General features: G+C 46.6%; 17 protein-coding genes and 1 non-coding gene across 25 annotated transcripts; 8 read left to right on the top strand and 10 right to left on the bottom strand.

Annotated features, from left to right (window-relative positions):
- Positions 1-16851: 16851 nt before the first annotated feature.
- On the bottom strand, positions 16852-20764 carry LOC100820955 (protein CHAPERONE-LIKE PROTEIN OF POR1, chloroplastic). The gene is made up of 5 exons (XM_003578016.4): positions 20580-20764; positions 20332-20471; positions 17800-18182; positions 17364-17440; positions 16852-17288 (listed from the first exon to the last, which is right to left on the bottom strand). The coding sequence occupies exons 1-5, from the start codon at positions 20630-20632 to the stop codon at positions 17138-17140; spliced, it is 804 nt and encodes a 267-aa protein (XP_003578064.1). The 5' UTR covers positions 20633-20764; the 3' UTR covers positions 16852-17137.
- Positions 20765-21711: 947 nt separating this feature from the next.
- On the bottom strand, positions 21712-22452 carry LOC100846760. The gene is made up of 2 exons (XM_003578015.4): positions 22316-22452; positions 21712-22180 (listed from the first exon to the last, which is right to left on the bottom strand). The coding sequence occupies exon 2, from the start codon at positions 22143-22145 to the stop codon at positions 21909-21911; it is 237 nt and encodes a 78-aa protein (XP_003578063.1). The 5' UTR covers positions 22146-22180; positions 22316-22452; the 3' UTR covers positions 21712-21908.
- Positions 22453-23625: 1173 nt separating this feature from the next.
- LOC100836680 (probable acyl-activating enzyme 17, peroxisomal) lies at positions 23626-27900 on the bottom strand. The gene is made up of 14 exons (XM_003576439.4): positions 27460-27900; positions 27229-27358; positions 26886-27136; positions 26577-26781; positions 26301-26341; positions 26097-26222; positions 25899-25972; positions 25492-25712; positions 25091-25185; positions 24789-25005; positions 24533-24658; positions 24355-24453; positions 24061-24270; positions 23626-23940 (listed from the first exon to the last, which is right to left on the bottom strand). Exons 1-14 carry the CDS (start codon positions 27723-27725, stop codon positions 23833-23835), a joined length of 2169 nt encoding a protein of 722 aa, XP_003576487.1. The 5' UTR covers positions 27726-27900; the 3' UTR covers positions 23626-23832.
- Positions 27901-29256: 1356 nt separating this feature from the next.
- On the top strand, positions 29257-35147 carry LOC100836374 (RNA-binding protein 25). Its single transcript, XM_010239834.3, has 8 exons — positions 29257-29720; positions 29948-30156; positions 30970-31217; positions 31789-31941; positions 33550-33961; positions 34040-34275; positions 34366-34624; positions 34827-35147. The coding sequence occupies exons 2-7, from the start codon at positions 29964-29966 to the stop codon at positions 34465-34467; spliced, it is 1344 nt and encodes a 447-aa protein (XP_010238136.2). The 5' UTR covers positions 29257-29720; positions 29948-29963; the 3' UTR covers positions 34468-34624; positions 34827-35147.
- Positions 35148-35499: 352 nt separating this feature from the next.
- Positions 35500-39088, top strand: LOC100846458 (putative endo-1,3(4)-beta-glucanase 2). Of its 4 annotated transcripts, none has more exons than XM_010239833.3 (3): positions 35500-35886; positions 36370-36404; positions 36513-39088. In XM_010239833.3, the coding sequence occupies exon 3, from the start codon at positions 36607-36609 to the stop codon at positions 38827-38829; it is 2223 nt and encodes a 740-aa protein (XP_010238135.1). In that variant the 5' UTR covers positions 35500-35886; positions 36370-36404; positions 36513-36606; the 3' UTR covers positions 38830-39088. The 4 variants fall into 4 exon arrangements, with proteins under 4 accessions (XP_010238135.1, XP_024318986.1, XP_024318984.1 ...); XM_024463218.1 differs by having other exon boundaries at positions 36324-36404; XM_024463216.1 differs by having other exon boundaries at positions 36308-36404.
- A 5195-nt stretch (positions 39089-44283) lies between these two features.
- LOC100836063 (homeobox-leucine zipper protein HOX25) lies at positions 44284-46727 on the top strand. The gene is made up of 3 exons (XM_010239831.3): positions 44284-44829; positions 44909-45336; positions 46116-46727. The coding sequence occupies exons 1-3, from the start codon at positions 44733-44735 to the stop codon at positions 46515-46517; spliced, it is 927 nt and encodes a 308-aa protein (XP_010238133.1). The 5' UTR covers positions 44284-44732; the 3' UTR covers positions 46518-46727.
- Positions 46728-47283: 556 nt separating this feature from the next.
- LOC104585091 lies at positions 47284-48633 on the bottom strand. Its single transcript, XM_010241053.2, has 2 exons — positions 47962-48633; positions 47284-47841 (listed from the first exon to the last, which is right to left on the bottom strand). Exons 1-2 carry the CDS (start codon positions 48631-48633, stop codon positions 47629-47631), a joined length of 885 nt encoding a protein of 294 aa, XP_010239355.1. The 3' UTR covers positions 47284-47628.
- Positions 48634-50492: 1859 nt separating this feature from the next.
- TRNAK-CUU lies at positions 50493-50565 on the bottom strand. Its single transcript has one exon. It is a non-coding gene; the product is annotated as a tRNA-Lys (tRNA).
- A 292-nt stretch (positions 50566-50857) lies between these two features.
- Positions 50858-53939, bottom strand: LOC100835758 (U-box domain-containing protein 19). Its single transcript, XM_003576437.4, has one exon. The coding sequence runs from the start codon at positions 53468-53470 to the stop codon at positions 51242-51244; it is 2229 nt and encodes a 742-aa protein (XP_003576485.1). The 5' UTR covers positions 53471-53939; the 3' UTR covers positions 50858-51241.
- Positions 53940-66365: 12426 nt separating this feature from the next.
- LOC100835139 (potassium transporter 23) lies at positions 66366-71277 on the top strand. Its single transcript, XM_003576436.4, has 9 exons — positions 66366-66725; positions 67085-67313; positions 67429-67677; positions 67802-67852; positions 68001-68261; positions 68991-69043; positions 69159-69273; positions 69385-69639; positions 69869-71277. The coding sequence occupies exons 1-9, from the start codon at positions 66366-66368 to the stop codon at positions 70918-70920; spliced, it is 2625 nt and encodes an 874-aa protein (XP_003576484.1). The 3' UTR covers positions 70921-71277.
- A 3003-nt stretch (positions 71278-74280) lies between these two features.
- On the bottom strand, positions 74281-76427 carry LOC100834831 (RING-H2 finger protein ATL46). Its single transcript, XM_003576435.4, has one exon. The coding sequence runs from the start codon at positions 75821-75823 to the stop codon at positions 74615-74617; it is 1209 nt and encodes a 402-aa protein (XP_003576483.1). The 5' UTR covers positions 75824-76427; the 3' UTR covers positions 74281-74614.
- A 2704-nt stretch (positions 76428-79131) lies between these two features.
- On the bottom strand, positions 79132-82762 carry LOC100834531 (putative inactive receptor-like protein kinase At1g64210). The gene is made up of 2 exons (XM_003576434.3): positions 81125-82762; positions 79132-79938 (listed from the first exon to the last, which is right to left on the bottom strand). The coding sequence occupies exons 1-2, from the start codon at positions 82557-82559 to the stop codon at positions 79292-79294; spliced, it is 2082 nt and encodes a 693-aa protein (XP_003576482.1). The 5' UTR covers positions 82560-82762; the 3' UTR covers positions 79132-79291.
- A 12121-nt stretch (positions 82763-94883) lies between these two features.
- LOC112268857 (transcription factor bHLH150-like) lies at positions 94884-95551 on the top strand. Its single transcript, XM_024455042.1, has one exon. The coding sequence runs from the start codon at positions 95002-95004 to the stop codon at positions 95266-95268; it is 267 nt and encodes an 88-aa protein (XP_024310810.1). The 5' UTR covers positions 94884-95001; the 3' UTR covers positions 95269-95551.
- Positions 95552-100561: 5010 nt separating this feature from the next.
- Positions 100562-103830, bottom strand: LOC100845849. The gene is made up of 2 exons (XM_003578012.4): positions 102803-103830; positions 100562-101468 (listed from the first exon to the last, which is right to left on the bottom strand). The coding sequence occupies exons 1-2, from the start codon at positions 103278-103280 to the stop codon at positions 101422-101424; spliced, it is 525 nt and encodes a 174-aa protein (XP_003578060.1). The 5' UTR covers positions 103281-103830; the 3' UTR covers positions 100562-101421.
- Positions 103831-108942: 5112 nt separating this feature from the next.
- LOC100833920 (CST complex subunit CTC1) lies at positions 108943-118140 on the top strand. Of its 5 annotated transcripts, XM_010239826.3 has the most exons (16): positions 108946-110050; positions 110154-110272; positions 110346-110420; positions 110529-110607; positions 110729-110791; positions 111362-111439; positions 111524-111724; positions 112495-112599; positions 113549-113809; positions 113918-114262; positions 114366-114965; positions 115035-115126; positions 116056-116248; positions 116423-116540; positions 116686-117014; positions 117464-118140. In XM_010239826.3, the coding sequence occupies exons 1-16, from the start codon at positions 109004-109006 to the stop codon at positions 117629-117631; spliced, it is 3873 nt and encodes a 1290-aa protein (XP_010238128.1). In that variant the 5' UTR covers positions 108946-109003; the 3' UTR covers positions 117632-118140. The 5 variants fall into 5 exon arrangements, 4 of the variants coding, with proteins under 4 accessions (XP_024310809.1, XP_010238128.1, XP_010238129.1 ...); XM_010239827.3 differs by lacking the exon at positions 110529-110607 and having other exon boundaries at positions 110719-110791; XM_024455040.1 differs by having other exon boundaries at positions 110346-110607.
- Positions 118141-118316: 176 nt separating this feature from the next.
- LOC100845238 (RING-H2 finger protein ATL48) lies at positions 118317-121332 on the bottom strand. The gene is made up of 2 exons (XM_003578010.4): positions 121114-121332; positions 118317-118802 (listed from the first exon to the last, which is right to left on the bottom strand). Exons 1-2 carry the CDS (start codon positions 121223-121225, stop codon positions 118615-118617), a joined length of 300 nt encoding a protein of 99 aa, XP_003578058.1. The 5' UTR covers positions 121226-121332; the 3' UTR covers positions 118317-118614.
- Positions 121333-124041: 2709 nt separating this feature from the next.
- Positions 124042-127338, top strand: LOC100844929 (probable serine/threonine-protein kinase PBL28). The gene is made up of 8 exons (XM_003578009.4): positions 124042-124562; positions 124675-124947; positions 125049-125245; positions 125777-125975; positions 126065-126228; positions 126308-126412; positions 126519-126641; positions 126724-127338. The coding sequence occupies exons 2-8, from the start codon at positions 124881-124883 to the stop codon at positions 126925-126927; spliced, it is 1059 nt and encodes a 352-aa protein (XP_003578057.1). The 5' UTR covers positions 124042-124562; positions 124675-124880; the 3' UTR covers positions 126928-127338.
- A 1629-nt stretch (positions 127339-128967) lies between these two features.
- LOC100833306 lies at positions 128968-129978 on the top strand. The gene has a single exon (XM_003576430.4). The coding sequence runs from the start codon at positions 129138-129140 to the stop codon at positions 129588-129590; it is 453 nt and encodes a 150-aa protein (XP_003576478.2). The 5' UTR covers positions 128968-129137; the 3' UTR covers positions 129591-129978.
- The last annotated feature ends 7907 nt before the right edge of the window (positions 129979-137885 follow it).

Genomic DNA, 137885 nt, shown 5'->3' with positions numbered 1-137885 from the left:
TGCTTCTTCAAGCAGGTCGACATCATTTTCTCAGGCCTCCTTTACCTCGGCTTCGGTATACATGGTCACTCGTGGAGAGTCATGTTCAATGTCGGTTGATAAGACAGCTTCCGCCCCGTATACGAGGAAGAATGGCGTATAGCCTGTGGAGCGATTTGGAGTCGTCCTGAGACTCCTTAGTACAGCCGGGAGTTCATCTAGCAAGCATCCCGGAGTATGTTCCAATGGCTCAATCATCCGAGGTTTAATGCCAGCTAAAACCATGCCGTTTGCTCTTTCAACTTGTCCGTTGGATTGAGGATGTGCTACAGAAGCGATATCTAGCCGGATTTTCTTTTACGCACAAAATCACGCAAAAGGTCCCTCCGCAAAGTTTGTTCCATTATCCGTGATGACACTGTGCGGGTACCCATATCTCAAGATGATGTCCTTCAGGAATGATACCGCAGTTTTGCCGTCACACTTCCATATCGGCTTTATCTCAATCCAGTTGGTGAACTTGTCAACCATGACCAAGATATGCATCATGCCTCCTCGCGCCCGCTTGAAAGGTCCCACCATATCCAAACACCAAACAGCGAACGGCCAAGTGATTGGAATAGTCTTGAGCTCAGATGCCGGCAGATGAATCTTGCTGGCATATCTTTGGCAGCCGTTACACTTCCTGACTATGTTTTCTGCTTCCTGTAGTACACTTGGCCAGTAGAAACCATGTCGGAATGCCTTGCCCAATAGCGTTCTTGAAGATGCATGATGGCCGAATTCTCCCTAATGATATCCCGGAGTATCTTTTGCCCTTCTTCCGACTCGACGCATCACTGTAGGACATTAGTGACACTCCTCTTGTATAGCTGGCCATTGATGATGGTGTACGCCTTCGCCCTTCTCTGAATTTGTCTTGCCGACACTTCCTCTTCTGGGAGATTCCCATCTTTGAGGTAGGACATTATCGGTTACGCCCAAACCGGCACAGGACGGGTGGTAAAAATCGGCTCATCTGGTTCGTCTATCTCCATTGGCTCAATCGCCATTGCTTCTGCCGAGTTAAGGCGCTCAATCCCCGGGTTACCGGAACCGCTGCCACTATCAATGTCCATGGGGGTGACGTCAACTTCTGAGCTCGCCGGGATAAAGATCGACTCCGATTCTGATGATGGCTTGATGGATGGTTTGCGTAAATGCTCCAATGCCACACCAGCTGGAATGGCCTGTCGCGTTAAGCCGAGTTTTGACAATGTGTCGGCTGTCTCATTCTCCGCTCGCGGTATATGGTGAAATTTGCACCCTTCGAAGTGGCCACTGATCTTCTGAACATGGAACCGGTATAGCGCCATATTCGCATCCAATGCATCCCAATTGCCGGAAGGTTGCCGGACTACTAGATCGGAATCACCAAAGCATTGAATCCAACAAACTCGAATTTCTTTTGCCATTTTCAGTCCGTGCACAAGCGCCTCATACTCGGCAACATTGTTGGATGCTGTGAAGTGAATTTGCAACACGTATTTAAGTTGGTCGCGCTTTGGCGAGGTCAGAACTATGCCGGCACCAAGCCCATTTTTCATCTTAGAGCCGTCAAAATGCATCTTCCAGTAGTTAGTTTCCGGGGGCGGTGGTTCATACTCCATCTCGGCCCAATCCACCAAGATATCCGCTAGAGCCTGAGATTTCACGACATCCCGTCTGTCGTACTGCAGCGCATAGGGTGCTAACTCGACAGCCCATTTTGCTGTCCGGCCGCTCGTGTCTTTGTTATTCATGATTTCCGAGACGGGCGCCTCACATATGACTCGGATCTGATGTGCATCAAAGTAATGCTTCAGCTTCTTTGCCGCCATATAAACGCCGCATGCCATTTTCTAGTAATGGGTATAATTCTGCTTAGACGACGATAGCACCTCGCTCAAGTAATATACCGGCCTTTGCACCGACTTGCCGTCTTCATCTCTTTCCACCACTATGACGGCACTGACGACTCGGTTTGTTGCTGCTATGTATAACAACATCGGCTCCTTTTCCATTGGCGAGGCTAATATTGGTGCTGTAGCGATCATCTTGTTCAGCTCTTGAAAAGCTACGTCTGCCTGTTGCATCCACACAAATTTGTCGATTTTCTTCATCAGCTGGTATAAGGGCATTGCCTTTTCACCCAGCCGACTAACGAAACGACTTAATGATGCTAGGCATCCAGTGAATTTTTGCACATCCTTGAGGCATTTCGGCAGTTTCATTCTTTCTATGGCGGCAATTTTCACATGGTTTTTTTCTATACCTAGGCTTGATATCAGGAACCCAAGCAACTTTCCTGCCGGCACACCGAATGTGCATTTGGCCGGGTTCAGTTTCATTCGGAATCTCCTCAGATTTGCGAATGTTTCCCGGATATCATCCAGGAGCGTGGCGCTTTCCTTAGTTTTTATGACGAACTCGTCAACATATACTTGCACATTTTTGCCGAGTTGACCGTGCAAGCATTTCTGCATGCATCTTTGGTAAGTAGCCCCCTGCATTTCTCAAACCAAACGGCATAGTACGATAGCAATAAGCCCCAAACGGGGTGATAAATGATGTCTTTATTTGATCATTAGGGTTCAGCGGTATCTGGTGAAAACCAGAGTACGCGTCTATAAAAGACAGCAACTCACACCCGGCAGTGGAGTCGATCACTTGATCGATCCAAGGTAATGGAAAAGGATCTTTGAGATATGCATTGTTCAGGCTGGTGTAGTCGATACACATGCGCCACACCTTGGCAGCAGTTGGGTCGTCTTTCTTTTTCTCGGCCATGACCGGGTTCGCCAGCCAGTCGGGATGCAACACTTCCATGATAAAGCCAGCAGCCAGAAGCCGGGATATCTCTTCCGATATGACTTTCCTTCGGTCGTCGGCAAAGCGTCGAAGGGGCTGCTTCACCGGTCTTGCGTCTGGTCTGACATGCAGAGTGCTCAGCCAGCTCCCTCGGCACACCCGACAGGTCTTGATTAGACCATGCGAAGATGTCCCGATGCTCAACGAGGAAGCTGGTGAGCTCGCCTTCCTATTTCTCACCCAGGCCGGCACCAATGATGACGGTGCGGTCCGGGAACTCACTGTCAACCTGTATCTTCTTCGTCTCCTTGGCTGCTTGGAAAGCCACACTTCCATGGGGATTGGTCATAGCCGGCAGACCAATTTGTGCCGCCTGAGCCATTGCGATAGCCTCCTGTAACTTCTTCTTCTCGCCAGCAATGACTAGTGATTCAGCCGAAGCAGACCCTGCCGCCGCGCACTCTATTGATCGTTTATAGTTGCCAGTGATGGTTATGGTAACATTTGGTCCCGGCATCTTCATCTTCAGATAACCAATGTGAGTAGTCGCCATGAATTTGGCGAGTGCCGGTCTGCCAAGCATCGCGTGGTACGGACTGCTAAGCTCCACTACTTCGAACACTAGGTTCTCGGTCCGACAGTTTTCCCTGGTGCCGAATAAGACGTCAACTCGGATCTTGCCTACTGGGGCACAAGACACTCCCGGCATAATACCATGAAAGGTAGTCCGGCTAGGCTCAAGCATGTTATCAGTAATGCAGAGCTTGAGCATCGTGTCCCGGTACATGATATTTATACTGCTCCCATTATCAATGAGAACCCGAGTGAACTTGACGTTAATGTCGGGTCCGATGAGTGTCGGGTCAACCACCAGAGCATATCCACCAGGATTTGGCATAACTTTGGAATGATCTGCCCTGTTCCAGTTGAGCTCCTGTTCCGACCAGTACATGAATTTCGGAACCGCCAGCATCACAGCATTGACTTCCATCTCTCGCATGCGCTAACTTTGCTTGTCAGTCAGCTCCGTGATGAAGATCATGTAGCTCTGGTGATGCTCCTTGTATTCATTTCTTCCACCTGGTTGACAGCATTGTTTGCGGGAGGGGGTCACTGGATCTGGGCATTAGCGCCTGTGAGCGGTGGAGGAGGGGGCAGACGACTTGCCTCATCCTTCTCGGCCCGCTGCATCCAGCTGCATTGCCGGGTTGTGTGATTCGCCGGTTTGCTATGATTAGTCGTGTGAAAACGACAAGCCTGATCCAGCATCACCTCAAACGTATATTTCTGCTTATCTTGCCAGGGCTTCTTTTGCTCTCCCTTCTTGACCCACTACTGGTTCCCAGTCTTCTGTCGTTGGCTAGAGCCGGCATCAGGTTGATCTTGGATAGCGACGACATGGGCTGGCCCATATCGATAATCCGGCCTATCATCCCTCCTCTTGTTGCGGTGGTCTTGATGATCGTTCCTCCGGAATGCCCCGGCAGGATTGTATGTCGGCTGCTCCCTTTGTGGTTCTGCCAGCATCAGTGACGGTTGAGTCGGGTCACCGAGCGCATACATGTCGGCGATTCTGATCATCTCAGATAGAGTGGCCGGCATCTCCTTTTGTAGCTTTTGCCATAACATGTTGCCATGCCGGCATCCTTGGGCAAACCATGCTATGGCTTGCGATTCCACTATCCCTTCATAGGAATTGCGGAGATTGTTCCATCTTGTCAGGTAATCCCGGTCAGTCTCGTTGTCTCTTTGCTTGCACATGGACAACTGCTGAGGGCGATTTGGCTTCTTGTAAGTGCTAGTGAAGTTGCTGACAAAAGCTTCTTCAAAGTCTATCCAGCAATTAATGCTGCCTTCCGGCAAATTGTTCAGCCATATCTTTGCCGGTCCCACCAGCATCTGGGGTACATAGCGTACCGCCCATCTGCAGTTGCCGCCTGCCACACTTACTGCAGTGACATAATCTTCCAGCCAATCTTCCGGCTTAGTACTGCCGTCATATGTTCTTGTACCCGTGGGAAGCTGGAAACCCGGGGCTGGTTTCTCCCTCATGATCCAATGCGCAAAACAACGCGGTCTCAGAGGCCTTGTTCCTTCAGAAGCTCAGACGGATAAATTATGTCGAGCCGATGTCGGGCGTCCAGTGGCGACACTTGTCTGTTCCCAACTCGGGCTCCGAGCGGACCAAGATTATCACGCTCTCGCCTGAGATAACCTTCATCACCCATGGCCAAGTACCCGTCATCATAACGATTTTGCCGGCAATCTTCACCTCGATACAGGGGGTTGCACCCGACACCCTGCTGACCTGCAGCAGTATTGGGTGTCGGACCCCGAGGTTGGTGTCCATGACCAGCCGAGTGACGTTCTTGCTGATCTCGGCGATTGTTGCCGAGACGCAGGCCACTCTGGTTGTCTTCAACTCTCCTGACCACTTGCTTCTCAGCCGGAGCTGGGTCATAATACTCTAGGCGCTTATCTCGGCGGAGTTGACACTCTTGTCCCGTTTGCCACCAGGCGAGGACGCTTGTTTGTCAGCCCGGCAATCGGTTCCCGCTGCTAAGTGAACGACTTGAGACGCGTCGGGCTTGCCGTGCAACCTCATGTACACCTCATTCTGCTCGTTGGCTGTGTGGAGCAATTCCTTCACGCGCAACTGCTGCTGTCGGAGTGCCTCTCCCGTGAGATTCGGCAACTCTTCGGCTGCAGGCTCAGCGGCCCTAAGATTCTTGGCAGGGGTGTTATATTTTGGCCTCAGTGTCGAGGCAAAACTTGCCGACACTGCGGGCACCCCTCTGCCATCTCTGGCTATCTCGGCGTTTAAGTTCCTACCACGGTTACGCACCTCCCCAACTCGGCTAGGGTTAGTCAATGCGGTAGAATTGAGACCATGGGCTTTGTTATACTCACGGAGCGAGATATCAAGTTCTTTCCGAGCGCGAGCCACATCGACGGCCTCCTTCAGCAGCTTTTGGCGCTCCAACTCCGCTTGCTGTTGGGCTGGGTTAGCGTTCGACGCCACCGGCGCGGTCAGCAGTTCGATGGAGGCCTGGAGCTGAGTCGGCTTTGGTGGCAGAGCCGATGTGCCGGCTTGAGCAGCGACGTTGTCCGGCTTCTCCAAGGGGAACTTCGCCGTTCTGCCATATTTTCTCGGGACTACGCCGCTTTCCGCAGCGCCTTTGCCAGCATCGACGCCGTGAACCGTCACCATGACCTCCACACTGTTAGCAGGGCAATCGACATGGCGGCCGCGAACCGTGCAGACGGTTGGGGGATCTTCGGCCACCACCACCTGCTCTGGGTACCTGCAAGGACTGTCAATAGCGACATAAACCTCATGCATGCTGAAGTTGATGAAGCGGCCTACGCAGGGAAGCGGCGCGTTGTCGAAGCAGCCGGCGTTGTTGTCGATGAAGCCCAGAGAACCGAATCTCTGTACCAAACCGGAGATCACGCGCTCTCCGGTGACGAGGAAACTTCCCATCCGGATGAAAACTCCAGCCAGCGTCGCTGCTGGCACCACGGTGGACGCCAACTATCGTGGTGGTGTCACGGCAGATGCCATGGGATGGCTTAACTTGGCGCCGATGGACAAAGGAGGAACCGGAGGAGGGAGGACGTGAAGGGAAACACGCACAGATGCACAGGCACACACAGATTTACCCAGGTTCGGAGCCCTCTTGCCGAGGTAAGACTCCTACTCCTGCTTTGTTGTATTAGCCGAGATAAGGAAGTTCTACAATGGCGCTCCTTGAGCTGTATTCTTGAGGAAGTAGAAGAAGAAGGGGAAAACCCTAGATGCCTGAGTGCCCGCCCCTCCACGGGGAGGGGTAGTTCTCTATTTATAGGCCGCCCGTGTCACACTGACATGCGGGCCGTGTCCTAACGTCACATTCTTTGGGCCCCGCCGGGCACGCGGGTTGGTTCCCTTTGGGTGGCACTGCAGGGGACAAGGCAACTTTACTTTCCCTGGCACCCTGCAACAAGAACTGTTGTCACCTGCCGGCTCCCGTCAGAAATTCTCTTTCGGTGCTGCCTTTGCGCAGTCGTCTGGCACCGCAACGTAAGCGACGACTGCTTTCCCGTGATGAAGATAGCGTTGCTTTACTTTGCGCCGCGCGGTCAGGATGAGACCGTTGAGACATCTTGGCGCTCGCCAAGATCAGGGTGCTCGTCCTTATCCTGTAAGCTCATAAGACAAGATAGTCATGCCGGCATACTCCCGGTATGCCGGCTTAGTATTAGTTTGGCTCAACCGTGCCAGCATACACAGCCATGCCCGCTTTGCCTTCGTCATCTCGGCTAAAGCGTGTCGTCATGACCCTACCCGGGGTCATCCTCCCGACATAGGTGGACCTCACCTTTTCTCTCTTTTTCTCTCCTCCTCTCTATCTTTTCCCTTTTCCTCTCTCTCTCTCTCATATGGATTCAAAGTGTGTTTGGTTGCAAGCCAAAACTAGTCATGCCAAATAATTAGTTGGCAAGCAATGATCTTTTGGTTCCTGTTTGGTTTGTTGCCAAAAATTTGGTTGCAAATGTGGAGTCTTACATCTCTCTACAGAATCTTGCCAATAGTTGGCAAAGTGAGGGTTGGAAATTGTTTGCCCACATTTGGTAGGGCTAGATGTGGCACAAACCAAACACACCATTAGTCCTGGATCCACGTTGCCCACCGGCAATTCGTGCTCCTCCCCGCTCCATCGGCGTGGCTCGTCCTCCAATATATGGTCGACCCATGTGTATGTTGTGTGCATGTTATTTTTAAGTTTTATTAGAAACTGAAAGTTTATAAAAATTGATACTCCCTCCGATCCACATTAGTTGTCGATATATTACATGTGTCTAGACATTAGGCATAGATACATCTATATTTGAGCAAATTTGAGACAATTAATATAGATTGGAGGGAGTATAGAAAATTGGAAATTCATGAAAATTAAAAAGTCCTTCCAATAAATTGAGAGTTAAGAAAACTGAATGAAGAAAATATATATGAAAAAACAACAATAAAAGTGACCACAAGGGAGCTTATCCTGCGGTACCCCTACATTAGCTCCCCCTTATTATATTAAACACCAGCATGTCTGAATTTTCAATTTATTTGTACTTGCGAATATTCATTCAAATTTTATCAAGGCGGAAGCATGTGAGCTCAATGCTCTCCAATCAACATAACTAGTGACTACAAAATGTTGCAAAATCCGTCAATGAGAGCCCGGGTTTACAAACAGGGACACTATGAAATTTCACTAACGTTGTAAATCCTTACGGCCCTATTTGGCACTGGTGTATCTTTTAGCCACAAGTGTATTGCGTATTTGAGGGGATGGAGTGTTCATCCTATACCCTCAAACCCCCTTCCACCCCAAAACACTAGTAAGAAAAATGTTTTAAATTGATACAAAAATGAGATATTTTGTTGAGAAAATCTAGGTATTATCCCCTGTAATCCATGCCCACCAAACAACTCATTTGTGGTTTCAGTGTTTTTGCATTTAAGGCGGGTAATACTCTACAAACGCTAGAAACACTAGTGCCAAAAAAGGTCTTAGTCTTATAGAATATACATCAACTAATTGAGTTCAAATGACTTAGGTTTTGTATTATGCAAATCCGTTTAGATCTGGATAGAATTTATGTTTTGTCAAAAAAATACTATTCAATCATCTAGCCGTACTACTGCCACGTTGATTTGGTAAGCTCGCCGGTAGTTAAGTTTGCGCACGACGATTATTCCCTGAACCTTTCCACGAGATTAACCAGATTCGGCAAGATATGGACGAATTCTACTTCATAATTGCCATTCAAGTGTGACCTTTGCCACAAGGCACGTGCATGCATGCATATAGGTAGTGTGGTCACTTGGAGTCTTGGAGGAGGACATCACATTTGGCCTAGATTCCCTGCCAAATCATTGCTCCCTTCTAATTCCAATTTCCAAGTCTAACTTTTGCCCATCACGGAACAAAAAAAATGATAGACAAGGTTATGGCGCACCACTACTTAACCTATCATCATCGTTGGATTGATGAGGCTAGTAGATACCTATCACAAGCTAGCCAAGATCCATCCATGGCTTCAGTCAGCTGGCCGTCGCTGTGGCCTTGTGAGCCAGGACTCAAGAGGCAGTACTGGCTAGCCAGTAGTAATATATCACGAATAAATTTCCGGTCATGTGTCCTATCACGAATAAATCCATGCATCTACTGGCTAGCTCTAGTAGTAATACTAGTAGTTCATTGGCTCATTGGACAAATTAATCATCCACTGATCCAATGACGAGGACAGGCCGCTTGACGGATGGCAACGGGATGGCCTCTCTTCTTCTATTTACCCACAGACGACCGTGAATTACACGGGGACCTATACAAAACTTACGTGTGTCCCCTATGATCCAAATGGGCCGTCTTAAAAAATTTCATAATCGATTGTTTATGCTCCACTCACACGGTGGTGATCGTTCATGCGAAATCCATGATCCTAAAATGAACGAAAAGACTTCGGTATTAGTTGTTTATTAAACCAAGCAGGGACCCGCGCCATGAACACGGATATATATGTGTGTGTGTGATCGATCTGGAGGAAAATGACCTTTTGTGCGTCTGTCGTCGTCCTTATCTTTCCAGTAACAACAAGTCGCGCGCATGCATTGATTTCAAGCGTGATGCGCAAGATTAACCAAGAAGAAGTCATGCCACACTGATTAATTGATTGGCACTTTGAAAATTTAACCGCCCCAGCGTAACCGAGAAAGCCGTGCGTCGTTCTCAACTCGGACAAAAACTAGTCCTTTTGCCGCCGGCCAGCGTGTCTCTCACCTCACCAACAACCGGGCTAGCTAAGCTTATCCTAGGTAGCTAGCCACGCGCGCTACGTACCTTCTCGACCGATGCCGATAGCCTAGCTAGAGAGCAGAAAAGAGAACACGGTTACGTGGCGCGCTCGCGCACGAGATCTAGTACGTTCGAACTTCGAACACGTCGCCGTTTTTGACGTGTCGTGCCGCAAGCTCTCGCGACTCGCGGATCGTGCATCGCCGTCTCTCGTAGCAGACCCACGTCGCGTGTCGGGTCGTGTCTGGATCTCGCTCACAGGGCTCCGGAAGAACTCCGTGACGTCGATTGATACTTCCGGTGTCGGGAAACCACGGCTCTGCATACGTACGTTTGGTGGAGTTGGAGACTGGAGTAGTTCACTAGTAGCAGTTGCCGCGCTTTCGGGGCAGGAACAGTGCGACGCGGCAGCTGTTAAGATATTTGTGGAACATGTATACGCGTAGGTTTACAGTTGTACTTAGATTAGCGGAGGGTTAGGTGTTGAAATCGAACACGTGTAATCCGGGTCTAATATATAAAGTCACCGTGGGGTAGCCCAAAGAGACATAATAGCAGTTGGCAAGAATCGACCAGGCGTGGTGATCGGGCCGATACAGTGGCCGGGAAGACGTCACGGATCGGATGACGGCTTCGGCTCGCGATCAGACCGGTGACCAGACACGGGGGCGACCGGATAGATCGGGGCGGGATGCATCGCGGTAGTGGTGGATCGGGTGTAGCACAGGGCGACATTGTGACACGGTGGACGAGTTGTGTCGATGATGCACATGCCCAGGGTGCAACACGAGCTTGTGCATATAATTTGTACAAGGATGCGACTGTTACATAGTGCCGGCGACGTGGTCGTGCGACAGGTGACAGACAGCAGAGTTATTTGATCAGACGAGGCTGCAGCATATGGATTAAAAGTCTGAGTCAAGGGGCCGTGACTGTGTGTACCTACAGATGAAAAACAACCAACAGAGGCCAGCGCGGCGTAGCACATGCGAAGAATCGCACGACGAAGGGAGACACGTGAGGGTACTGTTGCAAACCTATTCCGTTTCAAATTGGATAAGGAGAAGGATTAGTGCACGTAATGTGCTTTGGCTACTTGTTATGAAAACCGGCGGATGCACAATCAAGTATGACACCGATGCACGATATTTGTTAACGAGGTTCGGCCGAAGCCTGCATCCCCGGGGCATGACTATAGGCGCTCCTCCCCCCATAATACCGCAACACCGGCCACCCTAGGCGCCGGCACAAGCCGCCGGCTCCCCCTCGAGCCTATTCCCTTCCTTTTCATTAACAGTCAATGCTCCCACAAAATATAAGTTCATCCACACTCACACCTTGTGTTCCTAACTTCCCGGAGTATCCGTTCAACGCCATCACACACCGATCATAAAGTCATCATATTTGACAACGCCGATGTATCGTCACCCTGGTAGCCTCTTCCTTGATCTATGTGAAAATGAACAACTCACATGTTAGGTGCCATATATAAGAGTTACCTGAACTCATCATCCTTGCCATCGTTGACTGTCCTCATGAAACTTGAAGGAATTTCGCCGTCGCCCTTGAGTCATCTTGAGTCAAATTCACAGTTGTCTCATCTTTTTCGGATAGTCGTCTACATGTCCCACAGCCACCGCACTCCGCCTCCTTCTGCATCCCGTCACATGCACTTTGCCATGTGCATCGAACATCACAGAATATACAGCCATGTGCTCTCTAAGCCTTTGACAATCCGGACTTTCCAAAAAAAAATACTTTCTCAGATTCCCCATGGCTGACTCTTGTCCATCACCATCCCGATAGACCCAGTCACCAACTTGAACCTAGTACTCGCCAATACTGCTTTAGCACCCATGCACACATGTCAAACCATTGTCTAACCGCATATGCCCTGGTCTGGTTCCGTGTCCCGTGCTTACCGCCCGCCTCGCCGCTATTACTGCGTCGAGCATCCGCAATCTTGGCCAAGATCTATCGGGTAGTTAACCCACACCATCTCAGGCCCCACTGCCGATCCATCAGTCATACCCGACCGATGCCGAGTTCCACGCACCCCTCAGGCATGCGCCACGTGTTGCCACGCCACAGAATTCAGACACCATCAACCCTCACGCTCATACGTCGTTGTCACCGATCTTCTGTCCTCTTCTGTTCCGACCAACATCCCCGTCGATCCGCCAGACTGTCGTCTGACCCCAGTCGAACTTGTCCGACTGCGACCGTGCTCCACCTTGCGTCGTGACATCTCAACACCAAGTGTATTGCTCAACACCTTTTAGACACACGATCCTCACGACACGCTCCAGGCTACTCCTATCCTTATACGTGCGCCGTCTCTCGTCACCTGAAGCCAGGCTGCACGCACCCACCGTCCTGTCAAAGCTCCCGACAAACCAACACTAGTCTGCCCTTCAGAGAAACTCCTGAGATCTTTTCACTTATGTATGCAATCATCCTTTTTTCCTTGCTGCAGAACTTCGGCACTTGGAAAAATATGATATGCAACAGATGAACTTGACCTCTGTCTCCAGCCTGCAGCTAGCCTTCGGTAGTTTGTAACCTGCCTTGCCAGACGTTTTATCGTGTCATGGATTAGCTCTTTGAGTCCCTGTTCTTCTCCTGGTGTCCTACTCGGCCTTGCCCTCTTGCCGCACAGACTCGGCCTCGGCTTCTGCCCACGCTGCGACGCACGCGGTCCGTCGGCCTCCCGGCACCTGCTCCTGACCCCATTGCTATCAATCCTGGAATCAGACGCCCCGCACCTAGCCTCCCTTGTCCTTTTGTCCTTTGCCTTTTTCCTTTGAACCCGACCAGAACAGCATCACACGTGAAGGCCTAACATACATATACATGCAAGTTTTCTTCTGTTTCTTCACTCCTTGAATTCCAATCCGATTAGTACTCTCAGAGCATGTCTTTTTCCTTTTCTTCTTGGAATCCGAGCCCAACTAGTCTTGCATGCAAATCCTTCCTTTACTCTGTGCCCACGCCGATGACTTTCCTTCCGTTGATTCAAAGGAAACCTGTGAACAAAAATCCATGTGTGCCCCCGTCTTTACACGTATGCAATAGAACTCTTACTCAGATTTTCAATCCATCTCCCGCGGCCTCGTCCGACGAAACTCTGGTGTCTGTCACGCAGCCGCCAACACTTTGCAACAGTCGCACCCTTTGCAAATTATATGCACAAATCCGTGTTGCACCCTGGCCACCTACATCGTCGACACAACTCGTCCACCGGGCCACCATGCCGTCCTGTGCTACACCCGATCCACCGCTATACCGCGATGCATCCCGCCCCGATCTATCCGGTCGCCCCTGCGTCTGGTCGCCGGTCTGATCGCGAGCCGAAGCCGTCGTCCGATCCACGACATCTTCCCGGCCACTGTGTCGGCCCGATCACCACGCCTGGTCGATCCTTGCCAACTGCAGTCCATCGAACGGTTTAGGCCGCCTGCCTGAAGTGTTCGACTCCACCGATCGCGAATCCGATCGCCACCATGCTCCACCTTGCACCGATTGGACGTTCCGCGGCCCCCGTCGAGCATGATCCTCGCACCTCCCACAAGATCTTCCGCAACCCCTCAACCTCGCTCTGATACCACTTGTTACGAACCAAAGCACATTACGTGCACTAATCCATAAGATGACTCAGCGTGGCAAGGCAAGGCAAGGGTACGAACCAAAGAAAGTCTGGCTATAGGTGAGAACCAGAGATCAAGTCGTCCGTTGCAGATCTAAATTTTTTCAGTTTAGTTTTGCGGGAAGGAAAAGAGGTGATTGCATACGGAGGGTCTAGCGATTTCAGGAGTTTCTTTGAAGAGCAGGCAGTGTTGGTTTGTCAGGAGCTTTGAAAGGACGTTGGATGCGGTGCAGCGTGGCTTTAGGCGACAAGAGACGACACGCGTATAAGGCTTGGAGTAGCCTGGAGCGTGTCGTGAGGATCGTGTGTCAACAAGGCGTCGAGCAATACACTTGGTGTTGGATGGCACGACGCAAGGTGGAGCACGGTTACAGTCGGACAATTTCGGTTGGGGTCAGACGACAGTCTGGTGGATCGACAGAGATGTCGGTCGGAACAGAAGAGGATGGTGAAATCGGCGACAACGACGTAGGAGCGTGAGGGTTGATGGTGTCCGAATTCTGTGGCGTGGCAACACGTGGCGCAGTGGGGCCTGAGATGGTATGGGTATGCTACGCAGTAGATCTTGGCCAAGATTGCGGATGCTCGACGCGGTGATAGCGGCGAGGTGTGCGATAAGCACGGGACACGCAACAGACCAGGGCATATGCGGTCAGACAGTGGTTTGACATGTGTGCAGGGGTGTTAAAGCAGTGTTGGCGAGTACCAGGTTCAAGTTGGTGACTGGGTCTATCGGGATGGTGATGGACAAGAGTCGGCCATGGGGAATCTGTGAAAGTATTTTTGGAAAGTCTGTATTGTCAAAGACTTAGAGAGCACATGGCCGTATATTCGTTGATGTTCGATGCACATGGCAATTCGCAGGCGATGGGATGTAGAAGGAGGCGGAGTGCTATAGCCGTATGACATGTAGAAGACTATCCGAAAAGGGTGAGACAACTGGAATTTGACTCAAGGTGACTGAAGGGCGACGGCGAAATTCCTTCAAGTTTCATGAAGACGGTCAACAATTGCGAGGATGATGAGTTCAGATAACTCTTATATATGGCATCTAACATGTGAGTTGTTCACTTTCACATAGATCAAGGAAGAGGCTATCAGGATGACGATACACGGTGTTGTCGGGTATGGTGACCTTATGATCAGTGTGTTATTGCGTTGAACGGATACTCCGGGAAGTTAGGAACACAAGGCGGGAGTTTGGATGAACTTATTTTTCTTGGGAGCATTGACTGTTAATGAAAAGGAAGGGACTGCGGTTGCAGGTGGAGTCATGTGATGTCAAGGAAGTAGCAGTGAAACTCATGTTCAAGTCCAAGGTACACGGAGGTTCGTGCATGACGGCTTCAAGGTGGTGAGGGACATATTCGCCAAGGTGGAGTTTGTTGAGATATGTGTTGAATATGTGTACGAGTAGGGTTACAGTTGGACTTAGATTAGCGGAGGGTTAGGTGTTAGAGTCGAACACGTGTAATCCGGACCTAATATATAAAAGCACCGCGGGGTAACCAAAAAAAATCATGACAACATAATAACAATAAACTCGCAGGGAAGCCGGCGGGTTGTGCCGGCACCCAGGATGGCCGGTGTTGCGGTATTATGGGGGGAAGAGCGCCCATAGACATGCCCCAAAATGTAGGTTTTGACCCGAACCTCGTTAACAAATATCGTGACTCGGTGTCATTCTTGATCGTGCATCCGCCGTTTTTGGTAACAGCAGCCTAGACTAGAGGAGCAAGTGGTGGACTGGACGACGACCCTTTTTAGGCGGAAACCCTGCGATCGACGTGAAACGGCGAGAAGAAAAAAGGAAGGTTTGTTGGACTCCGGAATTCTGGATCGATCCGTCTCGGGCTCTCGGCTACCGATAAGAAATCAGGGCCGGCGCATTGCAGCTATACTAGCAGTGCCGGACCAGCCAGCGCCCATGACCGTCTCCTGGGTCGTCGCTTTTCCGGCTTCTGGCAGATCAGATGGGCAATGGTGTTGGTGTTTTATGTTCACAGACACGAGACTGTTTGCCCTGTGACTCGTCTGCGGCTCCGCAATCTGGTGCTTTATGTTCACGCTCGTGTCTCTGCAGTCCGCACAGTAGTTGAGACTTGAGACAAGCTACGGCACGTCCCTTCTTTCAAGTCCTTTCTGTTTGATAATTTTGCCGCAGTCAGTCCTGAAAGAAGAAAGAGAAAGGCTAAACCCCTGCTGCTACAACAGTGCTACATGAATCGAGTGCGAGGGGATGCAAGGTTTTGGTTCAGGAGCCAGACAAAAGGAGACGAGAATTTCAGAATCAACGGTGGCAGCAACAGAACGCCGCGTCACCGTGCAGCCGCGCACGCAGCCTGCACTGGAAACAGCGCTCTGATGTGATGCATAACTGAGCAGATTCGATCCACCATTCAGACAACAGCTTTTACCTCGCGTTCCATCCATCCGTCCATCGTGTCCGTGCTCTCGTGCTACTGGAGTACTACTACTGTAGAGGTACGCTGCAGTTAGTTAACAGTGAAGTTCTTTGCAGCAGAAAGGCCTGCAGCTACGCACGCACTGCTACAGCTTCGACAAGACCAGTCGTTGATTGTATGCATTGTCATCTTCTCTTCTCGTGCAGTTGTACCTGCTCGTCTGCGACCGACACTTTGTTTTTATTCTTTTGTGCGTCGGTTTTTTTTAAGGGTGAACTCTCGCCACATTTCTGATCCATCACCTTTTTTTTCTTGAAAAACGACAGACTAGTTTCAGACTTGCAAGCAAACAAACTGCATGAGTTTCAGTACGAGTTTCAGACGTGTTTTTTAACAAGAGTGATAGACTGAGATACAAAAATCTCGTACAATTCTAAAACCACATATTCATCCAAAAACACTGCATGTTCATCCGAATCATTCTCCAAGTCGACCACAAAATCATCTTCGTCAAGGATTGCAAAGTCTTCTTGTCCTGCATCTCCATCTCAAGCAATTCGCCTTCCGTTGCCTAGATTTGCCAGCTGAGAAATCAAAAGGCATGTTATTGGAGCGTTTATAGATTGGATACAAGCAATTAAGTAGATAAACACGTTCTGAAAAACTTAGTAGATAAACAATGAGAAACAGGCATACCTTCCCGCAATCAGGATCGAATTCTCTTGTACTGCAGATTACTTCCCTTGTTGTAACTCGGATTTTCTTGTACCGCATATCACTTCCCTGTTTGTAACTGAGATCGAATTCTACTGTGGTTGCAGGGATTTGGATAGGATAATTATGGTTAGAACTTAGAAGAAAGGAGAATATGGCAAGTTTTAGAAGGATACAGAAGTTGGAAAGGCACATATGTTTTGAGGAAGATGAATAGTTCCTGTGGCAGCTGACAGAGGCATAAGGATTCATAACAAGTGTCGGGATTTACAACTTTGTACTAAATTTCAACACTTATTCCGGATTGGAGGGAGTACATTGTAACTTTTGTCACATGGGCCCTGCTATACATGCGACATTCTTGCCGTAACATTTGTGACTATCGATGCCTCTTGCAAGTAGCAACATTTCAGTATCAAACGAAGATTGTTGTAAAACATCCATATGCAATAATCATATCCAATGAACTAACAATCAGACTGCACGGTCTGAGTCAGTATTAGAAGAGTCAACTGAAACAAATGAGTTGGCACTGGTGTACAAACTGCACATGGCCTTTGCGTTGTCTCTACACCACAGAGTACATAAGGTGAACAAAGGACTCCGGACTCGAGAGCATTACCAATAGATGCAAAACAAAATCTCTGAGACCCAGAATTGAGATAGATATCAGTAACTGCCAAAATTTGCTGAACAATTCTACAATTTACGGTTACAAGATTGACAGGGTTTCATTTCAGGAAAGTGCATCCCAGGAACAAGAAAACATATGCAACCAATGAGGTAAGAAGCTCAAGGGACCATGTAGGAGGGATGATAAATGTTGGGATAAGCGGCACCAACAGAGAACCAATAATCCAGCCACCAACAAGTACTCCAAACCTGGATGAACAGGTAAGTAAGTAAACATGCTTAGAATAAAAGTCAAAGCATTAACTCGAATAAACTTTAGCTAACCCAGTGGTGGATGCTCTGAGAAGGTTCTTCATCTTGTCATTAAGGAAGTATATGCACGAGAAGAGTGATATTGCGAGCTGCATAAAATCACTACTTGTCAGTACAACCATCACTAAGCTGGGAAGCGCTCCAAATTTCTACAACGTAAATATTCTAAATCCAGGCTTTATCAGGTATTGTATTATCATGGTTATTGAGTTCTCTGGCGTCATGCAGAAACATGGGTAAACACAGGGCAGCCAGCATCAATTGTGATTTTATCATTTTGGTGCTTGGTTAGAACTTAGAACTGACACTTAAATAAGTATTTTGGTGAAATAAACAAGTTACAATTCACATTTTCTAGGTTAACCACCTTGAATAACCATGTGATTGCAACATGTCAAAAAATAAGAAATGGCAGACCTTCATAGGTCAGGATAATCAAAGGATATACCTGGAATGCAGGTCCATTCTCAGCAGAAGTTGCTATACTCCATCCAGCGATGAAAGCAAAATAGAGTAATCTTCTCGAAATAATATCCATTGATGGAACCTCAAAGTATCCAAGCAGTGCCTTTACCCATGACGGGGATTCCTCAACTCGCTTTAATAGCTTGGTTTTCAGATTAATTTTTGTTTTCTTCCGATGCTGGTAGCTCTTCATTATTATCTTCTCATAAGCACCTTCAATAGCTTCTTCACTTGCTTCGTGTCCAGCATACTGTTGAATTAGGAAGTTTTTTGCACTTCTGATCTCTTCTTCAGATGCATCACGATCAACACCAAGAAGCTTGTAGGGATCACGCACACGGTACCTTCGGAAGACAGGAGCATACTCTGCAGATACACATAAACTTGGCTGAGATGACCTCATATAAACACAAGTTCTAGTCGAAACAATCAAAAGGTCTACAAATCTGGACATTCTTAGCAGTAAAAATGACAACTGAAAATTGCAAGAAAAAGAATTATGGAAACAGCTGAATACAATTTGCCACAAGTTATCACAGCTAAAATGGACAAAAAAATGTCTTCCTAGTTCCTACATATTAGCTTTTCATGTCAACATTCGAGGACAAGAGCTAAGTTTCGTTCAGAGCTGCAGGACGAATTTAATTTTGTTACTGGCAATGGCTATGTAACACTGACAATATCATAGTAGTTCATCAGAACTTCATAATGAACCTCAAGTCTCTGGTTAGTGAAAGTATGTAATTATGTTTTTGGAAGGGCAGCAGATGCAAGGGCAGGACACTGGAAGGCTGTGTGGGAGCGGGTGAGCACGCCCTTGGACCTCAGCGAGCTCCACATTCATAATCTCCGTCTGCTCAATGTGGTGCTGCGCGCGCCCTGAGCATGGCTTTCATGAGTGGATCTGCAGCGGACCTGGTCAGGGATGCACGTCCAAGTGAGCTCGGATGCTGGTGCCATCTACCTAGACTCTACCACCTTTCATCTCAGCAACGGCGAGTGGCTCAATTTTGTAGGACAATTGGCTGGGTGGCAAGTGTGCACAGAGTGTTGCACAGGACCTCTTCACAACAATCTCTTTCCAGGTAAAGCAACGTAGCATGCTGCCGATGGTTTTTCAGTTATTGTCGCTGTGAATTTTGGTCTGCTGTTATTGGCAAGATCTGTCTGTCAAATTGGACAGCTTACATGGATCTGGACTTGTTCTGGGGCTTACTCATGAAAGGCATTCTTCTTCGGGTCAACATCCCTAACTGGAGCATAACAGCTTTGGTCTTCCTGGGCGCTTCTAAAGATGAAGATCTTTGCGTGGCTGGTCCTCTGGAATTGCCGCTGTACTTCGGGCTGCCCCACTAGGTTTGCTGCCAGCTGTGCTGACAACAACTGGAAACCAACCAACACTCATGGTAGGGTATTCTTTTCCCCATGCCGTTTGATTCCAGGTTCTGCAGAAGGCCAGGTCCAACTCCTCGGCACCATCTCCAGCAGTGGCGATTGTTGACTGATGGACAGAGATATATGCTCCCCTGCCCGTCAAGCAGAGAAAGTATATCTCCTCTCTGCTAGTGCTGAGTGGTGACCATGCGCTTCCTTTGGCTTGAACACAACAAGTGATCTTTCGAGCAGACTGCCAGCACAGTGGCTTCAGTGGTGAACAGGATCTGGTGCAATTGGAAGGCATTGCTTGCCGCTCGCTGATTGTCACCCGGCGTTTGGCGGATGAGGAGGCCGAGATGGCTGAGGTGGACAAAGGCGAGGAGTCTGGCGTGCCTATCTTGTAAGACTTGTTTTTTCTTCTCTCTTAATAGAATAGTAAGACACAAAGTTCTTATGTGTTCTAGGAAAAACAAGGTATGTAATTATGTATACTTGTATAAGACAGCAAGTTAACAATGAAATGGAAACAAATAATTTTATTCCGCTGCTATTTAAAATACAAATTTCTATGTTGCTATCCAAACCCTGTGAAAAAACATAGCTCCATTAGTTTGGTGCTTTGGTCAATCACGCATCCAATAGCAAAGATATTCCTTCCTCCCACTAAATTGTCTACACAAGGTACATTCATCTCTTCTCCCTAAATGATGTACTCCCTCCGATCCATATTACTTGTCGAAATATTACATGTATCTAGACGCTTTTTAATCATAGATACATCCATATTCGGGCAAATTTGAGACAAGTAATATGGGTCGGAGGGAGTAGTAAAAGCAAAAGCTTCCAATCGATAATTCTTCCTCTAAATTTTCGTCATTCACACACAGTGCAGCAACGCCACAATTCCTAGTGATCTAACGCACAAGTTAGGCTTTGGCCACCACAATCTATACTACCGGTAATTAATCAACAGAAAGGCAACTCAATTGTGCGCTCCACCATTGTCTCGTGCACCAGCAAAACAAAGCTCGCCTACAATACCATCCAATCCTAATATGATAATATCCTATACCGTTGGGAAACAAATCACCGAAAGCAAGCATTCACATAGGAGCTAGGATTTGAAGCGTTGTCTTACGGTAGCTGAACCCGCTGTCTCCGGTGTCACCAGAACCGGCGCCGATAGAGAGGCTCACAGAGCACCGTGGACCCCGTAGCCGCGGTGGTAGCGAAAATACGCCTCCGCTCACCGCTGCCCCATCCGCTAACCTGCCAATGCTGAACACACCAAAACCACAGACACGGGGGCTAGTCAATAACCCGGGAAAGAAAGAGGCTAGGGATTTAACAAGAGGAGGGAGTCGGGGGCCTTAAGGCTGCGCGCACCGATGGGGCCGCGGGAGCGGGCGGGCGAGGAAGGATGCGGCCGTCGCCTGCATGTCCGGCGGTAGAGAGGGAGGCGGCGGCGAGGTGGCCGCGGGCGAGGCAGACCGCCGTGGGAGGGAAGGAGATGATGGGATTGGATAGAAAGACGGAGAAGACAGAGATGGGGGAGGTAGCCAGACAGGTGGTGGGCCTGTGAGGCTGGCTGATGGACTACCTTTGCTGGGCCGGCCTTTATTCACGTCACCTCTTTCAATTTTCAATTGATGCTAGGGAGGATTTTAAATTTTGGGAGGTTTCAACAATCGTACTCCGTAGAAAGGAACATGAAGCGGCCTGTGGAAGGAGAATCCGCATGACTATATTCGGCATTGCCTCGTCGAGGATGCAACTATCTCTAAAAAAAAGTACTACTCCCTCTGTCCAATAAACAACGATGTCTCAATTTTGACTAAATTTGAATGCATCTATAAACTAAGTCATGTCTAGATACATCCAAATTTTGACAACTTGAGACATCTTTTGTTGGAGGGAGGGAGTAGATACTTTTTAAAAATAGATACATTCATTTTTAGGCAAATTTGAAACAAGAATTACGAAACGGAGGGAGTATCTCACTGTTCAAAAAACCGGCCTATAAATTTTAAACCAAATATTAAAAAATACTCACGGTAAATAGTTTTTCAAAATCTAGCACATGTTTTAGTAGAATTGTGAGTGTCGACATCACCTGCTGCTCGAGGGATTTCAAGAAGTCACTAAATGTGTCTCTTTATCTACGTCATCTAGCGCTCAAAGAATAATCTGCCTTTAATTAACTAGACACACGAGGCATTAGACCTGGGTTTGGTCCCTGATGGAATAAGGTACTACGTCCATCTAAGCTATGTTTGGTTCACGTGTTTCTAAAGAACATATCTATTTACCGTATTTTGTTTGCAATAATTTATTGTCAATTTTTGCATGATAAATCTGTTGTTGCGTTGTTAATTGCAACACACACACAGCCTGTGGCCCGCTTTCAATTGTAGGCGCCCAGCCTGTTAAGCTTTTGCAGCATTCAATTGTTCATGCTGTGACGATTCATCGATTCCAGATTGAAAAGAAGAAGAATAGAGATAAGCATATATATATATGGTAATCTCCAAACGGATAATCATGTTTGCCCATCAAAAAAGGAAGGTAACCAAGTTTTGCCTCACATAAAGAACAGCAAGCAGGGAATCAAATTAATGGAGATTAACGGAGCGCGACCGTACGTTCCTGGCAGGGCGGGCATGCATCGAGAGAGCTTTTCCGTCTTCGGTGCACAGCACTACAGGAGTATACAGATCAGAAGGCGAAGAAGCGCTTCTTTGTCTTCCTCTTGGAGTCGGCGGCGGCGAGGTTCTTGGCGATGAGCTGCTGCGCGCGGCGGCTCCTGATCTCCACCCTCATGCTCTCCGTCTTGCCCACCTTGTCGTAGCACGCCGAGTACGGCGGCGCCGCGCCCTCGTCGTCCTGCTTCTTCTTAATCTTGTTGCGCAGCGTCGCCTTGATGCCGTCGACCAGCCTCGCCATCTTCCCCATCGGTCGCCGCCGCCGCCGCCCGCGGTGTAATCCGCCTGCACGCACGCACGCACGCACGTAAATGGAAGATGCATATGAGATCGAATTACTGCTGGTTATCTCGAGAGATCGTGTTCTCCCGGATCGAGGAGTAAGGATGCGAACGGCGGGGAGACGGGGGCGTTACGTACCGCGGTGAGAGCGCGGCCGGTCTTGCGGAACTGAGGATGGGAATAGAGTTGGGGGAGTGTCGCCGGTCAATTGTGTCCGTTTAAATGCGCGTGCTTTTGCTTACTGGGTAAGCAGTTTGGCTTGGGCGGAAGAGACGGTTCCGCAGGCCACAGCATGCGTGCGCGCATGGCTGGATTTTAGTTGCTGGTTACTCACCTCGGGATTGATTACGTTTGCCAGCACAAGCAGGCCACCCCGCGCCGCAGCCCTACACAAGCAGACGGCCAGACCCACTGGGTGCTCGGGCCTGTGGGTCGCTGGCCAACGAACGAGTGCCTCTGCTCACCCAGCGCCTGTCAGCCATAGGCCTAAGCTGCAAGCTGACTACTCTAAAATATTAGACGTATACGAAACTCGGATTCAGCTTTAACTGTTAATTATAATCCATGTTGTGTATGTGGTGAGTCAGTGAAATCACCATTTGGTGTCTTTTTCAAAGAAGTTGTAGTTCCTCCTCCTCATATTAAGTGACTCAAATTTGTTTAAACATGAATGTATCTATGTTTCAAAAAGGTCTAGATACATATAATAGAAAGTCACTTGATATGAGACGGAGGGGAGTAGCATATAGCTCGGTCACATATTATTGATCTAATTGATGATCAACGTTCAACTTTGGATCATGTGACAACACTTTATATTTCTGAAATGGAGAGAATACTTGAGTATTGTAGTATTCTCTCCGATCCATATTAATTGTCTCAAATTTGTCCAAATATGGATGTATCTATGCCTAAAAAGCGTCTAGATACATGTAATATTTCGACAATTAATATAGATCGGAGAGAGTAGTACATTTTTATTTAAACCCCGTTTTGCTTGGCCATAGGTTAGTCAATTTGGCAAAAGTATTGCAGATATTGCTATGCAAAAAAATGCCAAACACCCAAACGAACAAAATTCTGTTGGGCACAATTTGGCCAGAACCCAAACATACATGAATACTTCCGGATTTTGCAAAAAGTTTCTGTTTTAAACAAGGTTATTATTTATACACAAATCATTATCTAATTGTGAGTTACTATATGACTATTATGAGTTCAATGCAACAGACAAGAGTAGCCCGACGGCTAAGGCCGTGTTTGGCCAGCTTTTGTGTATTTACCATTTTGATAGCCAATATTTTCCTGCTTTCGTTGCTATGAATTAAGCTAGCACAGCACTATTTCAAAAGGCACGATTTAGTAACCCCAAACCAGACCCTCCAATCCATAACAATCGGAGGGAGTAAATACAACCAAACGATAACTTCTTCCTGGAAAAGAGAAAATGAATAGCAAATGGAAGTAACCATGCTTTATTAGTACCTCATCTTCCATGTCACATCAAAGATCAAAGTAAACTATCCATGCTGTACATTGGACGTGTAATAATACAACCGAAGTTTGAAAGACATGAGCTCGTATGTGTATATATTCACAGTTAAATTGGTAACTCCGTGAAACTTTAAAAGGTGCGGAAAATTCTTCCTAACTATCTAGATTTTAGAATGTTTTGCCAGGGTGAGCTCTTTTCGTAGGACTCTCCTCATGACCTTATTCGAGGCGGTTCGAGGAAGTGATGACACCACGATGACTGATGAAACCTGCATAGAGAGGGCGAATCAGGAAAGGAGTAAAGGACAGAGCACCATTGATGTCGCTGTAGTTACCACGCGAAAAAATATAAGTTATCAATGAGCAGTTCAGGGGAACATTTGAAGCACCTTGAAAAGAGGGTTCAATTTCTTCAGAGCAGAGTTGAACATTAGTTTCAGTTGATTCAAATCTTCAGCTTGTGGTCTTTGGTCTTTGAATACAACGGCTATGGTTAATTGTTCGGGGCCACCCCCTACAGGTGGAACCCCAATAGCTGCTGTTTCCAGAATGTCATCATTCACCCTGTTGCAGATCCTCTCAATTTCGATGGAACTAACCTGAAACCAATCATAGAAATTCTATGGATGGACTGACAAAAGCTGTGATTTGGTACAGGAGTTTTGTGTTACCACATTTTATACCTTAATACCACCAAGGTTCATTGTGTCATCTGCACGTCCATGAGCCCTATAATATCCGTCTGCAGTACGCTCAAATTCATCCCCATGCCTCCGGAGGACCTGCATGCGCACACTCATACTGTTAGTGTGTCTCAACCTTTGAGGCTCTTAGCAAGGAGTCGATGAAGATAACACATACTTTCGCATTCCATTCTGGCATCCCGCTGAAGTACACCTCATGATGATCAGCATTTAGCAGCATCGTTGATGATCCAAATAATGTTGGATCAAGCGCAAGTTCTCCAATGCCAGCAGAATCCTGTGGCTGTAAAGTTCGAATGGCATTAGGTCGAGACAAATTAATAGACAGCTACAGTCTAAAGCCAACAAGAATCTACATGCAACTTTTACAGAATGTGCAAGTGGTAGATGGTTAATTCCATGCCGACACTTACTAAGGGTTTCCCGTTACTGTCAAGAATAAACAGGTTACAACCCATGGCAGGTGTACTGAATGCAGACAATGCTTGAGGTTGCAGCAGGCATCCAGTAATAAATCCGCCACCAATTTCTGTGCCACCACAGTACTCAATTACCGGCTTGTAACAAGCTCTTCCCATCAGCCACAAATAATCATCCACACTAGATGCCTCCCCAGTTGAGCTAAAGCATCTGCACAGGTGATAACCATAGGTGAGAAACTAGATGACGTTGGAGGAAGTGCATGGAGAGCAGGATCAATCAATCCAGAAATTACCTGATGGTTGACCAATCAAATCCTGCAGTACAATCTGTATTTTTCCACGTACGAACAATGCTGGGTACCACTCCAAGCATTGTCACCTTAGCATCCTGCAAGTCAATATAATAACCAGTAATGAGATTGTAATGACGATTTTAAATTTTTGACCGAAAAATGACGATTTTAAATTAGCAATAGAAATAGTGCAAAACAATATGGCCAGTGTGATAGAAAATTTCATCCGCCCTTTAATGACTGAATTTTCCTAACAAGGCACGAGTGCACAATCATGTCAAACAGCTGAGCATTCTTGTGAGTACTGAGTATGCAAATGAACATAACTGAGATGATAAAATACGCATACTGCTTTTTGATACTCTACTCTTTTGCGAAATTGAATTATATCCTATATTTACCTGTACAAACTTCGCAAAACCTGAACTATTCGGGGAACCATTATACAGTGCCATGGAAGCTCCATTCAGTAGCGAAGCATAGACAAGCCAGGGACCCATCATCCAACCAAGGTTTGTAGGCCAAGCAACAACATCACCTTTCCGAATATCCATGTGACACCATCCATCAGCAGCTGCCTTAAGAGGGGTCAAATGTGTCCATGGAATCGCCTTTGGCTCCCCTGAACATGAGGAACTGTCAGAAGGTTTGAACAGTACTGAATCAACTCATAGTCCATTTAAGTTTTAATGAGGGTCTATTGTGGTACATTTAATGTAAGTAATAGACGATCAGGTAGCTGTAAATAGATGATTTATCCTAGAACTGAAAAACAAAGAACGCATTGAAATAACAAATAAGAGATCACCTGTGGTCCCTGATGAAAATAGTATATTGCTAAATTCATAGACAGGTTGCTCAACTGTGGTATAAATATCAGCCCTGCAATTTTTGTCATGTTAGTGTGATATAATATACTCTATCCAAGAAAAGCATGTTGGTCAGTCATTCGAGAGAATGAGCACTTGCTAGTTAGCACATGAAGCATGATCAGAAACTAACATACTTGGTACGATCAGCCCTTCCAAGGAAATCTTGCCATGAAAGGTCATCAGTACGGAGTCCTTTTATCGGTGTGGATCCCCTTGCAGGGATCACAATAGCCATAGGGGCCTTGGCCTCCAGAACTCTACTGTAGAACCAAAACTATGATGTGAGTAATAAATTCTGATTACGAATTATGTTCTATGCCTTGCACTTGAACACACACCTATACAATGGCAGTTCCTTGTCATCACGAAGGATACAATCCTAGCAAACAAAAGATTATCAATATCCAGAAAATTGCCTTTTTATGTATAAGCACAAATTATTTTCAGAAATAAAGTACTCCCTCAGATCCATATTAATTGTCTCAAATTTTTCCAAATATGGATGTATCTATGTCTAAAAAGCGTTTATACATGTAATATTTCGACAACTAATATGGATCGGAGGGAGTAGCAAATGTCAAAATTATCTCGTAGCAGTAGGATTAACCAAATACCTGGGTGAAAATTGCTTTTGCTTCCGATATCTTTAGCCTCGTCGATATTGCAGGTGCAGCAAAGCTGTCTGCAATAGAGACAACAACATAGCCTGCTAACACGATCGCAAGGTAGATAATAACGGCATTCACATTCATAGGCATGTCAATTGCAATAGCAGATCCCTTTGTCAGATCCAGTGAATCGAGCGCATTTGCCACAAGGCTGCTCTAAACAAAAGCGAGATGATCACTTGTGGCATTAGATTTCAATGAAGTAAACATGGTTATATGTTCAGAACTAGTAATCTTTACAGTAGAATATTATACCAGACTTTTTTCCTCAATTCCTCAAGAGTCACAACGTTGAGGGGCTCGGAATCCTTCCCCTCATCCCTCCACACAATGGCAACATCGCTGGAACGCCTTCCAGGTTTAGCATTCAGGCAATTTGCAGCCGCATTCAGCACAGCCCCCGGCAACCATTCGCCACCTGGGTACGCATCGTTGTCACGCAAGATACAAGATGGCTCCACGCTGAATGTAATACCCATCTCTTCAAAGATCATCTTCCAATATGCCTGTTCTTGAAACACAGAAACTGTAAGCCCACTTCTAGCAGCGTAGCAGTCAATGGAGCAAAGAAACAGAAAAGGAAAAATCTCCTGGTTACCTCGGGGTTCTCGTTGGAGAATTTGTGGAAGTCACGGAAGCTAGTGATCGGGTCCTTGTACGCTTCGCCGATGAGCTCCCTCCCCCGCGCCTCCAGGACGCGGCCAACATTGGTCAGGGCCGCCTCCTCGCTGCAAATTTGCAAAGATCAACATGTTAGAGCATCGCGCGAGAGCACAAAGGAGCAAAGCTTCGGGACGGAATCCAATCCGCATCACGCTGGATCTCTTACGGGTCGGGCATCCAGGCGGGCGGTGCGGGGGACGGGAACCCGGCGTAGCAGCCGTAGTAGAGCATCCGGTGGACGGCGAACGGGACGTCCGGGCGGAGCGCGGCCCGCGAGAGCTCCGCCCACACCGCGGCGGGCCCGCCGCTGCCTTTGGCACCGAGCGCTCGACTTACCGCCGAGTGGAGCGCGGCGGCCTCCGCGGCCCCCGCCGCGGCGAGGTCGTCGGCGGTGATCGCGGCCAGGGGCTTGTGCGACGCCGCTGCGGCCATGCCTTGCGCGTGGGCTGGGGTGGGCTCAAGCGCGCGCGAGCGAGCTGCTGCTTTGCTGCTTCCCGCTAGATGCGGGGAGAGGAGGGAACTCGTGCGCGGGTGTACCGAACGGGAGAGCAACCTACCGACGGGGACAGGACGAGGGAGATGAGACGAGATGAGATCGAGTCATGGAGACGTGTGCTGCGTTGTCGGATAACCCGATACTCTTTCTTAGTGGAGTACGAGTTACTGTGCTCTGCGCTAGAGAAGTTTGATCTGATCTGGACATGCCTTCCTTTTGGCCTGTCGAATTCAGTCGTTGCTGCGGCAGACTCTTTGCTCCTTTGCCTTTATTTTATCTCTGCCTACCTTTCGCAATACTAAAACAAAAACAAGCATCCAACATTTTTTCTAGCATGTGTAACATTTTTTTTCTAGAATACTAGCGTGTGTAACATGGTCACACCATCTACTTCATGGCATATCAAAAAACGTTGTAACATTTCAAATACTTCAATGCACCATTTTAAATGTTTGCAAACAATTCTCATGCAATTGCAACAAGTTGTTGACAACAAGTCGCAACATAGAAGCAAAGGTATATGCAATGACGACGAAAAAAACTTTACGGCATGCACAACCTTTGAAGCAGATGCACAAGACATTGCGATACGTTAGTCCTGTGTATACGCAACACAACAAATAGGAGCATATGACCAGAATCATTGCAACATAGTGTTGAATCAAGCTATGCAACATATTGTTTTTTTAAGTTGGTACCACCTCGCTATCATCGTCTGAGCCACCAACCTCGCCCCCGGTGGCGATTCCGTCCTTCCCATCCTTCCCGAGCCACATCATCAGCAAAAATTGGATGGCGCACACATGATCGTCGCAGCCCGCTATATTCATCGAGTATGACTATAACACATGTAAGGGACAAAAACTTCCGCCTTATAATGTTGCAACATATTGATCTATAAAAGTTAGATGGCAATGATTGCTCCTTGAACATGAGTAACATTTTTCATGTATAAAAAGTCTAACAAATCACACGACAAAACTCACTATATCCATCTAAATCATTAAAGTGGAGTTCGTACCTTTTTCTTACCCACGAAGCAAAAAGGCATGCGGCTCAATATAAGAAGTCTAACAATCACACGGCAGAACTCACTGTATCCATATATTGTGGTCGGTAGCATCATCGAAACCATGGTGATTTCAGATTTGAATTACCCTCCACCGGAAGATGATGGTGGCGGCGACGACGAAGAAAGAGGAATTGATCTCCGTAATGTTTCAAGTTATAGTATGTATGATTCTGATTTGTTCAATCCGTTTCTTTCATATGTTTTAATAAGATAGTGCGTTCTAAAAAAACCTAAACCTCGTCGGTGTCGGTGTCGACGCCGCCGCACACCAAGGTTGGGATGAGATTCGTATTTGCCATGTCGGAGGACGGTGGCGCATGATGGCCATTAGGATGGGATTCAGACCATGTGAATTGTAATGTTGGACTTCTAGATGCTTCGTCCGGTTGAAAGGCAGCGGAACCGGTAGCCGGGTAGCCGCCGTCAGCCTCTCGAGAGTCAGACCAGGCAAAGGAGGAGAAACCCTAGGGTTAAATTGCCCACGCTCCCTTGGCGGCGCAGATCCTTCTCTCTGAGACCGCAGCGCCTTGCGTTCTTGCCATGTCGCGACCTCGAGCCGCCGCCGCCCAATCCAGCGCCGCGTCCGCCGCCACCGTGCTCAAGCCCCCCGCGGACGCCCCCGTCCGCACGCCGAACTCGAATCCCATCCCGACCCCCTTCGCTTCCCACTTCCGTCCCCTCGGCCTCGGCGCTCTGCCGCCGGCGCCGTATCCGGCACCTTTCTACTACATGGGGCGGCCGCCACTATTCCCGCCCGTCATGCCGCCCGGCGCGTTCCCCGGGCCTAGCATGTACCCGCCTCTGCCACCACCGCCGGGTGGATTTGTTCCACACCCAGGCATCCCCTCCCCCCAATTCGGTAGGTTTAATTATGCCACTGAGAATTGTTGGTTTCTTTTCTGAAAAAAAAAATCACTTGACGAGTTTTTGCAACGGGAATGACTCATGCCAAGTTTTGGAATTATGGTGTATTAAAGCAAATTCAGAGGAGGACAACCTATTCAGATTCCAGTGCTAGATCATAGAAATGGGTGCAGTTTTATTATGATTATCAATTTACAGTTACTGACTGCTTCTCTGTAACAGTAATGGTTGTGCTGTGATGCGCCCCCCTGCAAGAAAGGCGAGCCTCATGTTTGTTTCAGAAGATCTAATGATCTTACACGACCTTTGGTGTGTTTCCACGACCTTGATATGTTTGGTACCCTGCAAGAAAGGCGGGCCACATGTTTGTTTCAGAAGATCTGATGATCTTACACGACCTTTGGTGTGTTTCCACGACCTTGATGTGTTTGGTAATGCTTATTGTATAGTTTCATTAAATTAAATGCAATGCCCAGCATTTAAGTTCATGCAGTGGTCTATCTGATTACATGTTGTAGCTTATTTAACTGCTTGAATTATTCTACATAAATTTCTGCATATATACATCATCCCACGTTGATAGTTGCAAACTTCAAAATTAACTTCAGTGTGTTATATCATTTCCATTTTTGTGTTCAAATCACCCATCCATCCTAATAGGTAGCTATTGATAGAAACACATTTTGTTGAGTTTTTCATATGGTGTAGTGCACTGCAGTTGTGCTAATGATTGCTTTGAGTTGTGCTAATGATTGCTACAAACCTATTGTGTTTGGTTTGGTTAAATTTTGGATACTTACATAGATCTGCCCCCAGGTTGCAGAAATCTGCAAACTTCATAGTTGTCACAATTTTCATTTTGCTTAGTTGTCATGCTAATTATTTGTATCGAGGCAAGTTATTTACACAAGTATTCACACTCGGTAATGCAACAATTTTGCAATTATGTATGGTATCTCTTAATTTTGCAAATAATCATAACGATGCATTGTTCTGCTCAAAAGGATGCTGAGAGTCCTGTTACCAGATTTACTCTTCAGTTTGATCAGAGCAGTATAATGCTTTTTCCCAGGTTATTCTGTGCTGAAATTACTTGCATGTCTATCCTGTAGTTTATAAGTTATTTCTTTTTTAATTTGGCCACTAGAGTTGATTAGTTTGTAATGATAGGTTATGCATTATTTGTTTGGATTACTTAAGACTTACTAATATGGCAGACGGAATTTTGTGTTTTTTGTCTGCAGTTGATCCTAGCTATATCGCAAATCCTGACTTTCCACAGCCTCCAAACTTCCCTCCAAGCCTCATATATCCCCCTGTTGGTCCTTTCTCACATCAACAGTCAGTTGTTATTCCTGAGAGTTCTGGGTCTGTGGCTATGGACAGACCACCTAGCCTACCTGTTGCTCCAGCTAGTGAACCACATTTTATAGTGTATGTCGGCAACATTGCATCAACAGTGGATAATGATTTCTGTCTTTCTCTTCTTCAGATATTGTTATTTTTAACTCTTATCACCTTATAGTATGTACATCCTACGTTCATAAGACGATCTCTTAAGATTCACTAGAATTAAGTTGTGGTTCAAACTGACCTTGGTAGACCTGTTAGGTTATGGCAAAGACAATTATAGGATATTTATTGTGGATAAAAGGTAGTTAATTGGATATTTATTGAAGATAAAAGGAAGTTAATTGGATATTTATCGTGGATAAAAGGTAGTTAATTGGAGAATATAGAAGGAAAGGTTGTGACATGTTAGATGAGATGTTCTTTCGATCAAGGGATTAGGTAGTACTCCCTCTGTTCGGGTTTATAACGCCCGCACGGAATTTTATGTCAAACTTTGACCAAAAATTACATTGGTAATACGATGTTCTTTTGGCACAAAGAGATATCGTTTTGATATATATTGGAAAACTCTTTCTAATGATATAACTTCTGTGTAGATATATTAAGTATCATTTGTATAATTGTTGGTCAAAATTTGTCACAAAATTCAATACAGGCCCCATAAACCCGGACAGAGGGAGTAATGTGTATGTGCATCTTTTTTACTACAGGTCTGTGGACTTGTAAAAAGTTGGAAGCGAGTAAGCAATCCTTGTGGTGGAACTCCTATTAAATTGGGCTTTTGTGAGTTTGGATCTGGCGAAGACAGTCTTCGTGCCAAGCGGTTTCTCAACAAACTGAGTGTTGATGGTCAAGAACTAGTGGTATGTACTCCGTTGCATGCCATTTATGCTTGCAACATTTGTAGATAATGTATGCTAGGAGCCTAGGATAAACGATTTCCTGGCAAGAAGGCAACCCTAGTTAGAGATGTTATTTCGAGAATGGGAGTACTAGGATATACTCCCTCCATTCCTTAAAAATTGGCATATTAGCTTTCATTAAGACAAGGCTTTGACCACAAATTACTATGTTAAAGTGTGGTTTATATGACATGAAACCACAAGTATCATGAAGTACTTTTGATAACGAATCTAGCGATACTAATTTCATGCCATATAAACCACACCTTGACATAGTAATTTGTGGTCAAAGGCGTGTCTTAATGAAAGCTAATATGCCAATTTTTAAGGAACGGAGGGAGTACTATTTCGTGGCAGCAGTTTTTTCCTTCCTGCTTCTGTTTTTGCAGCGCTCTTAGTTTTCTTTAGTTGTTTGGTTTCCTTTTTCTTTTCTAGTTTTAGCTGGTTGCTGTAAGACTTTTCGCCACCTTGGCGCCTTCTTCTAATGAAAATGACTCAAACTTAGCTTTTGGTTCGAGAAAAAAAAGAACGGGGATATATATATATATACATATATATATTTACCTCCTAACTTATCTCATTTTGTAGGATTACATCATATTGAAAAGTGTTGTGCTAACATTAATAGACATGGAATAATTGAATTGGGGAGGATAGGCCCAGCCATGTGGGGCGAGGGGAGAGGAACCATGGTGGCTTTGGGGATTTGGGTGGAGGAGCCATTTGGTGCGCCTCTCTAGAGGCAGAAGAAGGGCTGAGAAGTAGGACACGTGCGGCAGTGACACGATTCTTCCATGTGAGAGGGCCTAGGGATATTTTGCTTATTTCACACCAAACAAACTAGTGGACCTAATGGAAGAGTGTAATTCATGTGAGACAAAAGGCAAAAGTTGAATTGCCTATGAAATTAGTGGCATTGGTGGAAAGTTCCCTTTGGTGAAATTAGTGAGTAGTGACAATATGATTTCTTGCATTCCCCTGAAGTGTTGGGAGCTACATGTCTGTGCATGTTATCAAACTAGGATTGTTGCCATAAGTTGAATTTCCTTTCAAAGTAGTGGCATTGGTGGAAAGTTCCCGTTACATAAATAGCTAATAGTGAATGTCAGTATGATTTCTTGCATTGCCCTGATGTGTTGTGAGCTATATATATATCTTTGTGCGTGTCAGACTGAAGCACCTAATGGCAGTGCCTCAGTTTGCATGGTCACCATGGTATTTCGGACTTTCCATCTCTTCCCAGATCAGCCAAGCTCAGTCAAAGGTCTTTGACCTCACGATGACACTGTACATGGCAAAAATGTAAAGAAAACAGACAGCCTGGTGGCATTTTTGTAAGTTGCAGTAAAGCAATGGCATGGACCAAGCTTATGGATGAAGCTAACAGCCTAGGAGAACATGCATTTGATTTACTGTGCCTTTTCTTTGTCCATTTTGCTTTGTTTGGGAGTCTGAACGAACGCTTCTTTTCATTATTTTTCAAGCTTTCGTCTGTAATGGTTTCCCTCGGGTTATTATCTATGCTTATTTTGTTTTGTATCCATGCTTGTTTTCCCTTCTTACAATCAGGTTAATGTTAATGCCGCCACGAAAGAGTACCTTGAGAAATATGGTGAGAATGCTACAGAAGAGAAGGTCGAAGAAGCAGAAATGCAAAAGATACGTTGTATGGTTGAAGAGAGACGGAGGACTAAACTTCCAGGTTCACCAACTTCACCAGTCCAGACCTCTGCCAGTATTGGTGATGCGGATGGTGATGGTAATATAAGGGGTAGTGCACTGGAGGAGAGGAAAGTCAGGAGACGATGTGAAAAAGAGGAACATTTAGGGGAAATGAAAGCTCCGGGTTCACAAGGTTGGGAAGGTAGAGAAGTGACTGCAGCTGTAAAGTCTTCTCTGCAAATTGATGCGGCATCATCAATGGATGTGGCTAAGAAGCATAATACAGTTAATGATGAGAGGAAAAGTCAGCACAATGCAAGTAAGTGCATTTTTTGCTTTTAATTTACAATATCTTCTCCATATTCTAGCTATGTTGAATTAGTTTTTGCTTCATTAGAAGGAGATGGGTTTCATAAGAGCAACGATGAAGAAAAGGGCACTGTGTCTGTACCAGCTTTAGTCTCAGATAAGCAGAACAACAGTGCCCCAGGAGAGAAAGTAGGTTTTGAATTGCAGTCAACATCCAAGTCGGTGGACAAGAAAACTTTGGATGCGGAACAGTTGCTTGCTACTGTCCCGAAGACAAAGGAAGAACTATTTGCCTATGTTATTAATTGGGAAATTTATGATAAGGTGAGACCGAATTATCCATCTTTTCCATGCTCAATTCCAGTATTACTTGTAAAATATGTTATGACAGCAAATGTTTTTTTTTGTCTGCAGCATGGATTGCATGCGAAAATTATGCCTTGGGCTTCAAAAAAGGGCTCTCAATATTTGGGTGAGGTGTTAGCAGCGTTTGTGGATTATATTATATTCTCTTAGCCATCAAAGAACATGTTGATGCAGCTGCAATCTTGGAGCCACTTGCTGGTCATTTGGAAGATGATACAGAAAAGTTTTTCCTCTCATTGTGGAGGAAACTAATATTTGAAATTAAGAAAGTAGAAACAGGGCTAGCATGAAGATGAGGCCATGTCAGGTTTGTTCTTCTCTTTTGAATTTCGTTTTTTTAATGAAATAAATCAATTTCAATTGTCTTGTCCTGTTTTCCAGTTTTAAGGTCCTACTATTGACATTATGAAAGCACTTCCAATTCAATGGAATTTGGATTCAATCTGTTCTTAAAATACACAATTGAATTGAATTACTGACATTCTGTATGTTTCTGCTGCCTTTCACAGTGCCCTCTTGTTACTCAAGTTGCTGGATGATTTCGAAGGAACTGGTGCTGCACAACTGTTCCAGCGACTTGTGAGATGCAACTGTCTGTTGATGTCTCAGAAGAAATCTGTCAATTCGGGCACTGTGTAATTCATGCTCCCTGGTTATCTTGAATTCATGATGCTTTAGTGGCACAAGACTTTAAAAAAATTGTAAGCTTTGTTTGCTGGATGTTTTGACGCTATGTTGAATCTTTGTCCGTTCAGTTTATGTAAACTAAGCATGGTGGCAGAGTTTGTTTTGATTATTTAAAAAGTTGGATCAAGCCTATGTGTTCGTCAGTTCTGTTGAAGGAAAGGACCCACCCCTTTTGCGTTTTGGCCCATGTTTGGTTGGGCAACTCCATGATAGCGGCACGGAACTGGAGAGGTCACACTACCATTCACGTATATCATGCATAATTCTTGGATGGTTCGGCTTTGCTTCCTAAGCATGCTTGGTTTTCTTTCCTGATAGCCACTCAAGGCACATGTCCCTTCCTTGGGGAGAGGGGATGGAATTGGAATCCATGCTTCTTTCCGAACTGACGCCTCGTTAGGCAGGCGGCAGTGTTGCTTTGCTTCCTAAGCATGGCTCGACACGGCGGCACTAAGTAGTTCGACGACACATGAAACCAACTGTTTGGAAGTTGGAACGGAACACGACCTCCGGACCCCGGTCGCTTCGCTTGGCAAGCAAGAAGCGAAGCGACGGCGGCAGAAGCCACCATCATTCATTCATTCATCCATGGCTTGCCCTCGAATCCAGTGGAAAGAAACACGTTTCGGCGATGTTGCGAACCTTCTTCCCGGCGCGACAAGGGACGGACAAGTGCTTGCTTCTCCTCGTGCTCCATCCATCCCTTGTCCTGCCGCCTGCCTACCTAGTACCTGCCCCCTTGATCGATCATCCTTGCAAGCTTTCTTGTGGTCTTCTTTAGCCAAGCCGCAACTACTCCATTATCACCGAGAGGGTTCGATCCAATCCTTCGTCACATCACCGTCCGTCAACGCAGCTAATCGGGTTCCCGGTATTGATAAGGTGAGCCGAAACGTTTCATTTCCGCCCCTTCTTCTCTTCATCCACGTTTTGCCTTCATTCTTAGTTGCTACTCTACTGAATGGAGATACAGCTTACTTAATCTGGAGTAGTGTACAATTGTAGCCACGCTAATTCTAGATGGTCTGAATCTTCTAAGCAGAACATGATACTCCGTACTTATATCTAGCTGGATATATGGTACGGAGTACTACTACTTTGCAGTACAGCCGTAACCATACTAAATGGTCTCAACGTTCTACGCAAAACATGATATGGAGTACTTAGTACGGCAGAGAAGACCTTTTCTTTCTTTCTTTGCAACTTGCAAGTAGTAGTATACTGTTGTTCAAAAAAAAGTACTCCATGTGTAGTATACTACTAACATGTGTCGTGCTCATGACGCGTTTTTCCTATGCCTTAGCCGTTAATCATCGCAGGGTCGGTGTCGGGTCAGTCACACATTTATGCTTTCTCTACACGCAGGGACACGCTTCGGAACGCCACGGCAGAGCCCAGGGGTAAGTCAAATCCGGTGGAATTAGAAATCGGCTTAGAAAATCTCCCCAAATCGAATTATGTTTCTTATACTAGAAGACATCCAAACCCAATAATTTTATTTTTTTCAGAAATATCAATCAGAAAAATAGAAAGAATAACAGATCCGATCAAATTAGGAGAATTGAGATCTCCTGAGCTCTGTATATAAACGGGACACGGTCGATGTGGAAATGGAAGAAGAAGCTGGGCCACAGCCTCTCCCGCTTCCTCTCCCCCAAACCCCCATTCAACCTCGCCAAGACCAAACCCAACCTCGCACCACCGCCGCCGCCGCCACCACCACAGCCGCCGCTACCGTCCAATTACCCGATTCCGCCGCAGCCAGCCATGCCCCACGGACGCCCCCCACCGCCGGCGTTCCCGGGCGGCCACGTTTTCCCGCAGGCGGCGTCGACGGTGCTCCCTGACCCGTCCCGCTTCTTCGCGCCGGGGCTCCTGTCCGCGCCGCTCCCCACCAACTGCTTCTTCCAGAACTTCACGCTGAAGAACGGCGACCAGCCGGAGTACATCCACCCGTACTCTGTCAAGTCCGCCGCCGCGGGGCTCACGGTGTGCTACCCGACGCGCAACCATTCCCCTACCTTCGACATCCAGACCTTCGCCGCCGACCTCACCGTCTCCTCCCCGTCCGCCGCCGCCGGCCAGCTCCACCGCATCGTCGCCTTCGACGACCTCTCCGTCACCCTCGACTTCTCCCCGTCCCTCCGCGCCTTCCTCGTCCGCGGCTGCCCCTTCGTCACCGTCGCCACCGCCGACGCCGCGGGCCCCGTCGACATCTCCGTCGCCTCCGTCCACGCCTTCATCGAGGCCGTCCCCTGCGACGACGCCCGCACCAAGTGGCGCCTCCGGATGAACAGCGGCCAGACCTTCCTCCTCTACGCGTCCGCGCCGATCCAGCTCTCGCAGTCAAGCGTCACGCAGCTGGCGGCGCCGGGATTCTCCGGCGTGATCCGGATCGCCTACCTGCCCGACGCGGCCATGGAAGCGGTCCTCGACCAGTACAGCCGGTGCTTCCCGACGGCCGGGGAGGCCGCGCTGAACCGGCCCTTCTGCGTCGACTACACCTGGCGCAAGCAAGGGTGGGGGGATCTGCTCATGCTCGCCCACCCGCTCCACCTCCGCCTGCTCTCCGAGGACTGCTCCGCCCGTGTCCTCGACGACTTCAGGTACCGGAGCATCGACGGCGACCTGGTCGGCGTCGTCGGCGATTCCTGGATCTTAAAAACCGACCCGTTGTCCCCAACATGGCATTCTACACGGGGCGTCAACGACAACGGGGTCGGCGAGATCGTGGCCGCGCTGCGCAAGGATGTTGACAGCCTTGCTTCCAATCCCATCACGACCACCTCGTCCTACTTCTACGGGAAGGCAATCGCCAGGGCGGCGAGGCTGGCTTTGATCGCCGAGGAGGTCGGGTGCCCCGACGCCATCCCTGCGGTGCACCGGTTCTTGAAGGCCACCGTCACGCCATGGCTGGACGGCAGCTTCCAGGGGAACGGCTTCCTGTATGATCCCAAATGGGGCGGTCTTATCACGAAGCAGGGGATGAAGGACTCCGGCGCGGACTTCGGCTTCGGGATCTACAACGACCACCACTACCATCTGGGCTACTTCCTGTACGCCATCGCCGTGCTGGCCAAGATCGACCCGTCCTGGGGGAGGAAGTACATGTCCCAGGCCTACTCCATGGTGGCCGATTTCATGACGCTGTCGCGCAAGTGCGGCGCGAGCTACACCAGGCTGAGGACGTTCGACCTCTGGAAGCTGCATTCGTGGGCGGGGGGGCTGACGGAGTTCGGCGACGGGCGCAACCAGGAGAGCACCAGCGAGGCCGTGAACGCCTACTACTCCGCCGCGCTGCTCGGGCTGAGCTACGGCGACACGCACCTCGTCTCCGCTGGCGCGACGCTCACGGCGCTGGAGATGCTGGCGGCGCAGACGTGGTGGCACGTCCGGGAAGGGGAAGGGATCTACGAGGACGACTTCAGCGGCAACAACCGCGTCGTGGGCGTGCTGTGGGCGAACAAGAGGGACAGCGGGCTCTGGTTTGCGCCGCCCGAGTGGAAGGAGTGCAGGCTAGGGATCCAGCTGCTGCCTCTCCTGCCCATCAGCGAGGCCCTCTTCCCGGACATTGGGTTCGTCAAGGACCTGGTGAGCTGGACCGCGCCGGCGCTGGCGAGGGACGGCGTCGGAGAAGGGTGGAAGGGCTTCGTGTACGCGCTGGAGGGAATCTACGACAAGGAGTCGGCGTTGGCCAAGACCAGGGCGCTGACGTCGCACGACGACGGCAACACGCTGACGAACCTGCTGTGGTGGCTCCACAGCCGCGGCAGCGTCGACGACGGCGTCGCCAGGTGCTGCTGGTATCGCCAGTATGGCCATTGACGCAGAGTATGGCGGCTGTTACCACATGGCAAATGTGGTTAGCAATTAAAAATGCAATCAAAAAGAGTATGGCGGCTGTTCTTGAGGGATGCAAAGCTGGGAGCTGGAATTCTGGAAATGCTCGGGTTTCAGAGTGGCAGAGTTGTTGGTTCGCTGAAAGATACAGACAAACAGAGTGGTTGTTCGTTCTTCACGATGTTATAGCGCTGATTTTATCCCAATAAATATCGTTCTTGTCACCAAAGATTGCTCATGTCAATTTATACGTGTTATTCCCCCCGTCCCAAAATAATTTCAGTGTGCAAGTACAGTCAGCCAATCAATTTACTAATTGGAGCCTCGTCTCGAGGCAAACCAATCCTAGAAGTTTTCCGTTAGAGTAAAATGCACTCACGGTCACCGAATTTGTTTTTGATTCTCAATTTAGTCATTGTATTTTGAAAATCAAAAGTTACGGTCCGTAAACATGACAAAATATTCTACATACAGTCACTGATACCGATTTTTGTACGTATCGGTCCGTATCCTATGCCAACTCAGTTCGGATTTTTTGCATTTTGTCCTGGAGAAAATGCAAAAGATGCGCTCCAGTCCTCGTGAATTATTTTTCAGGGGGCAAAATGTCAAAATCCGAGTTGAGCTGGTACAGGATACGGACAGATTCATACTCCCTCCGTCCTTTTATTCCAGGCGCATTAGTTTTGACACAGATACCAAGGAGCCGAAGCAAATTCCTCTTCTGCCCCCACGACAGTACTACTCTCTCTGCCAAACGTTGCATCGTTCCCTTCGTAGACCCAACAAGAGCTTTTTTTATCCGGCTTGGCTAACCTACCGTTACCTTTGCATATGCCGTGATTGGTCCTTTATTTAATGCATGCACCGGGTGGAGGCTATTTTTGGGAGTAGCTTGGCAGAAAGTTTCGACGTCTGGTATAGATGGACACCGAAAGTTGAATAATACGTCCCTAAATTAGGAGGGAGTACAAAATACGATACCGGTGTCCGTATGTGAGATACTTCGTCAAGTTTACGGACCATAACTTTCGATTTTCAAAATAGAGCGACTAAATTGAGAATCGCAACCAACTTCAGTGACAGTGAGTTTTACTCTTTCCGTTAATACAAGAAATTACAAATCTTGGCCGTTCATTCCTGTAAACATGACATGATCAATGCCTTTTAGATGTTGATCAAAATTACTCCTAGATTACTTGTTGTGTCTGGTCCGCAAGTATGGAGTCTTTTTATAGCCATTTAGATAGGTTTCAAACATACCTTCAACCTTTAGAAGGATCACTTTAGCACATTAATTTTGGAGCTTTCAAGAAGACAAGAAAATTTCGTTGGATGAAATCTTAATTGGAATTTTTTTAATTCGGTTTTGAATTGAACCAACATCAACAAGAATTTGAATTTGAGTTTTCTATGGTATTTTGGTCTTGATAATTTATTTGGATGCGGCATATTATGCAACCTTGAGTTTTCTTGAAATTTCTGGAATTCATTTCATTTTATATTGGATTTTATAGAGTTTCACCCTCTACTTTCTTTAGAACAAGTTTCACCCTCTAATTTTTATTTTTATTTGGAAAGGAAAAAAAACCATTTTCCCGTTTTCTGGGCCGAAGCCCAGATTCTCTCCTCCAGCCGGATTGGTCGCCTCTCTCCTCTCTGGGCCGTAGCCATTCTTGTTTTCCCGGGCCGCACCTCCCGTGGCCCAACGTCTGTACGAGCCGCCCCCAGCCCACCCGTACGCCCCACCCTGCGTTATCGAGCGCCCGTTAGCCAGGTCGCTTGCCTACGGACCATACCATCGGAGGCCCATTCTAGATGCTCGCCGAAACGTCTGTTCACGGACTTGATTTAATTATTCTTTCCCGGTTCTCAAACAAAAAAAAAATTATTCTTTCCCTTTTAAAATGCTCTCGTATATAGATTGTTCAGAAGCAATCTTAGCACGAGAAACGCAATATACTACTATCAAAAGAATCTTCTTTTTTTAGAGTCTTTTCTGAGACTAAAAAAACAAGTTATTCTTTAGTACACACAGTTCTGCTCTGTTTTCTTTACGCTTGGCATTTCGCCTGCCGTCCAAATGCCACCTTGCCACTGGTCTGGCAGGCAGCCGGAGAACAAACCTATCTAAGAATATAGTGCGAGGATAGGATTAAGAAATGAGCTAATTGTCACACATCTCACCGTGTCCAAACCCTATCTGATCATGCATCAGACACCTTCACAAAGTCAGATCAACTCCTGTATATGGCAACACAAACCCCATCTCCAACTCTTCCTCCTGCACAGCTATTGCGAGCAGTTACTAAGAACAGAAGACTCACTCACTAACAAATCGTACCAAGAAAGGCAGAGAGAGAAAAAGAAGCTTATCTTTATCAGATCAGTGGGTCAGACTTGACCACAGTGTCACTGCTGCTGCAATCTGCATGTAACAAGTGGTTGGCCAAAAACGTGGCACTTGGTGCTCCGAATTTAGCCTGAGGAATATAAGATCACAAAGTCCAACTCAGGAGTCGTCCTGATCAGCATCAGCAAAATGCTAGACTATTCGGCTATTCCTTATGGCCCATGTGAAGCATGGCACAAGCAAGTAAAGGGCATATTTGAGGAGTAAGAACTAGCTGAGAGCTACATTTCATCGCACCTGCACACCAGGGTTGTCGCTCACTTTGTTCGGTATTCCCTTTTATTTTCTTCAGATAAGAGTCCGAGAAGTCTTTCCTTGGCACACATTCTTCCAAAAGTGAGAGACATAAAACCGTTGTTTTTCCTAGAAGAAAACGAAGCCAGGACTTTGTGCTTGTAGTGTTTCACTGGGATGGGTTACGGGGAAGCATCAAATGCTAAACTACTGGTCATTCGTCTAGCCTTTTTTTTACACTCTACAATGCCTGATTGTATTCCCACAAAAAACGGTGAGAATAACAGCATCAGAGACGAATACTCTGCCTTTTCTGTACTAACAACTACAGAAATGTACGATTCCGTGAAGCAAAATTGCGCCACTTTTTCCCTGCATTATTCGTATATATTGGAGATCGGAGCAAAAGTTCCAAGACTTTGGATCCTTAGCTTGTTTGGTGCCGACGAGTAAGGAATATGCTTTGGTTGCTTCTAGTTCAGTAGAATATGTGTGCGTGTGTTGAGAAATTATGCACCTGCTTTGGTCCTAAAATGTATTCCCAAGCAGCATATTTGAAACATGTCTACAGTCAACAGTGCCCCGTAGGAAGCAGATTAACCTTCCCCGGTTGGCAGGTTGGTGAAGGAACTGAGCTTATTCCAAATACATCCTCTTTTCCACTTCTCATTTCAGTGCATGCATGCATGTACTCCCCCTGTCCATCCATATGAACATTTTCTTATTATGATGATTTCCTAACTATTGATCAAAGCTTGAATTTACACGGTCAAATACGCCTTCAGACAGATTACTATTCAGCTGCTGACAGCCTGACAGGATTACCTTCCCAATTGCATTGCTGAAGTAACCAAACGTGGTGAGAAAAGGAAGGACAGCTCCTCTTTGGTTTTTTGCACTATCTTCATCTTTTGTTTTTCTCTTCTTTTCTTGCATTGTAGAAAATCCATATAATTAAATATTCAAATGAGACGGGAACTAAACAAACCATAATCAGAGACAGGTATCACCGTTTAAACACTCGAAATAGGGTTTTACGAGGATTCCTTGACAGCATCAAACTAACCGTATAGTGCGCAGCTATATATACATATACAATATGCGACTGGATCCTTAATTGGTGTATACGTGCTGCCCCGTCATGAAGCTGACATAAATCTATATGATTAACAATATATTAAATTGAATAAGGAAACTTTTTAAGGAAAACGAAAGTTTAAGTTATATATAATCGATACATAATAGGAGTGTCATAGGTTAACCTTTTAGGTTTCTGAAGGCCGCTTTGTGCGTGTGTAGCACTTGCCTTTTTACTGCAACGAAACGGTGCCATCATACTGAACGAGATGCTCCCAACAGCTGCTAGCGTACACAAGCTAGTATCGAAAACATTATCAATTTCTGGTTGATACTTCGAAAACATTATTAATTTCTGGTTGATACTTCGATCTTTGTCGTAGTGTTTGACGTCGTGTAAACCATGAAGGTAGTTGGGAACACACGGCCTAATCACATCAAAACCGTCATTTCAATGTTAAGCAAGAAAAAAAAACTTACATATATGGGACAAGAACACCCCAAAATGAACTCAGGCTCTATGAAGCCTAGTATTGAAAAAATATTTAGGTGGTTCTATAGCTGTGTGCATCGATTAATGCAGAGGCCGTGGATTTTCTCCTTTTTGAAAAACAATTAGGTGGTTTTAAAGCTTCTTAAAAACATACACAGACATATGTATATCCATATATGTACCTGTAAAGTTTCATTAAAAATATGTTGATTTCTAAACTCCACAAAAAAAGAAAATATGCATATTTCTAATAGGTGTACTGTTTGCTATATAAATCCACCAACTCATGTTTTTTTTTCCTGTAGCCTGTATATATGCTAAATTATTTAGACATGAAACCTTACATATAATATAGATCATCAGTATACACAAATATAATTTTTAAAACTTAGAAATACTATTTTTCAATTTTCATGTAATTTTAGGCTCACAAACGCCACACTCTCTTAGAAACTTCCCTACTATTCTTATAAACAAAATCCCCACTAAAGCTTGGGGGTCTTCCTTATTCAAAGAAAGAAATCCTTAGAGCATGGTTTCATGTACGTTTTGAGCTTTCAATTCTAATTGCAATTTGAACTAAATATCAAAAGCCCCCAACAAAGTACCGCCCAATCCAAACACGCGCTTAGAAGTTTTTCTGCATGAATTGCTTGATTTGCAGTACATGTGTATTATGGGCATTGTTTAGTTAAATAAGAATTTATATGCACTCTATCATATAGAAGAAAGAAATAGTTGACTCAAACTCTTGGAAAGAATAATTCTTTGTTTTCCCACGACACAATCAAACAACCTTTGTTGCAAGTTCAAACCCTTAGATTCAAGTAGGCTTAGCATTGCAATTTTCTTCTATTCGTAAGTTTTTGGAATCCTGCAAATTAAACAAATCCCCCGTTCATTCTCGAAACAAAAGAAGCCCCAATTAATGGCCCACAATAAGGAGCATTATTTGTGGGAATGAACACCACTCTATTATTAAAAAAGAGCACGGAAACTAACAAAAGTTTCGTGAAGTGAACAAAGGTCACCTAAAAGAGACAACCCCACTTTAATCAAAAGGTCATTTCTTGAGATTCCTACGATGATAGATTTTTAATAATATAATGATATGTGCATCAATCCATAAAGAGAAGCCGGAGGTCTTCCCTCGTTTTCGAAAAAATAAATCGAAAGGCCATTTTAGTCAATACACGCCAGCGCTTGGGCCTATATAATCCCCCCTCCTTCTCTAGACTCCAGACTTTTACCCTCGGAATCCCCTAATCCCCAAATTAGGGGCCTCAAAACGAACCCTGTTACAAATACCCAGACAGTGCCCGGCCGGCGACTAACTAGTAACTAGGACCCCGAAAGAAAAGCAATTTACATACAAGTCCTTCCACCACCGCCAGCCACCGTGCATCGCTCAAACTTGACCTGACAAATCCCGTGTTCTACTCCGGCGGTGGCGGGAGCGGGATGGGGTTCTCGCTGTACCCCATGAAGACGTCAACGCGCATGCTCTGGAGCACCAGCTTCTTCCGCCACAAGTTCCCTGCCGCCGCGACCTCCTCCTTCTAATTAAGCCAACTCTCCGGCGAGCTTGCCGGCCGTCCACCTCCGTGTTTCAACAGGTGGGCCGCACGCGTGTATAAATCGGGTCTTCGTTCTTGATAAGCTTAAGTTTCCATGGAATCCGGTCTCCTCATGTTCAGCTCCACCGCGCCCTGCCGCGCGGGAGGCGGGCAGATGATGCTCTTTGGTGGCAGTGGAAGCTTTCTTGGAGGTATAGGCCGATATCATTAACGCTAATTCCTGTAATTATCTGTTTAATTACACTTACATATATGAGTACGTATCTGCAGGCTCGCCGGCGGTGTCCGGCCTGGAGGACGGGCGGCGGAGGAAGCGGCCGTTCCTGACGACGGCGCCGGAGGACGATCTCCAGATGGAGGAGTACGAGAACGAGATGTGCGGCTACGGCGGTTTGGATTTGGAGGAGCACGCGCCGGGGACGGGGAGGACGAAGCGGCGGCTGACGGCGGAGCAGGTGCGGGCGCTGGAGCGGAGCTTCGAGGAGGAGAAGCGGAAGCTGGAGCCGGAGCGGAAGAGCGAGCTGGCGCGGCGGCTCGGGATGGCGCCGCGGCAGGTGGCCGTGTGGTTCCAGAACCGCCGCGCCCGGTGGAAGGCCAAGCAGCTCGAGCGGGACTTCGACGCGCTCAGGGCTGCCCACGACCACCTCCTCGCCAGCCGCGACGCGCTCCTCGCCGACAACGATAGCCTCCGATCACAGGTGATCATTCCGGCCACCTCCTCGGCTCCTCCGCTATTGTTGTTTGTCTTAGGATGTGTCTGGTTGCCTATCGGGTCGGGACGGAACGGAGCCGCTTGGTTCGGCATCGGTGAGCGCGATGGTTCGCACTTTCAAGATAAAAATTGATCCATGAGCAGCTCAGCTCAGACCCGCTCACCATCCAAACACATACAAAATTGAGAGCCCCAACCCATTCGGTAACCATATACGGAGTACATCCTTACTTAGCCAGTAAATCCGAAGTATAAAAAATGTCGTCTAGCCAGTAAAAAATTTATTACAACTTTTTTTATGCATGGGAGGAAGTATTTAACTTCAAACCGTGCGTACAATATATATTCGAGTTCTATGTGCTCCAAGATTACAAATTATACTCTGTGCAAATTTTGTTGATTTTAGTGATCCATGTGCTCCTTCCGTTCTCTTTTTTATAAAGATGTTCTAACTTTTGGCCTAGAAATATATACATAACCTTTTCATATTTATGCTAAGATTTTTAATTAGGTAAGTAATTCTTGAATTTAAACAAGAGACTTGTCATCCACTTTGATGTCTAGTGCTACCGCCGTTTATGATGCTACTGTGCGCCCACAAAGACACGATAGATGACCAAAAAGTTTTCAAAATTTTTTGGGTGTGCTCCCATGATTTAGGAGGTACTAGCACCGAAGGCTACGAGAGCCCTGGATAGTGTCTTTATAACGCACGAATCAGAGACCGGCGTCGTGACCGAGTGCACATATATGTTGATCGTGCAGGTGATCTCCCTGACAGAGGAACTGCAAGCGAAGGCATCGTCGCCGACGTCCGAACCAGAGGAGCATACCACAGCGTCAGGCATGGTACATGCCGGTGCCTCCGCACCAGCAGCACAAGCCGCCCAGCCGAAAGAAGGCTGTGACGCCGGAGCCGGCGCGGCGGGCCGGGTAGCGGCGCCGGCCATGGGTATCGCCGGTGGCAGCCCGGAGTCCTACTCCTGCTTCGCCGACGCGCGTTCGCCTCCGTCATGCTCGGACGACGACTGTGGCGGAGCGGCCAGCAGCGAGGGCGGCTGCGCCTTCTTCCTCCCGGACGGCGCCATGATCGAGGCCGCCGTGGAGCGCGAGAGCGAGGCAGAGGCGGCGACACAGCTCAATTACTGGGCATGGTTCTGGAACTGATCGATGCGAGCATTGGCAAAATAGCATATCCATCAATGCGCACGATGTGCGTCCGATTATGCTGTACAAGTGTTCATTATTATACTACTGGTACTGTAGTTTGGGTTTCTTTGAGCTGTTTTTGAAGGCTGAAAATGTTCTCAAAGCATATACCAGCACGAACCATTTCAATGGAATTAATATGGGCCGCTTGGAACCATTTCAACTGAATTAATCGGTAGTCGATAGCAGGCTTAAATGCATACCGCACTAGCGTCCCCAAATTTCCCAAAGCTCACTGTATCAAAAATATAATAATAAAATCAAAGCTCTAATTGAAAACTGTTCTCCGTATGTTTTTGCGACCATCTCCTAGGCTCTGGTTCCACCGCTGTCACTGCCGTCGTTTCCTGTCAACGGACGTTCTAGAGTCAAAGATTTTAGTCGAAGGGTAGGCAACAACATTACAACAAGGGAAGGCTCCGGGCTCCGGCCTCTCGCTTCGCCTAGGACTGGTCCTTCGTCTCGGTCCAGTGGCAGTTGACTGCACAACTCATCCGAGGCATTGAACACACTTGGACTAAGTTTAAGCACACAAGAATCTCAAAAATGAAGAAGAAAAGCACCGAACTGGTTAAAAAGATGTGAGTGCAGAACGAAAATCACCGCATTCTACAGCAGTCGTGCGCATGATCGGGCGCACAGGTAATTAATGCCCTGGACATAAACACAGAAGAAACACATACTCGGCTGATTGTTGAAAGAAAATCAGTCTTATTATTGGGGAAATAAATTCAAACTAGCGGTCACGAATGAACCGAGAATGACAACATGAATGCAAAGATTACAAAAATCAGCTGTGTGTGGAACACAATGTCAGTGTCACTGCACACGCCCGTAGAATAACAAATTAAAGTAAATTAATCTAACTGAAATCAAAGAGATGAGTAGTGGGTCGTGCTAAACTAATCAAAGATTAGTTATAGACAGCCGTCGTCGGGGGTCAGCAAATTCACGCGGCGACGGACGACAGCAGCAGGGCGCGCGCGCATGCACGAACGGCGGCGTTCTCAAAAAAGGACGCCCATGTCGTCATGCCGGCATCCGCGCGCGCTTTCTGCTGGCTGGCCGGCTACTGCTGCTCCGCGGCCGGCAGCGACTCCATGAACCGGGCGAGGTCTCTGTTCACCAGCGCGTTGGACTTGACGGCGGGGTCCTTGGCCACGGCGTCCACCAGCTGCCTCGGCACAAGGCACTTGCCCTCGGCCGCCAGCCGCTCCTGCACGCCGCCGCTCACCAGCAGCGCGTGCATCTGCTCCTGCGCCATGGCCGGCACCTTCTCCTCCTGAAAAAAAAACCCGAAAAGAATTAATTGACGTATTTGGGGCTGCATTGAGAGGACTAATCGATCAAGGCTATAATTGGTAGTAATGCGGTGTTTGTGTTCTTGATGGCGTGCTTTTACCTCGATGGTGCGGAGGAGGGCGAGCATGCCGACTTGGGCCTGGAGGAGCTTCACGTGGCGCGCGGCCTCCTGCAGCATCTCGGCGGTGTTCAGCTTCTGGCCTCCGGGGATCAGCCGCGACAGCTCCGCCGTCTTCTCGCTGATCCGCCTCCGGCGCTCCCTCGCCGCGGCGCTCTGCGTGGACGGCTGCTGCTGCCGCCCCTCGTTGGCCTGCAGCCTCTTCGCGTCCGATCCGCGCACGAACGCCGGGGGATACACCTGCGGCGGAGGCGGCGGGAGTGGCAGCGCGAACTCGGTCAGGAACTGCGGGAGCACCTCCGGCGCGGGCTGGGCGCCAGCATTGTCCCACGGCTGACCGGTGGCGATGCCATCGGCGGCGTCCGTGGCCGTGAAGTCGAACCACGCGGCGCCATCATCGGCGCGCGGCTTCTTGTTGACGCGGTGCTTTTGGTCGTCGTCGTCGTCGTGGTGGAGGGGGAGGTTGAGGAATTCGTCGAGTCCGGCGTTGACGGCGGGGTCGAGCGGGTCGTAGACGAAGCCGAGGAGCGCGTCGGTGACGTCGGGGTGGACGTCCTGCAGGTAGCTCACGTCCCTGCCGCCGTCGTCCAACTGGCGGTGGAACAGCGGGGCCGCGGTCGTCGGGTACTGGAAGCTCAGCGCGGCCATGGACATCGGGGCGCGGTTGCTCGGTCGCTCGATTACGCTTGCTTGCTTGCTGCTGGTGTCTCTCCGTACGGAGCTCAACCGCCTTGGGGCAGAAGAGAGAGTCAAGGGAGGGGGGAGGAGGAGGCGGCGGCGGTAACTTGCTGGGGGTCTTAAGTCTTAACACAGAGGCAAGCGCAGTAATTAGTGGTGGTCTTAACGATTGCTTCGCGCGGTAACCGCCCCTGGAAAAGGGGAGGGTCGAGGCGGCGCCCCCACTCGCTCCTCATTAACCGCCAGGCCATTCTCTCCCGCGGTTACTGCATTTTTCATTACACTGCAACTTATTTATCGTCGCATAATACTCCCCTGGGTCGCTAGCACTTTTTTTTTTGTTTCTGGATAATGATATCCTACTGCCCTTTTTTTTCGGGGAAATGATGATACTGCATGCATTTACATTCGCCTTGTCGGAGCGTCCAAATAATGGAGTACTGTACGTATTACAGTACGATACTGAAATTGTACATTCGGATTACGAAGAAGACGTCGTGTCTTATGGTACACTAGGCTAAGAGGGAAAACGTAGTTATATGTGCAAGATATATTTGTACGGAGTACTCGTATTACAGTACGATTCTACTCAATTGTACATTCGCACTAGGAAGAAGACGTCGTGCCTTGTGTGCAAGATTCCTGATAAATGAAAAGGTTTACCGCGGAAGGAAAAGAAAAGAGAACCAACCAACCAACCCGTGACCGGTTTACTGCCACTGGCCGTCTGGCCGCTGCAAGTATATTCACTTCTTTCCTTTTTTTTCTTTCTGTTTTCCAGTAACTGCTGTCTTGGATTCTCTTAAGCGGTTAAAGGCTCCTAAATGATAGGCCCACCCTCCACATTTTCTGTAACCTCTCCACCTCTCCCTATCTCTCTGCCATGCACAACGCAATCCAACTCTAGGCGGCTACGGCGCTGTGGATCGACCAAACTGGTTCGCTGATGTTGAAACTCTGGGCTACTGGGCCGATGCAGGCCTTTGGACCATATATATGGGCTACGGCGCCTAGCTCTCAGAGAGTTATTTAAAAAAACGGTCTCAGAGAGAGTTCGCTCAAAAAAAAAACTCTCAGAAAGTTCAGAATCCAAGGTGTCAAACTGCATGTAGCAGTTTCGACCCCGAGTTCAGTTCTTTTTTCCCCTTTACTCGTCAATTGCCAATATGCAGAGTCAACCGAGCCATGAGGCTGCCAACAGCCAGTTCCTTCAGTTTAAAATGGCGCATCTGCCTCGGATCAAGCAATCCACCGCATAAGAAGGACGACGTCCAGTGTCCACCGCCCATACCATTTCTTAGTTATTTGCTCTCCGCTCTTGATCCCATCCCGAGACGCATAAAACCTTTTCCTAAGCTCTGTTGCAGCAATGTTTTATGTAAACTAATGGCGTAGTCTACGTGCAGATTTAACAAATCGAAGCAACAAGCGTGCCATTTACTACACTTAGTCAGGGGGACACGTTGGCTAGCTCTGCGTGCACGCTGTTCGAACGTGTCTGGTCATGAGCTCTGCCACTGCTGCATGCATACGCGCGCTTGATTTTTGCATCAGAGATTCAAAGTACCATTTGACTGGGTAAATCGTTTTCTTACTAGCTAAACAATCATCCGGTCAAGTTGTAGGATATAATAATTGCTGCCGACCTGTTAGTGTGCCAGACTTTAATCGCAGCGCTGGCACGTCAGCGCAGCTACGATGGAGTTGCATACACACAGGCAGAGTGATTGATTAGCCTGACGAATCGGTTTGGTGTTGTGTACAGAGGATTGGTTCCATTGACAATGAAAAACAAGGACCAAGGCATAGAGAAATAGAAGTAAAAAAAAAAAGAACGCCCACCGTGGGGCTCGAACCCACGACCACAAGGTTAAGAGCCTTGCGCTCTACCAACTGAGCTAGACGGGCCTAATGGTCAAAGTTACATTGTGACCTATTTATTCGATACTATCTGTTTTAACAACCTCATCAGTAATTAAGAAATGTAGATGAAGATTCAAACATGTATGTACCGGAGATCGGAGATAGCAAAACCAGCTGGCGTCGTACAAAAATAATAATTTCGGTTCTTAAATTGGCTCTTCCAGTCACAACTCACAAGCGACAGATAGGGTGTGATGAGCTGTAAAGGCCGAACAGACGAGGCAGCTGCGTCATATGATGATCTCTCTCCTACTCACTGCAATTCTGGACGAGACCATTTGACATTCAGTAACACCACGATGTTTACTTTTATAATGGACGGAGGGAGTAGTGAATTACAGTGACCCATCAATTCGTTTCCGCCATAACTATCCTCATCCATCAGCCATCATGCATTCAAATCATCACAGTGAACACACGAGCAACTTGACACAATGACACGGATATGTACAACCAACATCAACTCCAATCTGTGTATGCATGTGTACCGCAATCGCGACGTATTGCCATAAGTATGGCGAAAAGAGATGAGAGAAAGAGAAGCAAAATTCGATCCAAGCTCTTCCAAAACGCGAGCTAAGATCGAAGCAAACATGGTGTCGTACCTATCGATTTATCTATCTATCTATCACGCTGTACTTACAAGAGGTCTTGTGGAACGCTATAGAGCGCGAATGACACGGTCACCGGCGTCCGGCGCCGGCACCGGGGCCGGTGGCGAGGATGACGGCCTGGACAGCTCGTATTGCCGGTGGATCACGTTCAACAGCGCCCGCGCCTTCTTGATCGTCAGCGGGCTGCCTTCTGCGACGAGCGAGTACAGAGACGCCATCAGGCCCGGCATCTTGCCCAGCAGAGCGACCACCTTATCCCCGCCGTGCCGGCACAGCGAGACAAGCAGCCCCACGCAGTGGTCCTTCCCGGACCGAGACGCCGACGCGGCCAGGAACTCGACGAGGCGAGGAACCAGCCCCGGGCACGCCAGTACGGCCTGCGCGCCCGCCGGCTGCTCGGCGATCCTCGCCAGCAGCGAGACCGTGTCGCCGGCTAGGTCCTCTTCATGGTCGCCTGAAAGCAGGCTGGCGAGCACCGCCACGGCGCCGGCATCGACGGCCTTGGCGTGGTTGTCCGGGCACTGGAGCAGCCCGTAGAGGCTGACCATGGCGTTCTTCCGCCCCCGATGCGTGCTCCCGGCCCGGATGAGCTCCACCAGCTTCGGGATGGCTTCCGGGAAGCGGCCGATCTCCTCGGCGTACTCGGCGTTGGACGAGAGGTAGAAGAGAATGGCCACGGCGTTCTGCTGGGTCTCGGCCTTGGCGCCGACGACGGTGATGACGTCGACCACGAGGCCGATGCCGCCGGCCTCGACGAGCGCCGCGCGGCCACCGGGGTGCTTGGAGAGGTTGAGGAGCGACGCCACGGCATTGTCCTGCACGGCCGCGTCCGTGGTGGCGAGCAGGCACAGCAGCCACGGCACGGCGTTGGCCTCCACGAAGCGCGCGCGGTAGTACAAGCTGTGCTTGGAGAGCCTCCGGGCCTCGCACGTCGCCTTCCGCCGCTCCTCCGTTGACCCCCTCTTGAACTGCGCCACGACGTGGGCGACCGCGAGCTCCGCGGCGGCGGCCGCCGACGCGCTGAATGATGGCACCGCTGGGCTGGCGACGTCGCCATGGTTTTGGTGCCTGGCGCTTGAGCTCTGGTCAGGAAGCGAGACGCCGTTGCTGAGCAGCATCCGCTCGATGATGCCTCGCAGTGCGGCGTTGGGGACGAGGTCGGTGGTGCGGAGCCTCTCGCCGGTGACAGGGCAGGTGCGGCACCCGGCCTTGATCCACCGGGTGATGGACGCGCGGTCGTAAGTCTGGCCGGTCGACACGGTCACCGGGTCGGTCATGAGCTCCAGCGTGATCGGACACTGCAGCGTCTCCGGCCTGATCCACTCCGGACACCACGCCGCAGCCGGCCGCACTGGATCCGCCTTCTGATCCGCGTCAATGCGGTCGAACAGCACCACGCGGCAGTACACCATGAACGCCATCAGGTTGTTGATGAGCACGACGTCGCTGCTGTAGCTGTTCCCGTCCCGGGCGTCATCCAACCGCGCGGTGAGCTCGCTGTCCAGGAAAGCGATCTCCTCGGAGCACTCGAGCCAGCTTCCGACCCCGATCCGGCTGAGCACACGCATCGCGTCCTCGGCCTCCGGCGGGCCGCCGTGCCTGAACTGGTCCATGATAGACCGCACGCTCCGCATCGCTAGCTCGTCGCCGGCGTCGGGCCGCACCACCGCGCGCCACGCCTGATCCGACACCAGCCGCGCGAGCTCTCCGGCCTCCACGGACGCGCCCTCCACGACGCTCCTCGGCAGCGCGTCCATGGCCGCGGCCACGGACCCGAGAGCCAGCCTGAGCTCGGACGCTGCCAGCCCGGCGTTCACGAGCAACCACAGGCGCGCGCCCCGGTGCTCGCAGTCCGTGAGCAGGAATCTTAACTTCTGCATGGCCACGTGCAGCTCCGTGAGGGCGAGCCCGGCGGAGGAAGGCACCGCCGCCGTCGGCGTGAGTTCCTCGAGGAAGGCGAGCAGGAGGCCTGCGATGCGCACGGCCTGGCGCGCGCCGCGCCTGAGCACGGGGAAGTCGCCGGATGCGCCCCTGCGGCTCGCCACGTCGGCCGCGAGGGAGACGAGGGACGCGAGCAGCGGCTCCGGCGCGATGCCCTCGCACGGGCACACCGCGGGGAGAGAGAGTAGACGCCGGCGTCTGGGCTGCAGGTTAATCCGCGGCGCCATCGGAGACGATGATGAACCAGCCGGTCCTGGTGCGCGCGCGAGGATCGACGGGAGTATTGGCCGGCGCATAAATTTACGAGTAAGAGAGGTTTGGAAGTGGACGTACATCCGCAGAGTACATTATTCGTAGGTAGTGAGAGCGTGGTTTCTCGGATGGTAGGAGAAGTTTAGAAGTGGATGTGCATCCGTAGTGGCGGGCACTTATAGAGGAGACGGAACACGTGTTGCAACACATGGAGCATTAGCCTGTATAGGATGCTGACGCGTGGCGTGTCGACGGTTTGACACGTGGTACTTGATGACAGCGTAGTTTCTCAGATTAGCGGTTGCCCGGAAGCTTGGATTGATAGGAACGGAAAAGGATACTGAGAAGAGAAGGACCATGGCAGCATCGACTAAATAAATCCATGGCCCATACATATCGACTCGTTCATTGCACAAAGTGCGGTCACAGCATCTCCTACGGAGTACTACATTCTTTTACTAGTTAAGAATAGGAAAGAATTGAGTGTCTTTTGCTTCAGACCGTCATGTGAGTAGATGTCCGACGAATATATTTTTTCATCTCTTTTGCAATTGCATGAATCCTCCCAATAAATTGAATGACTCCTCTTGATAACCTAGAAATAGTTGTCTCAACTCCTAATAAATAGCATAACCGGAGAAGTTTTTTTTTTATTTTGCGAGTAAAAAGGATATATTAAGACGCTGAATCATTACAATTTTGAAGAACCAAATCCATAACAGGTGGAAGACCTGAACCCAGCCAAACAATTGTGCGACTCTCGATGCACATAACCGAAGAAGTTATGATACCATCGAGTTAGGATCGAGTTTTAGTCCACTGGACAAATCGATAGACTCACCCAATTCCTTCTAAACATTGTCACATGTATACAAACATGAGCACTAGAGATTGAACTATATTACTCCCTCGAAAGGATCAGAGGGAGTAGCTGATATTAACCGCTCGCAACTTCATCATCCCATTGAAAGGTTCATTTTAGGTGGATCTTAGCATGCTTTGATGCATGCCCGTGTCGATATACAAGGATCCGCACATCACGACAGGGAAAAACTTTTGGTGGAATTTTAGGCGGGATTCGTGAAATGGCGATATTTTCGTTATGAAGCAAAAAAAAACATGGCATTACGAGCCAAAATCTTTGTCATGATAAAAGTCTCGAATCGATTTGATTATAAAGATGGAACAGATGGAAGTCTAATGCAGTCGGTTGGATGCTATGCATTGGTTAGTTTGTTCTTGAGTTCTACTCCCATGCTCCGACATTTAAAATTTCGTTTGGCCAAAATAAATTTAAAGCCTTTATGTAAATTTGTCCCAAAATATTCATATTTCATTTAAAAAACTCATCCATTTGACAGATGTGGCCATGTGGGGAATCTTAATCAGGGATGAAAAAGAAATAGGTCCAATGAGATGCTAGCGCTACGTGAGCCAGCATTAGCCGACCTGAGAAGGGATGCAATCTTTACGTTCAAACGAACTGATGTATTCCTTGAGCTTGGTTACTTCCTTTTTTCATATATATTTGTCGTGGTTTTAGTATAATAATACTTGTCGTGTTGCACTGAAACCATTACGGAGTATAACCTAACTTACGTGGTAGTACTAGCTTGCAAAGAAGAGTTAGAAGCAAGCAACCCCTCATTGCGTGGGCTCTGAGCGGCCGTAAGGCCATGCAATTCTCGTTTGGTCTACGCAAATGACGAAGCACGAGGAAGATGGCCGGCACGATCGACTCACCGTGTTCGTTTCGTCATGGTCATGCTCAAATAGGTCATGGAGAGATCGCAAGCTGCCTTTCGCGTGTAGGAATCCGGAGAAGAACGAAACAGAGGCGGCAAGCAAGGCAAAGCAAAAGAAGCACGTACGGCCGCCGGGCCTACAGGGCCGCCCCTGAGCACGTGGCAGCTGTTATGTTGCAACTCCCGCGGGCCCGGGTGGTAGGAGGAGGTCAAGACTAAAGAGGCACTCGGCCCCACCTGGCCGACGTAGAAACCGCGTGGCTGCGCACCGGCAAACACCACGCAGCGCTACACGCTCTTCCCCAGACTTGGAGATTCGGGCGTGCGCTCTCCTCCGTTGCCTCACCCCTGCACGTACGGCGGCAACACGGCGCCGTCCTGCAGCTGCTGCACGGGAAAGCCCAGCTAGCACAGCGGATTAGCACGTTGATTAGTGGTAAAAATTCATCTGTTTGGCGACGTCGACACGAGTCGATTATTTTTATTGACCCCCCCTGACGGAAAGATACGCCTACGTGTCAGCTGCGAAGACACGCGTTGCGCCCTGATTTGTACACAGAAATCACGACGAGATCACAACAGCATACGTACGTCCAGGGAGGTTGCAGACTCGCAGGGGACAATTTTAGCATCGGGCCCACACGGCGGTCTGATTGATTTTGTCAAATCGCGGAAGCGGTCAATCAATCGCAGAGGCGGCGTCCCTGTCAGACGTGGCGAAGGGGACAGGATACGGTTTGGCGCCTCGGCCCCCCGCAACCAATTTGTTTCCGACCTCAACAATTCTTGCTGAGTACTCCCTACTTAGCGATTGTGATTTTTTATAACTGACGGGAATCTACGTGCTGATCAACTACTTGCCGCCGCGCTTGAGCACCGTCAATGGAGAGAAAGGAGGGATGAGATCGGCCGGAGGAAGAAAGGCAAAATAGAGACGAGCAAGAAATTAAGAGGAATGCTCGACGGACCTAATTAAATTGGGTTTCTGGCGCTGGCAACGATAACGCTGAATCGGCGAGTCATCAAAATAATCTTATTGCTCACCGAGAAATCTTTCAAACATTTACGTCCGGGAAAGCCACCATTGAAGGCTGTCGTGGGATTGGTTCGGGCCGTCCGGACAATCTTCAGTTGGAGCTAGCCGTCACTGGCGAGAGGACATGAGAGGGCCAAATCTGTAGTAGTCATCGCATGTTTCTCTCGAATCAATAACTTAATCACAGATTGATCATAATTCTTCGCCCTGAGAGCTTGCACCACATAAGCAGAGTCTGACTCAAAGATCAACACGGGCCCTTTGATATGTCCCACCATGAGACGAACAACCACGCCATGGCCAATCCCTGCACTAGATGATGATTCCATGTCCCAGCCTGCATGGATGCTGATGACCAATGGTTGTTAGTTAGTACCTTGACGCCTTTCAAGAAACTAGCTCCGCTACACATTACAACTCATATAGATTCGTGGAGTTGAACCAAGACAGTTTTCGTTTCTAGATTCATGCACTTGAGCACGGTTTAAGAGTAAATAGTGTGAACAGTCATTGGCTAGGTGCGGGAGCGAAGAGAACAATGAACCATATTATGAAAAAAAAATGATCTATATATGGGAAGAGAGGGAGTAGTATTATGTGTTGCTACAAAATACTCTCTCTGATTCTAAATTCTTGACTCAAATTTGTCCAAATATGGATGTATCTATTTTCAAAAAACGTCTAGATACATGTAATATTTCGACAACAATTTAGGATCGGAGAGAGTAGGAAACAATGACATGCCAGTTAATAAGATATTTTCGTTGGTCAAGCTAAATCAAAATAACCATAGCAATCCACTCTCGTCTCAATTGTTGTTTGTGCCAAAATTAACATGATTTTTTGTTAAATGCAGACGGAGCACCGCCACGAACAATTAATATTTCCGTGAACATCAGCCTGTCGCAGCTCCAATGCTTATGTATGTAACCAATGAATAAATACTTGTGTTCTGATCATTCAAGAAATTGTGCAAGTGAATATGTAATCGGAGCATGCATTACAAGAGCCAACCACTTGTTTTTTGTAATTTATCGACGTGCCAGATCACCAGCCAGGTGTACACGAAATGTGACCGGCCGATGCGAATGCAGTGGGGAGCAGATTAGGACGGCAGATGGCGAGAGTTTTAGCGCGTGGGATATATGCATTGATTGCATTGCATGACGGGATCTTAATTATTTTTTTCCTATTCTTCGTCGAATCTAGCGTGCATGCACTAGCTAGCTAGCAGCCGGATCTCCAACGCGTCCGGATCGAGCTGTCCTGGGACACCCGGGCATGTTCATTGCGGTCGCACCCGTCGTCGCTCTCAGCTTAGCTGAAGCCCTGCTGCCTGCGCTGCTGCAATTGGCCTAACATAACTGCGTCAATGGAGATATTTCCGACCGGCTACGGCTACGTAGTACGTACGGTCCTTTTGCTATTCTCCGCCAGTACTAGTACGTGCGTCACGACTCGCGAGAGCATGACGTTGAGCTCCTAGCGCTAGCGGCAGGCTTCGCCGCGCACATTAATTAATTGGCTCTTGTGCGTTGAATTGTGATTAACCACAAGCTGACAAAAAGCAGCCACACACTCGAATCCACATAACGGTGATCGTATGGCAAACCAATAGGCCCATGCATGCATTGCTCTGCACTCTGCAGTGACTTGAGCTGGTGAAAAAAACCCTGTTTGTCGGCAAAGACCGTAGGGGGTCAAAAGGTACAGAAAGAAAGGGAAAAAGCAAGGAAAATCCGTGCTGTCTGTAGTGCTGTTAATTGCTGGCTCTTGCGGTTGCAGGCAGTATTGTGCACTGCTAGTTTTTAAATGCGTTGCTTTCAGTTCGCACGCATACTCGCGTCCACGTAAGAACGACGACAGGGACATGCTCACATCCATGGATCCATCTTTTTTCCTTGGGGAAATTCCCGATCGGTGAGACGGATCAATCATCCGGCGGTAGAATTGTTTAGCCATCAAAGGCCTCTCGTCGCAGCGCGTGTGAGGAACAGGAAGCTGACAGCACCACGCCATAGCCTAGCCCGGCGCCCCCATTGCTGCGAGCGCGTACGTAAGTAATGCCCGCCATACACGTATGCGCACGATCGGTCTATGGATGCGCCTGCGTGTATAATACGGATAAACCGACCAAAGTGACGTCCAACGACCAGCGTGTGCCCCCAGTATCCGGGCTGGGAGAGGTACTACCTAGCTCCCTCTGGCGGTAACTAGCCAGGGGGCCGGGGTATGGATCTGGTCAAGTAACTCACATGCATGCTCTGGAGTCTCAAGTGTTTTTTCTTCTTCTTTTTGACAGCTGGAGTCTGGAGTGCTATTAGCAAGGCACAGCTGTTTTAGGCTTTCATCCGCTGGTCGCGTCTGGCTGACTACGTATTACCAGGACGATCGACGACTCATCCCGGGGTGCGGCTGCATCTCTTTTTCCAGCGCCGGCGCAGTATACGTACTACCAGTTCATCACCGATAGCCAGCCGGGCAGAAAGTAGGAAAAAACAGAAAAAAAAATGTACTCCATCAGAAGGCGAACTGTAGCAGAGGCGACCACTCTTGGAAGAAAAATGCGTGTGCATGTCATTGTCAACTAGTTCGCGTTGGGGGCCGGGTTTCATTGGGCCGGCTAACAATAGTTCTTATGTGACTCTGATGGGCTTGGCTTGCATGGGCAGCAACATAAATAGCCCATCTAATGGGTTTAGCTAGGCCTTTGTCCATGTCCTATTGTTCTCTGTCCAAAATTCCCTATTTTACACAATCACTTGCTATGTCATGCACGATGCCTTTCCACAAAGTATATATTCATACTTTTTCAAAGATTTTTTTATATAATTATTTAAATTTTAAGCATTGGTCCGAGATAAAGTCACTTTTTTTTAACGGAGGCAAAAGATCCATTAATTAAGAAGAGAGTAAAGTATAACTGACTACACAAACGAGCAAAAACAAAGAAAAGCACGACAAGCAAACATGCCAAAAGAGAAACCTACTCTCTTGACATCAAAGAACCCAACCCTTTTGCGCATCCGGTCACCCCATTGGCACGTCGAGCTTTATCTTTGCAAGCATAATCGAGGGCAATGTTGAGTGTCCACAAGAACACGCGAGCATTCCTCTCATTTCAAATTTCTCATGACACAAGCATTGTCGTGGAAGCCAAACCTTTTTGTAAGACACGAGAGAGATGGAATGGCTCAACACTTGGATTGTATTGATGAACACAAGGGGTATAAATACATGTACAGATGCCTTCGGCAGAGCAGCTAACTCCTACAATCTAGCCAACAAACTACTGGATAAGCTGCCAATGAACTACTAGATAAGCTAGAGACGTTGGGATAGACTAAGTCAGCTAACCAATACTAACGGCTTGTACACATACGTGCAAGACCAAGTCACGTTACTAACACCCCCCGGCAGTCACAGCATCGGGATGAAGAATGCTGAGACTGGAGCGTAGAGTATCAAACACCGCCGTTGGCAGGCCTTTCGTCATGATGTCCGCGAGTTGTTGTGTCGTGGGAACATGAGTGACTCGAACCTGGCCGATGGCCACCTTCTCCCGGACGAAGTGTACATCGAGCTCAATGTGCTTCGTTCGTTTGTGATGGACAGGGTTGGCGGCAAGGTAGACGGCGGAGACGTTGTCGCAGAACACAGCAGTGGCCGTGCGGATGTCGTAGTGCAGCTCGCCCAGAAGTTGTCGAAGCCAAGTACACTCGGCAACAGCATTTGCCACGGCACGGTACTCCGCTTCCGTACTAGAGCGGGAGACGGTGGCCTGTCGTTTGGACAACCATGACACAAGCGAGCCGCCAAGGAAGACGCAATAGATGAGGTAGACCGCCACGTGTCCGGGCAGCCGGCCCAATCTGCGTCGGAGTAGACGGTGATGTCGACGGTGGACGACGCCCGGAGCTGCAGACCAAGTGAGGCAGTTCCTCGAATGTACCGAAGAACTCGCTTCACCAATTGCCAATGAGCGTCCGTCGTCGAGTGCATGTGGAGACACACTTGATGAACGGCGTAGGCAATGTCAGGCCGTGTCATCGTCAAGTACTGTAGGGCACCAACGATGCTACGATAGCCTGAGGGATCGGGCATAGGGAGTACCATCGGTCGAGGATGACTTGGGCTTGGTGTCGACGGGCATACCGGTAGGCGTGCAGTTGCACATGGAGGCACGGTCCAGTAGCTCCTCGGCGTAGTGTTCCTGTGACAGGAAAAATCCGGCGGCTGTCCGAGTTACCTGAATCCCAAGAAAGAGCTGAATCGGTCCTAAGTCCTTCATTGAGAACTCAGAACTCAGGCTGGTGATGATGTGTCGGAGCAGTCGTTCAGTGGACGCCGTCAGGACGATGTCATCAACGTAGAGCAGCAGGTACGCGGCGTCGATGCCGTGACGAAGCACGAACAGTGACGGGTCGGAGGTGGTGGCAACAAAACCTGTAGATCGAAGGAAGGTGGCGATGCGAGTGTACCAAGCCCTTGGGGCCTGCTTCAGTCCGTACAGAGACTTGGAGAGGAGGCACACATGATCGGGCTTCGATGGATCGACAAATCCCGTCGGCTGCTGCGAGTAGACACGCTCGGACAAGATGCCATGCAAGAAGGCATTCTTCACGTCGAGCTGGTGGACCGGCCATGCACGAGCAGCAGCGAGATGGAGCACAGTGCGGATCGTGGCGGACTTAACCACCGGAGAGAACGTCTCGCCGAAGTCGACTCTGGGGCGCTGAGAAAACCCGCGGACGACCCAACGCGCCTTGTAGCGCTCGAGGGAGCCGTCAGGTCGAGTCTTGTGGCGAAAAATCCACTTGCCGGAAACGAGGTTGGCGTCGTGCGGTCGTGGAACTAAGGTCCAGGTATTGTTGTTTATGAGGGCGTCATATTCTTCCTGCATAGCAGCATGCCAGTGCACGTCGCGAAGGGTGGCACGAGCTGACAACGGAATTGGTGAAGGTGTGGTCGATGCAGTGCAGTCGAACAAGCGCTTGGGGAGGAAGATGCCGTTCTGTGCACGAGTGACCATGCGATGCACCGGCGCTAGCGGCACAACGGGCAGGATGCTTGAGGATGTTGGCGTGGACGGCGATGGCATGGTCGGCGATGGCGTAGACGGCGATGGCGTGGGCGCGGTGTCGATGCCGGAGGTGGGTGGCGCGGGCCGATCGGCGGACGGTATGAAGCTGCCGGAAGACGGGCGCGTGCCGGACGAATGCATCGAGGGCGTGTCAGACGCGGGAGAGGTGCCTGCAGGTCACACCGTGGCTGCAGCTGGGCGCGATGGAGAGGCCGGAGGAGCAGCACGTACGGGACCCAGTGAGAGGATCGCCGGGTCGAAGGACGGGGCGTCGTCGGCTGGTGTCGGAGCTGGCGTCGGCTGGGCGTTCACTTGTGCAAAAGGGAAAACGTCCTCGTGGAAATGAACATGCCGAGAGGTTAGCACACGACGAGAAACCGGGTCAAAACACCTGTATCCGCGGTGACCTGAGAGTAACCAAGAAACACACAAGAAACTGAACGAGGCATTAGTCTGTTCCTAGAAGTAGCAATAGTGTTAGGAAAACACAAGCATCCAAAAACACGCAGATGAGAGTATGGAGGAGGAATGCCAAAAAGAAGCTCGTAGGGAGTGTGCATTTGACGAGGTTTGCATGGCCAAAGATTGAGCAGGAGGGTAGACGTGGCAAGAGCATCAGCCCAGAATTTTGGTGGCATGGAGGCTTGAAGGAGGAGAGTGCGCATGCCGTCGTTGAGGGTTCGGAGGATGCGCTCCGCCTTGCCATTCTGTTGCGAGGTGTACGGACACGAGAGGCGAAGTTGGATGCCGTGCCGCGAGAGAAAAGAGCGGAGGGCGGCGTTGTCAAATTCCTTGCCGTTGTCAGTTTGAAGTGCAAGAATGCGCAGACGAAACTGAGTAGAAAAATACGCGTGGAAGGAGAGGAGGGAAGGAAGAGCGCCAGATTTACGGCGCAGGGGAAAAGTCCACACAAAATGTGAGTAATCATCAAGTATAACTAAATAATGAGTAAATCCTGAGGAGCTCACAACAGGCGAGGTCCAAACATCACAATGAATCAACTGAAAAGGAAAGAAAGTGACAGTAGTAGATTGCTGAAATGGAAATCTAGTGTGTTTGACTAAACGACAAGCAGTACAGTGGTGATGAGAGGCATCACTGTCTTTAATACAGGAAAAGGGGAATGAACGAATAATGTGAGCTAAAGAAGCATCTCCTAGGTGACCAAGGCGACGATGCCACAAGCTGACAGAGGTGGCAGTGAAGGCGGCATGACAAGGACGGGCTCCAGGGGATGACCGAACCGGGTACAGATCGCCGGGGCTGTTACTTCGCAGAATCGCCGCCCTGGAATGCAGATCCTTTACAGAGAAACCAGCCGGGTCAAACTCAACAGAAACGTTGTTATCTCGTGAGAGAGTTCGTACAGAAAGTAAGTTCTTAACGAGGTTAGGAGAGACAAGTACATTACGAAGATAAAGAGGACGAGCAGAAGTAGAAATAGAGGCAGTGCCAATTGCAGTAATAGGAAGATGAGCACCATTACCTACTGTAATTTGAGACGAGGTAGAGTAAGGGGAGAAGGAGGAGAGGTTACCTGTGCTGGACGTCATGTGCGACGAGGCGCCCGTGTCAAGGAACCAGTCGCTGCCGCCGCCACCGTTGTTCTGGAGCGACATCTGTTGCATGGCCGCCATGAAGTTGGGATCCAGAGCAGGAGCCGCGGGCGTCGCCGAGCTAAAGGATGGCGCCATCATGGAGGTGTTGGCGTTGTAGGCTTGCGGAGCAGTGGGCGCCATGGGTGGCCGAGGACCGAGGACGCCAGCGCCGGGCGCACGCGGTGTCTGTTGCCAGGCCTGAAAGGTGCCAGACCACGGGTTGACGCCGTGTGGCCAGGATGGTGCGGCAGGCGAGTTGGGGAAGCGCGAGCCGGCGGCGGCCGGAGAGGTCGACGCAGTCTTGTGCTTCTTGTTCTTCTTGTTGCTGCTGGAAGGAGAGCCCTGCGGGGACGCAGGTGCCGGTGCGCCGGAGCGGTCGACGAAGAAGGCGGCAGCAGCTTGACGACGCGCGGCTTGCTCCTGGCGATGCTCCTCGAGCAGCAAATACGAACGGGCGCGCATGAAGGATGGCAGTGGCTACTGCATGGTGAGCACCGGGATGGCGTGGCCGAGAGAAGGGTTGAGACCACGGAGCATGTTGAAGAGCATGGACTGGTCGGAGACCTGAACGCCGACGTCACGCAGGCCGTCGGCGAGGACCTTGAGGCGCGAGCAGTAGTCCGTGACGGAGAGGTGGCCCTGCTGCAGACTGCAGAACTCCTCCTCCATGTAGACGGCCTGAGTCATCATGTTGTCCAGAAAAAGACTTGAGAGTTTTGTCCATACCACGAAAGCCGGATCGTGCGGCGTGAGGATGATGTCGAGGATCTCCTCGCTGATGGTGGTGTAGAGCCAGGACACAATGGTGAGGTCGACCTTCATCCATTCGGCGTCCTCAAGCTTGTGGTCGGCGCCGGCAACGAGGTGGTCCTCGAGGCTGTTCCGGTCGATGACCTTCATGAAGAGGGTGCTCCACCGGTCATAGTTGTTTCGCTTGAGGTCGAGGGCGGTGAGGACGTGCTCCTTGATGCGGATATGCTGCAGAGAGGCAGCCGTCACCGGGATGGCGCCCGCATCGCGGACGACAGACGTGCGGCCACATCATCATCGAAGAGAGCACAGGCAGTGGGGAGAGGTGCCATGGGCGAGCTCAGGGAGACGCCTGGGCCTGTGCCGGCGCCGAGGGCAGCGGCGATGCCTATAGGCTGTGGAGTGGAGCCAGGAGGGAGGATAGTAGGCGACACAAGAGCGACAGTTGAAGCTGTGAGTGCGCCGGCCGCCGTGGATGTCAGAGGGAGGCTGGTGTCAGGGTTTGCCATGAGGGCAGCGGAAGCGAGTGCGGTCTCAGAGACATCAAGCGTCTGATACCATGTAAGACACAACAGAGATGGAGTGTCTCAACACTTGGATTGTATTGATGAACACAAAGGGTATAAATACATGTACAGATGCCTTCGACAGAGCAGCTAACTCCTACAATTTAGCCAACAAACTACTGGATAAGCTGCTAACGAACTACTAGATAAGCTAGAGACGTTGGGATAGACTAAGTCAGATAACCAATACTAACGGCTTGTACACACACGTGCAAGACCAAGTCACGTTACTGACACTTTTGATTGGATGCTCATCTTCGTCCACCAACTTTTGACAGGGGTCTCCACAACCCATTGAGAGGGAACGGCAGAGGTGAGGTCAAACCAATTTAACACCATGTTCAAAGACGGGCGGAGAATCTGCACTTAAAAAGAAGGTGAGCCGCCGACTCCTGAACTTGCTTACAAAGTGGACAGAGGCCGCAATTTGGCAAGGTATAGCCCAAGCATTTGTTGTTCGGTATTCAAGCTAATCCTAGTTGCATCTGCCCCTAGCTGATTTGCTTGTGACACAACGAAGGCATAAAGGGCAAGATTGATCCGGTGGCAAAATGGGGCCTAGGTGTCGTTGGACTTAGAAGCGCCCACGGACCAGCACATTGGCATTGGTAGTATTGCGAGTTAGGGTGTCTGCCATAGATTATACCCGGCCCAAGAGTACTATTCCTTGCCCCTCCTTCCTGCTTAAGCTAAGAAAACATGAAAGTGAACACGACGGCCAAACTCCACTATTACTTTTGAGTCGATGGAGCACGATTATTCGGACCTTCATCATTGCCCGCTTCATGACAACATGAAAGTGAACAATGAGAAGGAAGACGAAACTGAAAATCTGTCCACAAATTCTAGTTAGAAAATAATAACAACCGAGAGACCAAGAACCGTCAGAAATACGGGCACCGGAGATATCCTAGGTAGCTCCGGTAGTGGCGGATAGGGCTTCTCTCCGTGGCTATATTTTAGCGTTTAGTTATACTCCCTCCGTCCAATATTAAGTGACGAAATATTGCATGGATGTAAATTTTTTTGGACGTAGATACATCCATATTCGAACAAATTTGAGTCACTTAGTATGTGAGAAATTTGAGTCACTTAATATGTGAGGAGAGAGTACAAAGCACTAAAACAACTCCTGAACTGGCAGCCTGTCGTTGTGCTGCACAGCCGTGGCGGCTGCGGTCATGGCGTGGAGCCGTACACGGTGCCGTGCCCATCATGATGCGGAGGCGACAACGACCTGTAAGACTAGGGGTGCAAACGGGATCCCGCAAAAGTCCTGCTTCTAGTTCATTTTTCAAATCTTCTATTCAAAATTTTGCTCAGAATTTGAATAAGAGATTTGAGAATTGAACTGTAAGCTGGACTTTCGCGGCATCCGGTTTGCACCGTTCCTTCCGCAAGACACGAGTTGCAGCTGAACCGATGAACTCTCTCTTCCTCTCTGGAAAATTTGCGTCATCAGAACAAGCCGTCCCCGTTTGCGAACACGCCATCGTATCAACATCACCTCGATTATTGGTGTCCCCACCCCCAAATCATTTTATCCATCCATTAGATATTTAGATTAGCTTCGTGACGTCACGTCTCTCTCTCCATCTCTATTATTGCAACCTAGTTTTCCAAGATGACGTAGATCGAGCAGAGATCGCGAGAGAAGGGAACATTATCTCACCCATGATTCTAGTAGTCTCAAAGGGTACTAACCAGACTCCATACTCGGTCCGGTTTCTCCATTGACCAGTCATTTGTTTACGAGAGCCTCAAGATGTACTATCAGCCACCAGGAATATTGAGCACGAGAGGCTTGAAAAGAAAATTACAGCACAGCACAAATGCACAATGTTCCGTTACAAGATGCCGAGGTGTTGGCAAGTCGTAAATGCACTTTACTGCTGCAAGTTGGCCGCAGTCTCGCCAAACAGCACAACCGATCAAGAAATGCCAAACGTGGATCAGCTGATCGCGTAAAAAGAAATCGAGGGAATCCTAGCCGTACACTGTTCCTCACATCATTGATACGGTCCCGATCTCAGAGTAAATAAACAAATGAATAAATCCAAACCCGAACGAAAACACGAACCGCCACGCCACGCCTCGCTCAGTTCAGTCCTGCCCTGCCCTGCCCAGGAGCAGCCCACCTCATTATCGGATCCCAGACCCGACGGGCGGACGCCGGCGCCAGCCGCCAAGGGAGGGAGGAATGGACGACGGCGGGATCCAGGAGGAGCCGCCGTCGGCGCGGCGCCTCACGCCCAAGCGCTCGGGGGGCGGCTCGCGGTGGGTGGACGCCAGCGAAGTCGACTCCTCCGAGTCCGCGCGGTGGTCGCTCGACGAGGAGCGCTCGCTCCGGGGGCTCTCCACCGCCGACGAGGCAGAGGCCGAGGCAGAGGCCGAGATAGAGTTCGTGATGCCCTCCGAGGCAGACATGGCCGCGGGGGCGTTGTCGCGCAAGTCCTCCTCCGGCGGGTTCAGGCGGAGGCTGGGGAAGCGGGCCAAGAGGGTGGACTCTCTCTACGTCGAGGCCATGAACGTGCAGGGCGCGCATGGCCACAGCGACCAGGTGCGTCTTTTAACGGGGATGTCCAGACGATCCTCGGATTTGGGATCATTTTGGTGCTAGCGAATACGAATTAGGATTGTGTAGAGTGTAAAATGACGCGACCTTTGACCATTTCTCAGTTAGCGAAAGTATCATATGATAGATAGATCGTTCGCTGGAGGTTTACTGAGGATGTAGTCCATCCTGAATCGTCATGAACTTGTGGCACCATTTTGGTTGAGCATTACAGTTGGCTAAGCGTGCGCCCTCATATGTTCCCTACCTGTGTCTAAGTCTGGAAACGTGTGCTAGTCAGATAATTTCTACCACATGAATCACTGATTCAGTTATTCACCCCTCTTAGCTGCAATTTGCACCAGGATATATCGCTACTGAGCACTGTTGCGATGGCATTTCAAACCCTTGGAGTTGTTTACGGTGATATGGGTACAAGCCCTCTGTATGTCTTCAGCGACGTGTTCAGCAAAGTCCCAATCAAGTCAGAGGTGGAGATCCTGGGGGCACTTTCGCTGGTCATGTACACGATCGCGCTGATCCCTTTTGTGAAATATGTATTTATAGTGCTCAAAGCTAATGACAATGGCGAAGGTAAGACGCAAGATTTGCAACACTGTTTAGTAAGTTATGGCTATACACTGTCAGCTGTGTATGCTCTTGTCCAAATTTGTTTGGATCGCTAACTGTATTATCTCATGGTTTGCAGGGGGCACATTTGCATTATATTCGTTGATTTGCAGGTATGCAAAAGTTAGTCTGTTACCGAATCAGCAGCGTGTGGATGAAGATATCTCGAGTTTTAGACTCAAGTTACCTACTCCTGAGCTCCAACGGGCTCTATCTGTCAAAGAGTGCCTAGAAAAGAAGCCGCTCTTCAAAAACATTCTGCTTTTCTTGGTTCTGATGGGGACTTCCATGGTAATTGGAGATGGAATCCTCACTCCATCAATGTCAGGTGCTTGATATCATAAGAAAAGTCTTTTTTCCTAGTTTGTTGTATGAGCAGAGATTCTGTAATTTCTATTTACCTCGAAGATGCACTATTTCTGACCCCGTGCTCTTATTTTTATTGTATTCAGTTATGTCTGCTGTCAGTGGTCTCCAGGGTCAAGTTGCTGGATTTGACACAGGTATGCTATCTGTATGCCCTCCATGAAGATCACGATAATTGGTTTGCAACCTATCATTAATTCATGTCTGAAATATTAAACTATCTTTCCATATAGTCCAACTTCCCTAGGCCACAAGAACATAAGTTCTTATTCATCTTTTTTGCAGATGCTGTTGTAATTGTTTCAATCCTAGTTCTTCTGCTGTTGTTCAGCGTCCAGAGGTTTGGAACTGGCAAAGTTGGGTTCATGTTTGCCCCTGTTTTGGCTTTGTGGTTTCTTAATTTGAGCTCACTGGGAATATACAACATAATTAAGTATGAACCGTCAGTTGTGAAAGCATTCAATCCAATGTACATCTATTTATTTTTCAAGATGAACGGCACAAAGGCATGGTCAGCTCTTGGTGGTTGTGTCTTGTGCATCACAGGTACCTCCTTACTCCAGCACCGGCCAGCCAGATAATTCATTTTTTCTCGTTGGTTCTTGTCTTCGAGGGTCAATATTTAGAACTCTTGTTTTTAGTTGTACCGAGAACATTACATAGGAACTTTAAGAGTACTACAAGAGACAAAAATGCCCCTTCTTCTGTCTTTATGTGGAATATAGTATTTCTGGAAATCATGATAAATTATGACATATTTTATTTTGGATGGCAGTGTGTCCTGGACAGAATCGCTGTCAGTTATTTCCCTATTGAATATGGATGATATAAATGAATCTTGAAATTTATGCTAAGTGACACACAAGAGCTGATTTACCGTTGGTTTGACCAATAAAAAATACCTACCAACTCGTTTGGTATCCCTCATTTCATTTGGTAGAAATGAAATGATATCAAACTTTTAAGAAGATTTCATTTGGTTGAATTTGAATTCCTGATTCAAATATCATGTTTGTCTGCCACATGGATTTGTAGAATAAGAGACAGTTCCAGAGAAATGATGGCTTTTAGAGAGGAATTGGGGTCAGGTATAGTGTGATTCCATGGAATTCAGATTGAATTCCAGTACCCAATTCTGCGCCAGCCAAACAAGTTGGTTCCTGCCATTCATTTTGAATTCCAGGATTCCAGGCCCAAATGATGGGTGCCAAACGAGCTGTACAAGTAATTCTTCTATATACCACTGAGTGCACTAATTTCCTATTGCAATTGTAGGAGCTGAAGCCATGTTTGCTGATCTGGGCCATTTCACTGTCAAATCAATACAGGTTGACACATTAACTAGTCAACTGAGACATGTCTTTTCCTGATCTTACTCTGATTTATGTAATATCTGTCTATCCCTTTTATCAGACCTAAATTAGGATTCCTTTTTTTTTCCAGGTAGCATTTACTGCTGTGGTATTCCCTTGCCTGCTTATTGCTTACATGGGCCAAGCTGCTTATTTGATGAAATATCCACTTGCAGCGGACAGAATATTTTATGATTCTGTACCAGGTAAGCGTTCAGCTCGTGTAAATGTATCAGGCTGATCTAGGTTATTAGAATTGTAAGCACCTGACTGTTTCATGTTCCTTCGTTTAAGTCATTTTTCTGTTTGCATTGCAGAAGTTCTGTTCTGGCCAGTATTTGTGATTGCCACACTTGCTGCAATGATTGCCAGCCAAGCTATGATATCTGCAACTTTCTCTTGCATAAAGCAGGCCATGGCTCTTGGTTGCTTTCCTAGGATCAAAATAATCCATACCTCCAAGAAAGTCATGGGGCAGATTTATATACCTGTAATGAATTGGTTTCTCATGGTCATGTGTATCATCATAGTGGCCACTTTCAGGAGTACTAATGATATCGCCAATGCATATGGTAAGTGTTTATGTCTTTAGGGAATTTATAGTCTTGTCTTTTTTTGTTATCTAGAATCTCTTTGAGAAACTATTGCAGTAACAATGGTCAGCCTTTTGGCATGACCACAATGTACTATGTTGCATAACAATCAACTGATGGCTAGTTACTGCTCTGGTTTGTGATGCTATTGTTTTTCCTCAGCAAATTTCTCATTTGTTTCTTGAATGATTCTCTTAAAATATTCCAGGCATTGCTGAAGTTGGAGTCATGATGGTTAGCACTGCGTTGGTGACCTTGGTGATGCTTCTTATATGGCAAACAAACTTGGTCTTTGTCCTGTGCTTCTTTATTTTCTTTGGTGCAATGGAGTTTGTTTACCTAACTGCTGTTATGTCAAAGTTACTAGAAGGAGGATGGTTACCACTTGCATTCTCATCGTTGTTTCTCTGCATAATGTACACATGGAACTACGGAAGCGTGCTCAAGTACCAGAGTGAGATGCGTGGGAAGATATCCCTGGACTTTATTCTTGACCTGGGATCAACACTTGGCACAGTAAGAGTTCCGGGTATTGGACTTGTGTACAATGAGCTGGTTCAGGGAATCCCATCAATCTTTGGCCAACTGTTGGTCACACTGCCAGCAATGCACTCCACGATCGTCTTTGTTTGCATCAAGTACGTCCCTGTCCCATATGTGCCGCTTGAAGAAAGGTTCTTGTTCAGAAGGGTTGGCCACAAGGACTACCACATGTTCCGGTGTGTTGCACGGTATGGTTACAAGGATGTCAGGAAAGAGGACCATTGCTTCTTTGAGCATCTTTTGGTTGAAAGCCTGGAGAAATTTCTGAGGAGGGAAGCCCAGGAAATCGCGCTTGAGGTGAGCACAATGGAGGTAGAGCGTGATGACGTGTCTGATGTTTCTGAGATACCTCCATCACATGCTACTGCTGCTGGGGATCTGCACGTTCCGCTGCTTTCTGATCAGAGATTGGTTGATGACAATCGAATGTTGGGCACTGATGGCAGCGTTCCTCTGCTTCCCTCTAGCTCCATCTCACCAGAAGAAGACCCTAGCTTAGAGTATGAGCTTACGGCGTTGAGAGAAGCCATGGCATCCGGGTTCACATATCTGTTAGCACATGGCGATGTGAGGGCGAGGAAGCAATCATTCTTCACAAAGAAGTTCATCATCAACTATTTCTATGCTTTCCTCAGGAGAAATTGCAGGGTTGGCACCGCAACCCTGAAGGTCCCCCACTCGAACATCATGCGTGTCGGCATGACGTACATGGTTTGATCAGGACTCTGCTACGATCGTGCTGCAAGAGTGAACCATGTTTTTTTCACATCTCTCATGGAGTGCTACATCAGATGGTAGTTTAGGGATTGTACCACCGTTAGTGAACAAAGTCACTGCAGCTGGCCAACTGCTCAGCATTTTAGTTGCAGAATTGGCCTTATGTGTACTCGGTTTTTTTGGAAGCTTTGGTCAACTCTTGTTCACTTATCTGTATGCTATCCATGGGGAGTTGTATTTGTAAGAAGAGCAATCTAATCTTATGCAATCAACCTTACCACTTGCCACAATTGCAATCTGATTGTAAGGAGAGAAAAAAGGTAGTGGTATGCACCTGAAATCTGACTATTTGTTAAAGCTCAAAGACTGCATGCTGACCTTCAAACATCTTTATTTTTTGCATCATAAGAGTATTACAGTAGTACCATACTTTTTCCATAGCTCCATGCATAATACAGTATGGGAGCCAACTCTGTTTCAGACATGCTCATACTTGTCCCATTCTGGGCCATGTGCTCCTTAATTATCATGATGTGCATGAAACATAGGATCTGATCATTCACAGATGGATTTTTTTTTATGCAGCTATATCTGCCAGCAAGTCCATGTAACTGTTAGTGCTTCAGAACAGGGATTTTTGCCAAGTAACACTCAGATAGGGTCTGTTATTTTATTTCTTTTGGATGTAAAGCATAAAGATAAGGTTGCTTAAAAAAATCAAACATGTACGAAATACCTTTTTTTGACAGTATGAAATGCATTTGGTATAGAGGCGTGTAGTTGACTTCATTAGGGGACGTACGAGGCATATGCACCTTTGGTTCTCTGAGGAGGTGTTTTAGAAGAACTGCGTTGTTTTGAATAATGAGAAGAAACATGTTGCATGTGGATACGAATTCCATACAGGAGTAAAGAGTTCGTATTTTGCAAGCTAGTCAACAACGGTTTTGGATAACGGGATAAACCAAAACAGTTCACTCCCTACGTAGTTCCACACACTTTCCTCTCCATGGCAGACTCACGCACCCAAAGCCTAAAGCTATAAGTACCAGTAGTCTAAAGCGAAAAACAAAAGCTGTTAAACTTTACAAGCAAACGGCATAGACGGCCGCTAGAAACATCGCCAGTGAACATTATTTGAACTGCCAATCACCACTCACCTCAGTCAGCTGTTCTCTTTCCTTCTGTTGCTACTTTCTTCTACTGCATACTTCGGTGCTCCTCTAGGCCGCACCTGTCCCTCCCCCTCTGCGTTACGTGATATCTGAGAGCCTCTTGTTGCAACGCATCTGCTTCACGCCTTCAGCTACCAAATCCCTCCTGTCAGCTTCGTTTAGGAGAACTGCCCGGTATTTGAAAAAGGAACATGCATGGCACACAATCTCAGCACGAGATCGAGTTAACTTCTACTCAAAACAAGCTCGATTTCTAATTTTTCAAATCACCCAAAAAAAATCCGAGTGAATTTCAGAGATCCATGGTTTTTTCGGATAGTCATCTCACCCAGATCCAGTTTTTGCTAAATTGTCCGTAAAGCCACAAATAGGGCAAAACACATGTTTAAGCCTGTTTTTTTTAGGGAAAACATTTTCAGGAACACAGGTTTAAGCGATAATATTAAATAAATGGATGTAAATATGTACAGGTAAAGTTAAAAAAAAAGGTTTCTAATCCAATCATGGGATCTGTCACATTCTCTTCGCTCTATGGAACACAAGATTAAGATTAAGATTAAGCTCTTTTTTGAAAATCTGTCAGCATCCGAAAATATTAGGCTAGATGTTGTTGAAAATAGTCATTCCTTACATGCCAAATGCTCCAAAGCGCCAGTGTGGAAATTTCTATATGAAATGGCACCTAAGCAATATGCCTAATCGATGCAATGTTAGCACGCACATCTTGGGTAGACTCGAAAGTGGGCCATAGGTAATTCCAACAGGATTCCTGACAGATTTTCTGACAAGATTCCTGACCCGGCCTAGTAACCTGTATTTAATTTTCCTCGGCCCCATTCTCCTCCCCCTAACCCACATTTTCGGATCTATCTTGGCACTTGACAGGTGGTGCCAACCTGTAAGGAATCCCGATAAACGAGTTTAAACATGTGTTTTGCACTAGTTGATACAGTTTGACCGAAAACGTGTGGTTCTGCGGGAAAATTAGCAAAAAGTGGAGGCTCGGTGAGATAACTGCCCCAAAAACGGTGGTTCCTTGAAATTTACTTTTTTTCGAAAAGGAGTTTGAAAATCCCGGCATTTGCATCGAAATCCATTTTTTGTTAATTTATTCACATCGCCCAATAATTGCTGCTTGTCCAATGATCTGCGAACTTCTGTTTATTATCCTTGTCACATGATCATGAAATCTTCTTTGCGGTGATCATGAGATTGATAGGCTAGCTTGTGCGGCAGTGTTGGGCACGCGAATTTCAGAAGGACCTAGCATAGCACAGCGGCGGAACGGCCTACCATGCGATCTGTATGCTGACTCCGACGATCAATTTGTTGGGATCCCTAATTTGTTTGCCACCAGGCCCGCCACACCACCGACGGACCGGCGATGGTAATGGCGTTTACTACTACCTCGGTGTTCTTATTAGTATACTTACACATAGCTCAAGTTGAAGCATGGATACAGTTTACCTCGATACGCTTTAAAGAAGCAGGATCTCAGTTGCACAGTCATATTGTCTCCTTGACCTAATTAGGCCCAGAATACATCTAGTCCTAGTCAAACCAAAAGGCCTCGTAACTAACACCGAGGGAATCAGATCTAATCACCACGCTAATTAAACAATTTAACACCAAGAAAGACACAAAAGAAAAAACTGTTTTCTACTACAAGCAAGCACGTACAGTACACTCAAAGCCGAATGAGTTGCTGAGGGAGCGGCCCCCATCCGGATACCAGCCATCATGTCCAAGCCTTCCCGTGGTCCCAGCGTCGATCACTGCAGACTGTACTGTGCAACTAACTTCGCAGCATCGAGAGAGAGATCATAATTAAAGTCGGCTAACTTTGTTGTTGCTGCAGCTACTCTGCTTAACCCAGCTACTAGAATGCTTAGATGAGTTAGCTAGCTGGGACACACCTCTCTTAAACCAATCATCAAAGCCCCCCCCCTAATTTATCCCGGCAAAATTAGGGTGAAGGAGCCCAGGCCATCTGCACGTCGTGTTTGGAATGGCGTACGTTGCAAACTGGCAACGAACGGTTCTGATGGTGAGTTAAATGGTACTCGTACTAGTAGTACACAGGGACAGCACAGGTGGGAGAAGACACCAGAAGCAGACACCTGTTGCAGCATCATTATGTTGTGTTTGGGACCTCGGAATTCAGATTTAGACAGTGTCACAGTAATCTGACTACCTACATTGCCATTCCACCCGTGGAAAAGATGAACACATAGAAGATAGAATATCCCGGTGAATACGAGTAGCTAGCTGGATCGAGTTGCCATTTGGACGTCAGTTTAGGTGGTGGTTGTATTTGTACATAGGAACACTAGGCAGAAAAAAAAATGATTCACCAAAAAGGCATACGAGGAGGAATGATTTCCTGATCAAGCACAGGCAAAACTCTGTCAAGAAACGCTTATTGCTAGCTATCTGATCACCAAAAGGCACGGGAAGACATCCGCGTGTCTGTCTGTATGTGTGTAGACTGTAAAGTGTAGATTCTATCCTTATCATCATCAAGTGTCGATTTCTTGCCTGGCGCTGCGCGTCCTCGCCGGCGCCTGCGCCTGCGCCCAGGGGAGGCCGTCGTCGGGCGCCGGGGACTCGGAGCCATCGGCACGGAGAGCGGGGAGCCGCCTGCCGCTGCCGCGCCACTGCCAGATCTTGGACACGGAGAAGCTGTCGCCGCGGCTGGCGGCGCAGACCTTCTTGCCCTGCTGCTCGCTCCTCCTCGCCGCCGCCGCCGCGGCTACGCCGCCCGCTGGGGCCGCGCCGCTGGTACTGTCGCCTGGACGCCAGCGCACGGACACCACCAGGTTTTCCTCTGCGAGGACGTACCGGTAGTTGGAGCCCATGGAGTAGCACCTCCTCGCGTCCAGGCGCCGGCTGCTGCCGCTGCTCTCCTGGACGCCGTCCTGCACGTTCTTGAACCGGCCGAGCCTGACCGGGAGCACGACGCTGCCCGGGAAGAACGCGTCCTCCTTGGACGCATCGTCATCCTGCTTCTGCTGCTCCTCGACGCCAGTGGGAGTCTCGAGTACAGAGGGGGTGTCAGTGTCAGCCGTGGGCGGGGCTTGAGCCGAGGCCGAGAGCGCCTGGGTGCGGCAGAGCGGGCATGTGGAGCTGGAGCGGAGCCAGGTGTCGATGCAGGCGACGTGGAAGGCGTGGCCGCAGAGCGGGAGCAGGCGGAGGCGGTCTTCGGCGGCCGCGAACTCGCAGAGGCAGACGGCGCAGTCGAACGGCCTCGTCCCCTTCTTCTTCTTGTAGCCCTTCTCCTCGTCCCCCTCCCCCTCCTTGGCATCATCGGCGCCGAGGGAGAGCTCGAGCTCGCCGTAGGCGAAGCAGGGGAGCGCGTCGATGGCGGCCTGGTCGAGCCCCGGCCCGTCCTCGTGCAGGTGGAACAGCTGCTGCAGCTGCCGCTCCATGGCCTCCGCCCTGGCATTGGCGCGGTGGCTCTTGAGGAACAGCCGCCGCAGGATGTGGAGCAGGCCGGACACCAGCAGCACCACGGCCAGCACCACCGTGATGAACAGCACCGCGGGGGTGATCCTCGCAGCCATCGCCGACGGCCCCGGCCCCGGCTGCTCCTGCTGTTGCTGCTGCTGCCCCGCCGTCGCTGGGGGCGCCAACGCGGGCGGCCCGGCGAAGAAACCATCCCCGCCGCTCGTGATCTCCCGCCGAACAAGGGACCAACCTAGTATCTTCCTGCTGCTCACCGCCGCCATGCTCCTCCTTTCCTAGCTCCCAGCTCCCTCACGAATGCAGCTAGCACTACTCATCCACGACAAACTAACACCAGAATATATCCACAACCGCTATCCCAGATAGCTAGGTAGCAGTAGATCAATCGGTTGCAGTGGAACAATCCCACACCAAATCGAAAAGAAACAAAAGATCCCTCCAACAAGTCAACCAGGAAGCTAACTTAGCTTAAGCTAGCCACCAACCTAAAGGCTTTTCTCAAACTTTTCCGCGATAGAGTACAACAACAACGTTGGCCGGGGCGCGGGCAAAATATTGTACTCCTCCTCCTGCTACTGCTACCCGTCTTCCTCCTCTGCCCCTTTGTTGGGACATGTATTATTGGCAATCAATCAATCAATTCGCCGCTGGTGTTAGCATGTATGGACGGACGGATGGATAGCCGTGCTAGCTAAGCTGCGGTTAGGGGGCCGTTGTCTAATGCGTCGCGCGGGTGGTTGGAGGATGCCTGCGCTGAGCTGAGCTGCGCGCGGCTAACGACGGGAGCCACGTGAGGCAGCTTCTTCTTCGCTCGATCTCTTTTATTTTTCTCGCGTTTGGGCTGGGTTAACATACAGGCTGATCGATGGGCTCACTCACTCACTTGTGAAATACGGAAAGTGCGGGGAGTTAAAAAGAGGGAACAGCATGTCAGCGTCGGAGGTGGTTGAGCCGGCGGAGGAGGAGAGAGTGTGCATCTGCGTCCTGTCCTCCATGGCCATTGGGTCCTCGCTGAGATTCTGCGGCCAAGTCATAATTGCCCGGATAAGGACGGCTCACACTGTGTCTTCTACAGGATTACGCCTTACGCGGCCTGTTAACCAAGGACATGGCATGGGAACTCCGGAGAAGAAACTGTTCGAAACCCGAACGTAAACACCGGCCGAGCATTGGACCACCGATACGGGGACACGGGTCGTACCGCCCGGCGGCTTCATTTTCTCGGGAATTTGGTGTTGTCCGTGGTACGTGGCTCGTATGCCCGCGACATCTGAACGGGCCGGGCAGGGCCAGCCATGGGCGCACGGGACGGTACGTAGGTACTCGGTACTCCTGACTGTCAGATCAGGACGGTCACGTCCACTTCGGCATGTGTGGTTGCGCGTCCGATTCATAGGCTGGCTCGCGCTCATCAATTCCATGGCACGGGCTCCCTCCCTCCTCCTCTTACTTACGGTGCCGGGTAGGCTAGATTTGGACAGCAAAAGTTGCAGGCTCTACGTTGTGGCGTGGCTGTACTACATGTGCGATCAAGTCAAACCCAGCCAGCCAACCATCTCCTGCATGCTCGGCTCCACGCACGCATAGGATAGCTCGGGATCATTTGGATTAGTCAACCCTCGTTTTCATTCTTGCATGTTACAAGGTTCGCTCTGCCTTTTGCGTTTAAAAACCTCTGAGATTCGGGAACTGAATCCCAAATTTTCAGAAGTTTTATTAGTACAAGAGCTTTGACCTAAATGCCACAACTCTCTTTAACAAAACAAAACAATCTTCAGCAAAACAATCGTTGAGGCCAAACCTACGCTGGCCAAGCTTGGCGGATAGCCAGACGGATTCGTTCTGCTGGTTTCTCCATTCTTCTTAGCAATTCACAGCGAAGTTCATGTATGTGGCTTCAGGTAACACTAATTGTCCTGAAAAAAAATACTCCCTCCGTCTCATAATTCTTGTCGAAATATTACATGTATCTATACGTTTTTTAGAAATAGATACATCCATTTTCGGGTATAAATTTGAGACAAGAATTATGTGACGGATGGAGCACTTTTGGAAGGCTAAGATACGTTTCAAATCAAGATGCTCACGTGGCATCTTCGTCGAGGGGTGAATGGGTGATCCTCACCAAAGATAATCTCACCATGCGAAAGTGAAAATGTAGCATAGTGTGTTGTTTTGTAATGCAGATGAGAGCATCCGACCTCTTTTTAGGGCCTCTTTGATTCGCAGGATTTTCAAAACACAGGAATAGGAAAAATACAGGATTAAAGTGGCATGTCATCTGGAATACTACATGATTCGGCTCATTCGCATTGCAGGATTCTTAAAGGATTTCTACATGATTTCAACCCTTAGGATTTTTCTCTATGTGTAGCATTCGTTTCGTAGGAATGGACATGCTAGATTCCTAAGGAATGTGTCCAAATTGGCCTAATTCCTAAGAATTCTAAGCATTAGGGGAGACCTCGTTTGAAAATCTTATGGATTGCAATGTGCATTGCATTCTAATCCTCCACTTTTCCTATTCCTATGTTTTCAAAATCCTGCGAACCGAATAAGGCCTCAAATGATGTTTGATTGTGCATAGGAAAAACGTAGGATTCTAATAAAGAGGTTGGAGTGGATGGAAGTTTTCCTATGAAATCTAGTGCAAATGAATCCTAAGGAAAAGTTCCTATGATTTGCAATCCTTTGAATCAAACGATCCATGTAGGAAAAATTCCAAAGGATTGGAATCCTCCAAAAATCCTTTAGGGCTCATTCGGTTCAAAAGAATGTAAAACATAGGAGAAAAAAAAAAGGAGAAACATAGGATTATGGTAGGGTGGCACTTGCCATCCTAAGGAATGCTTTTCTTCTTTCCTACGGAAAAAAAGAGGTTAGACCTAATGTTCATTTTCCTCCAAAAACATGGGAAACTAGTAGTGTTCCTAAGGAATCACTTTGCCACTTTCCTACAAAACGAATGCATCTACAGTGAAATTTCCTATGGAATTCTCAATCCTTTGGATTTCCTATGAAAATCGTACAAACCGAATGAGGCCTTAGAAAGCCTTTGAATCAAAGGCCCTTATTGACCGCACCCTTGGACAGATTGGCACGACGGGTCATTTTCATGGCTTTCAACCTTTCGCCGCCGCGGTCGATATCCAATATGTTACAAACTTGGCATGAATTGCATCCCACATGCTGTTGCTTTCCCATTGACATGAACCAAGCCCAAGGATTGGCGAATATGCAAGATGAAACTAAAAGTGTATTACAGTTATTGAACAACGCCTCACCAAAGTTTATAAGGTACTCACTCGGTTCTCTTTTATTATATATTTTAAGGTTTATCCTAACGGCCGGGCTAACCGGTCGGGTCGGACGTGTCGTCTTACATGTGGGGCCCAGCAAAAAGAAAAATTGCCAAACGGACTTAACTCGTTAATTTGGGCTCATTGATACAAACTGACTTTAAAATTGTGTTTTTTCAAACAAGAATGTGTCAAAAACTGTGATTTTATGAAATTTACTCTACTTTGGTAGGCGTGCGGGGAGGCGTCGCACAAGTGTGGAAAATTAAACGGAAAGAAGAAAAAGGTATGATAAAATTGAAGTTGTTTGTAGTCATTTGAGTGAAGAAAAATACAATTAGGGAGTGTGATCGATATATATATGCTCAAAGGGAAACTAATCAGACTGCTGACTGGCCAAAGTTCTCGATCGATCTCGTATTCTCGTACGTGTCATGCTTCCGCGGAGAGAGACCGATCGTCCTCCTCAACGATGGCGTTGACCATCCCGGCGACCTCCCTCATGGTGGGCGGCGCTTCCCCGGGCGAGGCCTCGACGCACCTCATAGCGACCTGCAGCAGCTGCACCATCCGCTGCTCGCTGACGGCGGCGCCGCGGGAGAGCAGCGCGCGGTCGAACACCTCGGCCGTCCACTCCTCCCGGATCACCGACGTCACCCACCGCGCCAGCTCCGCGCCGTCGCCCTGCGCCGCCGTGCACTTCCCCGTCAGCAGCTCCAGCAGCAGCACCCCGTACGCGCGCACGTCCGCGCGCAGCCCGGAGCTCCGGCTGCTGCCGCCGCCCAGCTGCGGGGGCGGGGCGATGACACCGTACTCGCTGACGCAGGGCTCCATGCTGGCCGTGAAGAGGATGTTGGAGGACTTGAGGCTGCCGTGGGCGACGGCGACGGCGTTGGCATTGGCGCCGTCTGTTGCGGCTTCGCCCGAGGACGGGGTGGAGGGGGTGGAGGAGGACGAATAGGAGCCCGATCCATCGCCGCGCAGGCTGGAGTGCATGAAGGCCATGCCGTCGGCCACCTTGGCGGCGATGTGGAGGCGCGCCGGCCAGTCAAGGGGAGCCTGGCTGCTCTCTATGGACCCTGCAAATCATCGTCGAGAGGAACATTGTTACTATTATTTAGTTGACTCAAAATAACAGTAGAACATGGAGGAACAATTTAATTTTTTTTCAGCTGGAGAAAGTCATAGGTAGCGTTAGAAATTTGTGCATGAGGAACTTCCTTTCTTGTTTGTCTGGGTTTATCCCAAATTTCAGCAAGGAATCCAGGATGCTCATATGATCTTCTCTACTCATGTATCAGCAATTTACGAGTCTTGTTGTCAAGTTTAGAATTTAGAATGGCAAAGTTGACTGCCCGAACATGAGCCACCACGTAAACAATTGGACCTCGATATGGCCCATCCGTAGAAAGAAACTTTGGTCTTGCTGGACACTCAAACCACTTGGGCTTCGTCACAAAAAGAAACGCTACTGGGGTTTTGGGACCGAGCTTCCTTCTACTGCGGCCAGTCCTTAAGGTTTGACGGACTCGGACGATGTGAAACCTTGCCCCATGCTTACTGCGTGGGTTCGCAAGCCCATCTTCGCTATGTTAACTTGGGCCTGTCTACTTTCTGTTTTTTCTTTCTTTTTCATGTTTTTTACATTTTCTTTTCCTATTTCACATTTTATCATTGATTTATCTCCAGATTTTGAATAATTTATTTGGACATTTTGTTTGAAGAAAGTAAACTTTTATTTATTAAATTAATAAAAAATATTCTCGTGAGTTTTTTCGAAAAATATTAATTGTTTGATAATAAATGTTTCTATGCTGGGAAGACATGTTTTTGTTCCTATAAGAAATTAAATATCTTAGCTCTACAATAGAATACTGTTTTGCAATTTTGAAGAAATTTTGTGAAAGTCAAACCGACAATATGTTGTATTTACGAAAATTTTGTACACATTCAACTAAATGACAAAATTAGTCAAAAATTGTGAAATTAGGCATGAATATTTTGAGATTGCGGCGTGCTTGGAGTAACTAATCCTTGACAAAAAATCTACTCTCTCCGTCTTAAAATAAGTGACGTGAAATTGTATAAATTCTTATACAAATTCATGTCATTTATTTTGGACAGAGGGAGTACATAATTTCTAAAAAATGGCGATATTTCCGTGACTAAAAAATGAACTTAATTTTGAGATAGTGCAATATTCTAACCAGTGAATTTGATTTCTTAGAATTCGACCGGTATCGAAGGAGATTTTATTTGGCGTACCGTGGAGTATCTTGGCGAGGCTGCCGTTGGCGAGGAATTCGTAGACCACGAGCTTCTCCTGCGCGGCGCAGTAGAAGGCGAGCGGCGGCAGGACGGCCGGATGCCTGGCGCGCGCGACCCGCTCCATCCTCCTTCTAAACTCGTCGTCGCTCACCGACGCGTCCTTGACCCGCTTCACCGCCAGCGCCGCCCCGCTGGGCACCACCACCTTGTACGAGCTCCCGTAGCGCCCGCGGCCCAGCAGCTCCGCGGGGGACTTGAGCAGGTCCTCGAACCGCAGCTCCTTGGCCGCCGCCGCGGCCGCCGTCGAGGTCACCGAGGCGGTGCCCGACCGCCGCAGCACCACCAGCGACGACGTCGACGGCGCCGCCGCCGCGCTCCGCTCCACGGAAGCCGGCAGCGAGTATGCCGACGCCGCAGACGCCGACTTGCTCGCCGTCATCGTCGTCGTCGTCGTCGGGTCGCTGCTGTCGAACGCGTCCTTGACCTTGCCGCCCCTGGACTTCCTGCCGAGCTTGTTCTTCCTCTTCCTGGAGCAGATCTTGTAGACGACGAAGCCCAGTATGACGGCGCCGAGGAGCGCGTAGCCGAGGTACATGAGGACCCGCCGCGTTCTCCTCGATTTGCTCTCCTTATCCTCCTCGTCCTGATCCGCCGTCTCGTCGTTGGGCGGTGGTAGTGGGCAAGCGGACAAGGCAGGCTCGCCGCACATGCCGGCGGCGTTCCCGGAGAAGCTTTCGCTGCCGAACCTCTGGAGGCTCTGCGGGATCGGGCCCGTGAGGTTATTGTTGGACACGGTGAAGTTCTCCAAGCTCGGGAGGTTGAAATCCGGAACGGTTCCGACGAACTGGTTGTCGTTCGCGATGAACCTTTTCAGCCCGTGCACCGCGCTGAGGCCGGCCGGGAGCTCGCCCGAGAAGTCGTTCCTGGAGACGTCGAGCACGAGGAGCTTCCTGAGCTGGGAGACGGAGGAGCCGGGCAGGGGTCCGGAGAGGCGGTTCCCGTCGACGTAGAGGTGGGTGAGGCCCGAGCAGGCCGAGACGCCCGCGGGGAGCTCCCCGCGCAGCGCGTTGCCCTGCAGGCTCACCACGCGGAGCGCCGGCGCGGCGCAGAGGCTGGCCGCGTCGATGGTGCCGCTCAGGCCCAGGGCTTCCAGCTCGATCTTCTTGACGTGGCCCGCGTTGGTCTCCGTGGTGTCGAAGCACGTGACTGTCTTGCCCCACTGCGAGGCAACGCCGGTGCCGGCGCACGGGTCGACGGAAGCGTTCCACCCGATGCGCTGCGGGGCTGCGGGATCTCCGCCGGCGAGCGTTGCCAGGAACTCGACCAGGGACGTCAGCACGTCGTCCGTCTCCTTGCCTCGGACCTCACACGTCGGCCAACACGCCAGCAACGCCAGCACAACAGCGGCGGCAAGGATCCTTATTCTCCCCATGATCGATCCAACACAACTCGACTCGATCGCTGACGACTCACTGGTTAAACCCCCTTGAGCCTGAGGTGCTCGGCCAGGCCAGTTGGATTCTGATCGCGAACAAGAAGCAAAGATATTGGCGCGGGGAGCCGGTGGGATACGGCTGCATGCATGGCGGCTGGTGGCGCTGGCACGCACGCACGGGTGCTTTTTTTTTTGGGGGATTTTTTTTGACGGGTGGTTAATTCCGGGATTATTCCAAGCGGAAAAGACGGCGATGGTTTCGAAGGCCGGCGCCCGGGGGGTTTGTTGGCTGGTTTGCTGCGTGTGCTGGGGCCAGGCAACGGAGGAGTAGGGACAATGCGGAGGCGCCAGATGCCGGCCGGGAAGGGCATGGCTCCAATCTTCCTCCGCGTACGTACGACGTCTGCCGGCCGGCCGTGGCACGAAAAGGTCTCCTGGAACACGCCGCGCGCCCTGGCGTCTCAATCAGGCATGGATTCAGCGGCAGAGAATCTCTCTGTTTGCTGAACTACTCAAACAGAGATCTGATTTGATGTTTTAAGTTGTTTGGAGGATTTGGTGTATATTGCTCTTCTTTCGTGTGATACTGACCGTGTTGGCTGATTCGTTGGTGTTTATGGGCTAGTCCAGGCCAGGATAACCGCAATCAGAGTCTAGGGATGATGTGAACTTCATCTTATCGCTAAATTAGAATATTCGGTTGTTTCTTATGTTCTTATTGCTATCATTAACACGACCTGTTTTTCTCGCTCGTTGCTATTACGATTTTTGCAGAAAAGTGAGATATGAGCTTTAAAGTCTGGAGTAGTACGGAGTATAATAGATGATGAAATATAAACTTGAAACTTAATACGTCTGGGTGTGAACTGGACCACCCCTAATTTTGATATACTCACTGCGTTTCAAAATATAAGGCGTATCACCAAAACATATCGATATATGATCTAATTTTGAGGAGTCTAAAGGTAAGAATCTCCCGTAACTCAGAAGCTTCGCTAAAATAATTAGTGTAACAGTTTGAGCTTTGGATACAAAGAGTATAACAAGACCGGAAGCAAAGAACCCATCCTCGAAGGCACGCGAGGAAGGTGCCCTCCTGTAGTCCTATATATTGTCTTTTTTTCTTAACACTGTTGGTTTTTGTTTTGTTTTTGATATTGAAAAGTTGGCTGGTTTTTAGTTAGAGATCAGTTGACACGGCCTATTTTTCTAGGGATAATGTGAACTTCATCTTATCGCTAGATTAGAATATTCGGTTGTTTTCTTATGTTCTTATTGCTCTCATTAACACGGCCTATTTTTCTCGCTCGTTGCAATTAAGATTTTTTTAGCAGAAAAGTGAGATATGAGCCTTAAACTCCGGAGTAGTACGGAGTTTAATAGATGACGAAATATAAACTTGAAATTTAATACGTCTAGGTGTGAATTGGACCGGCCCCAACTCTGATATACTCCCCGCGTTCCAAAATATAAGACGTATCACCAAAACATATCAAGCTATATACACCCGTGGTCCAAATAGTTGAGAGGTGGGGGCAAATTAGTCCAACTTGTTGAAAAATGGGGTGGGCTAGTCCTAATAGTTGAGATGCGGATTCATTGGAGGTCCAAACCAATCAGAAGTCCACACGTAGGCTGTTTAGTCGGTTTTAGTTTTTTGCTGATAACCCCCTGAAGTTAGTATAATTTAGTCTCGAAATCTCTCAAAAGCAGTTAGTTCATCCCCATTCCTCTTCTCTCACGTGGCCGGCTCGAACCCTAGAATCTTGATGGCTACCGGCGACGACAATTCGAGAGGGATTAGAACAAACAGGTGGTCTTGGGATAGTTCGCGGAGCGCGGCGGTGGCTAGACAAAGGTTACCGGAGGCCTCCTGGGACCCAAGGGAATGCTCAAAGGTAATTTTGCATATATTTTGTGATTTCGTCAATCCCCTTGTTCCTGGCCTTTTTGTTCAACTGATTCACTGGCCATTTTCAATGTTGTTATGTTAAGGAGCAGACTGGGAAAGCGAGGAAGCATTAGGATGTACACTAACATGATCATGGCGTTGTCGAGGCACCAAGATGAACAGAGAGGGAGACGAAGCGGTTTCTGGGAGAGACGAGCGTCAGGCGGCTTTTTGTCAAATGATCTCTCTACCTGTGTGTGGGGAGCTTCGTGTTATTTGTTCCACGTGGGAGGTCTCTTTGCTAAAAATACACAACGGACAGACGGACGCTTGGATGATGCCACGTCTCCACTCGGACTATCTTGGACCTTTTTGCTCCGGCATCTCAACTATTAGAACTAGTTGAAAGGGCATTTCTCTCCTAAATAGTTTTGGTGGTGATGACAACCTGTTTTGTTATCTTATCTTGTGCTAAGTATTTCAGGTTTTATAAATAACTCGACACAAGATGAATTGTGGACCCCTAAAAAGGAAAGAAGCGTAGCGGTGTTTAGCGGCTTTTTCGGTTGTTTTGAGTCGTAGGACATCCGTACTATTAAGAGGGGATCCACAAGGGAAGGTAACGGGTGAATCAATTTCACGTACACATCTACACCAAATTGCACCCACTAAAAAGCCTACCCAAAAAAAGGTGTGAGTCGAAAACTGTTTTCAGAAGGTGTTTTTGGCATTTCAGGATTCCAGGCGGCGGAAGTTCCGGGTGAACTTCCGCCCGAACCTCCGGGTTCTCTCTGTTAGTCCCGGAGGAATTTGCGGAACTTCCGGTGAATATCCGGAACTTCCGGTCAGCCGGAAGTTCCGGCTATTCAGCGGAAGTTCCGGCCTACCCTGACCTGTGCCTAACGGCTCGATTTTTGGGAACCCACTTATATACCCCTTCGTCCCCAACGAGCTAAATAACCAAGTAAGCAGCCAAGAACACCCCAACTCATCTCAAGAACACCTCAAGCTTAAATCTTCAAGATCTCCCTCCCTAGCCACTCATAACTCTTGATTCTTTAAGGATTGGAGGAGAAGATCTCTAGGGTTTCACCAAGTCAAAAGGTTGATTCCCGTTGTTTTCTTTGTGGATTTCGTTTCTCTTGGGTTGTTGGGAACCCTAGACGGAAGCGGTCACCTCGAGCTCTCCCTTGGTGTGTGAGGAGGTTGAGGCTTGGATTGGGAGCCTTTTTATTGAGTTGTGGAGTTTGCCCCGGTCAAGTTTGTAAGGGTTCGGCGTTCGCCCTCAAGGAAGCCATTAGTGGAACTCACCTCACCTTTGTGGTGGTGTGAGAGTTCATCCCACCTTTGTGGTGTGGTGAGTTGGAGAATAGAGTGAGCCTTCGTGGCGTCTTTACCTTTGTGGTAGAGCACTCCTCCAAACGGAGACGTACACCGATCCCAATAGGTGGAACTCCGGTGAACTCTTCGTCTCCACGTGTGGTATCATTTCCCTTTTACATTCTTGGGCTATTGCATTTCATTCTAGGGTTGCATTCACTTTAGAGAATCTAGAAAGCCCTAGGATCAAGTGTTTGTATCTTTCAAGAAAAGAAAAAGAAAAGCTAAAATTTGTTAGTCTCCTATTCACCCACCCCCCCTCTAGTCAACCATACCGATCTTTCACTAGTCCACCCCAATTTTCAAGAAGTTGAACTAATTTGCTCCCACCTCTCAAGTATTTGGATCATGGGTGTATATACCTCATCAATATATGATGTAGTTTTGAGGAGACTAAAGGTAAGAATCTCCCGTAACTCAGAAGCTTCGCTAAAATAAGTAGTGTAACAGTTTGAGCTTTGGATACAAAGAGTATAACAAGACCGGAAGCAAAGAACCCATCCTCGGAGGCACGCGAGGAAGGTGCCCTCCTGTAGTCCTATATGTTGTCTTTTTTTTAACTCTGCTGGTTTTTTTCTACTGAAAAGTTGCATGATTTTTAGTTAGAGATCAGTTGACGTGCTTGACCGTCGGATATTAATTCAATAATAGCACGTGGAAGGTGGGAATGCGGAGATGACCCTGAGAACTTAATTCCACGGTCACCACACGGCAACCGAGATTTAAAGTCATTTACTTTAAATCAGGCGACTTAGAAATAGTTTCATCTTTTTTTTGTTTTTGCGGATTAGTTTGTAGAGAAAAACCAGACTTTATAATATTAGACCACAGAATTATAACCTGAGTTTTGTGTACCTGGCCGCATGAGGTTCTACGCTAAAGCATGAATAGGGCCTAGCAGCTCCATGTCCATTGACGGATGAGATCGCTTCTTATTTTTAGATATTTTTTTTGAGAGGGCTTCTTAGTTTTAGATTTTTTTTTGAGAGGGCTTACCAGACTTTATACTATTAGACCGCAGAATTATAACATGAGTTTTGTGTACCTAGCCGCGTGAGGTTCTACGCGAAAGCATGAATAGCGCCCAGCAGCTCCATGTCTGTTGACGGATGAGATCGCTTCTTATTTTTAGATAAACTAGCTGAAATGCCCGTGCGCTGCAACGGAACAACAAAATAAAATGATACATTCAAAAACATGCATCAAAACCTCTCTTTGCTCTTCTTTAACGATCACCAAATATCTTCTCTTTAAAAAAGGTTTCTTCCGAAGATTGTGAAAATTATATAACATCACCCGGTCAAAGAAGTGTTGAGATGGAATCAGTTAATTTTTTAGTTCTCTCCACTGAAAGATCGGTATGGTCGACTAGAGGAGGGTGGGGTGAATAGGCGACTAACAAATTTTACTTTTTCTTCTCACCTTTATGGGATACAAGCATCAATACATGGGTTCACTAAAACGTCTAAATGATGAACACCCCTAGTATGATGCAATAGCCGAAGCACGAGCACAACCAATAGATAATCAATTGAAACTTGCTTGATAGCCGAAGCACAAGATAAACAATTAAGCTCTGCGAGTAAGTAAAAGGGTAAGAATGATACCACACGGGGAGACGAAGATTTCACCGAAGTTCCACCTATTGGGGTCGGTGTACGTCTCCGTTTGGAGGAGTGCTCTACCACAAAGGTAGATGCGCCACAAAGGCTCACTTTATTCTCCAACTCACCACACCACAAAGGTGCGATGAGCTCTCACAACACCACAAAGGTGAGGTGAGTTCCACTAGTGGCTTTCTTGAGGGCGAACGCCGAACCCTTACAAACAAGGAGAAGGGCACAACTCCACAACTTAATTGGAGGCTTCTTCCCGAATCCTCAAGCACCTCCTCACAAGATTGGAGGCCATGAAGAGACACCTTCCGGCCAGGGATCCCAAAATCTCAAGAGTAACAAAATCCACAAAGGAAACAAGGGGAATCAACTTTTTGACTTGGTGAAACCCTAGATCTTGATCTTCTCCTCCAATCCTCAAAAGATGAATCAAAGCGGGGAACTAGGGAGGGAGATCAAGGGAAATGAAGCTCTTGTGTTCTTGGGGTGAGAGAGGGGATGTTCTTGGCTGTGCTTAGGTCGAGAAACCCGTTGGGGACGAAGCCTCTTTAAGTGGCCTCAAAATCTGACCGTTATGTGTATTTCGCGCATTGACGGGTGGAAGTTCTGGTTACACCCTTGGAATTTCCAGTCAGTCGGAAGTTCCGGCGATCAGGTGGAAGTTCCGCATATTCCAGTCAGGGGTAATAGAGAGCACCCGGAGGTTCACCCGGAGGTTGGGCCGGAAGTTCCGGTGCCTGGAGAGCTGGGTGCACTGGAAATGATTTTCTGAAATGTCTTTACTCTCTCTCACTTTGGGTAGGCTTTATGTGGGTGCAAATATTGTAGATTTGTGTACGTGAAGTTGATTCACCCATTACCTTCCCATGTGTACTCGCTCTTTATAGTACGGAGTTCCTACTACACAATATAAATAAAAAGCCGCTAAACACCGCTACGCTTCTTTCTGTTTTGAGGGCAACGAACCGTCTTGTGCCATTTGATCTCAAATCTGAAACACTCGAGCACACGGTTAGTCCACGTGTCATGTTGTCATTAACACCAAAACACTTAGGGAGGGAAATGCCCTTTCATCCACTATCTCACTTCATCCTTTAAAACAAAGAGTTAGAAGGGGCAACAAATTTATGTTTTGGCAGCTGGATGTTCGTTTATGAGTATAGAGATTTGATTATTTTGTTGATTATGCCTATTCTGATTTTGCTGGTTTCTGAAGGAGCTTATCAATATTAGATTAAATCAAGCCTAATTAATAAACTGATGGTGCACGTGTAAATTGTTTCCAATTATTTGCTCGAGTTGTTTGGCGGATCGGACTTGTGGGCAGTTCAGACGACTTGACGTCGTTGGCTTCTCGGCTATCTGTCTGCTGGTAGTCCTGACTTTGCGTGGCGGCTGGAGTCCGTCTTATATGGCAGACAAGTATTAAATGTGGCAACTCGCCTGAGGATATCCGACCCAAATGGGTAGGATATGGGTTGACATTTACGCCCATGAGTATACCCGATGGCTCATCCAATTAGTCATGGGTAGTGGTTATTGGTTTATACCAATGGATACTCGATGGCTCGTCCGATTAGTCATGGGTAGTGGGTATTGGTTTATACCCATGGATACCCGATGGCCGGATCGCCCAGTTAATATTTTAATTAAATACATATATTTTTAATTATATAATATGTGGACTCTTTGATTCTTTTTTAACAAAATGTGGACTCTTTGATGCAATAAGGATTAACGGATGAACCCTGCTGTAAAAACATAAATAAAGACCAATTGCAAAATTGGCCCAGTAGCCCATGACTCGATGACCATCAACCTGGCCTGTTTGGCCATCTCTCTCGCTCAGTCAGGCTCAGAGAAGAAAGGCATCGAGACGCCTTCTCCCATCTCCCATTCTACACTCGGCCATCATCTTTCGTTCTCTCTACTATTTCCTAGACGCCGCCACCATTCTCTCTTGCAGTCTGTCTCATCAACTTTTTCTAACAATTCGCCATCTCCTCGTGTAATTTAGCCCTAGGAGGAGACAGCCGTGGATGGAAACGGAAGAGGGGACCAGCCGTGGCCGCGCCTGGGAGACAGTGGGGACGGCCGTGGCTTCGATCCCTTGCCCGATGAGTGCCCGATCGGGTCTCATCTTCCGACTCCCGCAGTGTTTCGGCGGAGCGATCTTTTTCTAGTCAGATTCGGAGTTGTTGCTCGACTCTTGTAACGATCCCGCTGGCGATGGATTCCCTCACGGAGTTCCAGTCCAATTTGGTGCAGGTAACGGGCCAGCCGGTTTAGTAGGCCTCACAATTTTTTTGGAAAGTTTAACAGACGACGGTGAAGAGAACAATCCGTATTTTTTAGACAGGTATAGATTTTTTTTAGAGGGCTTCTTCTTTTTAGATGGGGTTAGACGGCTTCTGATGGGCTGAAATGAAATGAAAAACAAAGCAACTTGTTGGCCCACTACTGATATGTGAAGCAAACGAGATCTCAACTTTCCCTCAAAAAAGATAAGGAAAAAACGAGATCTCAACTTTCCCTAATTTTTTTGCTTATTTCCACTCGGATTTATTCACGCCCTATACTTGATCTCTTCTTTGCAGACTTAAACAAGCTATGGTTTCTTTTCTTTTTTTGCGATGAAAGTTATATGGTTTTCTAAGAATATCCATGCATGGATGTTGACGATAGTTTCTTTCGGTAATATATAGATTGTTTTGTATAGATACTATATGATCACAATTCTGCACCAAAGTTTGCAAGTGTACATGTTTTGGCTCGATAAACATCCATGAACGTTTTCACTTTATTTCAGAACTTCTTAAAATGAATAACAGTGTTGTGAAAATATCGAGTGCATGCGAAGATGTTGAGTAATTAGACATTTTGAGTAAATATGTAGTCCACAAAATCACAACACATAGTAAACTAAGCAAATCATAACATATTGGACATGATAAACAACAGCCAGTGATGCATGATTAATCAGAGTTGTACTTGAGCGTAAGCTCGCACGTACTTGTCATATGCACCGGCCGTCCGGCAGTTGGCTGCAGCGCTAAACGCACGGGCGATCGATGTTAATCCACGCGGCTGCCTGATTAGTCTACACGAGCACATGCAAGCATGATCTCTAGCTAGCTAGCCTGAATATAATTGCAATGATCTGACTCATGGATCGATCGATCATATCGATGACGAATGCAATTGCAGTTCGTTACACGTCAAGGCCTACTGCGTACGACGACGGTGTCCTGGCCTCTGCCTGTGTGGCCGGTAGTACGTGTACTGCATGCCCGGCCCCTGAGTGGTGTGCAGCTGGAGTTTGTTGGATTGTACTTAGCCAGTACAGCCAGTGCATGCATGCTTTGCACAAACTCGTACAAGGACGACAAGGCTATAGCTAGCTCGTCGTCTAAATTCTCAAAGTCGATCAGGTTTTTCAAGTTTTTCACACAAGGTGCCGGGCAGGATGACGGTTTTTTTTTGTTTTTGTTATTAGTCTGTTCCGATTGAAAAGCCGTTTGGCTCGACAGTGCCAGTGTACGTACGTACGAGCTGTCGAAGGGCAAGAAAGGAAAAAGGCATGCAACCTGCCATATCAGTGAAGAGGTCGGACGGCACGATCACATTCCTAGACCGTTAGGAACCTGCTGGCATTCCAAACACCCCGACAAATCAACCATGCATGCATACATGATGCGTCCACGCACATTTCATAGCTTGTCTGCATCGATCGAGCTAGTGAGCTGGCGCGCGTGAGATGGGACGCGCATGCACGCCAGTGAAAACCAAATTTGTTGATAAGTGATGAGCCGCGCGCGTGACTAGATTGCTGCTGAATTTGTTCTAATTAAGCGTTCGATCAGGCCTCAGTGTATCGCAACCTAATTCGCATAGACACGTGTATAATAGTACGATCGTGTATCTCACGGTCCGTGCTTAATTTCATAATTTGTAGAAAAATCAGCCCTTTAAACCGGAACCAGAGGGATCAAGTGGCAATTATAATCCCAAAAGGAACTTTCACCTCCAATCACATCTTTTTGTGCTACGTGGAGATTGAGATAAGAGACCACCTCTTCTTCACTTGCCCTTTTGCTTTGTCATGCCGGAGATATATACATGTGCTCCAACTTAATTAGCACCCGAGTCCTCTGTTCACTCCACCATTTCTGCCATTAAGAGAGACCTTAATGTGCCTTTTCAAATGGAAATCACTACTCTAGTTGCATGGAGCATCTGGGTGTTCGTAATGACCGCATATTCAATAATATCACTCCGACATTATATGGCTGCCAGAGGATCTTTAAGGAGGACCTGGACCTTGTATTTCATACAGCGCTATGAATCACTTAGAGGCTGGATTGATACATTTAGATAGTCTTTTTTTTCCTTTTCATATTTTGCACATATTTACTTTTCATTACTATATTGTTGCAATTAATAGGTCTTCTGACCTACTGCTTTCCCCTAAAAAAAATTAGGGATTTCCGTGTAACTTTTATTCAGAATAGAGAACAACAGACATATTTGACTATCTAAACCTTGCGATATTCAATATGCTATGGCTTCTATGGTTTTGAACTTTTTATGCTTATAGTTCTAGCATCCGTATCTGCGCATTTACACATGTGGTGCCTTGAGTATAGTGGTTATGTTGTATGTGTGTCCTTGTAATTGAAAAGGAAACGATGACTCTACAATTGCAAACCGGATCGATCGAGGTCGGTTTTTTTGTCAGCAATCGGTTGATTATATGCTCAAGTCTCAATAAACAAGGACTTTAAGGCCATAAATACACGGCACATGCCGGCCAACATCAGCCGGTCCCTGCATGCCGCATTTCTACATGAGCTTGCTGCGACCGGTACAACTATATCGTGCCACAAATTGAAGAGTAATGCAGAGTGTTATACAAATACATCGGCCATGCCACAGAAGTGGATACGTGTTTATTATTACACAAATTGTGAAGCCTTAATTAATTTCTACAAGTCCTTGCTGGAAAAAAAAATCTTCCAAGCCTTTTAGTTTCAGAGGGCAACAAATGCAAAATAAGTTACTACTCCGTACATATACACCTTCACTCCAAAACACAGAAAGTCACAGAAAACATGTGGTCATAAAATTGACAATCAAAAGCTAATGAGGTTTCTCACTGTATTTGCCCGCTGGCGTTCTTGTGTGTCGAGTGGGGTGTTTTACGCAATTCTGTGTCGTCCTGCGCTACATGCTTATTTTCACCTTTTCAGGGTTAATTAGATCTAGCATTAATAGTTTGGGTGATGTATTCTCCCTTCTTCGAGCTATATATTGTTAGTCAAGTATTTTTTAGGTTTAATAATCAAAATTACCAGCATTTACAAACACTACTTCATATATAATAGATTGAAATTGCTACTGCTACCATCAAAGATATATTCACAATCCAGCTATTTTCATTGAAATCAAATGGTCAAAAGGTTCATATGAAGAGGCCATGTGAGTATCTAAAACATGTGCTATCACGCAGCATACATTCTTTTGTTCTCCCGCTTTGTTAATCGGACGGCTCAAATGAAGCGATAATAAGCTACGGCAATATTTGATTGCCAAGTGAGGGCACGTTTATGATTAATAGGACGGCATAAATCAATGATGTATCTAGACATGCACCGTTGCTGGCAAAACATTAATCAGACGGTTTAGATCATCGATAATACGCCAAGACTTCTTCGCAAAAATACGCCAAGACTGAATTGTTGAGGAGCGCTAGGCCGGCGCGTGCGGCAGGATGAGTAGCCCTTCCTGTCATGTGCGTGCATGTGCTCCGTTCCCGTTATTGAGTACACCAACCACAACGGCCAAAGGCAAAAAGGGCCAGCCCCTCTCCCGTTTCTCTCCCATGACCGAGTCCACTCCATGTTCTGGCCAAGAAAACCCTTAATTTGCATAAGCTAGCTAGCCATGTTACGTGCACACCCAGAGTGCCCCCATGGTCCCCTTCCCTACCATCTCACAGGCCATTACAGGATAGAAGAGGCCAGCCATGATGCCACGCCTACCGGTACGTAGCATATCGATGCGCACGTGCAAACACGTACCTGAACGGATTCGAACGTCTTTGCTCTCATATGGATTTAAATAAGGTGTTTAGCTTGATTTTATTGTTATGATTAGGTCTCTTCCAATGCATGTATCAAAAGACTTGTCTGTTAGTTGATGATAAATGCTAAGGAAGATATATATGCACTAAATGGTAAATTTTGTGACGTTCCATTTTCTTATATGTGGTTTCATGTGTAATAATAATATTCGTGTGAACAACAATGTTATCCACCCAACTACACAATTCGACTCATGTCATTGTTTGATACCAACGATATTTGTTCCTGGGTAGTGTACATAAGTGGATCTACGATGGTAACACAAGAGACAAAGATTTAGACAGGTTCAGGACGGCCTTTGGGGTCGAGGTAACACCCTACTCCTGTGTTAGGTGGTCGTATTCATCTTATCTCAAAGTGCTTGAGCAGAGAGAATATCTCTCCAGGTCGCTTTGATCTGTGTGTAAAGGTAGAACTTCTAATGGGTTTTCCCACTCCGTCTTATATACTGCGGCTAGGCTAATTAGGATTACATGTCCACCGTCGTTTCTATGGGATAGATTTCCTATACAAACAACTAGAGTGCCCTAAAATATAGGTCGGTGTGGGACCCCTGGGTGGAGACCAGAGTCCTCGAGAGGGTTCACCTACCCTCTGGTTGTTGGATAGAGTATACACCCTATATATATTTGAATAGAAATTGTAATACATATCTCTTAATTGTAGGGTCTCTTTGATTCAAACGATTTTCATAGAAAACTTATTGGTAACTTGAAAGAGTTGAATCCTTTGTTTGATTTGTATGATTGAATCCCATAGAAAAACTTCCTAAGGATTCATTTGCACTACATTTCAAAGAAAATTTTCCAACCACTCCAACCTCTTGTTAAGATTTCTTTGTTTTTCCTTTGTTAAATCAAATAAACTTTGGTGCAACCATATTTCCGGGGGATTCAAATGGATGTGCCATTTGCAATCCTGGATGTTCTGCAAATCAAAGAGGTATATAAACTATAAATATATGTGCGGTGAACGTTCCAGAGTGACTAAAATGACAAAGTATATCAGTATATGGATTCAACCTTCACGACAATCATGCTGCGACGGAGAGACGATCGGAGCCAAGGGCAAAACGGGCAAAAAAAATCAGCCTATATAAATTCCCCGGGTCCTTGGGCGGTCAGAAAGCTGTCAGACACGTGTGCGGGACAAGACGTGGCGTCCACGCGCGGACCCCACGCCACGCTACGCGACAGGCCACAGCTCACGCTCCACTTTTACACCAAACCCCCTCGTGGAAATGTCCGCTCCCGACAACGCCCCTGCCCCGCCTCTATTTATTCCGCCCCAGCTCAGCTCTCAAACTCTACGACTATCCCCTTCGTCTTCCTCACGTAAACCAGAGCACGTAGTACTACTAGAGATACTAAGCACATTTCATTAGCGAGTCCTTTTGCTGATCCGATTCAATGGAGGTTATGAGGAGGAGGAGGTCGCCGTGCTCCGGCCGTCGCCGGCGGTCGACGACGACGGCCGTGGCGGTGGGGCGGAGAGTGAGGGAGCTGCGGCGGCTGGTGCCCGGCGCGGCGGCGATGCCGGCTGACCGGCTGCTCGTCCGCACGGCCGACTACATCGCGCAGCTCCGGGCCAGGGTGGAGCTCCTTAAGGCGCTCTCGGAGCTCTGCGTGCCCCGTGAGGGCCATGGCCATGGCGCTGCCGATGGCCACGCCCCCTAGGCCTAGCTAGCTTCGTACGCGCGTACGTGTGTGGTAATACCGTATACTTACGTATAAGTATACCTGTCACGCATGTAAAACGGATGGTATATATATTCAATTAATGATTTTTGCTCGATCAACTAGCATAATTGAGCAGGTACATATACACGTATAAAGTGGAGTTCTATATAAAGATGTTTGATATATGCCTTGTGTGTTCTTTTCTTTTTTGCGAAGATATGCCTTGTGTGTTTTACAGGGAGTAGTGTTTTTTGGCCAATCCTGCTTATAATTTTTTTAATTTCCGCGGCCAATTCATATTCTTATTTGTACGTACTGTGTTTATATATCTGATCGACGATCAATCTCGCTTTCTTATACTGTAGTTCATTTCATCAAGAATTTCGAAGCATATATTGCAGTCTTTCTAGATGCTAGCTATTAGCTACTCCAGTATTTTTCCTTTCTGCAATAGATTTTTTTTTGTTCTTTATATAAAGCTATTCTTAGCTCATAACATGCCAGAGGTTTCTCGTGGACCGATTCCTGCACTTGTCATTGTGCCACTGCAAGCTGTCCCATATGCTGTCTATCCATTTTTAGCTTGTAAAGCGCATACGTGTAACGGATCATCAGTGGCATGCATGCATGCACACAGTGTTGCCGTGCCATGCATGCATGATGGGTATGAGCTGGAACTTGGCTGTTTCCAACACGCGGCCGGCTAATTTGCTTAGTTGGTTCCTTTAATTAAGACGAGCGCCGTTTGGTGATTAGTTAAGCTTTGCGTCGACAGTGGTCAAGGGATCTGATTATTTTATTTCGCGGAAATTATTAAAGTTTGGCTTGACTAACCTAAAAATAATCTAGGCAAACGACAAAAGCAGAAGAGTTTTATGTCGTGCGTAGCGGAGAGAAGATTAAGCACGTGCTGCCCGCTTGATCATCAAATTGCCGTTACATACATGGTACGTAGTAGAAGTAATTACTGTGGGTAAAAGTACTTGCATGGGATACTCATCATTTTAACCATCCATCGAATCCAATATTCAACGGATGTAAAACATGTGAAACTTTTGTTCGCAACGGTCATACTATTAGTTTGTCCCATTTAAATTAGTGAGAATTGGGTGTGTAACTAAGCAGTCTAAGGCTGCCTTTGGCATTGCAGTGGGTTCTCGTAATCCCGTTTTTTCCACCGCTTATCGCTATTTTCGTGTTTGACTAACCAACTTTTCGCTATTTTCGTATGTACTTTTCCACAACAGATTATAAAATAAGTTCAGCGCAGTACAGTTCAGCAATGTCAAACTAAATCTAACACCACAAAATAGTACTGCAGTACTCCTATTTATACATAGGAGTACCACAATTAATTTCAATTTTTTTTTGCATGTCTACGTTTTATCTTTCAAAATAAAAATTCCTCGAACGTTTGCCTCGCCACCTCTCTCCACAGCGCCATACCGTCCCATTCCTCTGTTCAAGTGTTCAGTGTCGATTTGGGAAGATAATTAATAACCGTCGGCAAGGATGGTTTCGGAGGAGTTTACTCTCTTCCACCAACATGTCGATGACTAAATCAACTGGCACGTACGTTACGTGTCGCGGAAACTTGCATTACACATGGAGGGTACTCCAGCTATTTAGCTTTTTTTCTTGAGAGAAACTCCAGCTATTTAGCTAATCCACTCTAGGTCACCACTAAATATATGCAATCATGAAATGTAAAAAAAAAGAAATTCCGCGTGCAGAAGATGAAATTTATGTAAGGCCCATCCAGAAGCCCATTCAGAAGGCCTGGCCCATGGAAGCAGGCAGGAGAAGAAAAAAGAAAAAGGCCCACATGGCCACACCGGAGATCAATGAGCCCACTATGGCATGCCCTCAAAAAAAAAAGCAGCCCACTATGGCTTGCTGCTAGTCTCGTAGTCTTGCACGCTGGCGGCCGACGCTTCGGTTCCAGCTTCTGCGCTCCCAGGCAATCGATTCATCTACTTCCCAGAATCCCAGTGCCTAGCCGCCGATCTGCGATTGAGAAAATAGCGATCTGCCGCTGCCTGCGAGGCTGCGACTCACTGCAAGCCGGCAAGCGCTCTCGATTCCCGGCACCGGGGACCGGCCTTGAGACCCTGACCTGCCTGCTGACATCCTGGCCAGCGCCTGATTGTTGCATCAAGGTTAGAACTTACGGAGTATAATTCTTCTTCTTCTTTTTTGTCTCGCTTTCGCTGAACATATTGATTCATTAGTTTTTGTTGATTTCTTTGGTATTGGGTTTGTAAAACAGGAGGCGATTATTTCTTCGACCATGTCTTCTAGAATTAGGAAGTATGATTCTGGTTATGAGAAGCGGAAGAAGAAAAAAAAGACTAGAAGCAGTAGCTCAAACTCAAAAGGGTGCTCTTGATAGATTTGTTGTGAAAGACTCTCCATTTTCTTCTGAAAATCAAACTCTAGATCCAGATGATAATGTTGACGATGCAGTAGAAGTTGAGGCTTACGCCACAGGGATTGATCATGGCGCCGATGATGCTAATATTGTTGATGAAGTCAGTGACCATGATGATAGAGTTGATGCTAGCTCGGATAGGTCACCAAGTACTGAAAATCACAATGACAAAAATAATACTTTTTAGCCTGATATATTTGATCCAAGAAATTGGGATGCACTTGATCCTAAAATGGTTGATATTTCGGTGCAAAAGGGTCCTAGAAAAGACTTGTCTATTCAGAAAGGACCTAAAGATGGATTTTCTAGAAGGTTTTCAGCATCAGCGTACACTAGAGTTCTCTCAAATGGAGAAAAGTGTGACAGAGAATGGCTTGTATATTGCAAAAACCTTAATAGAGTATTTTGCTTTTGTTGCAAAATATTGAGAAAGGGGCAAGGGAAAGGTCAGTTAGCAAATGAGGGTTTCAGTGATTGGCATCATCTTGGCACTAGACTTAAAGAGCAGGAAACTGGTGCAGAACATGTCCTGAATATGTCTACTTGGTACGACTTGCGTAACAGGTTGCAAAGTAATCAAACAATTGATAAGTTGATCAACAAGAACTTGAAAAAGAAAGGGATCACTGGAGAAAAGTTTTCTTCAGAATAATTTTGATTGTAAAGTTTCTTGTTGAGCACAATCTTGCATTGTGGCACTAATAGCAAATTGTACCAACACAGCAATGGTATTTTCTTAGGCATTATCCAAATGTTGGCTGTATTTGACCCAGTTATCCAAGAGCATGTTAAGCACATCACAAATGATGAAAATCATATCCATTATCTTGGTCATGGCATGCAGAATGAGTTACTACCTCTGACCCATATTACTTGTTTCAAATTTGTCTAAATATAGATGTATGTATGTTTAGAAGGCGTCTAGATACATGTAATATTTTGACAATTAATATGGGTTGGAGGGAGTAATAAGTTTGCTTGCTTCTGCAATTAGGTCTAAATCATTAAAAAGGTAAAAGAAGCAAAGTATTTCTCAGTGTTACTTGATTGCACTCCTGATGCAAGCCACCAAGAACAGATGTCGTTGATGCATCTTCAGATCCTATTTGCATCGAGGAATCATTTTTAGGTTTTTTTTAAAGAAACGATACAATTGGGGAGGGACAAATTGAAGCTCTAAAGACGATACAGTACAAGTTAGATGGTTGGAGGGAGAGGCTCCCATTTTTTTGGCTCGCTTCACAAGATTGCGAGAAGGAAGAACCTGTCTGTTGCACAGGCAATGGCGAATGGAAATTGGATGTAAGGGATGCACATAATGGCTTCAGTGGTTGAGATTGATCAGTTATACAACGTATCTATACAACACTCTCACCTAAAAAACAGTCTGAACATTCTGGGTGAACGGAAAAGAAATCCATGGAGGTTGTTGATTTCGGGCTCACTGTTCAGCGGTGTTGAGTTCTTGACCGCTTGCTCTGTGTGGGATCTGCGAGTGCTGTCATATTTCGTTACTGATACCTTGCCCATTTTTTTTTGCGGGGAAGATACCTTGCCCATTGAAGCAACTTCACTTCTTGATAGGTAGATCTACAAATGCGACAGCAGTTTCAGTTTGTTTTAATCCGACAGCTTGAACAATAGTGGATATCTTTAATACTTATAAAACCCCGAGACTTTAACTGAATTGAAATGTATTTTCGTCCAAGAAATGTAGGATTCACCAATGGTGATAGAGCAACATTTTGGGAAACGTAATTAGGATGTTTGATGTTTGGCCAACTATCCTTTTAAATTCGCCCTCAGCTTGCTGTAAGTTCAGTATACACATGAAATTCACTGAAAGTCTAAACTGATATTTAAAGGTGACCTTGTATAAGATTCCGTATGCACATGGAATTAACTGGAAGAGAAAACGGGACATTAAAAGGTGACTTTGTCCAATATTCACTATGCACACAGGATTAACTAAAAGGTTAAAATTGACAATTAAAAGTGACGTTGTCCAAGTTTCAGTACGGAAATGTAATTAGCGAACTATACACTTCCTCTTCATTTGGGAGTTGGGACTCTAATACGGAGTAGGATTTCAGATTAGGGTCTTCTTTTAGTTACAAAAAAAACATGGGCCCTGTTTTTTAATCGGTGGGACATGAACTTCCCATCTGTAATTTGGGACACACCATTCTGACATCATTCTATATGCCATCAGTTTTGTATTCTTTTGGCACAACGTTCCTTCCATCATGTCTAAATACTCCTTCATAGGTTCGGGAGCAGAATGTCTTGCGGACAGTTGTTTCACTTGTGGTTAAGAAATTGGAAGTTGAACCATAATTTTTGTAAAGATTTCAAGAAGATAACTACCCGACTGAGTTCTCTAGTTCAAGGCAAAGATTTATTTCTGTCATTTGAAGCGTAAATTATGTTGTGATAAATGTATGCATATGTTATTCCTCATGTGACTATTTTTAGCTTGTTATAGTCTATATTCCTCACAATACCGATGACGAGCGTTCGCTCCTTTTAAATTTCATTCAAAATATTGTTACGTAGAGACATGCCTTGCACATGCACGCTAACTAGTAGTACTCACCAAGGTTCAAATCGTAGCGCTCGTAAATAATTACTGTTACATACTCCCTCCGGTCCATAATAAGTGTTTTTGATTTAGTACAAAATTATACTACTTTATGGAGTACTAAATCCAAGACATTTATTAGAAATTGGAGGGAGTATTATATATAAGTAAGATTAACAATTTTCATTTTTTTGTGCTGTTGCGTGTGATGGGTGATCCACAAGACCACAACTCGTGTGCGTGTCTGGCATTTGCCTTGTCAGGAAAAGAAAACTTAATTGCCGCTACAAAGTTAATGTATTTTAGAAATTGCATTGGAAGCTAATACAAAGAGAACTACATATTTTACATGTCGGTCCTACATACTAGTGTCACAGCTTTTTTCAATGATGGATTGGCTTAAGGTCAAAATGTTACACAATCCCTTTCTTGCACCTCCATCAGATCATTGCCAATGCCAAGCCATTCAATATCTCCAGTCCCCATCCCAGGATTTCAAGTGATCAGGTCGCTGCAGAGATATCATTCTTCAGTGCTAGACTGAATCCGATGCTTACACAGTGCTCATCACTCAGAAGTCAGAACCAACATAATTAACATCATCAAAGATGCTGAGCGAAGAGCCTGATCCATAGAACACAAAATTTTAATATACATTCGAATCCACTTGAGCCAGTCATATGTTTCAATCTGCATCAAAACACAGGCACACGCTGAAGAACTGCACATTTGCAGCTTCACTGATACTATATACACAACACATGGTACCAGGACAGTAGCAGACCAGGTCTAGGTCCAGAATTCAAGTGGGACAAAATTAACGATGGAACCGTAAACTTTATCTGCAATGTCACCATAGGCTAGCACATATCGAGAAGGAATGTATCTTCTTCTAGGAGACGTAGCACGATTGTATCGTTCAGCATTTGCATTGCATTGCATAGAGTACAGTTAGCCTTGGAAAACCTCCGGAAAGACATACCCGTTCAGTGATGCTTCAAAATCCCACTGCTCTTTTTTCTTTGTTTTAGTTTTGCCTTTTTTTTCGGGATGGTTCTGATGTCTTCCTTCATCGATAAAATATTAGAATGATACTGAGCGATATTATGTACAGAGTAGCTTGAATAGATTCCAGATATCAATTCTGGAGGGAGGAAAGCCACTGTTCTACAAAATTCTTTCCATCTGCAGAGTGGGCAAAGGAAATTAGTACTAGAAAAGACAGGAACTGCCGAACTGCAGAGATGAAAAATGACGAGAGTAACACTCCGACAGTATGCACATGAACATAGGTCATTCACAATGAAAAACGCTCTGCACAATCCAATGCAATAGTAGAAAATTAAAATGACAGAGGCAGACAATGAAATTGTTTCATTACATTTGATACAATCACACCTAGCACCTTAGTACTCGAACACTAGACAAAATGATTCTTATGAAGCGCATCATTCAGGTAGGTAATTAGGATAAGAGGTAAGTTTCTCAAGTTAATAAAAGTGATGTAAATGGTGATCAGAAACAAGGTAAGTAATTGCAGTGACTACAGTATTGGGAGTAGACTCTCATTCAAACAAAATTGTGTTGTTGTTCAATTGACTAAATAAGAAACCTTCATCAGGAAGCAATAAACTCCCTGTGATGCACTGCATTGGAGGCACATATACTATCTGGTGTCTTATTTGTCTACATCATCATATAAATCATGATGCTGAAAGAAGGATGAAGCTTATGGAGTATAACGGTGTTTGAAACTTTAGATATTCTGCTATTCTAATTCAAATACAGTTATTCCTAGAGTGAACATAGTAGATGATGCAACAAGCTTAACCAAAACAGGTAGTATGAATTTTCTTTCTTTTTCAAATATTAAGCAAGTGATATGTCTACAAGTTGAATAACGGAAGAGCTCTTTGGCGTCATTTTGCAAGGAAAAACAGAGCTCTTTTGCAATGAAAGTGGCGAATTGCCACATTCTGAAGAGCAAAGAAGGCTATTAATTCTATAACACAGCCATGCTCCTTTGAAAACAACAGTACAACCATGTCTGTAGGAAAATATCTGGTGGTCTAATGGAATAGAAATTTTTATCAGTGTAACCAACATCTACTAATGCTGCTGTTGCGCATAGCATTCTTAAAAAAAGATTTTTCAAGTCGAAAGAAGTACAGAGTAAGCCACCTAACCAACCCATGAGTAGCTCCAAACATGAAAATAGCATATGACTAATCTGCCCCATAAATGCAATAGTAAACAGAACAAACATGGAAATTGATTTTCCTATGCTGATGTAGGTTGTGTTGTGTGAGCTTAACAAGCTGAATTTATTGTCAAGTCAACAAAGGATAACTGAAAAGTGTCAGAGTCTTCAAAAACTGACTTATGTTAGTACTATCAAACAGCAAATGATTCCTTCCTAATTTAACACGGGACATAATTCTTTCATAAATAAACCAAACGAGGCATGAGTTCTTTCCAACCATGTGTAAATGTAAACTCAAGAATATCATTCTGCTCACCAGAGAGGCCACCGTCGGCGAGAGCACCGGCGCCAAGGAAGCGGCCCTCAGGCACCGCGGGCTCCTGGGCGCGGCCGTGGCGGTAGCAGGGAACGAGGACGGCGAAGCAGGTCTCGGGGTCACCGTCCGTCTGCATCTCCGGCGCCTGCGGCTCCAGCCAGCCGATGGACCAATCGGAATCGTCGGACTCCGTCCCGGACAGGCACCCGCCGCCGTCGGACGGCACGATGACCATGTCGTACTCCCTGTCAACCCTCGGCTCCCCGCGGCTGCGCCGCCGGTTCCTGACCCGCCTCTGCCGCGTACGGCGGCCGCCACCGGCAGTGGAGAAGGAGACAGTGTCCGGCTCCCGGAACCCGGAGGGGAAGTCCGGGAAGGAGGAGCTCATCAGGGCCGTGCTGGGGAGCTCGTGGCTGGCCACACGCGCCGAGCTACCGGGCCACAACCAATGGGTGAATCGGCCCAGCGCCATGGACATGACCAAAAAAATTTGTTGCTCCTTTTGAAGCTTTGCGATTCTTTCGGGAAGATAAAAAATTGGAGCAGAATCAATGAAAACTCTGTGTTTCCTGGATCTGCCAAGTTAATGTTTTAAAACGAAACCAACAAAAATACCTCAGAAAGAAAACCCAAATCTTTTCTTGAAACAGATACAAGCGAAAGCTTCTTGGCCACAAAAAAATCTGCTCCTATTAGGAAAGTTTCTTCTTCCAGTTCACAGAATTGTGAAAAGAAGTCCCATTAAAAATAGCTCTTCTGCAGAACCCGCCTCAAAATTTCAGTGCTTAACGGAATCATGGTACTACGACCAACAAGGGATCCAAAATCTTTACCCAGAAAAACCACGCCCAAAATTGCGAACACCAACCAGAAATCCACCAAATCACCAAACAACAGCAAAATCTTGCCTTCTAAAAATCGAGACTAGCCCTCCAGGGTTGTCAATCGCTCCCCATACTTGGATCCGAATCAAGAACTCGGTAAAGCAACCACCACTCCACTCGGAGGAGCGTGGGCACGCCACATATATAATCCGCTTGCCTCGTCTTGGACGGCAGAGACGCCCCTGATGCGACGGCATGGTCGGATCTGGGCCGTTCATTGTGCGGGCCAATGGCCGTGCTCCCCGGCGCGCTGACGTGTCGCGACCGGGGTTCGTGGGACGCAAGTTTTCGCTTTCGTGGGCTCCTGGGACACTTGTCGCTGGCCGGAGATTTTTTTTCCGTTGAATTTGTTTATTCTCGCGTCCCATTTTTGTTTGGTCTCGCTTCGCGTCTCTGTGCATCCAGTCCACGGATGCATCTGGATGTGTTTCAAGTCGCCGTCAGGGAAAGCCCTGTGAATGTACCGAATGGTTTTCTTTTTGAGGTTTTTGACGTCGATCATGTTGTCAATGCAGAGTGCTGTCAAAAAATAATGTTGCGAATACAACTGAGTTTGGTCTTGAAATTTTATGCATAGATAGAATAGTTACTTCCTCCGATCCATATTAATTGTCGAAATATTACATGTATTTAGATATTTTTTAGCCATAAATAAATTCATATTTGGACAAATTTGAGACAATTAATGGATCGGAGAGAGCAGCATATTCTCACCACATGATATTATTGGTAATCATCATTTAACCTTTTTTTAACCCACAAAAAAACTTTTTTTTAACAGCAATCATCATTTAACCTTTTTATAGTGGGAACGTTGATCTTCTCCAGGCCGTAGCGTATGTAGATTGAAACGGGCATCAAAACATAAAAAAATCTAACGAAAAAAGAAAGATGCCCCTGCTAACCTATCGTCTTAGGACACAGGATATGGACCCAAGATTCTGGGCAGCAGGCAAACCACACCAGCCACAAGTTTCCCTTCTTGTGATAGGCCGGGCTTGCCCTTTCATGCTTGTAAACGCCTCAACGGGAGCAATTCCTGGGGCTGGGACAGGGAGAGAAAGGAGACGGTCCTGTCCAAGATGCGTCGCTTGTTGTCTCGTGATCGGTCCATTACCTAACTCTCATTCGTCTATGGTTCTATCCACGGATGAAATGCGAATGGTTAATCGTCATCAGCCATATTCAAAAGATGAGAGGAATTGCTCTTGTGCGATGGGATCGCTCAGGGATTCCCATCCACATCCGTAGTATGGATCGGTTCTTTACGTGTCCTTAATAAGGATAAACACTCATGAATGATTGGATCGGATAGACAAGAAAAACCATTCACCGCCTTTTGAGTTGAGCTGTTTTCACCAACTTTGCGAGGGTTAATGAGCGGGATGTTTATCTCTAAGCATAAGTGTGCCTAAGCGTGAGTTGCGATTCCTACCTGCTGATTTCCTCGAATAAAGAAAACGGAAAACACAAGAGGCTAGCAAAAAGCATTGGTTTAGGATAATCTAGTTTTCCGAATAAATTTTATTTATTTTTGTTGTTTGACTAACCATTTTTCTTTCTGCTTCATGTCTATTCTTTCTTGTCATATTATGAAGAGAAAAATATATTTTTCATCCCTCAGTCCTTCTAGAATGGTTTTGGTGCTAACGGGGCATGTTTTTTCCACCGACTTGCCATGTTGATATTTGTGTATTTTTCTACAAGTTGAGTTCGGTATTATAAAATGAGATAGACACAACACAATTAAGCACTAGCAAACGAGTCTAGTAGAAAAAGACTAAATTAGTTCGCGTAATTAAGTGCCTAGGAAATAATACATGTCGCCTTAATATCTAATGCCAGCGTATCTGAATCGCGTTCAGCAGACTTTGTACTATCAGATTTGCACACCAGAGTCCTTTTGAGAAGGAGTAATTTTGGAAAGTCTAGTTCTAATTTTCTCGAGGAGTTAGGTTAGTCTCAATTTTTCAAAACTGTATATCTAGGTCCAAAAGTATTTAAGTCGTTCACGGAAAGTCTCGACCATCTTTGATCTGCAAAAGTCGTTCACTAAAATTCTCGGTCATCTTTGAACTGCACACGTGGCATGCAGACCATCACCATGTAAACAATATTTTTGCACACATCCCTCTCCTTCCCAAAAAAAAACCCATCTATTTTAATTTTGTGCCCGCTCCTCCTCTAACACTAGCATGACATGAGGGGTTTGGCAGCGAGTCTACCCTTGATGGGATTGAAGATTGGCCTGTACCTTTGCATGGTAGCAAGAGGAGGAGCCACAAAGTTAGAAGAGGGTGGCTTGTATGTTTGCAAACATAGAAGAGTGAGGAACCACAAAGTTAGAAGAGGGCTTGTTGAGGTTTTTTTGTGTAAAACATTGCCCACATGGCGGTGGTCAATCCACCCTGTATGCTGGTCAAAGTCGAGCAGGACTGCTAGGACATGCGGTGAATGACTTCAATACTTTTAGGTTCCAAAATATGCAAATTTGAAGAATCGAGACTAATTTAGGACCTTGGGAAAAGAATAGGGCATCCCATGCTCAATTTTGAAAAAGATAAATGATTGCAGTTCTATGGAAAGTGAGTATTCCAATCCGTTTTCATGGAACTGAGGTTTTCTGAACTTTTTTGTAAACAAAATCATGCTTGTTTGAAAGTTCATAACACAATGCATCTTCTTTCATTATGTTTTTTTTTAGCAAGGAAGGTCAGGCCCCTACCTAAATTTTATAAAAGGAAACAAAACGTCCCAGCCAATACAATTTACAGGCAACGGCCAAAGTAATTACAAGGGGGATTGGGGGGGGGGGAGAATATGCAAAGTGAAGAAGAAGGAAGGGAGAGAAATAGAAAACAAACTAGCTAGGCCAATCTTCTAACTACTTTTGAGCAGCCATCTTCTCTTTAGATTTCAAACGGTGGCACCAAAGATTCAAGGTTTCTGAACATTGTCTCACAACCCGTGGCACTGAGATTATTTGACCATCAAAAACTTTGCGGTTTCTTGCGAGCCAAATATTCCAAAGAATAGCAACAATAACCACTTCCCAAGCGGCTACTTTGTTCTGAGCAACCATGGATTTCCCGTGAATAAAAAGGTCATCAATCTGTCTTACCCTCACAACATCAATTCCCAACATTTGAAAGACAACGCGAGAGCGCGAGCATTCTAAGGCGAGATGCGTGTGTGATTCACTAGCAGGAAAGGCTCTTTTTTTGCTTCTTTCATTATGTGTCTCCGTCCTCTTTCTAATTATGTAACCTCTAATCTGCACATTCCTGTATTTTTCATATGCAGCATCTAAATTCATCTCCTCTCATTTTCTGTGATTTCCTTTCTGCGAGGAGAGCAATTCCTGTCTCACATGATTCAACACATCACGGCATTCTAATCTTGTGTTGTTTTATTCCCGTGATGATTCCTCAATTATATTTAAAAAAAGAGCCTTTGCGTAGGATAGTTTTGGTCAGTACACACAGAGCTTAATGGATACCAACGGATCAATGCAGTGCATGAGAGCTTAATGGAATAATTATAATTAACCAACGGATGCAGTGCACGAAGAGTCCAAAGAATATATGCATCTTTTTCTTGTCCCCAGTGTTCTTGTCCCTGTCGTCGACCTACGAGTAAGAAAACGACGCACGAGACAACCTGAGCCTTTCGTCGTGTGACTAAGATGATGCTCAACAGTGATGCCTCGTTAATTTTGACATGGTAAATTTTATACTAATATAAATTGTCGTGGGTTTGACTGTGGGGGTGTAAGGTGTAACAGTAAAAAAAAGAGAAGATTCTAGAGCAAGTCGTGTAAAAAAAAATCCGTCCGACTAATGTTGTCGTCTCTTTCTTGACGACCTTTGGGGTGCTTTTTTCCCCGCATACTGTCAGTTGTTCTTCTAGGTGTTTTCTTTTGTTAAATGTATCTTCGTACTCTAATTCCGTTAATTTGCCTTGACTTGTGCTCTGATTCGCACAAGTTTGATCCCAAATTATTCTGGTGTTGCTCTCCCAACCGAGCTAGACTCACTTTTTCACGGCCTCATATCAGTTTCTCTCCTATTTTCACTTTTATTCATTTTTTTCTTTCATCTAAACTCGCCATTATTAACCCAAGTTCACCATTATTCATCCAATTTGAACAAAAAACAAAGAAAATCAGTTGAGGAAGAGGAGGCCGCCAAATATTGACGACAAGGAGTAGGCCACCGCGAGGTTGATGGGCAGGGCGCACGAGCTCCCGCGGCTTGAATGGGATGCGGCGGAGGGACGGGGCATGACGAGCTGTGTCAGTGAAGAGGACGAGCTCAACACCGGCGTGTGAGGGAGGATGAGGAGGTGCTCCACTACACCGGGGACGATGGCCGTGCGGGCAGGATGGACCGCACGTTGGGGATCCGACACGGGCGGGAGTAGACGGCTGGATCCGATGGGTATAGGGCGGCATCGGCCGTGAATGGCGACGACGTGGAGTGGGTTTTTAAAATCTTTGAAAAAATTTAGGTTTCCAGCTAAATTTTTTAAATAATACGAACTATTTAATCATTATTAAAAATAATACGCGTTTCAAAAATAATACACTCTCGCCTTGAGCCAGGATGATTAGCTCGGCATGGCCCAAGCCGATTAGGCTCACTCGGCCTCTCGGCCGGCCAGCCAGCCTGCAGGGCGACCTACCCTTGTTGGTGTTGCCCAGGCCGATTACGCCCCAGTCGGCTTCCGCCAGGGCGACTGGGTGCTCGTCTTCCTCCTCAGGTGCAGGTAAGCTTGAACGCCACTGCTCGCCGTTGATCTCCTTTCGATTCTCCTGATCTCCACTCATTTTTTTTGCATTAACACATGAGAAATCCCCACTATTTCACGAATCGGTTCAGGCAATAGGTAAAAGGGTAGAATGAAAGAAGTACTATGCATTAGGGCATCCTCAACAGGAGATACTTCACGGGTACCAAGAAGTTAGTGGCCAATGAGGAAGAAAGATGAATACACAAAGTAGTGGTTACTTAAAAAACTAATAGATATTACACGGATACTAAAACAGAAATGAAGATGACATGTGAGTCCATCAAGAAAAAATAAAATAAAAAAATCATATCGGAGATGCCAAGACTAGCATAACACTCTTTCACGTTTGCACAATCCAAGACAAAGAACACGAGGCCCAGCCCACCATCCTCTTAGACCAGTCGACCCACGGCCAAATGGGCCCCACACCAGCAGCTGACTCCTCGCTTCCTGCTCCACTTCCCGCCTAGTCGTTTTCCCCCTCTCCTCAAACCACCAAAACCCCATTCCCTCGCAATCCCTAGCCATGGAGCCGCCGCCGGAGGCTTCCGCCCCTCGCCGGCTTGCCGTCGCCGACATCCTCCGCATCCGTCGTCCCACCACCGGCGCATCCTCCCTCGTTTCTTCCTCTCCCTCCTCCGCCACCTCCACTTCACCGCCCCGCAAGAAGCCTAAGCACCCCGCCCCGAGTCCTGCCCACAGTACTGCTCCCTTCGCGCCCATCCCCCAGCCCGTACTCCTCGCTGGCATGCTCTCCCTCTCCTCCGCCTCCTCGCCCGCCGCCTGCCGCAACCACTGCCTATCCCTCTCCGACCCCTCCTCCGCCGCCTCTGTCTGCTGCTACCTCCTCGATTTCGACCCCGCCGCCATTGGCCGCGAGATCCGCGTCCTCGCCTGGAACTTCCTACCTTCCATCGATGCCCACGGCGCCGGCGTGCTCGAGGTGGTCCGATGGTGCCTAGCGGAGGCGCCCGAGCTGGTTCCCCATCCTAGCTTCTTGACGACGATTCCGCTCAATTGCGTAGACGCGGAGCCTGATTTGGCCACCCGCGGCCGTGTTTTTGGGGTGGTGATGTCAGTGAGCGTGATGTTCAATGTGCAGAAGAGTAAGGCTGATGGGGGTGGCGACTCGGTCGGGTTTATAGTGGAGATGATGTGCTGTGGTTGCCGCCAATGCAGGGCATCACATCCGGAGCGTGACCAGGATCACAAGTTTGAGGTGGAGAAGTTTGTATACTTTGTGGATTCGGCAAGCAGGTGGCGACCGGTACTGGCACGTCTGATTGCAAGGCTGGTGTCTGTCACGGGATTGAAGAAAAAAATGGTTTCTGTTGGGAAGAAGGGCTCGTACACCATGTTGGTATCATCTACAAAAACATTGGTGGCATGGTGCCCATCCTATGTGGGAGTTCCACCATCGGATCAGTTGCCAGGGAAGTGCGGTGGACTGTACAGTGGTGTTGTCTCTGGAATTTACATGCAGGGCATGTTGGTTGAGCTGGATGAGATCGCGTGGCTGCTAATTGATGATAAGCAGCTTCTGCCGTCACATTCTCTTCGAGTTGGCGCTGTTGTATGTTGCTACTTTACAGTTTTGAACTTTAATAACCAAATTATCATCTTTTCATTCAAATAGTATTAAATGCTAGTATAACTGCTCTTGTTGTTGTTTGTAGATTTCTGTGAGGAACTTTCAAGCGGTTCGTCAAAATTTTGCTTGGACTTCAGTTGTTCTGCTTGGGACATGCAGTAAAACTAGCATAACTATGAATTCTTTCTCTCTGGTGGACTCGAAGTAAGATGGTACTTATGACATATCAGTATGTTCTGTTACTTGCGTCACTCAACAGTTTCTGCTGTTGATGCAGATGTCATCTAAGGACAGAAAGCAGGGATCTGTTGGTAAAGTCTGTTGAGTCTTTGGAGCTGTCCGATAGATTTTGGTATGAATTTATCATAGCTCTACTTCTCCGATATATCTTTAATACGATTGACAAGATATATTTTTTATCATCCCATGATATGCTCATTTCCTGTTCATCATATTCCAGGATGTTACTTCTGACATCATGCTTTAAACAGAAATTCACCAAGTTATTTTCCAAGGAAGAGATTTCAGGCTTAAAAAATGTAACTTTGCTAATTTAATTGCATGGGGGAGCAGTTTATATACAGGAGCAAATAATATATTGCTCCACTGCATATGCTGCTACTTTACTTTACTAACTCTTGAACTGCAAGGTATCAACAGATGCAAGGATTGGTTCACACCTATGCTACTAAAGTTCTCTCTTCAAAGGGCTCTAAATCTCAGGTAAGTACATCAGTAGTACATATGTTTCAACGAGTGCATGAAGAATTTCAGTTCATAAAATGCATTTTATTTTGTCTATGCATACTTGATAGGCTAAACGTAGTGTTGCTTTGTGTTGCATTTGGTTAACAGATATTTGGTTCACAGCCTAAAGAAAATTATCCTACCTTTCTTATTGCTTTAAAAATTACTACAATCTTTTCAGTCTCATCATAATATGTTTCCCTGAAACATTGTGCATGACTCACCGTTTACTAAAGCTGTGAACATTTGATGTGCACCTCTGAGGGCAAGCTACTTAGATGTCATCTAAGTAGCTGGATAGGCTGTTACACAAATTAGACAAAATCTTTGGTATGCAAATTTTGATTGTGGCATGTATACGTATAGGATGTGGACGGAACAATCTTTCTTGGCCTTTACTGTGTCTTTCTTTTTGTTCTTGTTTTTCAATTACAGTTTGGCACTTGACATGATATTTAATCAATGGAGCTCATTGTATCAACCCCTTGTCATGTTTTTAATACCAATTTTCCATGTGTGTTACTTAACTTGAACCTGGTTGCACAGCATGATTTCTTCATGAAATTCTGCAATCATAATTGTGGCAGTTCATGCACTGGATCAAACTTGGAAGCTTGTAAATTGGTAATATTTTCTCCTTTTATTGTGTGCATGAAAATAAAGTTTGTTTTGGTTATGCTTATCCACTTCACCAATTGATTTGATCAGGTAATACCCTTCGCCAATTTTATCTGCAAGGGTGAATCATTGTGGATATCAACAATGCTTAAATTTTGGAATAGTATTGAAAAAGTGAGCAAGCACCAGGGACTTAAACACTTTCTCTGTGATGGGGTTTCCTCTCCTAGCACCACCAAAAGGATGATTTCAAGTGGTGATCTTGGTCTTGTGCTAGTGGGAAGCATCAAGGTTACTTTTATAATTTGATGACACCCACTTCAATGTTATATGATATCCTTTTCATTATTTTTCATTCAGTCGTTCTGACCTTGTAAGATACCCAAAGTATGATTCTCAGAACGCGTCCTACTTTTGTTTCACGATTTTTTGAATCCCACACTTCCTTTTCACTGCATTCATGTCAGATTGCTGATTGGATGTGGAAACCGACTTAATCTGATTATTTAATTAGGTTTATACTTGTAGAAATTCAAAGGTTTACCCAGGAGCACCTGCTCTAAACAATTTTTTGAATGTATAAAAAAAATCACATACTCCCTCTGATCCATATTACTTGTCTCAAATTTGCCCAGATGGATGTATCTATGTTTAAGAGGCGTCTAGATACATGTAATATTTTGACAAGTAATATGGGTCGGAGGGAGTATGTCAGTGCTCAAGTCTTCCAAGTTCATGAATATTTCCATGCAAAAAATGAGATGTTTTGTGCCCTGTGTAAAGAAGACAAATTTGCTCAAAAGTTTGCTTTTTAGAGCACTTATATTTTTGTTTTGTCTAGGACACAGAATTTCTCATTTCAGCACATAAACTTAGACATGTTAAATACTCGGAATATATACATGCATTAGTTTTCAGAATTTTTTAAATGTTTTAATATTTTTTTTTCAATTTACTGTTCATCCGATGCACCTGGGAGCCAAAACACCCCTTCCATAGACTTGACTTTTGCATTTATTTGCAATTCTCTTTGTGAAATAATGCGTCTTTAATGTATACAGATGTCTTCAATACCAGGGAGGCTGCAGTTGGTTGATGACACAGGTTGTATAGATCTTGTTATACCTGACATTCCGCCAAATGTTTGCATGGATGGAATCTATGAGGTGATGACCACAGTTTACTGTACAATATTCACCATGTGATGCATCTCTTGAATGCAACTTCAGTTATCAATTGCCTGCAAGTAAAATCTGTGATTCTTGAATGTCAAAACTAAGACCTGACCATTCGTCTGTTCAGAAATATGGTATATACTAAAGCATTAAAAACCTCTGTTCTGTATAAATGCCTTGGCCTTGATTAGGTAGGTTGATGATTCGTGATTTCTAATGATATTATCCAAAAAGCAAAAACTGATCCTGTAAGTAAAAAATGCACCAGTAAGGTTTATTAATGCAAAGCAACATGCGTACAATGAAGTGATACACTTTCAGTAAGGTTTATTAATGCAACACAACATGCAGTACAACAGAGTTGCTCTTTTTTTTATGAGGGAGGTAGATGTTTGCTTGGTACGAGAGGAATCGGGAGATCAGCCATGTATTGTGAAACCATTCAGAGAGAACAGCCCAGTAAACTGAAACGTGAGAGAGTAGTGTTTTCTTGGCTTATATGTGTTGGTTCGTTTTCTTCACACAGTTGTTGCATAATAAACTAGAGACAGGTAGCATCTAGCAGCTCAATGGGAAACTCAAGCCTCCTGAGTTATATAACCATTCAATATAAGTCAAAAGCTTTGCATAGGATAGCAGAATAATTTATACTAAATTTTCCAGCAAGTCCTTTGTTCTGTACTGATTTTTGGTTTATGTATTTAATTTTTTCTGTACTGATTTTTGCATGAGTAAGTCCTTTGTTCACATTTCACTGAAATCAAAATGGCAATACCTGCCAAAGATGTTGCTATTGATCTTCTTCCATGACAAGCCTTTTAAGTTTGTTGGACTTTTTATTTGTTCCGCTTTATGCTAATCATCAAAATTCACACGTTCACTCAACCATTTTTTACGATAGATATCAGTATTGCTTTCTGATTTTCCTTTTGCTATCCAGATAAACGATTGCAAATTAGCCCTCGAGGGCCCAGTGGCTTACCTAGATCATTTTGGTGTTGCTGATCCACTATCTTGTAAGGCTGTGCTTGAGAAGCTCTCATACCGGAAAAGCGTGCATCATCTCAAGATCTATGGTATAGTCCACTGGAGTGAGTTGAACCTCATTGGCCCTTCCTCACATATTCCTTTGCAAACTATTAAGTGTGCCAGGCTGTTTCACCTGCTGAAATTGTCGCACATTTTTCCAGCAATCAGTGATGTATGTACCTCTTTTGCCTTTCCATTGACAATCTTGGGGTTTTTAGCATCATGCCACTAAGTAGCGACTAACTGAGTATGTTCTCATTATATGATTTTGCTCTTGCAGATTCAGCATCACACCATGCCAGGGCCTAGCCTATATGCTGAGGCTGTGATAGTGCCGTACAATTTAAAGTTTACTGGGCGAGCTGATTGCATTGAGCATCCTGAGAGCTTTAAAGTGTCAAGCACTAGCTCACTTTATAATTCCAAAGTATCTATGGAGAAACCATGTCATATCCCATGTTCCCTAAGCTTCAGAACCACCAATCTTTCTGGTACTCTAGTCTCTAGCTATTGTTGTGGACCAGATGGTACTGTTCTAATTGATACTAGTACTACTGGTGGAGAACAAGGTCACACTTCAAGAATTTTATTAGAGTTCAAGGAGGGATGCTTTCTTAAGTATCAGGTATAGTTTTTGTGATGAAGCTTATTTTCAGTTTGACTGCATATTTCCACATTTATCCTGTATACTATAGCCAGAATTACTTATTTTTCTGATCAAACCACAGTTACTGCGGATTGGTGGCTACTACCTTCTCGAATGTCCTAGTAACAACCACAGTTTTGCCGTGAAAGATTGTGGATGTTTTCAAGGTGGTAAAATTTCACTACATTCTCAAGACAATCTTTGGAGCCTGTCCATTACCTTTAATGGTAATATAAACATGAAGCAGGGTATTGTAGACCAGTCTATTGGAATTTCTTCAGCAGAGGTGGATGAGCCATTTTCCAGAAATACCATCCATAACGAGATAAAATTAGTGAAGTCTTGGACTGACTTTCGTCAATGTTCAGATTTTCATTTGCAATTTTATTGTGAAGCAGTGAGGGAAAAGATGGAAGAATATGACACCATATGTTATGTATTGAATGAGCTGTGTTCTTACTCAAATGAAGTTATGACTGTCTCTTCATGCATCGAGATTATGATGCACAAAAAGCCTTTTAGTTCTTCTAACTTGGAAAATGAAAAGCTTGTTCAAGGAGATCTGATATCATTACATGGCAAAGTAGAAAATATCCATTCACTTGACTGTAAGGAGGGAAGGCGTGTGCCTGGTTTTGAGAAGTGCAGTATTTGTATCCACGTTGCTGATCATAATCAAACGGTAAATGACTAGGCTATAGTTTTCACTTAATTCTTAGTTCAGCAATCCATTTAATGGCATTCTTTGCAGGTGCGACTCCGTGGATACTTAAGCAAAAATTGTTATCCTGTTGGCCTAGGACCAGGGGCAGTGGTGACATTCCACCGCGTCCTTTTGACACAGTGTGTTGTGTTCCTTTCCTTCTTAGTTTTCCATTAAATTACTATCGTTTGCCTGTACATTTGTTGTGGAAACTTATATATGACAAAGGCTCTCCTGTTGCATGCTTTGTAGTTCGTATACTAGAGAAGAGTTCTAGTGCTATAAGCAATTCAGGTGCTACGGTGCAATCCCACAATTTCAGATTCAAATTTGATATACACATAGAGAACCAAAAAAGGCAAGTCCAGCAGTGAATAGTGTCACACAAAGACAAGCACAAAAGGCAACATCTTGGACATTTTTTTTCAGCTAGATTTATCTGTTTTGTTTTCTCTATGTTTATATGATTGAATTCGGATTTGAAATTTTGTGGTACTGTAGACACATATCTTGTCAACTTAATGTTTTCCAAATTTATTTTCAACATTTTATGAGGGTAGCACCCAAAACGCTTGTAGCATTTCTCCCCTGGTACTAGATGTTATGTTCATGGTGTCCTGAATATAGTGCTGCCCTCAGTTACCAATAGAAAAGCATATATTTCTCATTTAGATTTTTACTAGCGTCGTAGGTAGTTAACCAGTAATGTTTGCATTATTTGTATGTTAATTAATCTGTGTAGAATGGGAAATTCTGTATGCGGGATATTTGGCATGCAGCTAATTTGAGGTTTAATGTGAATTTATTGTCCACTAATATAATAATTTGTTGCACTATTTCCTCTAAAAGCATAAGGGTTGATTACTTGATTATCAAGCCTTGCTGAAGCTGATGGGTAATAAATTGTAAACTGATAATTCAGACTGCTATTACTGATAAAACGGATGGTCTTTCTACATGCTAAATTGAACTGAATCTTAATTCTTGATAAATGCCGCAACATAGTTGTTTTATGTAAATTTCGAATGATATATTTTGTGCTGTCTAAATATCTGTTTTCTGGCTACAGGCATGAACTATTGTTAACCCAAGTAACATACATTGAAGTTACATCCATCAACCATACTGATCTTAATAGAGAACATGCTACTCCACTCATGCCCGATGGCTTAAAGGATGGTTCATTGACGACAATTTCACCATGTGTCATCTTACATCAGAAGCATTTTACAGACAGTGGGCCCATCCAATTTCAGTGCAGGGTAGGTTGTTTTATGTTTATATCTGACCTCATGTATAGGTCTCAGTTGCACTACCTATTAAACTTTCTGGGTGCATTGACATTGGACAGGCACTGACTAATTGTAGTTTAAGTTTAGTTTGTGATTTCAGCCTCAACCATTCTTTCATTTGGCATCTAATCTTTGTTAATACAGGTAGTTACCATCCATTTGTTGGTGTTGGACAGTCGTTTAAATGACTTTCCAGCTTCAGAATCAATTAACCAGAGTAAAATACTAAAAGTAAAAGTTCCAGTAGCTGGGTTTGTTGTTGGTAAGAGATGCAGCCCAACTCTAGTATTTTTGTAATAACCTTCATCAAATTTATTAATTTATTCAAAGAAATGTTTTTCTTTTTCTTTTTGTTTTTTAGATGGACCATCATGTATTTATTATATCATGTTACTTCTTTTTAACAGATGATGGATCGTCTTTGTGCTGTTGCTGGGCTGATGATGCAAGGGCTGAACTTTTGCTTAGGCTGCAGGAAGTCGCCGTTCTGGATTTTTCTGTTAATTTGAAATCTACAAAAGATAAAAGCAATTCAAAATTACAACAGACTGTCGGTTCTTGCCTAGAGCAAATTTTGAAGAAGCAAAAGAAAGTCACTGTAAAAAACTATGGAATTCCTCCCGACATCTCTTGCCGGGACTTGGAATTGTCATCTGGTATCGGTAATGTCTTGAGTAGCCTGGAAGAGAAGCTTTTGAAATTTATCATCCTCAATGCTTGTTGGAAGGGAACTCTGGTGAGTTTATGTTCTTTTAACCAATTGATTATTACTTCTTGGTAAATTTCAATCTGTTTGAAAGGATATTACATACTCCCTCTGTTCCATAATTCTTGTCGAAATATTACATGTATCTAGAAGTTTTTTAGGAATAGATACATCCATTTTTGGGCAAATTCGAGACAAGAATTATGGAACATAGGGAGTAGCAAACAAACTGTATATGCATAGAAATTACCGGTGCTGCTGTGGACCATTATACTGTGGGAAAAGGAAAGTGTTGTTTCTGTAGCCAGTCTGATGGTTATGAATTTTTATGGATCAATTTAGGTCAGTCATGTCAGATGCTTTTATATTTTGCATGGTCTCTCGTTCCTGGAGATTTAGAAAGATTCCACATTTGTTAGTCAAGTGTTGAGTGATCAATGGAAGGAATGTTGTTTGATGAGTTTTTTAAACTTCTGCAGAATGTCATTGCCTCAGTGTTCAATCCAAATGCTCTAGACAGATCAAATGCAGACCTTCCTGTCGTATATCCAGTACAGAACATGCAGAATTTTTGGGTTACTGAAGTATTTCAAGTAGATCCTTTGGAAGAGGCTCGGAGACTGTATTGCAGACTGGACAGCAGATAACGTTTGGACCCATGAATTATTAGGTACTCTGGTTTCTCATCCTCTTTCGATGGAAGATTCCTGATAATTTTGTGAAGAGTGCGGGTACCCAGTCAGTTCCGCTATATCAGGGCGCTAACTTCCAGGTTTGCTGATGTGGGTTCTGGGCTGCATAAGTTGAGCTGCGAGTATGCAGCGAGAGCCGTGCGGTCTTGCAGGGGATAGATGTTTCTCTTTGGTAAGAGGGTGGGCGAAGTAAAGCTGATTCCAATCTCCAGGCTTGTGCATACGTGACTAGTTTGTGGTTGCAATGTCATATGATGAGAGCCCATGGGGAGGGTTTGTTTTTGCTGGTATGAATGGGTCTTGTATAGTGTATCAGACTATCAGTTGCCAAATTATGTTGGCATAGGAACTGTTGTATAGTTTTTCTTCAATTCTTATGCCCACGGGCACGGTGATTTCTAAGGAACTGGTTTAGCTATGTAATTAGAGGCTTCTGTATTGCCTTTTTCTTGGTTTTCGCCCAACTGCGCAACTTATCTCAGGAGCTAGTTAAGTACAAATTGTCCATAACCACTTAACCTTTAATTGTTACTCCCTCTGTGTCAGGGATTTAGTACAAAGTAAATCCCCCCCACTTATTATGGATGGTACATGAAGGACAGCGCAGATATGTTAGTTAACTAGCATATACACAATGACGGAGCACACATCAGTCAGCATCGACTTGTGACGATAAAAATTGTTTTCGTTACAGACGCTTGATACAATGCAATGCCATCACGTGATATTCAGCTGCAGGGGCACAAGGAAAAAAACATCCGGCTTCACGCACAATGAGTTGATCTATTTATTTTTGAGCCGGGAAACTGGATAAAAAATGATTAGCTATAACATACCAAGAAGCCTGTGATAGATATTTATTGAACAGCACAGCCCCAGGCTCAAGTACACATGACATATGACATTCCATACACCGCAAACCCACTAATTAGTCATGTTCATGGGCTAGAACCCTTCTTGAAGAGCTTGATTTGGTCGCCGTAGTAGTACGCGCTGCCGACCATCAGGGCAACCGTCACGCCTTGAGCAACCACACGGGCTCTCATCAGCTTCTGACCCAGCCGAGAATTCCCATACCGGAAGCTGACCAGGCCAGCCGTAAGGACGCCCGCCGTAACCAATGCACCTGAAAACAAATGGCCATGAAACACAAAGAGGAACTTGTGTCAGGGAACAAGGCGGGATTATCCATAGATATAACCAACAGTACTATCCACAGAGAATTTCCCATTAGCTTTTACAGAGATAGAGCTAAGTAGCACACAGCAAAGGGAGAGGCAAACAAAAAGCAATGTTACACTTATAGTTCAATAAGAAACGGACAACAAATAATCAATACACATCACATACATGCCAAAAACAAACATGATCACAGGATCCAGAATATGTAGCTTAACATGCGATTGCGAAATGTTTAACTGAGGTATGAGCAAAGCAAGCATGAATGATGAAAACATCAAAAGTCTTTCCGAAGTTCATCTTGCTACTAAAAATTTGCAACAGTACTGTTATTCCTAGATGATATAGTAACTTACAGCACCAGTGGATGTCCAATAAGATGAATCGCAAAAAATGCGACAAAATGGTCTCATAAACACCATCCTGTAAAAGACTCTGATTTCTATAACTAATCACCTCTTCACGAAGCTTCATACATAGGCCAGAAAAAAGACAAGTCATCCTAAGGCAGTTAAGCTTTTTCTACTTATAACAGCATCTAAGACTTCAAGGTGGATGATTGAGGTGGTTCTTAAGGATGAGACTATGTAATTAACTAGGTCCTGCACGTCCTCCTTTCTTATGCATAGGAATCCTTAAACATATACTCCCTCCGTCTCATATTAACTGACTTTCTATTACATGTATCTAGACGCTTTTTAGATATAAATACATTTATATTTGGACAAATTTGAGTCACTTATATGAGACGGAGGGAGTATTCCCTATCCATAAGCACCAACCTAAGCATACCAACTGCATGTGCCTGCTAACTGAAGCTCCCACATATCTAATCTAAGGTATCTTTGACTGCAGATTTTACTTGACTACCCTACCCACCTTACCTCATTTCCACCAAATAGTCTAATGACTGTCTTGCCTCTCCTCTCATAAACCCTAGCAAGTGGATCTTTTACTTTCACAATCCACTTTGCACATAATGAGAACATCAACTGTGAGTTACTCAAGAAGCCAGGTTGCTTCTCCCTGGCTCGAAAAAAAGAACTAGAGAACCAGCTTGATTAGTTTAAGTTACTTCATAATATAGACCTCGACGAACAATATACCAAGTAATCACACCCTATAATATCAAGAACATATGAACCCTCTAAAAATCGAGGTCATAACTCATAAGCCTCTTGGAAATGCGCTGTGCTGTGCTGACTTCTGAGTTATTTTTCTTGTCACACACTTCGTGGTTCAGGCTGGCCGCATCCCATTGTAGTTTGCATAAAAGAAGTGAGCTGGCTCTTCCTGTCTCCTCCCTCGCCTTTACTACCTTGTTAATAAACAATTTCGATCCCACAAAGTAATGCTGATGAATACAATGCACTTCTAGAATGACATACTAAGGTAATCCTACTCTGTACGTTTACAACAATCCCATCATTCAGTAATTCATAGAGAGCTACCGAGAACTTAATTGTCACTCTTTAGTCCTCTGCTACATCGACACACGACTCTACAATCTATATCCAATTGTTTGTAAGTGCTAATGTTATGCATGAAAAGCTGAAAACTGAGGCGAAAATCCTAAACATAAAAAGGATGTTGCCCATGGAATTTCCATCCAGCTCAAATGCTAATAAAAATCCTGCTGACACGTGTTATGAAAAAACAGGGTTATGAAAGATATCTAGAGAAGCAAGATATTTGAGTATCTTCCGCATGCAAGAGCACGACATATTGCTTAGGCTTAGGATTACAACTTAAAGTTTCCAGTTTCACCAATTCATCACTCATAACACAGTGAAAAAATAAACACAACCCAGAAATTAATCTTGTTGCCAGGACGTGAGTAAGTGACAAAAACTTAAGGGACATGGTAACTAAGGAAGTATACATAGATATAGTACCGGCATATAGTTCGATTCACTTCTACACGACTTGCACCAATTGATTATCCAGAGCTGCTGGTTCATTTACGCAGAAAAAATAAAGTCTGATCCACCAATAGATTTTTCTTTATCTTAGCCGACCCTTCAAGAAAAGAGCCGCAGATTCGTTGTTCCCCATCCACGCCTAAACATCCCAACAATCACCATCCTAAAACAGCACGATCCCAACTGCCAAGCAGCAGTCACCACAAATTCGACCCGAATCTCCCAAACCATAAAGAAACCCTGGCAAACCTAATGCAAGGCGACCGATCCACGGCCCTACCAGTTCCCAGAGAAACTCTGTAAAGTAGCGGGGGGACGCGCTCGAGGCGTACGTACCGATGGGGACGAAGGGGTTCTTGACGGGTTTCTTGCCCTCGAACGGGAAATCTTCCAGACTCGGCATCGGCGGCGGCCGCGAGCTGCCTCCCGCGGCAGAGCCCTTCTCCATTCGCGTCGGCTGAGGGAAGGAGAAAGGAAGGGGACGACGCTTTTCGGAACAGCGGGTTGCAGGAAGGCGAGAGTCGGCGCCGGTTGGCCAAGCTCCGCCGCTCTTTGGTTGGTCGGGGGTTGATGCACGGCCGTCCGATTGTTGATCCGAGGGTGACCGTTCTCTGGGGTTATAAGGGGAACGGAAATATGTTTTGTGGTGTCAAACGTGCCACAACCGGCGAAAGTCGACAGCTCCGGAGTCCAAGGCATCTATTTCCCGTGTTTCAAAATATAAGCTTATACTAGAAAAAAAACCGTGCGATGCTACAGAACAACGGAAAGTGTATCAAGCACGACCTGGTGAAGGTGAAGTCTGGACATTGATTTTTCGATTGGATTGATTTCCATACTGAGATTGATACCGAGATTTTTTGTTTGGGTTCGGATTGATTTCCATACTGAGATGGATACGAAGAATTTTGGATTTCATGCTAAAGAGATTGATTTATTTTAGAACTGTTCATATTATGTTGTGACAAATTTGGAGCGTACGATAACTTTCGGTAAATCTAGACCGTAGAATTTCTGCTACTGAAATCGTGAATAAGGCGGGAGGGAAAAAAAATAAGGGGCAGTGGCATATTGATTGTAATTTTAACGAAGTTAACCGACCAACACCGACCAACGGCACCCACCTATCACCACCGATTCCAATTTAATATATTGTAATAGATTTTTGTTGATTGTCAAATTTAAAAAAATAACTTATATTTTTGTTGATTGTCAAATTTAAAAAAATCATATAGATCTATTATGAAATATATTTTCATGATGTCTTAGCTTGACAAGATATTTGATATTTTCGTTATAAAATTAATTAAACTTTAAAAAGTTTGACACAACAAAAGTTATACACATTACATTTCGGAACATAAGCACTTCACTCTACATCACCTCTGAAAGCTTACATATATTTTTGTGGTCGATCAATTGATTTCTCCAGAACAAAGCTGATCTCCCATCACGCAATAAGGACTTAGCTATTGCTTTGTACTCCCTTTGTTTCTAATTATCTGTATATGTAGCTATTTTCAGAAAAAGAAGAAGTTAGAATGACAAATTGGTGGTGTTTGGTCTTCTCCTTATATTCTCCAGTACAAATTATTTTTTTCATTCATTCTATCCTCCTCAAATCTCTCCCCTTCTCCACCCTGCCTCAGCCCATAGTTTGCCTAGGAAAGTTAAATATGTGGTGATTAACTAGGCTTTGGGAGTCCTAATGTATAGATTTTGAGAAAACTTGTCTATGCTACATGTACAGATAAAAGAAACAAAAAAGTACGTTTAAATCTGTTTTAAATTGTTTTCCCATCCAAAGGAACCTTGCAGCCTCTTGGTCTTAAAATATGATAGTTTTGTGCTAAATGGATTAGAAAGAAATCTTGCTAAATAGAATAATTGTTGTGTGAGTTTGTAAAGCTGAATTTAAAATGAGTAAATTTTAGAAAACCACGGTTTTCGAGGCAGTCAAAATTTTGAGGCAGTTTGTAACATGACACCAGGTGGTTTGGCGGTTTCACGAGATTCCTTACAGCTGGGGCCTACCTGTCGAATGCCAATGATTCCTTACAAGTGGGGAAAACTGCAACCGCGGGAATGAGAAAGGGACTGGGGGGTGTTAATCGTGGGTTAACGGGTCCGGTCAGATCGGGTCAATGTTGACGTGGCATTTGACATGTGGGACCCACTTGTAAGGAAAAATGTGAAACCACCAAAACCAATCGGTTTCGGGCTATTTGAGACAAATTGTCTCAATATAGTGGTCATGCGGACGGTTTTGCGATAAGTGTGATTTGGTGATACGAATGCCCCAAAAACGGTTTTTTGAAATTTACCTATAAAATATGGAATTCACTCAAAAATATAACCAAAATGAAAATATGAAATAATTCAACTTAGATAAGGTCACTAAGACGGATTAGAAATATCCAAACACATTAAGTTTGTGCTGACTGCATGCAGTACAAGTTCTGTGTTTTTTTTTTTGCAGGTGTCAAAAGAAATTTTTGTTTTCTGCAAAGGACTTCGTGCTTTTGACCCAGCGCGGCGTGCATGGTTTGAAACTTGGAATCCCGGTGGGCTGCCTGCTCAGCAGCAACTCTCGGCAGCCAACCGAAGCTATATCCATGCGTCGCTCCTCAAGTCTGTTACAGTAGTAAAAGTGTTTACTTTGAAAAAACCTCAGAATTCCCAAAAGAACAGATCGTACCAAACCGTGCGAGTACTGCTCCTACTAGTTAAGCTTGTCCTGGATTTATACCCTGAGCTAGTTAACCTTGTTCGCGCCCCTGAAGTCCCCAATCTTAACTAGTGGCAAGTTTGGTCATTTGCCGCTGAATCCTGCAACCACCAACCTCACCTATAACAACACCCCATGGGGGACAACACGTTGCCATCAGCAAAATCGCGCAAGAAAACGCTTAACAAGCACATTTACTCCTCCTTCCAACCGTCGTTTCACTTCGCCGCGTCAAAATCAAGCATGCACATAACAAATGGAGTATCCCTTAACTCCATCATAAACTCAAAAGCAATAACTTGTTATATCTCGTGCATCTTGACCAGTTAGGCTGCGATGCTTCGATGGATTGGCCGATGACGATTGATGAATATAGTATGTATTTCTCTCTGATTCAAAAGTTGTGACTGAATTGTTTGATTATTCATTTGAAGGTTTCAGGTTGAGAAGAAAGCTTCTTTGGTAACGGCTACATCGCAACCACCACCACCTCTACCACCGCTCCTCTCACTCCTTATTAGTCGCCATCAGGCCCTTCCGCTTCTTCCTCCCGATGTCCCAATCACTCACCATCCCTCCAAATTTTGTTGCTGTTGCAAACTTGCAATGCACCAACCAAATAACCAAATAAACCCTCCCCGCCAATCCATTCCCCTCCAAAAACCAAGATCAAAGAAGCCCCAGTTTCGCACTTTAGCTTCTCGAACCAGTGACCGATGATGCATCAAGCCACCATCCGTTTGAGTTTGGGCATTTCTTGATCCATAAGGACCCTCCTTGTGCACACGCTTTGCCAGTTGATGCAATTCCTTCTTCCTCCTCCTTGTCCTTCCTTTACTTCTTTGCAAACGAGGAAGAGCCTTTAGGTGGCGCGTCTCGTCGTAGGTACGTAGCTCCTAAGAGACCATCTCGGTTTCTATCTCTGAAGCCTTCCTTGGCACACGCCTGTATTGCTACGGCACTGGAGTCCTTGTTCAGTTGTTCTTGTCCTCTGTTCTTCTGTCCTGTTTGTACTCCAGCCAGCGTCTCTTCTGCGGCGACCGATTCACGGGTTCAGGTTCAGTCAGCCTTGTCTCTTGTGTGTTTTCTTGCTCGGATCAACTTGTGCTTTGCTTTGATGAGGCACTGCATGTTTTGTATGTCTTGTTCTGAATTTCTGATACTTGCAGTGGCAGCCATTCTTCCAGCACATGTGCTTTTTCGCATAAAGGAAGTGCCTGTGTGCCTTGGGCTCACCGGAGCAAGGAATAATCCTCCTGCCTTTTGATCAAGGAAAGGTATATTGGAATCCGCAATAATTTTTTGCAAGAAGGAAAAAGGTTTCGACGACAACGAAGGTGCCAAAAGCTTTTGGTAGTGGATCCTAAGAGGCAAGATGTTCAACATAGTCTCGTCATGGAACAAGAGGATGAGAAGCAAATCACTTGATCAGTTAAATCCTTGTGAGTGCAACCCTTTCTTTCCTTCTCATTTTTGTTGTCAGGTAAGTCCTTCTCAATTTTATTTGGTGAACTGCTCATAGTTCTGAACTTTCTGTTTGCAGGGGTATACAAGACAGCCGAGCTATGGCAGGTGAAGGAGCAAGGCCCGCTGCCGTTGATGCCGCCGAAGAAGCGCAACTGCTCCATGGTCTTCACCCTCAAGGAGATGGAGGAGGCGACTGGCAAGTTCAGCGACAAGAACCTCGTCGGCAAGGGCGGCTTCGGCCGGGTTTACAGAGGCGTCCTGAAAAATGGGCAGGTACATTTTCAGCAGATACATCCCTTGGTTTTCAGAAGATTGTGTTGTTTTCGACATTTAGCCTTTTTGTGACGTATTTTCTTCAGAGTACTTATTTAGCACCAATAGACAACAGTTGAGTTTTTGGGAGACAACTTCTTCTTTGGTTCTATGTATTTGTCCTATTGATTGAATGTTGTAGGACACACACGTCTGACTTGAATGTGATAATCAAGTGCACCAGACAGCCAAGATCAAAGTGGTGTGACATTTGCTCTTGGCATCCTTGTCAAGAAAAGCATCTGCCAACCAGCAGTCAAATATGGTCAAACACCAATTAATTGCTATGATTGTATCTTCAAACCGAAGATCTCGAACATTATTACTACCGAATGTGACGTGGTCTCATTTCTTTCAGTTTGTAAACTTGTGATCACCTTTTCTTCAGTAGTTTCAGTACAAACACTTGCACTGTTTCTTCAGAGCTTTGCTTTGGACCTTCTTTAAACTTGGAAGTCTCCTAATTGTGAATGACTGAATGAATGGATGAAGATTGTTGCCATCAAGAAGATGGACCTACCGGCGTCGAAGCAGGCGGACGGCGAGCGCGAGTTCCGCGTGGAGATCGACATCCTGAGCAGGCTAGACCACCCCAACTTGGTGACGCTGATCGGCTACTGCGCCGACGGGAAGCACCGGTTCGTGGTCTACGAGTTCATGCCCAGAGGGAACCTCCAAGACGTCCTCAACGGTAGGCAAAAGCAAAAAAAAAAAAATCCTTCTTCAATTGCTGCATTGCATCGATCTCTGATGAAATCTTTGCAACATTAACTTTTTCAGGGATCGGCGAGGTGAGGATGGAGTGGGGGCAGCGGCTGCGGATCGCGCTGGGCGCGGCGAGGGGGCTGGCGTACCTCCACTACAGCACGGCCGTCGGCGTTCCCGTCGTCCACCGGGACTTCAAGTCCAGCAACATCCTCCTCACCCAGCACTTCGAGGCCAAGGTTTCATCAAGGATCTGACATTCGAAAGGTAAATTTTGCATTGCGTGATCATCAAACATTTGAAATCTGAAATGTGCAGATTTCGGACTTCGGGCTGGCCAAGCTGATGCCGCAGGACCTGGACCTGTACGCCACCACCAGGGTGCTGGGCACCTTCGGCTACTTCGACCCTGAATACGCGCTGGTAATTTCCTCCGGTTCCGGAAAATTTAACTCTTTAATTCCTGACTCTTCTGGGTGTTTCTGATTAGAAAAAACCACAATAATCGATCCATCAATTGGCATGGCAGACGGGGAAGCTGACCCTGCAGAGCGACGTGTACGCCTTCGGCGTCGTCCTCCTGGAGCTGCTCACGGGCCGCCGCGCCATCGATCTCAGCCAGGGGCCTCAGGACCAGAACCTCATCGTCAAGGTCAGCACTGAATCTCTGCAACACACCTGCAATTAATTAATCATTCTACTGATCACAATTGCATTCTGAGAGAAAACCTCAGATACACCAGATGGTCGGGGACCGGAAGAAGCTGCGCAAGGTGGTGGACAGGGACATGGGCAAGGGGTCCTACACGGTGGAGTCGGTGTCCATGTTCGCCGGCCTCGCCGCGCGCTGCGTCTGCTTCGACAGCGCCGGCCGGCCCTCCATGCAGGACTGCGTCAAGGAGCTCCAGCTCATCATGTATGCCAACATGAAGATCTGAACCAAAAATTGTTTTGAGACGGGTCGCTGATTCGATCTTTGTTTCTGGGGGGATGCTCGCTTGTACACAAGGGTACATACCAAAATGGTTGCCAAGTGGCTTTGACAAGGAACCTTGTATGTGTCCTTGTGTACTGGTGGTGGGAAATACTTGTACAGAATTTTAGTAATTTTTCGTTGCGCCGGATGTCCTTGTGCTGGACCTGAAAAGAGAGGAGGGTCTTAATTTGTGACATTGGAAAAATACAGTATGTCTTGGAAATTTGGCCTGCGTCTACAATTGATGGAAAAAAGAGCAGGTGGTCACTGATTAATTAGCATTCTTTGGGTAAGCCTCTGTTATTATTCTGTTCATCGTGAGATATGAGTCACCCTGCAGGCTGCAGTTGTATATAATCAAGTTGAGAATCTACTTATGCGAATATTGTATGGAGCTAACATCAGCTTGTTTACTTATGTCAACCTGGGAAGTAGGAAAATAAGGAGACAGTGACTAAGTCCCGAATTGGACTCATCGTGAGCGATCAAGTAGCTCTGGAAAGTAACTAATTTCTTTACACTTGTTAAACTCATTTCTTGACTACCACCATCAGGCCAGCTGTGTCTTAGAACATACCACGTAGACAAAGAAAGAAGAAGATTGTTGGACAAAAACATCAACTGTCTTCGAGCTAGGTTAACCGCCAAATGGGTTCTTTTACCAATCTCGGGTTTACATGTTGTCTTCGAAGAAAATTTTAATCTTCAATGGTTCCCCTCGTCTGCCAATATGGAGTCACGAGGGGAAGCACATGTCAACTCTAATATCTAGTAATTTTGATATTATTTATTACGCTTATGTGTCCTTTGTGGTGGCATCTTGATAGTACAGATGTCGTCGTTTAGAAGATTGTTGTTTTGGCTCTTTCATCATCCTGCTGGGTCGCAACATATTCTATGAAGTCAGTATTTCTCGAGACTCGTCTTTTGGTGTTTTTGTTCTGTTTCTTGTCGACATTGTTGGGCAACAGTTACACAACTTGTCTTGCAAGGGTGTGCCACCGGCCATGGTGCGTTCAACGGTCTTAAATTTCCACTGTTTGAGGAGGACGACTCATGTGGTTTTTAAAATTCCTACGAGGTTTCCAACTTGTGCAAGCACGATGTTCTACAATTTCGTCACCGAATACATTGATATTTTTCAGAAAAGAGAAAGATCTCCGGCCTCTGCATCAATCGATGCAGACAAACATATTTTATTACAAAGTTATAAAACTCTTACGAATCACTGATCGGATATCATAGAAACAAAAATGAGCCAACGGAACAAGTTCAACATAGCGAGTTTATACATCTAAAAGACAACTAGTACACCGCCAACCATTTCGGAATGGTTGCATCCAATATACAAAGATTCATGCCGGTGCGTGGGACATGATGGATCTAGAGGCGTTAATTTCGAAGGATGATGATGGAGCTTTTAGTTTTATCATAGATCTATGATGTTTATGATCGTTTCGATTGTATCGATCTATTTGACTTTCTTTGATTAATAGATAAAACCAAATTGTTGCTCGGGAAAAAGATGTGAAGCTCCAGTAATAAAGATATAAAAAAGAGGTGTTGTATCCTCTGCAAGATACGCTTTTAACATGGTGTGTCCAACAAACGTTATGTGTTTCTATCTTGTGCAACATACTTGGGACAAGAATGATCCCGGAAGGTACATGCCATCCAACCAAAATATCATCACTAGAGAAAAAGACTCCAAAGTCACAAAACATCATACCACGAACTGCATCACGATACGCTCACAAAAAAAATCATATGAACGATACTGCGAGGGAAAAACTCAAACGTAAGACTCTCTGGAATCACCTAGCAGGACATCGCCGCAGCAACGAAAGACTCAAAGTAACCTGGATCATCATAATCTTGCCAATCATGACCATACAATTTATATTACAGTACTAAAAGTTATGAGTACGTTCAGGCTTGTAAGAGCCACCGAGATCGATCGCAGGAGACGAGGAACCAGCGACGAAGGCGGCGTTACACGGATGTGCTCTCATATCTCTTTTGCTGTTTGTTACGGACGATGGGCCGAGATCCTTTGCGCTGTGTCATGTAGCAGCCCATCATCCCACGGCCCAGGCCCAAAAGCGTCGGGTTACCTGGCCGGCGCCGACACGGGCACGAACCCCCTTCGTCCTCTACTTATGCATCGTTGCGATGCAGAGCAACCTCACGCGTTCGCCAAGCACCACCGCAACAACAACAACAAGGAAGGCCCCTGCAATTTCCAACGAGAAACAGAGAGGCAGTTCTGGCATGGAGAGGTTCGCCGCTATGGTCACCGGCCGCCGTGCCGCTCCCGCTCCCAAGCCCGCGTCCGCCGCCGCTGAGTCGGAAGGGGACAAGGAGTACCTGCGGATCCAACTGGAGGAGATCGTGATCGTCAAGGACGACGCGTACGACGCGCTCGCCGCCGCCACGGCCGCCGCCCGCGCCCACGCCCACCCCCACCCCCACGCCCACGCCAACGGCCAATTCAGCAGCGCCGCCGCATCCACCTCCATGGAGAACTGCGCGAAGGCCGCGGTGGCGGCGCCGCATGGGGGTCCGCCGATGGCTGCAGCGCCGCCGGGCGCGTGGGCAAGCGTGGGGAGGATCGTTGGCGACTAGAGGTTGACCAAGCCTCGCCGTTCTCCTTGATTCCAGTACCCAATTGGGGGCGAGAGATTCTCCGTAGTACAAGTTCAGGTTCCTCTAGTGGTATCTCGACGAAGTTGGTGAGCTTTACGGGTTTTTTTTTTCTGTTGCTTGATTCTTCGTAGTTGCTCGATTCTGGGAGGAGATTGGATCGGTTCTAACTTGGATCGTCGGTGTTTGGAAACTGGGGATGTACACACGGCCGATTGTGTCTAGTTCCATAAATCGGTGGACACGACTACTCGATCCTACTGTAATGCCACTTAATCTGACGGATTTTGTTCAATTTGCGGCGAGATCTGTTGAACGCATCCTGCTTAATTTGCGGTTCATCAAATAGTTTGATCAACTGTTATCATCATGGAATTATTGACTGTAGGATTTCTTTATGGGTGTTGCGTCCTTGTTCGACCCAACGCACATGTTTGGTGAAAGCACACGTGAAACTACGCTTTAATCTTCCAATGAAACTATGCTTTAATCTTAACAGAATTTATTACTCCGTATGTCTGTTTAGGTATCTGCCTACTCTGTATTTAATTTCGTAAATTTAAACAATACTCCCGATCCTAAATTGTTGTCGTTGCTTTTAGTTCAAAAACTCGACAACAATTTAAGATCGGAGAGAGTAGTACCGAAATAGTATTATGAAATCTTTGTTTCTGAAATTTGGAAACGTTATCCCCAACCAACCTTTTGGAAAGTCAGTATGAGAATAGATCGTTTCGCACTTAAAAAGAAACTGTCTTGCTATATCTACACAACCGTACATTCTTGGGTTTTTTTCTGGGAAGAAAAGAGATTAGATCCCAATTGCTCCTTGCGGCGGGCACTCTCTTTGTCATGCGGTGCATCAAGAAAGTGGGCCAAAGGCCAGAGGTGTGACCGTTTGAGGTACTACAAACTTGATGTTTGGTTGCACCAACTAATGGGGGAGTGTGCTGCGAGAGTAACCACTATGAGAAATCGACTCTCTATGTGCGGTAGGGCCTTCTGAAATGAACATATCTTCCATGTAATGCGCAAAAAAACTTTTTTGAGATGAGATGGGATTAAATCGTCAGCGTAATATTCCACTATTATCAACAATGTAAACAAATAACGCCTAAACCTTCCGACTAATCCCTGGAGTCATTTTCCGTTCGAATTTGCCTTGCGTACGACATTACATGTCCGATCTGTGTCCGATACTCCCAGCCCTCATTCCACGGTGATGCACCGATTTGATCCAAAGTTGTTGGATGAGCAAATGATGGTCTCATACACGGTATCGTTAGATGCATAGCAACTCTCTTTTCCATTGTGCAAACTAAGTTTATGTGTGCTTAAAGTCTTGTTTCCAGCGGTAAGATATATGCTCACGCAAGTAAGTAAAAACATATTTCCTATACTATATAGGGGCGCAGCTAATTGGCGGAGCTCCGCCAGGATCGATTCTGGCGGATGATTCCGATCAGGTTTCCCCGTCCGCGCTCCCTACGCTCGGCCTCGTCCGTCCCTTCGTCTTTTCCCTGTAGCAGCGCAGAGAGGCGCGAACGGGATCCTGAGAAACGCCACTGCTGACAAGGAGGCAGCAGGCGGAGCAAATAGGAAGGAGGAAAGGAAAGGGAAGCGAGAAAGGAGGAAGCGCACAGCGCGGTCAGAATTCGTCAGCGCGAGGCAGACGAGCGCCAAAGAGTACTTTCATAGTCAAACCTTCATATATTGCCACCGTTCTATAAGATGTATAATTATTTTTTTGATGAAATGGTCTACCCAACTCCCTGCATTTTGGCACTATGTCAACATTTTTTGGCCAGAGGGGCCAGCTGCGCCATGTCATCGTGCCCTGTCTTGTTTTTCACCTCTTCTCTTAAGGCAGAAATCAAAAACATGTTTGGCAGATTCATTATATCCTTTGTAATCATATCTAAATAGTATACAAAACAAACACCTACAATTTCAAAATTGATTTAAAACTATTTTGTTTAATTAAAAACATATCTACACATCCTGCCATCTTTAGTTCTTATTTCACCCTTCTTGATCACGGTTAGGAGTAAGCCTTTAATAAGGATAACGGTCATGAGAGAGCCGGTCTTAAAACATATAATGGGCACCATAGGTTTATAACAGAAGAAAGATTAATTATTTTTAACTCACTCTATTTTTTTAAGCCTCTCTTACAATACAGCTATAGTATCTGAACTCACGCACTAACACACACCCCATGCACACTTCATCGGCACGCCAGCCCATCCATCCGCCACAAAATACATTACATGGGCCTAGAGATCCATCCAAACACAAAGCATGGCAACAAAGCACAAGTACACAGCTTACACAAGGTAAACGAAACCTGAAGCTAACATTTTGCTTCCTAGAACAAAACACCGAACAAAGCCCTGTCACATGAGACATGTTTCACTATAAGTAAACTACTCTAACAAATTACTTTGGCCATGACCATATTCCTAGTACCTCTGACTCTGATGGCTTGCAAAACAGACATGGCACGTATTGATGGCTCCTGCAGCAATCAACTCTGTACAGCTTCATTTCTGCGCAAGAAACATGTGTGTTGTTGCAAGGCAAGCGATTTTAATGTTGCTATCATATTGAGTGAGTCGAAGTAGAGATGAGGAGATATATATAATGGAGTACGATTGAATGAACAATACAATCATTTGCGTTAAAAATAAAACAGTAAATTTCAAGTAACCATGTCTATTAGGGACATGGTTTCAGTCAGAATCGGCTAACAACTCTTAAGATTTGCTTCAAAGAACCACGACTCTTGAGTCAAGGTTGTTCGGAAAACCAAAAAATGGACTATTAGATGAATTGACAACATTTCTGACAAGTCAGGCCCCAGCTGTAAGGTCTACGTGGCCGCTTTTTGCCTACCCATTTTTCCAGCCAGCCCCTCCATCTCCCTCTATGTTCGCTATCCCTCCGACACAAAACTATACGGGTGAATGGATAAATAGATGGACAAAGATTACCATGTAGACCTTACAGGTGGGCCGTCATGTCAGAATCACTCTCAATTCTTCTAATCGGGAAATTTAAGGTTTTCTGGAAAAAAAACTTGACTCAAGAGTTGTGACTCTTTTAAGCAAACCCCAAGAGTTGTGTTTAACTGAAACTCTAGCCCCAAAAAAGAGGTAATAACGCTGGCAATGCATGTGCAAACTGGTGCATCAAGCGTAAAATTGGTTCATTCGGGTGCTTAAACACGCAGGTGCATTTTGGTTCAAAAGGGTCAAACCGGGCCGGATGAAGGCCACGTGGCGTGCCACATAGCCAAAGAGCACACGCCAGGCGCACGGCATTTTTTGTCGAATTGGTACATCTAGCCACTGCTCCAGAAAACCCCTCCAGTGGTGGTCAAAAAATGGGGTTGGTGGCGGTGATCACGCCCGCCACCAACTCTGTGTCACTGGAGGTTTTAGCACCGGTGGCGGGTAAAATAACCGCCACTGCTGCACTAAGATCACCAATGGCGGGTAAAATACCCGCCACCGAAGACCTACAAACCGCCACTGTAAATCCCTCCGGCACCACCCGAAAAGTGCGTGGAGTACATCAGTCGCGAGCAAATTACCCGCCATTGGAAATTTCTAGTGGCGGTCTTTTGCCACCACCACTGGAACCTTTTCCAGTGGCGGTGGTGTATAACCGCCACTGGTACTGTTTTTCCAAAAAAAAAATGAATTATTTATAAAAATAAATATTCCTGTAGCACAGAAATAGCAGGAATACAGCAGCACAGTATACAACACCAAAGAAACAGAATAACAACAAATATATTACAAAGTTCCACACGAATTAAACATTCAAGTCACATGCATGTATACAAAGTGTTTGAAAGAATGAGCCACAAATAGAAGTGTTCTACACAATTTAGCCACTTTTGGCGACAATCTCGCCGCCGTAGTAATCCCTGCTCGATTTGAGGACCTCCTTATTGAGGATTTCGCCGATGTCCATCTGGATCTCGTACACGAGAATTCTGAGTTGTGCCCTAACTTGGCGTTGGCCATAAACCAATTCCTCACTTCTTCGAAGGTCTTCTTCCCCTTCGGCTAGAAGTCGTTGATCATCTGCTGAATAGTGTGCGCGCAGTAGTACCACAGTAGACGGATCCTTCAGGCTGTTGTTTGCAGGGGAAATTGAAAGTGTGCCTAAGGAGAGCGTCATGATTGCGGCTGAAGATAGGCATCGTGTACCATTTCAACGCGTCGCGATAGGCTGCGTCGATGACATATTTGATCGGCTCAAAGTCGCGTTGTGGTTCATTCCCCTTGCGTCGCAATGGATCAAAATATGTGACCCCTCCCATATCGAGGTAGATGGCGATTGTCACCCAATGGCCGCTGTTTCACAAAAGGACGCACATTGTATTAGCCAAATAATATAACAAGCAAGTCTTCCGACGGAAAAAGATGTATGTATTCACGCGAATTCAAAACAACTGTAGATGGTACAATATCAATACAAAACGGCGGTCTTGGTGCTTCAACATGAATTGAGTGAGGTATTCAATCGCCAACCTTTTACTTTCGGCCAACAATGGGTCTGGACCAAGCAAAGTGGCGTTGAAGAGAAGGGGGTCGGCGACGACCATCCCATATTGCTTCACCCTATAGGCCTCCCTCGTGTAGTGTACGTACCACAGTCTTAATATGGCATTGTCGAGGCACTTGCGGTTGAAGAGGTGAAACAAGTTGAGGAAGTCAACGCCGAAGGTAACGTTGTTTTCCCTCTGGATTTCCCCCGTATTGGAGTCGAAGAACCCATAATGCTTTGGCACTCGAACCCTAATTTCCAGATTTGTTAGGTCTGCGCCTGATGATGCCACATTCATGTACTTTTCATGGAGCTCTTGCATCTCCCGTGGCAGGCGATACAGGTCATCCCGGGACACCATCGGTTGTCCGGGGTGGAACAACAAAAATTGGAAGAATCGCCTGTCCACGAAATAAGATCCATCAGGCAATATATCTCCAACACGGGGGTGGGTGGACATCTTCAGAATGTCTGGTCGCTCTGGACAAAAATTGGTTTTCTTCCCGTAGAAGACGACTCTTTCCCCTCCTTGGAGGAGCCCTTGCTTGCCTTGCCGCCTGTCCCCCACTTGTTTTTCCTGCGTCTCAGGAAATTGGAACTGTCCGGTTTATGGGGGACCTGCATCCCAGATGGGGCACTTGGACGGGGCTCCAACGGGGCCGATTGTGCTGCGGCTCTCCGAGGGACGGGTCTTGGTGCGGATGGCTTCGGGTTTGGGCGGCGACGGAGGATTTTGGCTTGCATTGTCGTCGCTGCACTCCGCCGTGGTGAGAAGTCTCGTTCCGCGGGCTCGTAGTCCAAAGGACCGGGTGAGGCGCCAAGCGGCGACGGAGACGTCAGGCGCCGGGCGTGGAGACGGACCGAGGCGGGCGACGAAGATGGAGAAGGCTCCGTAGCGAGGACCACCAACCTCTTAGGCTAGATGAGGTAGGAGTTGACGCAATCCCTTAGGGTCGTCGCCTCTTTGTGCGGAGGATAAGGGACCGGTTCGTCCTCGAAGCCCTTGAGCACGGAGTCCACCTGCACCTTGACCATGTCGTCTCGCAGGGTCACGTGGTGCACCACGGCCGTACGCGGCATCAGCAACCCACGCACGCCCAGAGGATTCCCCACCATCGGCATGTGTAGCCGGCATTTGGCGTCCTTCTGCGCATGACAAACATGGCAACATCATTAATAGATTGGAGCATGATAGTGGTATTTCACTATTTTTCGTAGCGCGGGAAGACGCTTACCGTGAGGTTCTCGTCGGGTGGCCCAAGTGGGTCAAGCTGGCACTCGGTGCTGGAGCATGAGGTGCTCTTATTGGGTAGCGGGGACGGATCCGGTGTGGGTGGGGTTGGTTGGATGGGCGCCGGCGGGAAAACACCGTGATCAATGAAGTTGTCGACGTCACGTTGGTCCCTTGCATGCCGCATGAGCTTCCTGAGCTCCTCCCTCGCCAACACCCGGATCTTCCCATCTAATTCCTCTGAGCTCTGTTCTTTGCTGGACGCCCTTCTGCATTTGCGGGAACCTTGCTCTTTCGCCATCTGCCTGCGAAAGGGCCCAGAACCGACACCTCGCATATGCCCCCCGTGCTCATTCTGTTGCAGAGCGTAGCTGATGGCATCATCCCACTGTTGGTTGATAGACGAGTGGGAGCCATCCGACTCCCACTCTGCCATTGCACCATGTATACAAAAAACAACATGCTCGGTGTTAATCTTATATGTGAGTATAAGAAGCCCAACCGATAAAAGAAGATGTCAGGACGAGGCCTTACGAGTGCAGCCTCTTGCTTCTCTGACATAGGCTCCAAGCCCGCCTATTGATTTGCGGTCATGGACGACCGCAGCCATTTGCTGGAGCGCTCACCGCGAAGCAAAGTTGGGACCCTCGGCTGTATACCGGTTTGGTCCAATGCGGCGTCCTCCTTCGCCCACACCTTCTCCTTTCCGGGGCGTCCACGACTGCCGAGGCGGTGGTCGAAGTGACTTTTCTCATGAAACTCCTTGTACCATTTTTGGCTAGCCTTGAATTCATTTGACCTGACCCACACCTTGAACCTCTCTCAGTCCTACTCCGAGATCCCCTTCCAGTGCTTGTTAACCACTGTCTTCCAGTCTTTGCCGATAAGCTTCCTGCAGTTATATTACCACGTGCTCTGGCCCTTCCTCATGACTTGGTGCATCCGCCACTCCAACCGTCTCCTGATCTCATCATTGGCAGGCACAAACCGCTTCCATGCCGCCTCGTAACAGTCCTGCGTCACAGCTTTCGGGACGTCGCTCCATCTTTGATAGATCCGAGTGCGTACCCGTACGATAGCGTTGCATGTGTTCAAGAATCTTTCTGCAACCTCCACCGGTTCCTCCGGGTAACTTTCTTTATTTAGCTTGGTGACGACCCACGACTCCGTCAGCACCTTGTTCGCCCTCCGCTTGGACTTCGACTGAGTAGTCGACTCCGTAGCCTGAGACGTCGCACCCTGGGCTTCTTCCTCGTTAGCTGCTCCTTCAAGGAGCAGCTGCTCCTCGACTCCTTCAAGGAACAGCTGCTCCTTGGCTCCTTCTTCGCCATGCTCGAAGCCATCGCTCATGGCAATTTCCGAGCTCGAGGAAGATGCCCCCGCTTCTTCTTCGACTTCTCCCTCCACAACCGGTGGCTGCTCAGGCACCTCTTCAACGCGAGCCTGAGATTCCTAACCAACACATATAAAAGTAATTTAAAAAAAACGGAAAAATTTGGCATGACCTATGCTGTAAAACAAGAAAATTTCGGCATGACCATTGCTGTAAAACAACAAATGAGTCTACCCTAATTTTATACCTGCATAAAAAAAACCCACCCACATATACCCCCTCGGCACGATGGCCGGACCCTTCTCAACGACCCGGCACGATGGCCGGGAACACATTCAATCATATTTCATAAAACAAATCCATAACTAGCAGCAAATTAATCAAATTAAACCATAATTTAACACTAAGCAGCAGCAATTTGATCAAATTGAACCCATTTAGCAGCAAATTAATAAAATTGAACCATATTTTACCACTAAACATCAGCAAATTGATTTAATTGAACCAATTTAACACCAAATTCTTCAAACTGAACCATAATTTGACACTAAACAACAGCAAATTCATGAAATTGAACCCATTTAACAGAAAATTGAACCCTAACCCTAACCCTTACCTGGGCAGGGGCGGGGATGACCGCGGTGGTGGTGTCGCGGCGGGGACGGCTGCCGTGGTGGAGGCGGTCGTGGGGGCCTTGGTGGTGTCGTCCGCGGCGGACGCGGTGGTGGAGGCGGGGTCGGCGGCCCCGTCCGTCGTGGTAGGCGGCGGAGGTGCCGCCGAGTGGGTCCGACCGCGCCCCCTGCGATGTGGGATCCCGATCCGGCGGCCGTGCTTCCCGCTCCGCGTCGAGCGTCCGGAGCCGCCGGTGGAGCTACTCATGGCGGCTAGGGTTTGGGAGATGGGCGGCGGCGGCGGCGAGAAGGGCGGCGCGCGAAGGGCTAGCGGCAGGAGGGGAAGGACGGCGGCCGGCGGCTTGGGCAGGGCTTCACCTACGTCGGGAGAGATGGTCGCCGCTGCTAGTCGGTTAGGACGCGCGGGACTGGAAATGCGAAATTTCACTAAGTCCTTCACGTCAAATATATACCCCAAGGGTCACCATTGGCGGTTATATGCAAATCCCTGCCACTGGTGACCCGCCACTGGTGACCCCTCC

This window comes from Brachypodium distachyon, chromosome 4 (assembly GCF_000005505.3).
Source record: "Brachypodium distachyon strain Bd21 chromosome 4, Brachypodium_distachyon_v3.0, whole genome shotgun sequence".
NCBI classification, from domain to species: domain Eukaryota; kingdom Viridiplantae; phylum Streptophyta; class Magnoliopsida; order Poales; family Poaceae; genus Brachypodium; species Brachypodium distachyon.
Note: the sequence above shows the minus strand (reverse complement) of the source record. Positions and strands in the feature narration are given on the sequence as shown.

What these genes read in the sequence shown, in the direction of transcription:
- LOC100820955 (XM_003578016.4), bottom strand. Translation starts at nt 20,632, where the DNA reads ATGCAGGCGACGGCCGCATCCTTCCTCGCCCGCCCGCTCCCGCGGCCC. An exon ending in CCGCTCCCGCGGCCCCATCG is followed by an intron (nt 20,472 to 20,579) that starts GTGCGCGCAGCC and finishes TGGTGTGTTCAG; the next exon opens with CATTGGCAGGTTAGCGGATG. An exon ending in CTCAGAGCATCCACCACTGG is followed by an intron (nt 17,289 to 17,363) that starts GTTAGCTAAAGT and finishes CTGTTCATCCAG; the next exon opens with GTTTGGAGTACTTGTTGGTG.
- LOC100846760 (XM_003578015.4), bottom strand. Translation starts at nt 22,145, where the DNA reads ATGGGGAAGATGGCGAGGCTGGTCGACGGCATCAAGGCGACGCTGCGC.
- LOC100836680 (XM_003576439.4), bottom strand. Translation starts at nt 27,725, where the DNA reads ATGGCCGCAGCGGCGTCGCACAAGCCCCTGGCCGCGATCACCGCCGAC. An exon ending in CCCGCCTGGATGCCCGACCC is followed by an intron (nt 27,359 to 27,459) that starts GTAAGAGATCCA and finishes GCAAATTTGCAG; the next exon opens with CGAGGAGGCGGCCCTGACCA. An exon ending in TGCCAGAATGGAATGCGAAA is followed by an intron (nt 24,454 to 24,532) that starts GTATGTGTTATC and finishes GTGCGCATGCAG; the next exon opens with GTCCTCCGGAGGCATGGGGA.
- LOC100836374 (XM_010239834.3), top strand. Translation starts at nt 29,964, where the DNA reads ATGCGCCCCCCTGCAAGAAAGGCGAGCCTCATGTTTGTTTCAGAAGAT. An exon ending in CCACGACCTTGATGTGTTTG is followed by an intron (nt 30,157 to 30,969) that starts GTAATGCTTATT and finishes TTTTGTCTGCAG; the next exon opens with TTGATCCTAGCTATATCGCA. An exon ending in TTGATGGTCAAGAACTAGTG is followed by an intron (nt 31,942 to 33,549) that starts GTATGTACTCCG and finishes TCTTACAATCAG; the next exon opens with GTTAATGTTAATGCCGCCAC.
- LOC100846458 (XM_010239833.3), top strand. Translation starts at nt 36,607, where the DNA reads ATGTGGAAATGGAAGAAGAAGCTGGGCCACAGCCTCTCCCGCTTCCTC.
- LOC100836063 (XM_010239831.3), top strand. Translation starts at nt 44,733, where the DNA reads ATGGAATCCGGTCTCCTCATGTTCAGCTCCACCGCGCCCTGCCGCGCG. An exon ending in CAGTGGAAGCTTTCTTGGAG is followed by an intron (nt 44,830 to 44,908) that starts GTATAGGCCGAT and finishes ACGTATCTGCAG; the next exon opens with GCTCGCCGGCGGTGTCCGGC. An exon ending in ACGATAGCCTCCGATCACAG is followed by an intron (nt 45,337 to 46,115) that starts GTGATCATTCCG and finishes TTGATCGTGCAG; the next exon opens with GTGATCTCCCTGACAGAGGA.
- LOC104585091 (XM_010241053.2), bottom strand. Translation starts at nt 48,633, where the DNA reads ATGTCCATGGCCGCGCTGAGCTTCCAGTACCCGACGACCGCGGCCCCG. An exon ending in CCCTCCTCCGCACCATCGAG is followed by an intron (nt 47,842 to 47,961) that starts GTAAAAGCACGC and finishes TTTTTTTTTCAG; the next exon opens with GAGGAGAAGGTGCCGGCCAT.
- LOC100835758 (XM_003576437.4), bottom strand. Translation starts at nt 53,470, where the DNA reads ATGTACGTCCACTTCCAAACCTCTCTTACTCGTAAATTTATGCGCCGG.
- LOC100835139 (XM_003576436.4), top strand. Translation starts at nt 66,366, where the DNA reads ATGGACGACGGCGGGATCCAGGAGGAGCCGCCGTCGGCGCGGCGCCTC. An exon ending in AGTTGCTGGATTTGACACAG is followed by an intron (nt 67,853 to 68,000) that starts GTATGCTATCTG and finishes TCTTTTTTGCAG; the next exon opens with ATGCTGTTGTAATTGTTTCA. An exon ending in TGATATCGCCAATGCATATG is followed by an intron (nt 69,640 to 69,868) that starts GTAAGTGTTTAT and finishes AAAATATTCCAG; the next exon opens with GCATTGCTGAAGTTGGAGTC.
- LOC100834831 (XM_003576435.4), bottom strand. Translation starts at nt 75,823, where the DNA reads ATGGCGGCGGTGAGCAGCAGGAAGATACTAGGTTGGTCCCTTGTTCGG.
- LOC100834531 (XM_003576434.3), bottom strand. Translation starts at nt 82,559, where the DNA reads ATGGGGAGAATAAGGATCCTTGCCGCCGCTGTTGTGCTGGCGTTGCTG. An exon ending in CCTCGCCAAGATACTCCACG is followed by an intron (nt 79,939 to 81,124) that starts GTACGCCAAATA and finishes GATGATTTGCAG; the next exon opens with GGTCCATAGAGAGCAGCCAG.
- LOC112268857 (XM_024455042.1), top strand. Translation starts at nt 95,002, where the DNA reads ATGGAGGTTATGAGGAGGAGGAGGTCGCCGTGCTCCGGCCGTCGCCGG.
- LOC100845849 (XM_003578012.4), bottom strand. Translation starts at nt 103,280, where the DNA reads ATGTCCATGGCGCTGGGCCGATTCACCCATTGGTTGTGGCCCGGTAGC. An exon ending in CGCCGACGGTGGCCTCTCTG is followed by an intron (nt 101,469 to 102,802) that starts GTGAGCAGAATG and finishes CCCACTCTGCAG; the next exon opens with ATGGAAAGAATTTTGTAGAA.
- LOC100833920 (XM_024455040.1), top strand. Translation starts at nt 109,004, where the DNA reads ATGGAGCCGCCGCCGGAGGCTTCCGCCCCTCGCCGGCTTGCCGTCGCC. An exon ending in TGCTAGTGGGAAGCATCAAG is followed by an intron (nt 111,725 to 112,494) that starts GTTACTTTTATA and finishes TAATGTATACAG; the next exon opens with ATGTCTTCAATACCAGGGAG. An exon ending in GATGCTTTCTTAAGTATCAG is followed by an intron (nt 114,263 to 114,365) that starts GTATAGTTTTTG and finishes ATCAAACCACAG; the next exon opens with TTACTGCGGATTGGTGGCTA.
- LOC100845238 (XM_003578010.4), bottom strand. Translation starts at nt 121,225, where the DNA reads ATGGAGAAGGGCTCTGCCGCGGGAGGCAGCTCGCGGCCGCCGCCGATG. An exon ending in GAACCCCTTCGTCCCCATCG is followed by an intron (nt 118,803 to 121,113) that starts GTACGTACGCCT and finishes ATTTGTTTTCAG; the next exon opens with GTGCATTGGTTACGGCGGGC.
- LOC100844929 (XM_003578009.4), top strand. Translation starts at nt 124,881, where the DNA reads ATGTTCAACATAGTCTCGTCATGGAACAAGAGGATGAGAAGCAAATCA. An exon ending in GCGTCCTGAAAAATGGGCAG is followed by an intron (nt 125,246 to 125,776) that starts GTACATTTTCAG and finishes GAATGGATGAAG; the next exon opens with ATTGTTGCCATCAAGAAGAT. An exon ending in CCCAGCACTTCGAGGCCAAG is followed by an intron (nt 126,229 to 126,307) that starts GTTTCATCAAGG and finishes TGAAATGTGCAG; the next exon opens with ATTTCGGACTTCGGGCTGGC.
- LOC100833306 (XM_003576430.4), top strand. Translation starts at nt 129,138, where the DNA reads ATGCAGAGCAACCTCACGCGTTCGCCAAGCACCACCGCAACAACAACA.